The sequence below is a fragment of the Gossypium raimondii genome, chromosome 2 (assembly GCF_025698545.1).
Source record: "Gossypium raimondii isolate GPD5lz chromosome 2, ASM2569854v1, whole genome shotgun sequence".
In the NCBI taxonomy this organism is placed as follows: Eukaryota; Viridiplantae; Streptophyta; class Magnoliopsida; order Malvales; family Malvaceae; genus Gossypium; species Gossypium raimondii.
The window spans coordinates 7064466-7208644 of record NC_068566.1 but is presented as its reverse complement, the minus strand read 5'-3'; the positions used below and the strand labels follow the sequence as shown (position 1 = coordinate 7208644).

The 144179-nt window shown below is 32.8% G+C and overlaps 5 protein-coding genes, 1 non-coding gene and 1 pseudogene across 10 annotated transcripts; 4 read left to right on the top strand and 3 right to left on the bottom strand.

The window, feature by feature from the left end:
- Positions 1-15437: 15437 nt before the first annotated feature.
- On the top strand, positions 15438-23752 carry LOC105787907 (pentatricopeptide repeat-containing protein At3g18110, chloroplastic). Of its 2 annotated transcripts, XM_012614512.2 has the most exons (4): positions 15438-19120; positions 19226-19426; positions 20277-20367; positions 23025-23752. In XM_012614512.2, the coding sequence occupies exons 1-4, from the start codon at positions 15561-15563 to the stop codon at positions 23553-23555; spliced, it is 4383 nt and encodes a 1460-aa protein (XP_012469966.1). In that variant the 5' UTR covers positions 15438-15560; the 3' UTR covers positions 23556-23752. The 2 variants fall into 2 exon arrangements, with proteins under 2 accessions (XP_012469966.1, XP_052481401.1); XM_052625441.1 differs by lacking the exon at positions 23025-23752 and having other exon boundaries at positions 19226-19446.
- A 580-nt stretch (positions 23753-24332) lies between these two features.
- On the bottom strand, positions 24333-31248 carry LOC105787908 (hypothetical protein). 2 transcript variants are annotated; one of them, XM_012614513.2, is made up of 7 exons: positions 30930-31242; positions 30693-30768; positions 29263-29314; positions 26935-27049; positions 26781-26851; positions 25424-25511; positions 24333-24656 (listed from the first exon to the last, which is right to left on the bottom strand). In XM_012614513.2, the coding sequence occupies exons 1-7, from the start codon at positions 31151-31153 to the stop codon at positions 24536-24538; spliced, it is 747 nt and encodes a 248-aa protein (XP_012469967.2). In that variant the 5' UTR covers positions 31154-31242; the 3' UTR covers positions 24333-24535. The 2 variants fall into 2 exon arrangements, with proteins under 2 accessions (XP_012469967.2, XP_052481408.1); XM_052625448.1 differs by lacking the exon at positions 24333-24656 and adding an exon at positions 26513-26625 and having other exon boundaries at positions 25423-25511; positions 30930-31248.
- A 22390-nt stretch (positions 31249-53638) lies between these two features.
- Positions 53639-55866, bottom strand: LOC105789797 (germin-like protein subfamily 1 member 13). Of its 2 annotated transcripts, none has more exons than XM_012617148.2 (3): positions 55095-55866; positions 54375-54473; positions 53639-54293 (listed from the first exon to the last, which is right to left on the bottom strand). In XM_012617148.2, exons 1-3 carry the CDS (start codon positions 55186-55188, stop codon positions 53740-53742), a joined length of 747 nt encoding a protein of 248 aa, XP_012472602.2. In that variant the 5' UTR covers positions 55189-55866; the 3' UTR covers positions 53639-53739. The 2 variants fall into 2 exon arrangements, with proteins under 2 accessions (XP_012472602.2, XP_012472603.2); XM_012617149.2 differs by having other exon boundaries at positions 54378-54473.
- An 898-nt stretch (positions 55867-56764) lies between these two features.
- On the top strand, positions 56765-59327 carry LOC128035547 (uncharacterized). The gene is made up of 2 exons (XM_052625418.1): positions 56765-57533; positions 58183-59327. The coding sequence occupies exons 1-2, from the start codon at positions 56765-56767 to the stop codon at positions 58302-58304; spliced, it is 891 nt and encodes a 296-aa protein (XP_052481378.1). The 3' UTR covers positions 58305-59327.
- Positions 59328-69333: 10006 nt separating this feature from the next.
- On the bottom strand, positions 69334-71425 carry LOC105787906 (uncharacterized). Of its 2 annotated transcripts, XR_008190743.1 has the most exons (5): positions 71292-71425; positions 70804-70875; positions 69744-69847; positions 69585-69668; positions 69334-69464 (listed from the first exon to the last, which is right to left on the bottom strand). It is a non-coding gene; the product is annotated as an uncharacterized LOC105787906 (transcript). The 2 variants fall into 2 exon arrangements; XR_008190742.1 differs by having other exon boundaries at positions 69585-69847.
- A 12723-nt stretch (positions 71426-84148) lies between these two features.
- LOC105787905 (indole-3-acetic acid-amido synthetase GH3.17) lies at positions 84149-87477 on the top strand. Its single transcript, XM_012614508.2, has 4 exons — positions 84149-84528; positions 84620-84721; positions 85932-86737; positions 86812-87477. Exons 1-4 carry the CDS (start codon positions 84251-84253, stop codon positions 87366-87368), a joined length of 1743 nt encoding a protein of 580 aa, XP_012469962.1. The 5' UTR covers positions 84149-84250; the 3' UTR covers positions 87369-87477.
- An 18898-nt stretch (positions 87478-106375) lies between these two features.
- LOC128033764 (indole-3-acetic acid-amido synthetase GH3.17-like) lies at positions 106376-112703 on the top strand (annotated as a pseudogene).
- Positions 112704-144179: the final 31476 nt, after the last annotated feature.

Below are 144179 nucleotides of genomic sequence, written 5' to 3'. Positions count from 1 at the left end.
ATATTTATGGAGTGATTATATAGGTATTTTGAAAGTTGGTTTACAAATTTTAATGTTTAGATAGTTAATTTAATAAAAAAGATTAAATCGTAAAAGCTACAAAAATTTAATTGCTATTGATTTATTTGAGCTTTAAAGGATAATTAGACCTTATTTATATTATGGTGGACGGTTTGTGTAATGGATTAATTAAATATATGTTAATTTTTTTAATAAAATAAAATGTTAATTAATAAAGTAATAATAAGTAAAACAAAAAGAAAGTTAGTCATCATCTTTATAATTTTCTTTCTTCAATGGAAATAAAAACTCTATAGTCAACCTTGGAAGCTTTGGCCAAAGCTTGTAACAAGTGCATGGTGTATATTTTTCACCCATTTTCAATGATTTTTATGTTTTTCAGATCGTTGTAGCTTAATCTAGCTAGGCGGGGATCCATTTGTAAAACTGTTAAAAGTCTAAGGACTTTTCATGAATAAGTTTGAAGTGTTTTTTTATTTTAATTGATAGATTATTAAACTTGGCTGTTAAATAAACTTATTTTGTTCAGTGATTTTTGATGAATTTAGGGTTAAGGATTAGATTGTTAAAAGTGTAAAATGGTTTGTTGTTAATGTGAAATTTTTGGAAATGTGGGATGTTTAAGACCCTTGATAAAATTGGCTAGCATGTTTTATCTAGAAAAATGGTGAATTTGCAAGTTATGGGCTTAGAGACTAAATTATATAAATTTTAAAATATTAGGGGTAATTTCATAAATTTACATTAATATGGATTATAAGTTTGAATTGGATATTTGAAGTTATTTGAATTACTTAATTGAATGAAATTATTATTATTTAGATCAAGAAAAGAATCAATTAGACTTAACTCGAGGGAAAGAGAAAGTCTCGGATTAGTTTCGACTTAGTTGTAACAACCATGGTGATTGAGGTAAGTTCATATAAAGATTAACTTATTAATGTCTATTTGTGATGAATGATTAATGATGTTATATTTTATGTAAATGCAATTGAGTAAAAATTTACAATTGCAAATTTGGATTGAATTGAAATGTTTAAATAGTTGATAACAAATTGTGAAAAATGTGAACTTTATGGATTCATATGTCTGAAATGGTGTAATGGAAAGAAGTTAAAGAATTCAACATGGAATATGTCCCGTTTAAACCTTATGAATACTTAGGATACAAATGGCATGTCATTAGGGATTATACGGTTTTGGGTGTTGGTCTTGGATGTCCTATCGATTGCTGAGGGCTTGCATTTGTTGCGGATTCTCCATAGCTCGTGTGAGCAGCATCATGTAGCTAATATCTCGACCCACAGCTTGTGTGAGCGGGCCTATTTCACAGCTCGTGTGAGCACTATTGGAAAGGTTATGATTACATGAAAAGGAACACTTTGTGTGAGTTTTCCGGCATATCCCTTGTTATTCTAAATGGTTCAACAGGTAAGTAAAGGTTAATGGAAAAGCATGTATAAAAACTTATTGTTGCTAATGATCATATGAAATGGAAAGATGGGTATGTGAAAATGAAATGTAAAGGAAGAGAATCTATCATGTGCTGAAGGATAGATGTGTGGAATTCATTTCATAATATATGTTATGTTTCATAGATGTTATATTTTCAAGTTATCTACTAACTATGTGGATTGTGATGAATAGGAAATATAATGTCTAAATGACTTAATGAGCTTGATTGAAAAGTATGTATATGAAATGAGTTATGTCATTGAGCTTACGAAATGGGAATTGTAATATGTGTAAAGGGATTGAAAAGGCATGTATATGAAATGACTTATCATTGAGTTTATGAAATGGAAATTGTGATATATAACTAATTGATTATGTGTTGAATGGTTTACAAAATGAAATTCATTTCATGTTATGTTATGTTCCATTTTCATGTATAGATGTGTTCTTAATTATATATACTAACCTTGTGAGGTGTAGTGCATAGGAAGGAAAAGTATCCTTATGATCTTATGAACTATGAATGAATGAATTAATCGTTTTATGTTCGGTAAGTTTAAGTTTCCTTTATACGAGCTTACTAAGCACTAGTTGCTTACATAATTACTTTGTCTGTTTTGTAGATCATCGGAAGATCGATCAGTTGGAATCGCGTCAGATCACGATCACACTATCCAATCACTATATTAGTAGTTTTTGGCTAATTTTGGCAAGTGGTTATAAACTGCATGTATAGGGCTAAATGTGTTATCTTGGTCCTTTGGTTGTTTTAAGTTTGTGAATAGCTTAATTGTGGTTGAATGCATTGGTGTTGTTATTTTGCAAATAATTAGGTAAATAGATGATGTTGGATTTGTGTATGTCCTTTTCTTAAAGTAGCTAAATCATGGTTGAATGGTATGTTATAGATACGGTTGTTTGGCTTGTATAATATAGGTTTAAGGAATGATTTTGAAATGTTGAATAGAATTAAGGTTGATGTGTGAATTGAGGTGCCTTTTGATGGCATATTGGTTAGGCATAGGATGGATGATTATTTGGCATGTAATTGGTGTTTTGAATGTGCTTTTAACCATGTAAAATAGGCTAGTTTTGGTCTCTCCCATTGTGCAAGAAATGGTGTTAGAATTTGCTTGTTTTAGGAGTTAAAAATGTTGCACACGGCCTGAGACACGGCCGTGTCATTTTGATTTTAGGTGTAGGATGAACCACATGGTCTCAGAGAGTTGTACGGCCGTGTAACCCTATTTCAAATACTCACATGGCCTGGGTTATGACACACGACCTGGACACATAGCTATGAGACCCCTATATCTTAATTTGTCCTAAATTTTTTGAATTGTTTAAAATTAGCCTCTGGATGTTCCCAACCTATTTTTATGACCTCGTAAGCTCGAATTAAGGTCCGTAATTGTGTTTATGCCATGAATAAATATTAGTTTGAATGTTACTATTTAAAATTGACTAAATGTTTCTAAAGGTCATTATTTGTTATGAATTAATCGGTAATGCTCCGTAACCCTAATTCGGTAATAGAGACGGGTTAGGAGTGTTTCATTAATGGTAAATCAAAAGTGGGATCCATGATCCTACGCACTGGAAATATTTGATAATTCAAGAGCATGTTGAACATGCCAATAATTTGTGAAAGTATTGAATTATGACTATGTAACACCCCTAACCCGTCTCCGTCGCCAGATTAGGGTTACAAAGCATTACCGACCAATCAGAAATCATTTGACATCATATCATTAAATAAATTAAAATAATTATAAATCAATAAATTATATGCATTTTGTCTCTAAATCGAGCCATCGAGGCCCTAAAAATAACTTATAACCCATTCAGGACTAATTTGAAACAAAACAGGAATTTTGTAAAAAAAAAAAGTTGCAAAAATTGGTAAACAGGGTTCACATGGCCGTGTGACATAACCCAGGCCGTGTAACATTCAAACAAGGGACACACGGCCATGTCCCAGCCCATGTCCTCACCTGTGTAACTCACTAAGTTGCCACTCATGCCCGTGTGTTGGGCCATGTGCTAGGTCGTCTAACTCACTAAGTTGCCACACACGCCTGTGTGTCAAACCGTGTGCTAGGTCGTGTACCTCACTAAGTTGTCACACACGCCCATGTATCAAGCCGTGTGTTAGGCCATGTAACTGACTGACTTGAAACACTAAGAAATTTTAAAATGCACACGGCCGTGTGACAGCCCTTGTCCCAGGCCATGTGAACCCAAAAATTTACCTAAAATCAAACCATTTCAAGTTCAATTCATGTCAAACTATTCAAACCATTTAGGCACACATTCAAGGGGTTCAAACATCATTCAAACATACATAAACATGCCATTTTAAACATCTAAATCATCTAACCAATATGCCATTCAAAGGCACCACAATTGTATCAAAACATCCTTAACCAAAACATACCAATATTGTCATATTCCAAGCACAAAAACCTAGCTCAATTACCTACCAAGGGATATCACATATGACCATTTACAAGCCATTCAAAACATACCAACAAGGACCTTATATACAAGCACTTAAAAGTGACCAAAATAACATAACTTGGTGAGGTGTTAAGGTTCACCAAACCAAACATAAAATTCAAAGCATATACATACCAAAACACCATTAACACATTCACAAAATACCATTACAAAAGGTCCTATACATGCCATTATTAACATTGGCCAAAATACTCAAAAACTACAGAAATGGTTGCTAGATAGTGTGATAGGTCTCCGAGGAGCTTCTGATTATCTATAAAACAAAGGAAAGTAACTACGTAAGCAACGAGTGTTTAGTAAGCTCGTATAAACATAAACATAATTTACCATTTCATTTGCACAATTTATAGCATAAGTATAGTATCAACCAAAACCATAAGCTTGGCATAAGCCTATACAAGCATCATCTACTCACAAGTTAGTATACTTGTCCATGATACAAATGAATTTAACCATAAGATAAGTATATTTCCATATATATATATATACACATTTAACTAATCCATCTTTCCATAAATTCTTGATTCATTCTATTGGCATACTTACCATTTCATTTCCTTTTCATACCCATTGAACCATCTAGAAATGCATCGGATACTTGGGAATACTCACACGCATAGTGTGCCTTTCCATATAACTGTAACCTTTCCTTTACATCATTGCTCATACGAGCTATGAAATGGGTCTGCTCACATGAGCTGTGAGTCGAAATGTAAGCTACACAATGCTGCTCACACAAGCTGTGGAGAATCCACAACAAATGCAGGACCTCAACCATCAGTAGGACATTCAAGACCAACACCCGAAACATGAAATCCCTAATGACATGTCATTTTTATCCTAAGAATTCTTAAGGTTCAAACGGGACTCGTTATCTATCAATTCATCATATCATTGATACATTTATAATCCAATTCATTTATCTTACAACAACATAGTAAATAGTTAATTTAACTAACATTAAAACGATCATAGTTCATACGAACTTACCTCGATAGCTAGGGCATAGAAATAGAATCGAACACTAATCCGAAGCTTTAGCTTTTAGTTCATTTAAGTCAAATTGTGGTTTATCTTGATCTAAATAGATGGTTTCAATCAATTCAGTACTTCTAGTATTAAATTTAATCCATAGTTCATATTTATGCAAAATTATGGATTTGCCCCTAATTTTTTAAAATTTCACAATTTAGTCCTTAGGTTCATAACTTGAAATCTAACCATTTTAACCTAGATCCATGTTAACCAAAGCTTCAAGAGACCTTGAAAAAACCCATATTTACCAACATTTCACAATAAAACCCATAACTTTATATTTTTAATAATTTAACCCCTATTTCCAAAATTCATCAAAAATCACTTAACAAAACATATTTATTTTGCAACAAAGATAAATAATCTGTCAACTAACATCAAAACACATTCAAAAAAATCCATGGCAAGTCCCTCAAGCTTTAACAATTTCGCAAATTAACCCCCAGGCTAGCTAGACTAAGCTAAAACAAACTCAAAAACATAAAAATCATTAAAAACGAGGCTTAAAATCATACCATGCAATGAATTAACCCTAAATGAAACTTCAAGCTCCTCCTCCCATGGAATTTTGGTTGAAACCAATGTTAAAAGGAAGAAGATGATAGTATTTTTATATTAGTTTGTATTTATTTAACTAATTACTAATTTACTTTTACTAACTTAACTTTAAAAAACTAAATCATGTCCATATTTGTCCACCATAAATGTGAATGGCATAATTACCCATTAGATCCCTTAATTTACTTTTCCATAGCCATCTAACCCTTTTTAACTAATAGAATTCAACTTTTACACCTTTTACGATTTAGTCTTTTTACGTAATTAACAATTCAAGCATCAAAATTTCTTAACGAAATTTTAATATGACCTTAATAACATTCGTAAATATTTAATAAAATATTTACATCTCGATTTATAGAAATAATATCTCAAAACCTCATTTTCTAAAATAAGTTGACTTTAGGGACATACCACTTGAACTTAATTATTCTTTCATTTAACATAAATCATTAAATCAAAATTTACTATTACAATATATTTGACTAGTAAATATTGAATTATAATATTTATGGACTCACACGTCATATTTGTGGTCCTAAAATCACTGTTCTAACATCACAGAGAAATGGGTTGTTACAACTCTCCCCTTTACGAAAATTTCGTCCTCGAAATTTCTCACCTGATAATAGCTATTCAGATCAAGTTTTTCTTTCACATTTTCAAGGGTAGTTCATAAAAAAAATCCATCATGACCCGTTCCCAATCAAAACTCATATCAGAACGTAATATTACAGACAATACTTGATACTCTATCTTGACTTAAGACATAACATATATCTCCGAATTAACTCTAAAATTTCACGTTCTAATCCTGAGTACCAGTAACTTTGTCTCAAGCCATTTTACATTTTCGTTGTTGTCTGATGTAAATCAAATATACAATGCCATGAACCTTATATAATATGTCCTATGAAATCTCAGAATTTTTCAGTGCATCAATTCGAATATTTTTCTCTACATTTCAAAATTCTCTAAAGAATTAACAATTTAACCCTTTACTTCATAATACTCAAACAATCAATATTCAAGATCGTCTGAATGAAACGTTACTATAAACAATAAATTCTTATCTAGTTGAGAATAAAGTAGATACCTGACTTGACTGAACAAATTTGATGTTTTTCCCGTAATAGCTTTATTTTTAGCAGTACAACTATCAAGAAATTCCTAATAAATCATCTGTTGAAACATAACCGAAAAACCCAGATCATCAGGTTCCAGATACATTAGTTAACTCATAGTGTTTAGCTAAAATTCGTAATTTTCATAACAGATTCTAAATGATGTTTCTAGCACATCAGCATCTGTAACTTTCAACTGATAATAATTCTGGTTATTTTGACTCAACTAACTTGTTGTCTCTCCGTTTGGTTAGCATACTAGGGTTCTACATCCCATTCATGAAAAGCTTCAAACAATATCATTTAAATACAAGTATGATAGCTGCTATTATCAAAACGAATTTAACCCATAATAAAATTTTCCTAACTATCTCTGATCTAGTTGATATATCCCTATATCATGTCTTCTAGAATCTGAATTTCTCATTCTGACTGTCTGTCTACTTGCCCATGACTTCGTGAAATTTATTCCCGAATCTAGAGATAAACTCAAATACATACAACTCAACTATCTCTTCAAGTGAATAATTCGTTTTGACTAAAAAAATGAGTCAATTTATCAACCTGATAGTAACAATTCAAATAAAATTTTTCTTCTTGTAGTTAAGATAATCCAAACATAAAATCTATCATAATTCCCTCATAATACCAATCAAAATTCATAACAAACTGTATTAGTTCGTACGAAATATGACATATAGTTTTGACTTGTTGACATAATTCGATATCATCAGGGTAATGAGAACTAAAATGCGATGCTAAGCTTAATCTTCCACAGTCTACACTTTTACCACTATTTATCCCTTCTTAAAAGCTAAAAGTTGCTTACAAAACAAGACTATTCCAATTATTAACAGCAAAGCATTGAACCATACTTTGATTACTACCTTCGATGATACATGTGAATTCTTAAACATATGCTAAATGCCTTGTTGTTTAGACTCACACTAAGCTAGTTAGCTCACCTCATTACTTCAAATTACTCAGGTAATGAACAAAATTAGGACCAGACTTAGCATGTGGACGTACAACAGACTTCAGGATCAATTTAAAACTATTATTTTTATTTTCATTTTATTTAACATTCTCTAAGTTTATTTGGTTTTTGGACTGTGGTTTGGGACTATTTCTGTTTTGGAGATTTTTTATGCATGCATAGCTTCATACATGGGAATGATTTATTATTATATACTGAAATTGGATTATGCATGTAACCTGGCTTACTTAATAATTGGGTTTTTAATTTAATTTTTCACTACAATCAAGATAATCAAAGTTATTTTTCAAAAGCAACAATGTGTAAAGAGTATTTCTGAAAACCACGCCAGTGATACGAACCTAACTTAATAAAGATTTGATTTTAATAATGAACGTTTTTTCTCAAAATAACAAAGGTAACCATGATTTTATTAAAAAGATGGTGCATTTTTCAACCATTGATAGGATAAAATCCTAGTTTAGGTGTCCCATGTGACTTTCACGATTTGGCCATAACGTCTAGGCTGGGTTTGGAGGTTACACCATATATATGTATCCGCCCAAGATAATGTCAGTGAGAAGTTGTTTGAAATAAGAGTATAAGTTAAGGTATGGATTGCTGGAAGTAGTTTCTAAGGGTATGTTCTGCTAGGTAAGTTTTTTGGGACAAGAGATTTATGAAATGATTGGAAGGATTCCTCAGTTAATAAGATATGAAAGATTAAGTATGATAAGGGTATGATAACTGTCGTATATACGAATGATAACACTATGATGGTATCAACCGAAGTAAATGGTGTAGAATTTGGTTGACTCATAGAAATTAATAAAAGATTGCAAAGTATTCATAAAGGTATGGTTATAGTGGGATTCACTAAGTACTCTTGTACTTACAATGCCAGTAGTACGCCAAGATGGTGGTAGAGTGGGCTATTATGCATACAGTGGATTTATGGCGCAATCTTGAATACGCCTTTTGAGGCTGTCTTAAAATAAATTTCTAACTTGTAATGACTTGTATCAAATCTGATTTAATAAGTTATGTATCATATATTTTATTTAAATTAGCAAATGTTAAGCTTTTCTTTTGGAGCTACAAATAATAATGTTAAAATAAATGAGAAATTGTAAATTGTTTTTGTTAAATGATTTATATCGTTTAGTAACAGTCGAGATTCAGACCCAATAAATTGGGTCGGGTTTGGGGCGTTACACAATATTTATCCTAAAATCTAACTACAAATGAAAAATTAAAACTAATTTACAATATTTACAAATTGATTAAATTTTAATGGTTTAACAACTATGTCATGCTATCAGACATGTCCGGTAATTCCTTGAATTTCACCATCGAGTTCATTCGTCGTTTACAACCATCGTAGCTCACCTGACCAAGTCCAATCCTATCAGGATCTCACCATTTATCTCATTCTTTTGCAATCTACTTACCTACACAAACACAACTGGAAGAATACCCTTGATCAAGGTTGTTAAAGGTTAAATCGAATAGAACATAACGCTCCTCCCTAACAAATCCCTCACTTTCGGAATTGTGACCACACTTGAACACCTCTAACTCATCATCAAATTTCATAGTTAGCTCATTTTGTTCGAGATCGATGGTCGATTTAGAAGTGGCCAAAATTGGTCGACCCAATAGAATAGGGATGTCTTAATCTTCTTCAAAATCAAGGACTACAAAATTGACAGGGATTATAAATCCCCGTACCTTGACCAATACATCCTTAAGTACATCTTTTGAGCGTACCAAGGATCTATCGACTAGTTGTAGTGTTATCGAGGTGTTCTTTAGTTACCTGAGTTCGAGTTTTCGATAGATTAATAGGGGCATTAAATTTATATTGGCCCCTAAGTTACAAAGGGCCTTACTGAAATATCGATCCGCTATCTCTTTTGGAATCATAAAACTACTCAGATCTTTCAATTTTGGAGGTATCTTTTTTGCAATTAAAGCGCTACACGAGGCAACAATGTCATTCGGTCACCATTTTACATTTTCTTATGCCTTGCCATGATTTCCTTTAAATATTTGGCATATTTCAGGATTTTTTTGATTAATTCTAAAAGCATCAGAATGACATTGAAAGTTTTAAATAAATTAAGAAATTCATGAAATCTACCTCATCCCTCTTTTTCTTTTCCTCTAATCATGTTAGGAAGGGTACCTTTATTGTGCTCGGATTTGCGATAACTGGATCAGAAACTAGTTCGACTATCTCCTCAATCGGCTTATTTTGCTTGGCTTCCTCCTCCATGGGTTCGTCAACCTCTTCAGGAACCTTCTCCTCTTCATTGACGGGCTTGTTGGGCATTTTTAATTCTTTTCCTAATCGCAAAAGAATCGTCTTTACATGCCCCTTCCTATCTTTATAAGGATTGATCTTCATATTTCTAAGGATATTTTGGTCACTCTGCTTTTGAAACATCGTCATTAACTGGCTCATTTGGTCGCAAAGGCTATCCATTTGGGATTCAATTCGTCCACATGTAGCTTGGACTTATTGAATGTTTATATTCATTATTTGCATCTCCCCCTCTAGTCGATCGAATCTTTGACCACATGCCGCATGGTCATTCCCCATAGATATTTGTTCTAAGTGTAAAGATTGGTAATGAGGGTTTGGTCAGTTTTGCCCTTGATTTGCACCTCATTGGTTGCCTCCCTATTTGAGGTTTGGATGATCCTTCCAATCGAGGTTATAAGTGTTTGAATAAAAATCTCAACCCCTATTACCTATGTAGCTCGCTTCTTCTGGTTGGTTTTCAAAATAAGGTTCTCTCTCGTTGGTTTGACAGTTGTCTCCAAACGATTAAGCTTTTCTAGGATTCATTGGTATTGATCATCTTCGTTATCTTCGTTGATAGCTTTTACCATTTGAAGCTTTGGTTTGTATGTGAACCTTTCATTGGGCCACATATAAGAATTCATAGCCATATCATCTATGATTTTGTAGGCTCATTCATACGTGTGGAACATGATAAATCCTACGATCGCTCTTTCTAGGCTGAATTTAATATTACCGTCAACACCATTGTAAAATGTCTAGATTTGGAGGCATGCTTGTAGCCCATGGTGTGGGCACATCTGGAGCATCGACTTGAAACATTCTCACACCTCGTACAAGGATTCACCTTCATATTGCTTAAAATTGGTGATTTTTTGCCTCAACTGAATGGATCGGCTAATCGGGAAAAATTTATGGAGGAATTTTTCTACTAAATCATCCCACGTGGTAATGGAATCTGGTTCTAACGAAACCAATCAACCACGTTATCACATAGAGAAAACAGAAATAACCAAAGACATATAGCATCATCGGATACCCGTTGTATTTGAAGGTGTCACACAGTTGTAGGAACCACTTCAAGTGATGATTCGGGTTTTCCCCCATGTTTTCTTTAAATTGCAACATGTTCTGGATCATATGAATTGTGGTCGTCTTTACTTCAATATTATTGGTGTTGATCGCCAACCTTTCTATACTACCTCGCACCGCATCGAGTGTAGGTAAAGCGTATTCGTGCAACGTCCTTTGATCCATCGAGGCATCTATACGGATGTTTGCTTTTCATTCTTATGGATCCTCTAACAGCAGATTCTCTCAAGGTTGATTAATGACCACAGTTGGATCAGTGTTCATGAATTGATGATGGTTTCTAATAATCTGGTCAAGATCGAGATATGGTTTAATTGGGGTGCTTCCACTTCGGGTCATAAACAACCTCAAAAATTAAAAAGAAATTAAACCAATAAAAATGAATAAACAAAAATTAAAAATAACATAAATAAAATTATCATATCTATAGTCTTTAACGTTCCCATTTGTCTTATTAATTGTAAAGATCTTTTTTAGATTTAATGTTGAAACCTCCCCAAAAATGGCACCAACAACTTGACCGCCTATAAACATGTTATCATTTATAGTATAAATATCATACCAAAACATATATAAAAGTAAATCAGCGATTTTCTCAAGTATACAGGTCAAATTGTAATATAGTATTTGTGTTACAACGAAACATAGGGAAGTATTTCGATGATCGTACCCAATGGAGGATGGAATAAATCTATTGAAAATCTCTTTACAATAATAAGTCTAAATAATAATTAAATCCTATATTATGACAGATCATAAAAGAGATTAATAGTGAAAACTAAATACTAAAATAAATAACAAAAAGTTAAACACAAACGATTAAATTGATTAAATCAATCAGGAAGATTAACTCGTTTCAGGGGTTGTAATTAACTTCAAATTAGGGTTTTAGGGTGGATTAGCTATTAATTAATCAATTATTACCTCTCAGCCTCTAACTAATTTATTAATTGGTTGATACTCACTTATCTCCCGACCTCACTTTCTAAATCAAGATCAATTACGATTTACTCGGCAAAACTTATCTCCGACCTCATTTAACCTATAATTACTTCCTAGGGTTGTTAAGCCTAGGGTTTAGGAACGCGTGATTTAAACCAACTAATCCTATCAAAAAACCCTAAATCCTCCGTTAATCATGTCCTCATCCATTCGTTAATCTCCTCTAAGGGATTTAGCCACTCATGATATCAAATAAATTAAACATGTAGATAACATGAATAAATCAGAAGAGAGAAGAGATTAGAATAATCCTGATTTGATTTCGATTGAAGAACGGAGTAGCGGATCTCTCGACTGGAATAATCAAATCTTGTCGCTTGTGAAAGAGAAATAAATTGAATACTTCAATATTATAAAATAACTCTAGGACCGAAACTGATTCCAAGAGGAAAGAATAAAGAGTTTATGGAAAACAAAAGAAGACTTAATCCAATTCTACTCCTAAATTACTAAGGTTTTTAAATGTGTCTAAGACGACTTAGTTACATCAAATCCCTAAAGTTTTATTTATAAGAGTGTTGGCAGTCCAAATTAGGTCTTTGATGCATCCTAGGTCTTCGTATAAAATTGACTGTGTGGACGAAAATAGCCGCGTAATGCTTAGGTACCACGTCGGGTCTATGTTACACCCTGCAAGGCCTATGGTGTGACACGATAGTGATTTGTAGGCTTCTTTGGATATTCTCTTACTTTAGCGGCTCAAACAACGTGTGCATCACTTGTCCCATGTTCCTACGTCCATTGGGCCTATAATTCATCATCATACACACTCAATTACACCAATTAGAACTACCTAAGGCCCGTGTCGACCTAATAGGTCACAAACATCCACAAATGTGCTAAAACACTTATTTTACTAATATTTAATACTAACTACTAAATATCGAAAATGTAATAATGAATACTAAAAGTGCTAGAAAACAAGCTCTTTAAGTGCGGAAATAGACTGAAATTACTACTACATTTGATGTCAGGTCAGTTCTAAGTTTATAACTGAGTCTCATAAGTTAAATTGAGTTATTACGGGAGCAGAAATGAGATTGTAATGGATTTCGTAATGAAATTATGATCGGAATTCATGATGATAAGGTTGTTTAGAATATTAAAAGCTTACTTATTATAATGAAAATTTAGTAGCTTGTAAAAAGTAGGATAAAAGAGTTATAACTCGGATTGAGATGAATTTAGTAGCTAATGGACATAATAATGGTTTGTCTTTTAGAATTTAAAACAAGATTCATATGCTAACTAGTATTGACTGATAGTACGCATAGTAAAAAGAGGTTGAGATAGGGATATGATGGTTAAAAGTTGGATAAATAAACTATATATTAGCATAAATGATGTATGATGTTTTGAATTATTTATGTGTTATTGAAATGAGGATTGAGTCAAAAGTATTGTAATCTAATAATTAAGTCTGGAAATGAATATTATGATGAAATGTTATGGTAAGCAAAGTATAATGGAATTGAGTGACAGACTAATAAATGTGTATTTGATAGAAGAATAGTAAAAGGTGAAAGCTTATGAATAAAAATTGAAATAAATCAATAAAATAGTAACCCGTAGAAGTGAAAATGTGATTTATGTTTAAAATGGTACTAAGTTTAGACTCGATAAGTTGTTGTATAATGGAGTTGTATGTAATCTGTAACCGAGTCAAATAGAATGAGCATTTTGCTTATTATATGCTTATGCCTATTTTTGACTTGCTAATATTGTTTATCATGTGATGTCACCCTCGAATGGCTAATGAAATCATATATTTTTTTTTATTTTAGATTTTGTTGTTGTTGTTTATTACCATAACACGTTTCGTAATGACCATAAATGTATTAAAAAAAATCATAAATACCTTTGAGCATAAGGTGTAACACCGCTTATTTAAAATCACTGACAATCTAACTAACGGATTTTACATATAACCTCAAGTCATAGGGTATCAATACCATCCTCAAAGGTGCCAATACCCCAAGCCTAGTTTCGAAGATTAGCACGTTTATAAGTAGGCAAGCTGAGGTTTATAATTAGCATTTATAAATCTAATGTTTAATAGTAATTAGGATTGTTTTGATCGAATATAGGTATTGTATAGTCAATAGGATTATTAGAGATGCCTCTGAGCATCAATGATAGCATTGTTTGATTGATATCGTGGCCAATCCAAATTAGAGGTATTACAATCATATTTACATCCTTTTAGTTTATTGTGAATAACATTTAATGATTTAAATTAGTAGTACAAACCTGTAAATGGCTTTTTAACTTCATCATTTGTAAGCCCATCAACCTTCATCAGCTCCCTAAATTTCTTAGGCATTGCAACTGCAAAACAAATTCCAATTCCATCAAAAAAGAAATTGAAATAAATTGCAATGGAAAAACAATTCGATATGTGAACCACCGAGTTGCTCAAAAGCTTGCAAGAAGTACCTATGCAACTCTGATGATCAACACTACCTTTGCTTTTTCTAAGGCTGCCATTTCTCTCTCTTTTCTTTATTCGCATTTCTATTGTCGTCTGCTATGCCTTTGCTCTCAATTTTTTTTTCTTTATATGTAACCGGAATTAATTATGTACTAGATTATTCGTTTAAATTTGAAAGTCTATCTAAAATGTTGGAGGGTTTAAATAAAAATATAAATTCGAAAAATAAGTTTTGACAAAAAATAATATCCATTTTCTAAATGAACTGAGCCTCGGGTAGGATTTTTTGGCTTGGCCCAAACCAAATAAGTTATTTTGCTGTTGCTTTGCTACTATTTCGCTATTATATTGCTACTATTTTATTGTTATTGTTTAGATATTATATAATTTTTGTTTTATTGTTAATTTTACTATTAATTTAGAGACATTTACTTGCTAAGTTGCAACTATCTTAATATTATTTAAGTATAAAGATTTTTTACGTATTTTTAATTTGTTGTAAAATATTTATTTTAATGTTTTAAATGTATTATATTTTAAAGTCACATCCTACAATTAAAGGAAAAAACCTCGAGTTTATTAAATCTTTTCATTTTCTTTCTTGTTCTGAGATTCAAAATGAAAAGTCAGAAACTAAAATGAAAAAAAAAAATCTCTTTCGGGAGTGGATTCCACAACTAAATTGACCTAAGCTAATTAGGTTTCCTTTTATCATCAATAACATTTTCTTTTATTAGGACACATCAATAAACTTTTTAAGTGACCAAATAGGAGCATCTTCAAACTTGAGTGACCAAAGTAGTAATTTTATGAAATTCTGTAGGCCTGGAAGTCAGATGGGCCAATTAAACCCAAACCAAGTTGGACCCTACTTTTAGGGAAACAGAAACATCTATTCGACTAGCAACTCCCAACTCCAGAATAAACATCCGCTCCGCACCCCGCCAAAAGCAATGGGGGAGAAATATCTTTTATCTTGTTTTCTTCCGCAGCACTCGACTTGAACTTTGAGAAGGCAAGAGGACATTGGCCTTGGCCATGGCCATGTCTTGCAATGGAGGACTTGTTGTAACCTTTGCCTCTCCTACTTCAAAGGTATGCATGAACACCTCTATCTCTTGCTCTTCTTCCCACCTCTCAATTCCTTCACCAAATGAACACTCAAATGACAGCACTAGTAATAACAGCACATTTAGCTATAGCAGAGCCTCCCCATCTGAGAGATGGCCTCACCTTCAAATTCAACTAGCTGAAACTTACCCTTTAAGTCAAACCCATTTTTCACCTACCTCTCCTCAACTTACCCATGTTGTTAAGGAAGCTGAATTGTCTTTGGAGTCCTCAAAGTCTGAAACTTTGGAAGTGAGCGATGAGACCCAGGAGAAATTGGGGAGAGTAAGTAAGACTAGAGTTAAGAAAATGAGTAAACTGGCATTGAAAAGGGCCAAAGATTGGAGAGAAAGAGTGAAGTTTTTGACAGACAGGATTTTGGGGTTGGAACAAGACCAGTTTGTTGCTGATGTTTTGGATGATAGGAAAGTTCAGATGACACCAACCGATTTTTGCTTCCTAGTGAAATATGTTGGTCAGGAGAACTGGCAACGTGCCCTGGAAGTTTATGAGTGGTTAAATTTGAAGAACTGGTATTCCCCTAATGCCAGGATGCTTGCTACTATCTTGGCTGTGCTGGGGAAGGCCAATCAGGAGATTTTAGCTGTTGAAATCTTTACCAGGGCTGAGCCTGCTGTTGGAAATACCGTCCAGGTTTATAATGCCATGATGGGTGTTTATGCACGAAATGGAAGGTTTCAGAAAGTGCAGGAACTGCTTGATTTAATGCGTAAGAGAGGGTGTGAGCCTGACCTCGTGAGTTTCAATACTTTAATAAATGCCAGATTGAAAGCAGGAGCTATGGTGCCTGATTTAGCTATCAAGCTTTTGAATGAGGTCAGGAGGTCTGGTCTTAGGCCAGATATAATAACTTATAATACTCTTATTAGTGCTTGTTCTAGGGAATCAAACTTGGAGGAGACAATGAAGGTTTTTGACGATATGGACAGCCATAATTGTCAACCTGATTTATGGACTTACAATGCTATGATTTCTGTGTATGGGAGATGTGGGATGGCATATAAAGCTGAGCAGCTGTTTAGGGATTTAGAGTCTAAAGGGTTTTTCCCGGATGCAGTCACATATAATTCATTGTTATATGCTTTTGCAAGAGAAGGAAATGTGGACAAGGTAAAAGAGATTTGTGAAGAAATGATTGAAATGGGGTTCGGTAGAGATGAGATGACTTATAATACAATTATTCACATGTATGGGAAGCAGGGCCAGCATGAATTGGGATTGCAGCTTTACAAGGACATGAAATTGTCAGGGCGGAGTCCAGATGTGGTAACATATACAGTCTTGATCGATTCCCTAGGGAAAGCAAATAAGATAAAGGAGGCTTCTAATTTGATGTCAGAGATGTTGGATGCAGGTGTTAAGCCTACTGTGCGGACTTATAGTGCTTTGATTTGTGGGTATGCTAAGACTGGAATGGCTGTGGAGGCTGAGGATACATTTAATTGCATGCGGAAATCTGGGGTTAGACCTGATTTCCTGGCATACTCTGTCATGTTGGATATCCTTTTGAGATGTAATGAAATAACAAAAGCATGGGTGCTGTACCAGGAAATGGTTCGTGATGGTTTCACACCAGATAATATACTTTATGAGGTGATGCTTCAGGCACTAACAAAGGAAAACAAAGTGGAAGAAATTAAAATGGTGGTTGGAGACATGAAAGAACTTTGTGGTATGAATCTTCAAACTGTTTCTTCTTTCCTTGTCAAGGGTGAATGCTATGACCTGGCTGTACAGATGCTGAGATTAGGCATAAGTAATGGTGAAGCGCTAGATGATGAAAATTTGTTGTCTATTTTGAGTTCATACAGTTCATCTGGCAGGAACAAAGAAGCATGTGAATTACTTGAGTTCTTGAAAGAACACACTGAAGGGCCCAGTAAACTGATAACTGAAGCTCTAGTTGTCGTACTTTGTGAGGCTTGCCAGTTAGATGCTGCCTTGAAGGAGTACAGTAACGCTAGAGAATCTGGTTCATTTAGCAGGAGTTCTACCATGTATGAGTCCCTTATTAGATGCTGTGAAGAAAATAAACTTCTAACTGAGGCTTCTCAGATTTTTACTGAAATGAGATTCTGTGGTGTTGAACCTTCTGAATGTATCATGAAATGTATGATTAGGGTATATTGTAAAATGGGCTTCCCTGAGACGGCACATTGTTTGATTAATCAAGCTGAAGTGCAAGGTCTTCTGCTTGACAATTCTATTATTTATGTTGATGTTATTGAAGCATATGGAAAAGTGAAGCTGTGGCAGAAAGCTGAAAGTGTGGTGGGCAATGTTAGACAAAGATATATGAATGTGGATCGCAAAATCTGGAATGCCTTAATACAGGCTTATGCCGCAAGCGGTTGCTATGAACGAGCTAGAGCTGTTTTTAATACAATGATGAGAGATGGTCCTTCGCCAACAGTAGATTCCATTAATGGTCTATTGGAAGCACTAGTTGTGGATGGAAGATTGTCTGAGATTTATGTGGTAATCGAGGAGATGCAAGATATGGGTTTTAAAATAAGCAAGAGTTCTATTCTTCTGATGCTTGATGCATTTGCAGAAGCTGGAAACCTCTTTGAGGTGAAGAAGATATACAGTGGAATGAAAGCTGCAGGGTATTTTCCTACAATGCATCTTTACAGGATTATGATTAGACTGTTCTGCAAGGGTAAACGGGTGAGGGATGTTGAAGCAATGGTCTCTGAAATGGAAGAAGCAGGATTTAAGCCTGATCTTTCAATTTGGAATTCTATGCTAAAGTTATACTCAGGAATTGAGGATTACAAAAGGACAGCTCAGATATATCAACAGATTATAGAAGCTGGACTTGAACCAGATGAGGACACTTACAACACTTTGATAATAATGTACTGCAGAGATCGTAGACCTGAAGAGGGATTATCTCTGATGCATGAAATGAGGAAAGTGGGTTTAGAACCGAAATTAGACACCTTTAAAAGTCTGATTTCAGGATTTGGCAAGCAGGAACTGTTGGAACAAGCTGAGGAATTGTTCAACGATTTGCTTTTGAAAGGCTACAAATTGGACCGCTCTTTCTATCATACAATGATGAAAATATATAGAAATTCTGGAAACCATTCCAAAGCTGAAAACCTGTTAAGCATGATGAAAAAAGCTGGAGTGAAACCCACTATTGCTACAATGCACTTGCTTATGGTTTCTTATGGAAGCTCTGGACAGCCACAGCAAGCAGAAAAAGTCCTCGCTAATTTGAAAGAAATAGGATTAAATCTGACTACACTACCATATAGTTCACTCATTAATGCTTATCTTCAGAATGGAGATTATAATGTTGGAATTCAAAAGCTTATGGAGATGAAGATGGAGGGCTTGGAAGTAGACCACAGAATTTGGACATGCTTTATCAGGGCTGCAAGTTTGTCCCAGCACACAAGTGAAGCCATTGTCCTCTTAAACGCACTTCGTAATGCTGGATTTGATCTTCCTATCAGGTATATGATTTTCATTTTAGGAACAAGACAATGGTCTTGAAGATGGATTTTTCTTTCCCTTTGTTTCATTCCTTACACTTACTGATTGTTATTGTTGGAATCTAGGCTTATGACAGAAAAATCTGAGTTGCTATTTTCAGAGCTAGAAAGTTGTCTTGATAAGCTAGAACCTGTAGAGGACAGTGCAGCCTTTAACTTTGTCAATTCCTTGGTGGATCTATTATGGGCATTTGAGCATCGGGCCACTGCCTCCTGGGTTTTCCAATTGGCAGTCAAGAAGAACATTTATCGACATGATGTTTTCAGGTATATTCTGGCACTGATAGGTTAGTTTTCCATTGCCTTTTTACCAAACTCTTTTGATTCCGTACTCTGACATCAATAAAGTTCTTGAAACTAGTCCAAGAAAAGAGAGTTTTCATGGATTTATAATATTGACCATATTTTAAATGTTACCAATGTGATTTACTTTTATTATATTTATCTATTCTAAGTTTCGTGACTAAAGTGTACCTTGATGACTTCTGATTATGCCAGAAGGTTGATGGAGTATCAAGATTTTTATTAGGTCTTCAAAAGTAGTTTTAGTTTGTTTGCAGCTGTTGATTAGTCAAATGAAGTTTTTTTCTTGCTTAATTTGGAACTTAGTCCTTTAGGTATCAGGATATGCTTGCTGCTGCTACAAGAAAATTTTGTTCGTAATTAAGCTGTTGGTGCCCTTCTCCTTTATAAGTTGAGTTGCCTGGGAAACCCTGGATGTGATGTGAATCATGTAATTTGTAGGCTTCTCGACGACTATATAGCACGATTGCTTCTCTGATTTCAGCACCCAAAGACCACTATAGAGCCTAGACTTGGTTTCTGTCTTTACCGTTGTAGATCGTGAGCATATTTCCATGGAACTCAAAACCTCCAGTTTATCTTGATGTTAGCACTGGTCTGAAATAGCTTGCATCAATGCAGATCCAGTCATATTAAAGGACTGAAACTGCAAATGAACTTTGACGCAAATGTAGAGTTCTAGGATTTTGTAATACTTTAAAGAGGACTGTTTTATGCATATGCATAATCATGGATAGGAAGTTAATGCAAAATTAGACAATTATATTACATACCGAATTTGTTTCCCTTAATCATTATAGCATTTCTTATTCAGGGTAGCTGATAAAGACTGGGGTGCTGATTTCAGAAAGTTATCTGCTGGTTCTGCTCTTGTTGCTCTCACTTTGTGGCTTGATCATATGCAGGTAAGTTCTCTTAACCTTTATTTTAGTTTCTTTTTGAACTTTCAAAAATTACCAGGGGCAACCTTACCAACATATAAGCCACACCTATCTATAATAATAAGGGATAATGTCATATTTAGTCCTATGCTTCAAAAAGGAAAATGAAAATGAAAATTCAATGTTTGTGTACAAAAGAAAAGAGCAATATGATACCTCTGCTTTGATGATGTGTATGAATTCATCCAACACTTCAACACTGTTTGTAAAATTGCTAGCGTGACTCTCACCTGTAAGATAATGATATAAGGCGTAAAAAATGGCTAGTTACAAGACAAATACCTTTGAACATGTACAGTTGCAGCCATATGGTGCAGATGTGTCACATGAAGGTTTCTTTTTCTTTTTGAAAAATTAGAATACAAACTTCTCTAAAGTAAATTTTTTGGAAAAATTTAAATAGAAAATTATAATTGTTTTTAGATTTCAAAATTGAATAAAAAAGTTAAATGTTTTCCTTATATTTCTCAAATTTATTGTTTGAAATTAAAGACATCAAATTATTCTGAAAATTAGAATTAGAACTTTCAGATTTTTTTATTTTATGTATTTTTTTTCTTTTTCTTCCCCTTTCCTTTCTTGCTCCAACAACTAAATGGCCTACCCCAAATCCATCCTACCAGTTTCGACCTCATCGAAAATGGCATTAACCCCTGAATCCATTGTAGACACTGCCACCGGTTCTACCTGAAAATCCATCCTCCACCTCTATCGCGATCCCTTTTATGGGTCCCAGTTTTCCTCTCTCCCTCTCTCTTGTCTCCCCACCTTCCTCATCTCCTACTCATCCCCATCCATCAGCCATCACAATTTGACCATCTTGGATTTACCCACTTGTCCTCCCTATGCCTACTCAGAGATCTGCACTTCTTTCCTCTCCCCTTCTCCATCAACACTCTAGGAAGTTCGATGTTCTGGTTGCTAGACTTGGTGTTTTCTTGAGCGCCAAGAAATCCATTGACTTGGTGCTCAATCTAAAGGCAGCCATTAATGAGTTCGGTATGGTTCTGAGACAATTGCTTGAAATTCACGAGGACAAATCAGTTGATGTTCCTCAACCTGGTGCAGTGACACTTGGCTGGAGAAGACACAAAAAAGTAAACTTTAACACAAGAAAATCTCACCTATTGTCTCTCCTATAAATAAAGATTTAACTAGCTGTCCTCCAATTCAGTCTTTCAAATCCCTTCGATTTAGCTGACCAAATCCTAAGATTCTTGGAATATGAATCCCAGATTTCCACAAGGTGAAAAGCTGGCTAGATTACCTTGATCTTATGCACATACTGCTATTTTGCAGCTGTCGTTTCAACATTCTTATTTCTTACAGACTACTATCTATGATTTGTCTTTGATCCTGTGCTGATCCTTACAGTAGAACAGTTTCATAAAAGTCTGACCTTGACTAAACCATGTACTCAAGAGGACACTTGTAGGTCAAAAATCAGCTATAATACCTTACTCCTATGCACAGTACCACTGTTTAGTAGCTGCAGTCTTTCTTACTGACTATGACTGATCCTTGATACAGTGCTGATCTTTATGCTGGTAGCATCATAAAATGCGAGCCTTGATAGACTATGTTGCCAATAGAGCATTTGTAGGTCAAAAGTTGGCTAGAATACCTTGATCCTATTCATAGCACTACCGTTTAGTAGCTGCGGTTTTAACTTTCTTAGGGACTATATCTATGGCTTATTTTTTATCCAATGATGATCCCGTTATACGTGGGTGAATTGATACACAGAATCAAAGTGGATGTATTACATTGTATATTTTTATTTTCTTCATTTACTATATTGGATGTTTTCTTGAAGTTTAATGGCTAATATGACATTAACTTAAATAATGTGATATCCTTTAAATGATTGCTTCTACAATGGTGGCCTTGTTGATGCTAATGTAGCTGTTGTGAAGATAAATTTCTAGCTTAAGGTTGACATAAAAGATATTCATGGTGTCTGGCCTTGTTATGTGCTTATCTTTATGGTGTCTGGACTTGCAAAATTTGCTTAATGCTGAAATTCAAGGCTTTATGTACCTCATTGATTATTGAGTGGTGATTTTAAGTTTACTTTTTACTTTGTATTTACACCAGATTTTTCTTTTTTTGGTTAGTTTTCACTATTAAGCTCCGATACTAGTTAGAGATGTAATTTGGGTTTATACATACCGTATCAACTCTGGTAGGACTAGTAAAGGTAGACGTACATGTATGACATGAGGAAGACTGGGCTTCATTTTTATAGGAACTGGAAGTTACCGTACAGCGGCAAGCAAGGTATGGTATGAAGATAAATTTGGTTTTATTTGAGATCGAGAGTGATGAGAATTTTGAGAAAAATTAGACTTTTTAATTAAGTCCCACATTTTAAATCGGGGATAAGAAAATATAGAGTTTATTGATTACCAGCTTGCCTGTGATTCCGAATGGTACCCTGAACAGCAAACTAGTGAAGGTTAAAACTTAAGGGTTGCCTCCATTTTAGTTTACTGCAGAAAGATCAAGGACATTACAGAAGTTGATTTAGTTTAATACATTTTATTCTATTTCCTGTTCCCATCTTGGTTTTCATTTATCATCATTATATTTCTAACTTAGCAATGTTTTTCATATGGAAGGATGCTTCATTACAAGGGTATCCGGAGTCTCCGAAATCAGTTGTTCTAATAACTGGGACATCGGAGTACAACATGGTTTCCCTCAACAGCACACTGAAGGCGTGCCTTTGGGAGATGGGTTCTCCTTTTCTTCCTTGCAAAACACGCAGTGGTCTCCTTGTAGCAAAGGCTCACTCCCTTAGGATGTGGTTGAAGGACTCACCATTCTGCTTGGACCTTGAATTGAAGAATGCCCCATCTCTCCCGGAGCTGAACTCAATGCAACTGATTGAAGGATGTTTCATTAGACGCGGTCTTGTACCTGCATTCAAGGACATAACTGAGAGACTTGGATTGGTGAGGCCAAAGAAATTTGCAAGACTGGCTTTGCTATCTGATGAGAAAAGAGAGAAAGCCATTGAAGCTGATATAGAGGGAGGTAAGGAAAAGTTAGAAAAGCTGAAGTCAAAAGTTGGGAGCAAAAGAACAAGGGTGGTGAAGCAACTCAGAAAGAGAAAATTTATAAGGAGACCTTTGTCAAATCCTAATTAAAAAAATGGCATAACTTCACTAATTTTTTTTGGCAATTTTACCTCTATTTTGCTACTCTGGAGTTTTGATGCCAGCGTTGTAAATACTAATGCCCTCAAATATTTGTTCCTTGAGTTTTGACTGCATTGTAAATACTTATGCCCTTAAATCTTTGTTCCTTAATAAGAAATTATCTAATCACTGTTAGTAGAGTTAAACAGAGCTAATTCCCAAGTGACTAACCAGGCCACTAATCTGTTGACTTTTTTTTTCCTGATGAAACTAGATTACAAGCTATTTATGTTCGAGTTGATTTTTATAGGTAAAAGTAATGTTGAGATATTTGTAAGAGTTGGGATTGCATTTTATCTCTGCTAAAAAATGCACAAATTAATCTTTGTAATTTGAATCAAAGAATAAATTAATCTTTCTGTTAAAAATTATATCTATTTCTATTGCTAAATTTGATCGTTGTATGTCAAAATAAGATAGACATAACATTTCATGTGTAATTTACATCAGTTTTAATAGTGAAAATAGATGAAATTTTAAACAAAAAGCACGACTTTGCTTTTGATCTAATATCCATGCACTAATTTGCCTATTTTGAATAAAATGTATAATATACAATCTAATTCTTAGTACAGGAGCTTTTATGGTACTTTTATCAACTTTTATGTGAAATAAAAAAGAAAAAAGAAATCAGTGGAAAACAGGTCATTAAGGATGATTATTCCATGAAAATCGTGAAGGCTTTTTTTTTTTTTCCTATTTTCTGTACGATACAGAGTACAAAACTTTTGAAATCACAATATCGTACATTTATTCAAAGGATACTTGATAAAAAGAATGAAATATTTTGATATGTATGTATGCAAGAGATAAGGGTGATGGATAAATTTTAAGAAGGCAGAAGAGCAAAAATGGACAAAATGTAAATATAGTTTAAAGCAAGTTTGGAGGTCACAATGTCTGTTCATTCTGCAGCCTTAAGCTGATCCTCACTGTGCATCTATTGCAATGTCAACCCCCAACCGTAGAAGATCTTGACGTAGTAAATCTGAGTTCTTGAATTGAAGACCAGTAATGCCAACTCCTACAGCAGCCTCAACGTTTTTTATCCTGCCAACATGTCAGTAAGCAAAAAGGCTACTTAGGTGTTAATGTACAAGTCTCCGAATGATATATATGCATGTGATGTTGGTGAACTGAGTTCTATGAAATTTGTTGGCTTAAAAGCATTAGAGAAAGATAAAACTTTCCTTCAAAGAAAATCCTATGATTGGAGTGAAGATCATACAATGACTCCGGATAACACAGGTACTTCGGTCCAAAAGGATATTTAGAATTTAGGATTTCCAACTTCAGGGCTGGAAATCAAACCTCGAGAAGCTAGAGTGAGACTATGATGTGAAATGGTTCTCTGTCTTAGGTTTGTTAGAGGCACACTAGGCTTTCATACACATGAACCCCCAAAAACGTGGCACATAGAGATTAGGCCATAAACAGTTGTAAACGTCTTAAAAAATTAACATATACATATACACATATAACTTTTTTAAAATTCACATGCATTGGATAAAAATGCTAGACAAGAATGATCGTGCACAGACAGACCCATTAACAGAAAACTCCCACGCAACCCTATAGTCACATGAGGCCATGTGGTCTTGAAACAACAAATGCATGTGTCATGCATAGGCATGAGATAGAGAATCCGTAACTGTTTACATAATTTTAATTAGAGAACATCATCTTGTTTTAACACAAGGTGCAACATCTAATATGTTTTCAACCCCCCCTCCCCTGAATACATTTTGTACCATCTACTTCTGCTTTTATATCCTATTACAAAAGCCTCCACAGCAGTAAAGTGGCAAGGATGGTACCTGTCATCAACGAATATACAGCTTGCTGGATCAACTTTAAGATGTTCCACAACAGCCAAATAGAAATCAGGATCAGGCTTCCTCTTTCCTGGATGCACAGTAGACAAAATCATTCACTAAGCAGAAAGAGATACATGATAGTCAGAAGAAAGCAGTTGACATTCTCTAGATGTACATATTTGCTCTAAAGCACAATTACTGACAGTTGTACAGTGTTAAAACAACATTGAAATATTTAGGAAGACAGAAAAAATAAAAGGAAAATCTTGTGATGGAGACAAATAGATGTTTGCATCATTTCTCTTCGAATGAACAGAAGAAACATGACTGCTGACTTGCTTCTGCAAGCAGTAATAATGAACAAATAACGAGGAGCTAACCATTTAACAGTAAGTAAAAAAAAAGGTAGCACTTTGGATAGACAATTATAGCACAAAAGAATGTCATGGAACGGAATAAAATTAAAATGCGGCCGTTTCACTTGTAATAAAATAAATGGAAAGAGCAGCCCATATTAGCATAAGACAAACTAGAAGGTACTAAGGACCTTACCTTTTCGGTTGAAACAAAAACTAGCTGTAGACTCTTTTACTCAGACCATTCATGATGCATAACACATATAATGCTGATAAACTACCATCTGGGAGTAAATCAGCAAGGTTAATGATTATGAAGTTCATCATTGGCTTAGGTATTCTATCATGACTTCAGCGAAAAGGAGATTAAAGAGTGAGGAACCTGGGTTTAGCCCTAATGGTTCACCCACCTTAGGAGATGGATTCGGGCAAGGCTGGTTTAATTCTTAGCACTTGCAAAATTCCCCTTTCCCAGCTCCCCTAAGGCTAGGGGTGAGCAAAAGTTGGTGCAAACTGACTTAACCGACACCTTCAGTTTTGTTGGTTTTGGTTAAATAAATTAGTATGTCCAAGTCAGTTATGTGGTCGGTTAAAATATGTTAATTTGGTTGGTTATTGGTTAATGAATTTCACAAACAAACCAACCAAATTAACCAATTGTAATATATATTAATTAATTTTAAATATATTTATAACCTATAAAAAATATATAATATAAAGTCAGTTAACCGACCTGGCTGACTGAAGCGACCTAAAAAACCAATTGCTCTCCCCCACCTAAGGCTATGGTCTCTTTTCTAAGAAAAAAGAGTGCAAGAAAATCATCCTCCTGCATACCGCTTAGAGCTATAATGTGAAATATGAGGGAATGAATTTAGGAACTTGAAACTAATAAAAATAAATATAGAATAGAAATTCTTCATTTGGTTCTAAAAATTGCAGACATCCTTCTGTGCGGAAGAAATATTCTAATTGCAAAGAGACTAAGTCCTTGAACATACCATACATACACGAACAAAATGTCCAGGATAAATACTTTGAAATGTTTAACTTGTCTTCGATTATTCTGTACCTGAAGAAACATATACTCATTTACATATCTTCAATTTGTAAACTACCAAATCAGAAGGAATCGGGAGAGCTGTTCCATCCTACCAGATTGGGTAATTTGTAAAAGCATGCATTTCATAATTGTTTTGCTTCAAGTCCAGAAGCAACTGCTCAACTCCATCTATGTAGGAATATCCTCTTCTCATACAATTCTTGAGGCCTGAAAAATAAGTGAAATTAACACCTAAACACAATTAGGAAGGCCAACATGGAGATGTTAGACAAAATTCATGGGCAAACATATTACAAAGGAAATACAAAGAAGAAAGAATTTTTGAAATCTATTGGACTGCAATCATAGTTTCCTCTTGTATTAAACAGAAATGCAAAATCTTTCTCTAAACCTGACTGGAAATGCACTTGTAATAGCTTACCTGATTCCACCTTCCATGTACAGTTCTCAAGGGTAAAACAAATCAAAGCACAATCCTGAGTTTTACATTTGATTAGTTCATTAAATTTTAATTACAAGAACAGTTATTCATATTTACACTTCAAAAGATCATATTTCACTTACAAATCAATATTCGCTTCTTTCATTTTCTTAATATTACTTAAAAATAAGTAGGCAAACCATAGACCTATTAGATACATTTTCATTATTTCAAGAAATAGTGAATATTACATTCATTAAGATTAGAACAATATAACTCCAAGAATTACTAGTTATTTACCACATCTGATACATTTCACACTAGTTCCTGCATCAATCTTTCAAGTAATTAGAGACTAGAAACTCAATCACTGGGACCAGTGTGCATATTTCTCTTTCCCTCCACCTCTCTCAAACTCACTTAGGAATGCATATTTCTCTGCTCTGGTACGATCCCATTATCATTATGCAACATATATATATATATAAACCTCACTACCAACTAAAATTGAAAAGAGCACAGAACAACATATATATATCGACTCTCCTACACATTTTCTGCCAAAAAAAGGCATTTTTATGATATCAACAGTGTGCAAACCAAATTTATTTTAGTAACTTTACATGATATCATAGGTTTTACATGTGTCTGTGGCTGGTTAAACTATTTGTTTCAAAGAAAAGTTATTTCCTTTTGCTTAGAGTTGAAACGCAAAAAAGGGTAACTAATAAATGTATGTCCTAATTTCATTGGAGGAAATTTTGACAATGTTTCAGGACAGACATGCCTATGAAAAACATAGGCAAAAAATACAGCTGAATAAATGCAAATTATCAATTCTTTGTCTCAATCAATTGGGGCATGATCCAGAATTGAAAACCAATAAAGCACATATTTGAATCAACATGCAGTGGCATCTATGCCAACACTACATAACCACTCAACTATCTATTGAGATATGCATGCATTATATCAGCATAGGCATTCATATTCAACGAACTAAACCCTTCTTTGAAGAGTTCATGACGCAGCAGCTTTTATTTTTATTATAATATTTTATTATTTCAGTTTATTTCACAATATTTATTTTAAGTATTAGATGTATTATAGATGGCTAGGGTTATTAGTTATCTTTAGGGTTTGAAGCTAGTGTTAGGAATAAAACTTTATTTGCAAGTAAGCCTAGAAACTTGCAAGAGAGAAATCCTATATAAATAAGTTTTAGACTTTACAGCCATAATTATTATTCTGATTATTTCCTTTGAATTAATAGAAAAGTTAGAGGTTTTCTATAACCTAAGTTTTCTAGAGTTCCATCTTTCCTATTCGTTTGTTCAGCTCTAATTCTTTTAATTGCTATTGTTTTCTCCCCTAAACCACATCAGTACAGCATAGTCAGCACCAGAAACCCTGATGGTTTGGCTCTTTTATTCACAATTATAGTATAAGGCCCCAGAATAGCCTAAGAACTATGATTGCTGTGCTTAGTTTTTAGCAAACACAACCCATTTCTTTTCTACCTTCTTTAATATCAAAATTCCCATACTTCTCTTAGGTTGATGTCATCAATCCATTAACAGTGAAACCAGTTTCTTCAGGATTCCAAGAAGTGATTGAACATACTTCTTAAGTAGACTCTTATCTCCAAACCCCACATTGTCAATATGTGCGCATCCTTAAACCTTTTTCTTTACAGTTAGCAATAAACGTTTCTATACCACGCAACGTAGGTTTCCTATATAGACACCATCAAAACTAGCATTGTGGAACTAAAAGATCATGGAAAAGGAATCTATGTGTCATATGCAACAAAAAGATTAAGAAAATGGCTCAATGGAACAAATATCTGCCCCTAACAATGCAAAATATTTAATTTCATTTTTATTTGAGAATTTATACTAAAATCAAGCATATTTTGCTTATATCTAATGAAAATGCTAATCAGCCTCGAGACAATGGATTGAAAGAATAACATCATGAAAACAAATGCAAAACCAACCTTGCAAATCAAAAGGTCTTCTGTCTTTAAAGAATTTTCCTTCTAGCTCCTCCTGAAAGGAAATAAGATAACTTTCTCACACTCCAGACCAGAAGGTAAACAGCAAGGCAATAAAATTAAGAGAAAAGCAACGTCTTAAAGATGAGTCATATAGCAATGAAGAGGCCCATAAGTGAAAGGGAGCAAAAGAGAAAAAGGGGATATTAAACATAGAAGAAAGGCATGGAATTATTTTACATGCTTTCAGTCACAAATTATATTGCTAAAAAATGCAGTAGAAAGTACAGTAATAAAGTATAAATTCAAAAGTTCCATTTATAAATGTGAAACTGAAACCGCAATGATCAAGTAATCCTTTAATAGTATGTTTCTGGTGGACTGGAAATTTACAAGGTCTAGTAGGTTTCTGTCAAAGAATCAACTATACAGGTCAATATAATAAAGGATCATGGTTATGGATAGGTTAACGTTGGCATAAAACTAATAAGGATACTGGACAATAAAGAATATAAATAATAATCAATGAATGTACTGATAGTTAATCTAAAGGCAACAGATATGTGGTGTGTTATGCTTCGGTTGTGTACACAAGCTTCACTAGCTGAAGCCTAGAGAAATATTGTTAATAGACTAACGTTTTAGCTACTATATCCACTTATCAGAAAGCAAAGTACATCAAAGACGAAGGAAAAGGACTACAAAGGGCCATTTCATTTTGTGTTTAACAGCTAAATGATATTTTGCAGGAGATGTAAGAAGACAACAATGATGGGAAGTAAGAAAAATCAAAACTAATGCAGTGTCACCAACTCGGGTTGTAAGTGGGTCAACATGCTGTGCAAGCTACTCAGGAAATAGTCAAGTTCTACTCCTCCTCTGCCAAGTCAAGTTCAGGCTCAAACACCGGCAGGGATAACAAAGCATTTAAAAATGTATATTTTTAGTAAAATGCATATATTATCATCTATATGTACTATAATATATATATAATATTATTATTTTTAGGGCCTATGTGTGTCTGAATAAATGAATGGTATAGAACAAATAACATTACATATTCTTTAAGATATTTGATCCTAATTAAGTCAAGATCAAGTTTATAAAATGAAACTTATTCAAGCTCAGGGATGGTTTCAAGCCTCTCGTACACAAAACAGCTTGAGGTCAAAGCTGTTACTACGGAACTCTATTCAACTCGCCTTTATGTACAAAAATTCAAAGGAATAAACATCCAACTTAGCTTTTATTGCTTGAAATGGCAATCAATCCTAAAAAAATTGACAAGTGAAACATGTTTCAAGAAATATTATAATTTGTTAGGTACCTCAATCAAACAGTTTAAAAGATCTTCCAACACTTACTCATAAGACTACTTTAGTCAATAAAATCTAGAGAAATATAACTTTCCCACATTATTAATCTAGGTGTACCTCATCAATCACCCCATTTTCGAACTCAAGCCATGCAGTTGGATGCTTGCATTCAATTAGTTCCTTCAAAGACATTCTGACCATCGAATTTAACTTTGATCACTTCAAAAACTATCGCCAGCAGTGGCAGTTATATTGGTTTGAAATGAAAAAAAAAATGATAAAAACCCAACAAACACAATTCGAAACAAGAATTAAAAAAGAGAAAGAGGGGAGGGAGATGAAAAACCCAGTTACCCGAAGAAGGCAGGGACGTCATGGTAAAAAGGGTCACGAACAATGGTGTCCATGATGTCAAACAGCAAAATCGGAAGCTTCCTGGAGTTGAAGGAAGGTGATGTGTTGGTGGGATTGACTGCCATCCTGGTTCTGGGGAATGGAGAAAATAGTTTTGGATGAAAGCAGAGTGATGTGGCTGGTGGTGGTGATGCTCTAACCAATTGAGCCATCCAAACGTACATTTGCAACCCAAGAGAATTTTTGATATTTTGGTTTCCAGATTCCCCTTACCAGGAAAGAAGGGTCAATGTTCGCTGCGCAACTCTGGGTTTGCCTCTCTATGTTTGGGCTTACTATTTGTTTCATCCATGTTTGTGGGTACTTCTCAAAAAAATAAAATGCCTTGGCCCAATATTTATATGTATATATTTGTAATTTTATAAAAAAAATTTAGTGATGAATTTATATTCTTAATAAAATTAAATATTGAATGTAATTATTCCTTTGGATAAATTTAATTTTGTTTTTCAAAATTATTTATTTCTTAAATTCAATCTTATTAGTTATTACTATTACTGTTTTAATTTATTTTATATATTTTTTATAAAAAAATTAAACATAATAGTTTGGATATCTTACTTTTTAACCAAGAAGAAGAAGATGTAAGCTACTTAGCTACTTATCTTATTCAACATTTTTTTGTTGAAAAATTTTATATTAATTAAAAAGTTAATAAAATTACCAAACACATTTTAAAAAAAATTAAATTAGCGGATCCTAATGCTAAATGTGTGGAAAACCTGATATTGGACCAATTGTGTCAACCTCGAACCTTGATTGACATGCATAGGCTGTAAAACTTGATAACAAATTGAATCGGAACAACGAATTTTATTGTTCAATTTTTTTTATATTTTATAATTAAATTTAAATAAAAAATATTATTTATTTATTTTCCATCTAAACAAGTTTCCAAGCACCTATCAAGCTAATGATTCAAGGCTCTTGTGATCTAATGTGTTTGATTGAGTGAAAAAGTAGAAGGAAGAAATGAAAAGTAGAAAGAAAATAAATTTTAAGTATAGTTGGTAAGAAGAAAAGTTTTGTATTTTTAATTATATATGGGTTGATATTGAGGATTTAAAACGATCAACATCATGTTTGAAGCATTCAAAGTTGATTACGAATTAGTTTCGTTATAGTGTAGCGAGTATCGGATTATTGAAGCATGGTTCACTGTTTTGTTTGTATATCATGTGTTTGATTTATTACTTGTTATGATTGTTAATTGGATGTTATTGCTAAACTGAGTATTGGATGTTCATTCTTGAAGCAAATAAGGCTGTAAGAAACAAGTGAACATTCACCTAAAATCTCACATTTCTATGTTAATTATTGATTTTGTTTTGTTTATATAAATGTCTATACTTGTATAAAATGATTAATGTCCAGTAAAACTAGTTGGTATACATCAAATAGAGTTAGCATATTATAAGGTGTAATGATCCCTTTATTGCTTATTGTTTATTGTATGAATTTGTTATCGAAAATGGTGGTTTCAAAACCCCATTTACCGATGGTTGAGTCTATAAATTTTCATATTTCATGATTGCTAGTTTATTATATTGTTATAAGAAATTTGATTTGATAATTAGGTTGATTTGATAATTGATTTTAGTTTAAAGACTAAGTTGTAATGAAGGTAATAGTTAGTCATACTTGAACTTTAGGAGTTAAAAGGTTTTATATAGCAATTGTCCACTTTCAATGTTAGTGGACAATTGATGCATGGATTAGGATGAACACCTATTAGAATGTTAGTAAAATAACACTTTGATAAATGCGAGAATAAGTATTTAAGTGGAAGGAAAAAGAATTATTTTGATTCTCATCTTCTTCTTTGAAATCTCACCATAGTAGGAGAAAAGAAAAGCTTTAAGAATCTCTTTAGCTTTCAGCCTTGCATAGTAAGTAAATTGTAGTCTAATTCTTATAAATTTTATGTTTTTGTGAATGTGATAACTCAATTTAGTTAACTCGTGTCTCTATTTTCAAAATTGTTAAAGTTTTGAAGTGTTATCATTGTTATGTGCTTAAGGTGTTGGTGTTAATTGATTAAATTAGAAATTCAGATATGAAAAAGATCTACTTGATAAAGTGAAGAATTGTTATTCTTAATTATAAAGATTCAAGTATGAATGACCGAAACAGGTTTAAATGCATTGTAAGCTGATGAATAGTACTTAGAATTTAAAGTGATAGAATTGAACTGACTTATATCTATACAGTGAGATGATCAATGATATTTGGTTGATAAGAATTGAATTAAATTATGTTATAGATCAATATTTGAATCCGCAAAGAGAAGGCCACGGAAAAGGGAAGGTTGTTAAGTAGGCTTTATCGTGGTGTGTTTCCATTCTACCAGATAAGTTCATACAATATAAACACTGTTTAATTCTTCGTTAATTTTATTATTTAAATTATAAATTAAATTTGGTAAGTTAGATTCAGTTTGTTGAATATAGCAATGAGATATTAAATTATAAAATGAAAGCATCTTGATGAACTTAGTAAAAAACTCGTACACATTCATACATGTTATTTCATGATGATTCTGATATCCAATATTTGTTGCTGACTCGAAGATACATGTGACATAGATTTAGCTTGGATTGGTAACCTTACATGTATATACAACTTTGACCAGGTTTTCTTTGTATCGATAAAGGTTTAGCCTGGACAATTAACCTGACACCTCTGTATGTGACTAGCTCGGAAGAGCCTCTGATGTGAAGAGAACCTGTGTTTCAAGTTATTTTACGATGTTTCATCGGGTATGGTAGAATATGCAAATAGTGAAATTGGTAATTTATGGAATAGAGGTAATAGGAGAATTGTTGTTAAAATTTTGAATTTGTACCCTTAAAAGAAAGATGGACTATTTGAACAAGAAAGTTAAAATATCATGTTGCATACTTGCCATAGTGTATATGATTCAGGGTATACACTTACCTCTCTGATAATCTGTGTTGGTTGAAAGGTAAACTATGTTTGCAAATTAGATTAACATATATTGGTCATGTGAGGTTGGTTAATTATTGAATTTGTATGAGCTTACTAAGTATTCCTAATACTTACTTTTACATTACTTTTACCTTGTAGATATTGTTGCACCCATATTTGTTAAGTCGTATTTGCAAAGGAGAATTGCAGATTAAATTGAAAATTTTTCTATTCTGGTAAGTTCTTTTTGTAATTAAAGATAAGTTGCACCCATATTTGTTAAGTCGTATGTTGCAAAGGAGAATTGCGGATTAAATTGAAAAGTTTTCTATTCTGGTAAGTTCTTTTTGTAATTAAAGATAAGTGGCAGGTTGGTTGAGGAAGGTTGGATTCCAACCATAATCCAGATGATTTTGAAATAGATAGTCTCATAGTGGGAGACAATGATGATTAAGGCTATTACAGGTGGCTACCGATTTAGTGTTGATGAAGGATGTACGAGAGTACTATATATATATATGAGAAAGCCTTATTCTCTGAGATAATTCTTTTATTTTTTGTACTTCTTTTTTTCTCTGGTTTGCCAAGGAAGGGAGAAAGATTGAGGAACGTTCGTGCATGAAGGGAGAGACTAAGTTTTAAGTCTTAGAAATCAGAAATCTTGTCTGCTGGTAAGTTTTCTAATCTATCTGCATTAATGAATTTAAGAAAAAGAAAGAAGTTGAAGATTTTGTTGACTATTGATTTTGTTCTATTTTTGGTAAATAGACGAATGATCATTTAGCTAACCTCTGTATGCAAAGAAATTATGGATTTTATGCTAATGAATGGTCTCAATTGGATTCTGAAATGGTTGTTGTGTTATAATGGCTAAGGAGGCTTGTGTAGCGAAGGAAAAAAGTTTAGAAGATGGATTTGGCGAAAACTCCCAGGTGAGTTCTCGAACTCATATATTAAATGGATGTATTTTGTGTCATTCATATACTAAATATGATGAACTAGTGTTTTACTAATGGTGAATCAACTTGTGGCAAAGTGTTGATGTCTTGTGTGTGCATATAGTGTTGACATGCAAATACTGTTGGTTATGAGTCTGATCATTTTGAATAGAGGAAATGTTGGCATGGTATATGTTGTGTAATAAGATGCAATTGTATAGTTGTAAGTTATTTATGTTAAGTAAATGAAAGGCTTGGCGTGATGCATTATTGCGTATTAAATTGATATGAATGATTGGTAGTAGAAATGTTTATGTTGCATAATGATATGAATGGCATATTTTATGTCGTGTGATAGACAGTATCTATTGGCGAAATGTTGTATATGTTATGCATTATATTTATGTCGCTTTGAGAAGGTTCAGATGGTCATACATGGGATTGCATATGCATTATATTTATATGGCTTTGAGGGAGGTTTGGTTGGACTGAGCCAGGAAAGGAGATTAAATGATATAGAGACTCAGTGCACACCTGTATATGAGAGCCCCTTCTGCGGGACGTATAAGAGCCCTTTATGGGACATTTGAGAACCCCTCAGGGGACGTATGAGAGCCCTTTTATAGGATGAATGGAAGTCCTTGGCCATGGCATTACCGTAAATGTGGAAGCTTGTTAGGAAAATCTTTTGTGGAAGTCCACAAGGACTATCTGATATGTGGAAAGTCCACCAGGACTATCTTTTGGGGAATTCTGTGAGGACTTATCTCATACGGAAAAAATCCGCCAGGACTATTATTGTGAGGAAAATTCACCAGAACTATCTGGCCAATATAATTTCACAACACACACATTGCTTTAAGACTGCAAAAGGGTGTTCTATTATTATGATAAGGCCATTATGTTTGTGCTAGCAAATAAGTGAAGCGGATACAAGTTATGATGATCCATCGGTTCTGTTCTCATAGCTTGACATCTATAATAGTTATGGAATTCACTTTTGTGAGAGTTGGCAGGTTCATTCGAGGATTTGAATCTAATTTTATAGGACCGCCAAGAACGACTCCCCATCCTAATATCGCAACTTATGCCCAAACCAAATGTATAGACAATTGTATAGAATTCATATTATATATATTATAGTTCGCCAGGTTCTATTGGGAATGATGCAAAGGTATTCTCCTATACTTCCAAAATGAAGAAAATGTTTACCTAAGTAAGTTTTGTGTCTGAGATACTGTAGGAGCTGTTTGGCTATGCAAAACCACATATGAAAGATTTGGTAGTCCGCCACAACTGTCTCACATGTATGATTCCACAAATAGGGGGTTTGCTGTTAAGAATCTACATACAAGTTATCTGTTTCAAAAAGATAACTACCAATAGTAGACTATTTGATCATGAAACATGTGCGGGATGAAACGTACTGTCCAATCTGTCCATTTGATAGGGATGAGAAAACTTTCTATATTAAGCTGCAAGGATGGTTCCCTTATGGATTCAAGAGGATCGTAATACGGGTTTGAGTTCAGTAAGATAAATCACTATTAATAGTCTGCAACAAGAATTGTTCACAGAAAAAGGTATTACATGCATATCTATAGTCACTGGTACAAGGCGTGTTACATGAATTATCGATGGATTATCTCTTACAAGTAGTTTACAAGTAAGAACCCGCGAGGATTTCCCTCTCAATAAGGAAATAGATGCATAAGAAGCCGTGAAGGCAATTAAAGGGAATAAAGTTGGTAAGGGAAATCTGCTAAGAAATTATCTTCTGTGACGATAAGAATGACGTACTATCCCAAATCAGGCAAGACTATAGTGAAGTCCCAGCCACGAAGGGCAAAGAGTTAGCTTTTTTTAGTAAGGTATGGAAGCTCATTAAGTTATTTGGAACTTATTTGTGTTGTTATGTATTGCAGGTAACTAGGGGATTGCAAGAATTCAAGAAGGGACCAGGCTAGAGTTTGCCATGCAGTGACATCTTTGTTTCTTAGTTGTTACTTGCATACAGCGAGGCGACCCAAAGACGAAGTCTCAGGGTCTTTGTCGTAAACGAAACTAGATAGTCAAAATACTAAGTGGTTATTCTAAATAAGTAAGGGTTACTTGGTGAAATTGTTGTATATTCAACTAAATATTTATTAAAACATAGATTCATTTAAATCTTGAATCTACTTAGCAACAATATCAATTGTGTTCTTTTTCTTCACTTTTTTATTATTGGGGATACTAATATTGAAAGTATAAGTTAAATTGATTAATTTTGAATGTAGCATCCTATAATCTAGACCCGAAGATCAGGTCAGGTATGGGGACATTACAATTTTGTTAGTATCAGAGCTCTAGTTTAGTCAGTCCTTAAGAAATAGGATTTAAAAAGTTAGCCCTTGTATGCATGTTATGGAATTTCTTGCTTAGCCCCTTAAACTGGGAAAAATTATGATGTGTTATTAGACAATTGAATTTCTGTTGGCGTATTATAGCTATAAGTGTAAGATGTAGAGGAGAATACGCAAACTACTAGATCAAGTGCGAGACACAAAGGAATTGCAAAGACCAAACTAACGTCAAATGTTGTAGTTATTTTAGGTCATTTTTTACACTTAAGGAGCTTTTTTTCTTAGTATTCTATATTTAATTATTATGTTTTCAGTATTAGTATGTTAGGAGTAAAATATTAGTAAAATATGTATTTTTACGTATTTTTTACTATTTCGATGACCCGTAAGGTCGACTTGGGCTTCGTGAGTTACTAATGGGCTATTTAAGTGTGTAAGATGTCAATTTAGGTTCAAGAATACAATGATGATAATTGGACTACGAGACAAGGAAGCCCGATAAGACAACGAAGCTGCCAAGGCCAAAAAAGCACTTGACGTCATGACAAATAGCTTCCTCTCATCATGAAAATGTGATGAAGATATGAAGGCATTCACGATGGCGACGTCATGACGAGGAGCATTCCCATGTTATGACAACGCGACGATGGCAGGCCAAAATATGGCTAATTCTTTCCACGAAAATTTTAGGAATATTTATTTGGACCCTAGCATTTATCAGAATATTGTATTTATTGGTAACTAATTGTATCTATGGTTGAGTGGTCACCAAGTTGGCCATCACCTATATAAGCAACCTTAGGGTCACTAGTATTGGTGTGCAGACTTAGAGACAAAATTTTACTATTCAATTTTATTTTCTCTTCATGTTTATGTAGTCGGAAAGTTTCTATTCTGATGTAAAGAAAATTTCGAGTAGAGATTGCTCCGAGATCGCACTTTAATCTGTATTCATTAGCTTTCTCCTATCTTTTTGTTCTTTTATTTATATTTTCGTTAACATTATCAATTAGCATTTTTACCGCCTCTCGACACACCAACGCCAAGAGTATGAATACTGCTACCAAATATATAGAATTGAGGCGGTGTCCATAAGTATACGGGTCAAGTTGTAATATAGTTTGTTTACAATGAAACATTTGGTAAATATTCCTAGGAATGTACCCTAGAGATTGCAGTTTGGGAAAAACTGTTATTACGCTAATTACCAAAAATAACTACTAGTCTAGTTGAGTCACGAATTAGTAGTGTTAATCTAAAAACAAGATGAAAATAATAGTAACAATAAACTAAAATAATTAAACTAAACCTAAATATACTATTAAGTTCATGTATCGGCTTCTCCTATTCCTTGTTTTGACCATGCGAGTTCCTTCAACCTGGATTCAATTGTTTTACCTGATTAACTATTGATGTAGGGTTCTAAACAATTGGTTGCTAATTAGCCTAGCAAGGCTTCTTAGCCTTCTACTAACCTAACTAGTCGGTAAGAACTACTCACCTCTTGATAACACAGATCAGACCGGGGTAGGGTAAGGTTTTCATGGATAGGCAATACTTATTTTGGGTTAATTCCTACATAAATGACTTCATAGGGTTGTCAATCCTAGGGTTTAATTGCACTCAACTAGATCCAACCAATCCAAATTAAACTCTACTTGTCAATAAATTAACTAGATTATAAATTAACTAGATTAAAACAATTAAAACATGCGAAATATGTATAAAGCATTAATAGATTCTAATCTTTACACAAACATTCAGTTAACAATGTTAAAGAAAGAAGTATAAAGAATAGAATAAAGGAAAGAGATGCTCATGGATTTATCAATGAAAAAGTGGCTCCAAAATAATCTCTGCTCGCGAAAGTCTCACTTTGGAATAGGATCTTCCGGTTACAAGAACATAACGTAAACTAAATAAAAACTAAGGATGAAATAAAAACATAAGAATAATTTCTGTCTCCCTCAAATTGTGTGTTTAAACTTATTACAATGGCCTTTATATAGGTTAAACTCAAAATATTAAAGTTCCTAAACTATCCTTGAAGTACTTAGACTTTGACCAAGAAAAATACTCCTAATCACCCTAAAAAATGTAGTTGTCACGTGCAGGGACTTTTGGGCCTCACAGAAGCCATGTTGCAACATAGGTTTTCAATTATATGCTAAATATATACTAAGATGCTTTGATTTACTTTTAAACAAGCTACAATTATGTGTAAAAAGGGATGTAAATAATAGTGTAATTCGTGGTAGATTCAATTTTTATGAATAATTGAATAAATTATTGTGCTTATTTCATATCTCGTATGATTCGATTAATAAACTCATTTATTTGTTAAGTGATTATTTATCCAAAATTTCTTGCTTATTCAACAGTACTTAGTATATTAGGGAGTGACACCCTGATAGATATCGAGATAGGTGAGACCGAAAGGGTATCCTGTCGTGTATAACTTGTAATAGCCCACCCGACGAAGTCTCCGTATTTGGTTACTGTTTGGCATATAGATGGTAAATTAAGGATAGATTTGAGTAAGTCAAGTATTTAATCTGGCTCAGTATAGAATTCTATGTAATACATCATTTGGAAAAATCCTTGTTTAGCGAGCTTTAAGGTTTGACGGACTCTTTTGTCAAGAATCTGCCCAACCTAGATGCTTTGGGTGAACTTGTTAAGTTCGCAGTTGTTTAGATTTGTTTATTATTTTAGGATGGTGATTTGGTTAGTTAAGTTGAGGTCTAGTTAGAACAGAACTAGACTACTATAGATAATAAAACCTAAATTTTGTTAGGTGCACTTAATCACGCTAAAAAAGAGAGTTAGTGGAATGATCTGATTTTTCCACTAATCTTTGTCTCCGTTGCTTAAGTATATAAGGATAACGGTGGTCTTTCTGAAACACTTTTACATTTTCTTCTTCTTTCTTAATTTCCTATAAAAGTCTCTGAAAAACTTAAGTTTAAAAAAATTATTGAAGTGAAAGTTCACAGTATCTAGCTAACTTATATGTTATTACCAACTCATTGGTAATTACTGATGAACCCTTAGGTTACCATTGAAGTCATTTAAATGTTTTTCATACTGCATGCATAGATGTTAGAATGGTGTGTGAGGAAGGAAACTTCCTTATTCTAGATGAAGTGTTGTTGTTTCTTGCATGCATGATCAGATTTGATAGATTGATGATCTAATATGTATAAATATCTTTCTTTTAGCTTAAGAGGCTAATGTGAGTCCAAGTAATAAAGGCAAAGGACATGCTTTGTAGATTGTGCTAGAATTTTTGGTGTGTTCCTTTTTACTTCCATGTGTTGTAATTCTCTTTGTTATATGATTCGTGGAAGGTAAGTAATCTTCCTCTATAGTGGATGAAAAGTGTATGTATGGATAATGGTTATCCAATGTCATCAGTCTGAGTTCAATTTGTTTGTGTTATGAAGTAAGCACCATCCTTCATGCTTAAGCCACTACCATCTGTTTCTTATATGTATTATTTGATTTGATATATGGTGATGGAGATGAGAAGATATGTTTGTGTAACCTTTGATAGGGCAGCTATATTGCAAACCAAATTGGCAGATCACAATAAAACATCCTATTTTGAATGAAAATGATATGAGGAGTTAATTGGGGAATGTATGTGAATGAAACTGTATGATATGATTTTGATTTTGAAATTTGGGTACGTGGCTGGCATGAAGATGAGTTTTTTAAGTTGTGTTAAGTTGGCGTATAGTATACACTCAAGTGATAAGTAAGTTGACGTATTGAGTTTGTTTGTGTTCTGTATATGCCATTGGGCGTACTATGTTTATTATGTGTAAGTCTCTTTGAAATGCTCGATTATGTTGTAAGTAATTATATGTATGATTTTCTCTTTTGAACTCACTAAATTCATACGAACTTACTCTATTACCTTTTCCTTCTTAGGCTTGCTGATAGAAGGAAGACTTTGTTAGAAGGACTACGCCAAAGTGTTGTTGTTATTGTGAGCTGGTTGTTTCATTTTGTATCATGCATGACTCTTGGGGTGGCGTATAAATGTATTTGGAAACGATCTGTATAAAAAATTTCTATTTTGACAAGACTCTATTTTTACGAAATTTCTATTCAGTATAAATGCTTGGATTTGAATTATTGCAATATATTTAATGAAGTTATTATATTTGGACTTATAAGCCAAATGGCTTAAACACTATTTCAAACTATTAATGATTTCATTCAAACATCAATAAAGCCACAACTATCATATGTTTATATGTATAACTTTGTAATAATTTTATAAAGCTTTCACCAAATTGTTTTACTATAAACTAGTCCAATTTTGAGTAGTGAACATGAAACTCAGATCCTATCATAGGGTCGGGTTTAGCATGTTACAAGTTTGGTATCAGAGTTAAGGTTAAGTAGATTCTTGAAAAATCGAAACCTATGTCATGCCCCACCATGCATAATACGCCTCTGACTTAGTCCCTGTGCTTTAAACTAATCTGAATTTTCTTGTAGTGTTGATAACCATGTCTGAAAGATTTAGGGAAGTGACCGGTGAAGAAATTGAAAGTCGTGTGCCCCCTATTCCATAACAAGCATCTACAACTAGCTTGGGAGCAGTTGAAATGCTTTTAAAAGTGTCTTCTTTACGATGATGACACAAATATTTGATCAATTTATGGGGAATACTCAAGCACCCCAACCTCAACAGCCTTAGCAACCACTACTAAAAGTGGTTCGCCCAGTACCACCTGCACCACCAGTACCAACTGTAACTCCACCTATAGGAGATCTTGTAAAAGAAATTCGTAAAAAGGGTGCTAAGATTTAGTTTATTAGCAACATTAAGACCTAGAGAGACCTAATCCTAGCCAACAAACACATACAAGCGGGGTTCATTCAGACCAAACCACATATCCACATAACTATGAATTGCATACTTCGATAAACATAACAATGCTATTGGTCACAATATTAGAATAATTAAAAAATTACGAATCTGAAAATTCTAATTAACAAGGAAAACATTCCAATTAGTCTAATATGGATCTAATATTCAACAAACCTGAATATTTGTAATTAAAATAGAACATATGCAAATATCAAAGAATAAAAAAGGATTAAAATTCAATTAGATCTCATAAACGTGAAGAATCAAAAGGTCAAAATCCCTTTGACTAGAAAGAAGTTTAGCAACTCAAGGAGAAAATAAAAAGAATACTAATGGTAGCTATATGTGGCTGTATGTAGCTATATCTTATTCTAAACCTAAGACTATGTATTTATAGGGAGAAATTCGCATAACTAAGAAAATAGAAAGGTGTCCTTAATGAATTGAAGTAGTTTTTCTAGGTTTTTGGCAGATTTGTGTCACAAACTTCTAGGCCATTTTTTGGAACCTTCCTAATATTATGGGTCCAAGTTATGAAATAAATATAGTTAGCTCTTTTGATTCCCCTTGAAACGATATTTTTTGTGCTCAAATCAGAGTTATTTAGCTTAAGATATGGCCAAAATACTGAAAGTAATGTAGGTTGAAAGTCTAATTCCTAAAAACTTGCCAAAATTAATCTTTAAGGTCACACCTTTCCAATTCTTTCTCCTAATACATGAAAAAAAGGAAATATGAGAGAAAATAAAATAATTAAGAACTTAAACAGCACAAATCAAAGAGAAAATTATCACAAATAAATTAGAATTTATGCAATTATCAGCTACCTCCACAATATGTAATGGATTTATGTATGGCTATTGAGTAAATGCACTAGCTTCAATTACTCAATATTACCATAGTGGAAAACGACCAATTTCTTCAAATATAATCATTGTCTTCTCTTATGGTTCACCTTCAACATCTCTTCCTTCAAGGGAGATTAGAAAAGCTGGGGTGGATTCCTGAATTGAAGAACCTTGTCAAAGTTTGTCTATATTGGTTGAGATTAGTATGATCAATCCTTTCAAAGTCATCGAAGATGTACCTAATCTAATGCAACTTTCATTTTATAAAAGGTTTTATGAAGAGCAAATGCATTTTAAGAAAGCCTGTTCTTAGAAGTTGAAAAGACTAACATTGGATAGCTTCAATGAAATGAAGAGATTGATGATTGATAGAGAAATTTTTCTTGAATTGGAGCCCTTGTCAATTGGCCCTATCTTGAAACTTGAATATCACGTGCCTTGTGGCATCAATAATTTGAAAAGCCTTAAAATATTTCAATTCAATGAAATGTGATGCAACAACCCATTTTTCACCAATGTTGGAGAATTTAATTTTTTTAATCAGATTTCTTAAACCAAGCAATTTCAGTAAATTAAATTTGGAGGTTCTCGGGGCAAGAATGAAGTTAGAGAGGACAATTATTAAGTAATTCATTAGAAAGTTTAATAACTATTATAAAAGGACTAAATTGTTAATGTGACAAAAATTATAAGGATTAGATGAATGATAAATCCAAGGCCGTAACTGCAATTTAACCACTAGCTAATTAAGTTAGTGGAAAGCCTTAATCCACCACATGAATCTCCACTAAGGTATTTTTAGTATATTTTTCATCAATCATCATTAGACTATTATACCCATTTCTAAGTAATTTATTAGAGAAGTTAGTGATTAATGAATAATGAGTACATTCTTAAGTATCAAATGTTATAGAAATTAAATGAGAGAATAAATAAATTCCTTAGCATGTTATTTGACCAAACCTTTAAGTGTAATTAAACCATGACTTATTGGCTTAGTGGATAATGTTGATCCAAGCCAATAACTTCCACTAAGTATCCTAAGTTGCAATCATAGTAATTGATATATTATAATTAATAGATATTAAGTTTAATTATATAAAGATAAATAGAAAATATGATGGAAACAATTTTAGTCTTTCATTTTTTTTCAAACGATGCTTGAGAGAAAGGAAAGAACGAAAAAAATTCATGTTTTCTCCTCAATTTTCGTAAGTCATTTTCAAGGGTTAGTAAAATTTTTATTTTTTCTTTTATTTAGATGCTTGAAGTTACGTGAAATTAGAACGTTAACACCTAGTTGGTTGAGTATATGAAAAATGCATGTCATGTTTAATTTCAATGACTTCTTTTTATGAATGTGTGTATCTAACATTTCCTTAATGTTTGTTTGTTGTATCATAGTAAAATATGTTCCCAAATATTCAAAAGAAAAAAAGGAATAAAAAGGCGTCTAACGCTTAACAGTTTCAGTTTGTGCTAGCCTAATTCACATTCCTTACATAAGCTTTTTAAGTAACTAGCCTTAAGGAATTGTTAGTGAAGATTGGTGATATGAAATGTGTCACTTGTTTGATGATTTTGAAAATCATTGGTGATATGTTAAGTATATATGTGTTCTTGGTTATGATATAATGATCAAAGCTATGACGATTCGTGTTTTAATTATGTTAAATCGTAAATATACCCTATTAAACGATGCCAGACCTATTTTAGGTATGGTTGACATGCCAATTAGGGTTTATAGTGTGTTTGGAGTCATGTTAGACTTCTCTACCTTCAGGCTTTACCCTTATGTGCTTTTGGTGTGATAGAGGGATATGGTACGATGCTTTTAGGTTTTGTACTTATGTGTACTTTGGTGTGATAAAAGGGTATGATGCGATGCCTTCGGGCCCAATACTTATGTATACTTTGGTGCGTTAGATGGTTATGCTTTTATGAGCTTATTGATGTGATGGAGGAATCTCGTGTATCTGATCATTGAGTCTGCATTTCATTAATAGGGGTGAATATGATGATGGTGACTAAAATACCTTAAGGATGATCTGAAATACTGACAACTTATTGTATGTTCATTATTTGATAGTATGGAATTCGGTTCAATGATATGTTATAATTTTATGTTAGTATGCTCTATTACTTAATGCTTTTATGTTTTGAAATTGAACTATGTTAGCACCATTAAGCTTTCAATGTCTAGCGTGAAGATATGTTTATTTTCATGCTTAGATATTTGGTAGACTCTGGACTAGCTAGTGAGGTTCAACAGAATCTTTGGCATATTCACCCATGCAGTTTATTTTAATTTCTCCATACCCATACCATTTAAAAGGGCATTCAAAGCTTTTGAACTATAATTGACAAATTTTTCCTCTTCGGTGTTGTATGAATTTTGCCTTAGGATTTGTAATCTCATTAGTATCAATTGTGACTAGTCAAGTCCAGCCAATTGCAACATATCTCCAAACCCTTTTATCGATGAATTTTATGAAAGCCTTTATTTGAGTTCTTCAATAGGCATAATTTGATGATCTAATCAATAAAGGTGGTCAAGAAACAGACTTAGCTTCCTTTATCACCTCCATTAATGTAAACTATGCTAAAGATCTCACCAAATATGTTTAGTGTTAGGCTCTAATGTCAAGTGAAAACATATTGATTTGTAGTTATTCTTTTGAGTTATTGTAACCCTTGTTTCAACAATTCAACAATGTGATATAGAACAATAAAGAAAAAGTACAAAGAACAAGACCAAGATTGGTTACATACTTCAAATATAATCCTACGTTTGAGGGCCCTTTCCCAGCAAATGAATCCACTTGACAATCTCATGGTAAACAAGTAATTTAAGCCCAAACTACTTAATTCATACAAATGAGGTAATTGCAGCCTCGTTGTTATATGATTGTATGGACTCATTTCCCACTTTAGCACTTTTCCTCGAGAAAGAAATAATCACTCAACGAACTAAGTGGATCTACAAAACAAATGCACCAGAAAAGTGTTCCAACCGAATAAGGTATGCTTTCAATTTCATGCTTCATCAAGGAAGATGTTAAGCCTTATATATCAACTTGAATATTTCATAATCATATAGAGATTATCCTTCTATATTTGAAATTAAAATGTTAGACTTGATTTAAAAATCAAATCCCTTTAAACACCTTCTTTCCCAATTATTTCTTCATTTTTGTAAGCCTAATTAGGAAGTTAAGTGACTTTTCTTGTAAATTCTTGGTAAATAGTTAGTATATGTTAGTAAATAATGAAAACCCAAGCCATGGAATTAGAAATTGATTAGTTTATTCAAGTGAAACAATGATAGAAAGTTTGAGAAAGTTTGGGTCTAAAGGTTAAGTTCATTCAAGCTAGTAAGAATTAAGATAATGGTGAAATAGGTTGAAATTATAGTAAAATTGTTAAATTAAGCTTGAGTCAAGCTTAAATTTATATAGCTAATTTTATGATTTTAGAGACGAATTGAATAAATTTAAAAATATTAGAAAATTTTGTCAAGAATTAAAAAGTAAGGATTCCTAGTAAAGAAATGGGAAATTTATTTTCAATTCGATAAGGAAAACTAAAAGTTATGACTCTTTCATATATTAATGCTTATAGGGACTAAAGTGAATAAAATGCATTCATATATATATTGTACTGAATTATGTTTGAATTGGGTGATTAATGTGTTTTCGTACTCAAGTTAATTTTTATAGATAAAGACGACATAGGACCATGTCAGGACAAAGGAAAAGCTAAAGCCATTAATGAATAGTCACTTCTAGTTTGTGCTTCTATAATTGAATTTTAATTTGCTTTTGTAGATTAATTAGTCATTACAATCAAATATGAATACGCATACGCATCGAAGTAATGGTATCTTTTCCCTATAAACTTTGATTGATGGATTAGATATGGTAATATTTGAAATATGTGATGAATATTCATAATTTTGTTTAATATGTATATAAAAGATGAGACATTGATATTATGATGACAAGTGTTACAATGGTGATTATGATGTTAATGCCCCTTTAAACAATGTTAGACGTAGTCCAGGTATAGTTCGCATGCCATAGGGTCATCGATATAGTGATTTACTAGCCTCAATTCTCATAGGGTCATGGGTGAATACTAAAATCCATCATTTTCGGGCAACCCAGGATGGTAGAATACATAGTCCGAAAAAATACTAAAAGTAATCGTTCTCGAGAAACCTGGGATGGCAGAATAAAATAGTCCCAATTCCCACAGGGTCATGGACTTACTCGTTATATAGATTTAAGTATCCGTGCTATAGTCTATCGTCGGATAATAGGCGCCAAAATGAGTAAGTATTGAGATTGATATTGAAATGTGAAATGAATAAGAAAGTTGGAAATTAATGTGATGATTTAAAGTAGAATACATTAATATAATTGATATTTTTATATATAATTGTTTTTTTTATTCTTAATGCACTGAATTTGAATTATATTATCACCATTGAGTATTCAATACTCAGCATACGGTTATGTTCATTTTATGCGTAGATCTCAGACGAGGATTTTCATAGATTGAAAGTGTTCAAGCATCCATTCTCAAGAACTCAGCTCGAGAATAATTTTGCTACCTCTTTTGTATGTATATATGTGTTTGCATTGAAATGGCATGTACCTAGTTGTTTTGGGCATGATGTTAAGTTAACATTTTTGGTATATCTGAGACTTGCATATAAGTTTTATCAAGGTGAATTTTGTTTATTGGTTAGTAGATAATTATGCTAGATTATATGTGTTTCGATATGTGAAATAGTTGGTTAGATGATGATGCATTGATGGTTACAATTTGATGATGTTTGGTTGTGTTTGTATATGTTAAATTGATAATCTTACATTGAGGTAAGGATTAAGTATGTTTAAGGTATATTTTGGTAAGGTTTGAACATTGAAAATGTGCATTTAGGGATATTTTTCCATCTCTCGAGATTGCATGAACGTGTCTCGAGACCATAAGAACCAAATTTACCTTATTGCCTCTTGAGACAATTCCATTTAAGTCTCAAGACAAAGTGACCTATTTTTTCGAGACAAGGAAACTTTGAAGCCAATTAAGTTTTACCCTGTTCTAGGTCTCGAGATAAGAATCCCTTATCTCGAGACATTCAAACATTTACGCTAAATTGAGAAAACAAGGGAGGTTGGTCTCGAGACATAATGGACCAAGTCTCGAGACACAATTTCCAATGTCTCGAGGTAGATTAACTTCGAAGAAAAAATTCTTAAAATAAAATAAGGCTTGTCTCGAGGACACAATATTGAAATTTGATAATTGAGTTTAGATTCAAGTCCTAACTCTAAATTTGACCTTTCACAACTCCATACAATGATGAATTTGAAACTTAGACATTAAAAAATATATAATTGTGAAAATGATTTATGATTAAATCGGTTTGAATAATAATTATGAATTAAATTTATGAGTACATTAATGAGATAAGTTGAGTTTCTTCGGCAACCTAATGTGACATCACACATTCGAATACGATGATTGGGTCGGGTGTGGAGTGTTACAAGAACTTTTTTTTACTTAAGTGACTAACACTATTAAAGGGGGTCACCTCCAAGTCATTCTATATATTCACAAGTTCAAAAATTTAGAAGTTCTCTGAACGAAAGATTTTGGAGACTTGAAGCTCTCTCCAAAATCTCAAGAGTTTACTATACCAATTCTGAAGAAAGCCACATTTGAATCTTGTTTAACCAATAGAAAGGAGGCTCAATCTATTTTTCTCAAGATCAAGCCTAGAAGGCCCTTGAAGCGAAATCGTCCTTTCATCTAATATCAAATCTAGATGACCCTTGGATCAAACCTCTTCCCAATCTGGTTGCATCAACACAAAGGAGATAAAACTTGTTTTCAAGATCAAGTCTCGACAACCCTTGAAGCAGACGCAATCATCCAAGATCAAGTCTCGAAGACTTTTAGATCCAAACTCTCTCCAAACCCTTTTTCAAGATCAAGTCTCGATTTAATATAATTGATATTTTATATATAATTGTTTTTTATTCTTAATGCAATGAATTTGAATTATATTATCACCATTGAGTATTCAATACTCAAAGATACTGTTATGTTCATTTTATGCGTAGATCTCAGACGAGGATTTTCATAGATTGAAAGTGTTCAAGCATCCATTCTCAAGAACTCAGCTCGAGAATAATTTTGCTACCTCTTTTGTATGTATATATGTGTTTGCATTGAAATGGCATGTACCTAGTTGTTTTGGGCATGATGTTAAGTTAACATTTTTGGTATATCTGAGACTTGCATATAAGTTTTATCAAGGTGAATTTTGTTTATTGGTTAGTAGATAATTATGCTAGATTATATGTGTTTCGATATGTGAAATAGTTGGTTAGATGATGATGCATTGATGGTTACAATTTGATGATGTTTGGTTGTGTTTGTATATGTTAAATTGATAATCTTACATTGAGGTAAGGATTAAGTATGTTTAAGGTATATTTTGGTAAGGTTTGAACATTGAAAATGTGCATTTAGGGATATTTTTCCATCTCTCGAGATTGCATGAACGTGTCTCGAGACCATAAGAACCAAATTTACCTTATTGCCTCTTGAGACAATTCCATTTAAGTCTCAAGACAAAGTGACCTATTTTTTCGAGACAAGGAAACTTTGAAGCCAATTAAGTTTTACCTGTTCTAGGTCTCGAGATAAGAATCCTTATCTCGAGACATTCAAACATTTACGCTAAATTGAGAAAACAAGGGAGGTTGGTCTCGAGACATAATGGACCAAGTCTCGAGACACAATTTCCAATGTCTCGAGGTAGATTAACTTCGAAGAAAAAATTCTTAAAATAAAATAAGGCTTGTCTCGAGGACACAATATTGAAATTTGATAATTGAGTTTAGATTCAAGTCCTAACTCTAAATTTGACCTTTCACAACTCCATACAATGATGAATTTGAAACTTAGACATTAAAAAATATATAATTGTGAAAATGATTTATGATTAAATCGGTTTGAATAATAATTATGAATTAAATTTATGAGTACATTAATGAGATAAGTTGAGTTTCTTGACAACCTAATGTGACATCACACATTCGAATACGATGATTGGGTGGTGTGGAGTGTTACAAGAACTTTTTACTTAAGTGACTAACACTATTAAAGGGGGTCACCTCCAAGTCATTCTATATATTCACAAGTTCAAAAATTTAGAAGTTCTCTGAACGAAAGATTTTGGAGACTTGAAGCTCTCTCCAAAATCTCAAGAGTTTACTATACCAATTCTGAAGAAAGCCACATTTGAATCTTGTTTAACCAATAGAAAGGAGGCTCAATCTATTTTTCTCAAGATCAAGCCTAGAAGGCCCTTGAAGCGAAATCGTCCTTTCATCTAATATCAAATCTAGATGACCCTTGGATCAAACCTCTTCCCAATCTGGTTGCATCAACACAAAGGAGATAAAACTTGTTTTCAAGATCAAGTCTCGACAACCCTTGAAGCAGACGCAATCATCCAAGATCAAGTCTCGAAGACTTTTAGATCCAAACTCTCTCCAAACCCTTTTTCAAGATCAAGTCTCGATTACCCTTTGAATCTAATCCAATCTAATTCTCAAGCAAGCGTCTTGACAAACTTAGTTTCAAGACCAAGTCTCAATGACCCTTGAAACAAATCACATCCTTTTAAGATCAAGTCCAAACAACTCTTAAATCGAAACTCTACTGAAGAGAAGGAGAAGAATCAAATGAGTTTTCTTTGTAATAAAAAATCCAAATATTGCAACTTTTTTATAGAATTGATAAATAAAATGAATAAATCTTCAAGTTAAAATTTGACTTCTTTAAGTTAATATTTTACTCGAAATTTGTGCGTAAACTATAAAAATGTAAATGGTAATGATAAATCATTTAGCCTTAGTTTTAAATCATGTCTCGATGGAGACAAGGTTCATAAATTAGTTAACACTTGTCTACAACTGTTAAAGACCAAGGGCTTGCAATAATTGAATTGTAATTGAAGGACATGTTTTGGTTTATTGTTATAGAGAACTAATTATTATGTTTTTAACCTACACTTCGTGTTGGGTTAATTATTTGTTAACATTATTAGAATTCTTTTGTGTTGGTTTGGCATTTTGAAAAAATAAAATAAATTTGGTATTCATGTAACAACAAAATAACATTGTAATGACTGAATATATTAAAGAATTTTAATGGTGCTAACAGTTCATAAAAATTCACATCACCATTTTAATTAGAATAAAATATTTAGACTAACTAATGGTATTATAAATTTTGAGGTATAAAATTATTTCAAAATTAAAGTAATAAATTAAATCTAAAATTTTAGCGAAATATGAGGATCAAATTGATATGTAACCATTCTTATAACATAAAAATAGAGGATAGGGATTGACATTTACCCATAATATTCTCATGTCAAAAGAAAAATTAAAAAATGGACACGTGTGTCAAAAAGAATTTAAACGGTTTATAGAATTTAATAATTAAAATATATTAAATAATTATTCACTTCATAATAGTAATAAAAATATTTAAAAACATTATTTTTAATTTAAATATTATTTGTTACATATATATACGTGTGTAAACGTAATGCTATTGTATTTTTAAAAGTATATTATTGTTTTTAATAATTAAAATATATTAAATAATTATTAACTTCATAATAGTAGGAAAAAATGAATAAGCGTTATCTTTTATAATTTAATTTAATGTTTTTTGTATAGAATAAATATAATCAATGTTGTGTCCAAATATATCAATTATAGAACTCCACCAAAACTAATTGTTTCAAATTATGGCAAAACTTTGGTTTAATACATACGAGATTAGATAGGGACATAACTAGTGGAGGTGATGAGTGTGTGGTCCACTATATAAAGAGAGAAGGTGTTCAAGCAGCACATGGCTACATGTGTTAGCCAATCTACTCTTCTTACTCATCATAATTGGATCAAGGAATCAATCATTTTGTTCAAGATTATGTATTATGACTTGAGTGATTAATCATTTATTTCTTTGATTATTTTTTTATAACAAAAACTAATTAATAGAATAAAACAAGTATATTTATATATTCTGATATTAATTCTAAATAATTTAATAACTTTAACTCTTTACATTTACAAATTCTATCAATTTGATCCTCACACTTCTTAACCAAAACTTACAATTTTTAAAACAAAGTTACTCTATATCTAAAATTTGTAAACCCCCCAAATCTTCAATAAAACAAATGGTAAAAGGCTCTATATCATTTATACATGTATTTCAAGCAGCCAAACTTGAAATGCAAATTAGTTTTTAGTATTTACAGTGGCAAACAGAGTCCCAACAAAAATCGCTTTTCGATTTGATAGATCGCTTCACTTGCTTATTTGGATATTAATCTTTGTATCGATGCGTGATGTAAATTGGTTGAAGCATGAACTAATTAGGGGCTTGGGAGGATGATCTGAATTTGGTTTTAGTGAGTATTTAGTCCAATGCTATGCTAATTTAATTATATTGTCTTCCTTTCGTTTAGGGGTATGGACTTTGAAAGGTTAAGAGAATAGTTGAATCGAAATTCATATTCGCATCTAATATGAATTTGTTTTATTGGAGAACTTTTTTTTGGTACAAATTTATAGATATGGGATGCTTCTATTTTAAAAGTTGCAAATTTTTAGTAGGAGGTTTGAGTATCAAATTGATAGAATTTGTAAATGTGAAGGATTAAATTTATTGAGTTATTTAGAATTAAGATCAAATGAATAGAATATGTAAGTATTGAAGACTAAATATGTTATTATACTAGTTAGAAAAAGGATTTTTGTTATCAATTTAATGGCGTGTAACCAAAATAGAAATAAATTCAAACATTAGTACCTAAATTAAAATTTTTAAAATTAAATGACCAAAATAAAAATATGAACATAATTGTATGACCATTTGTATAATTTACCCCATATATATATTGAAAGAATACTTTTATTACTCATTATATTGTTAAGTTAGTCAAGTATTAATTCAATGTCACCATTGTTGTTGTAGCTTTCTTGAGGTTACAAGTCGTGCAATATTCTTTAAATTTAATCAATTAGGGGTTGGGAAGTTTATGAATAATTTAAAAGTTTTGAAAATATTTTTTTGACATAATGAGACGAATAACCCGTATATATTAGGTCTAGTTGTAATGCAATATATATATTGAGAATAATACTTAGACTTTTAAAATTTTTAATTTAATATTTGAAGTTTTATATCAATTGAGTTTTAGTTCAATTGGTATTAGTATTATTGTTAAAATAAGAATATATCTTTGAAACATATTATCCACTCATATTTAAGAGTTTGGGGAAGGGCCATGAGTAGTTCTAGACATTATTATGTCAAAAGATCGATATGATTAAAATTTATAATGAGACTTAATTATTAAAGTAAATAGATTTAAAATTAGTTTGCATACCCGCATTGTGTATAATAAAGTGTTAAGTTTGAATTTTAATGTTAATTTTTATATTATACGCTATTTGGTTGTATTTATTATGTTATGAATAAATATTAAAATATTTTCGTTTAATATAGTATATAGCACAGGTTGAGCATGAATGGCATCATATCTAATGAAAATAAAATAATAAAAGAATTAAACAAAATATATGATGAAGCGAAATTAAAAAGAGTAATTAAATTTGAATTAAAATGTAAAATAAAATTAGCAATAGCAGAGAATTGGGTACATAGTTAAGTTTGATGGGGCTGTAGAAGTTAACATTAATTCCTATTGTCGTTATCCGACCAAAACCGGGATTGAAGTTGGTTAACAATATTCTTGTCCAGTTGAAAGGCCTTGGCAAGAACATCAGGATTGATATCCGCGTCTGAGCCAAACACTGCATTTGCAATGGTGACGACCCCCGGGTTTTGGCTACTGAGAGCAGCAAAGGCAACCGCATTGGTATGCCCTATGTTGAACTGGAAGTGAATCAGACCTAGTGGGAAAACAAAGACATCTCCAGGGTATAGCACTTTGGTGAAGAGACGATTATATGGGTTTGACGTAACAAAACCGACGTAAAGTGTGCCTTGGACAACAACTAAGATTTCGGTGGCACGAGGGTGTGTATGAAGAGGATTTAGACCAACGTACGGTGCAAAATCAATTCGAACAAGAGATATACCAAAAGTGTTAAGTCCTGAAACAATGGCTGGAGTGACCATTGATCCTACTTGATTTGATGTGTTTCCTGGAATATTGAGCCCTGAAAAAAGGAAGTCTTCTGGAGTTGCAAGCTTTGGGTCCTTGCACAACTTGCCATTAATGAAAACTGCATAAATGGAAAGAGAATATTATGGCAAGATGAAGATCCAAAGAATATAAAAGAACATGTATATATATATATATATACCACCATTTTTGGCATCATTAACTGCTATACAGAAATCCTGAAGAGGGCTGGGATCAGAGGCTGAGGCAAGTTTGGAAGCCAAACCCAAAAGGACAAATGCTGCAAGGAAATAAACAGCTTTCATGGTTTTAAGTACTGAGTAACAGTCTTCAACTTGATAAGGGATGAAGGATGGAAGCATGTCTATTTATAGATAACACAGTTGCAGTTTGTACTGAACCGCTCCATTATCGTGTTCATTCTTTAATTAAAAAAAAAGAAAATAAAACAAATGAAAAATTTAGCAAGTCTATGTATATAATGATTATTGCTTTTTAGAGAAATCTTAATTCAATCATTCTTCAGCTACTTTGTGCCTTTATCCTCATGGAATTTTAATCTTCCCATATGAATATATGAAAAAAATTAAAAATGAAATACGTAGATACTCATACTCGGTATTGTTACAAGAAATTTTGTTCTCGGAGTCTGAATGCACCAACAATTCAAAACTTAGCTCAATTGATTCGTGCTTCCTATGTACCTAAAAATATATCCCTGATTTGATGAGAATCAGAGACAAAGCACCTAGATGTCATTACTTGGACAGTAAGAATCAGAAAGCTTGTATATAACTGCATATGTTTATACTTAGATGCATGAAAAATCTTTACATGATCAGATCAAATATATATGCCAGCATCATATTGTAATGAATGACTAAAAAATGCAGAATTTTACATTTGAATAAGAAGCAGCATGTGGAATCTGCCCAGCTGCTAAGTTTTACAATAACTATTAATTGTATCTTGTATGGCCTGGATTGCCTTAGCATCCTTGCATATCTGCTGAAGTCAAGGTACCAAAAGGATCAAGTCTAATTAATCAAGTACTACAGGGATGGCAGAAATGACTAGTTCCATAGCAGAGATGTGATATTCTCATTTCCTCTTAGCATTCTCTCTTGACTATGGTTTTCCCATTTGCCTATGCATCTAATCTTTTATCTGTTGCTCTTAAACTATTTGAAACAATCTATGAGATTTAAATGGCATAATATGGAAATAACATGTTTTTCATGCAGTGCTTGATAATGGGAAGTGCTGCAAGGACCCAAGGCTTGCCAAAGCAGAAGATTTCTTCTTCTCAGGGCTTAACAACTTTAGAAACGCATCAAATCCAAAGGGATCAACTGCGACTCCGGTCAATATTTCCCAAATGCCAAGACTTGGCACTCTTGACATCTCATTAGCTACGCACCAAATGGTGGCTTCAACCCCTCGTGCCATCGAAATCCTAGTCGTTGTGGAGGGCGCGTACTCTATGTTGGCTTGGTTACTTCGAACCCCCATAATCATCTCAATACCAAAGTCCAATACTTTGGAGATGTATCAGTATTGGTCTCATTCACTTTCAATTTAATGTTGGGAAAACCAAAGCTGTTAGAGTTTGTTAAAACAATTAAGCAGTTGTAGCTATTAGTAATCTGTTAGAAATTGTTAGTAGTCAGTTAGTAGCAATTATCTACTGAGAGTTGTATAAATACATATATTGAGCTTCTAATGAAAACAAGAATAGATTCACATGAAATCCAATATTAAGTTTGATTTCTTATGATTAGTTCTTTGTTAGTATTCTATCATGGTATCAGTTGCTTAGTTCCTGAGGTGATTATTCTTGGTCTCCAATGTCGACCGCTCTTATTATGTCCACCAATGAAGTCAACTCCGCACCATCTGCCACTAGTCTTCATCCACCCTCACAAGGTGTTGCTGATAATGTTTTTTGCCATGTGGTCCAATCCTTTCCTTGCCATGACATTGTGAAGCTGAAAGAAGAAACGTTCATTCAATGGCAACATCAAATGAAATTGATCATTGAAACGTATGACTTAACTATTTTTGTTCTTGGCATGGTCGCTGTTCCACCTTGATTTGTTCCTGATTTAGAAGGGAAGTCAATTCCTAGTCTTGATTTTATCTACTTTAACCAACAAGATAAGTTACTTGCTTCTTGGATTTTATCCACAATTAGTGGAGATCTGCTTTCGTCTTTTACAAGTACATCGACAGCACACGAGGTTTGGAGTAAGGCCTCTCAATTGTTTGTTGCTATCTCTAGTGCTAAGATCTCTAGAATCAAACATGAATTGCATGCTTTAAAGAAGGAACTCTTACTGTCACTGAATATCTGGCCAAGATTAAGCGCCTTTGTGATCTCCTTGCTGCTTCCAGCCACCCATTGACCGCTAGCGAGCAGGTTGATGTGGTTCTTTCCAGACTTTCTATTGAATCTGACGCGGTTGTCATAATGTGCCGGAGCCAATGCGCCTTGATTGGTTGGTGAAAGTTCTTCTGGATTGTGAAAATCGTTAAAAGTAACTTGCATTTGATAGCCCGATTCAGGTCAACATGGTGAGCTCTGCCGATGCGGCTCGTGCTTTTCCGATGTTGATGTCATCTCCGATGAGTGGTCGCATTGTCTATGGTGGCCGTGGTCGGAGTTACAGAGGGCATGTTCAGTGTCAGATCTATGGTCGCCATGGTAACTTAGCCCAACGGTGTTACTACCATTTTGATCTGCAATATGATGGTTTTTCGACGCCAGCATTGTTGAGGGGCACAGCAACTGGGCAAGAAATGGCTGGCTTTCAACTTGATGCTGCGACGAAAGGGTTTTTTAACCCTAATTCTGGTCCTCCTTTGGGTTATAGCGCTAGGCCATCGGTCAACCATATGACCCTTAATGGGCAAGTTCGTTTGCAGGTTGGGCCTGCGTGTGTTTTGCAGGCTTCACATGTAGATAGGCATGCTGCTAGAGGAGGGGCTTCGTGGACCTTGCAGCCCGACATGCGAAGACTGATTGGGCCTGCTCTTGTAGGTGTTGCTCCATTTGGGGAGTTCGGCCAAGGTACTCCCATAAGCCCTCAGTCATGTGTTGGGTTTTCTCGGATCCTTGATTTCTTAGGGTCCAAATTTTCTAGTGGAAATACATCGAATGCTACTGCATTCGGGTTTGCTTATGGGCCGAATTTTGAGAATCCAACTATAAATCATGTGGAGCCATATGTCCCTCTACCCATAATAAATAATGCTTCGACATCATGGTACCCTGACTCGGGAGCTACCAATCACATGTGTCAAGCGGCTTTGGCATTGAATACATCCACACGGTATTCAGGTAATATTCTGCTTTTAATAGGTGATGGGATGCATGCTACTATTACAAATGTGGGAAATGCTACGTTTTCTACGAAAAATAAGGTGTTGCATTTATCTAATGTTTTACATGTGGCAAGTATTCGTAAAAAATTATTGTCTATTACACAATTTGCTCGAGAGAACAATGTTTTTTTATTTTCACCCTTTTTACTGTGTGGTTAAGGATATTCAGACTTAGATAATATTGTTACGGGGCCACACTCATGATGGATTTTATCGGTTTTCCCTATTACCGCTAAAAATTATGGAGATGCTGATATGTCCGCACATAGTACTAAATTAGGATCAAGCCATACCAAGTTTGATATGTTCGAATTGTGGCATCATGGTCTTGGTCATCCTTTGACACGTGTTGTTCAGCCCGTGTTAAAAACTTGTAATGTTGTTGCAAATAAAGATTAACTTGCTTATGTCTGTACTGTTTGTCAAAAAGAAAAATCTCACAAGTTGCCTTTTACGGATTTTACTACTATATATACATCTCCTTTTGAATTGGTTGTATCGGACTTATAGGGACCTACCGCTGTTGCATGTGGTAGTAATTGGTATTATGTCTCTTTTATTGATATTTTTAGTCATTTTACGTGGTTGTATCTTATTCAACGCAGATATGAAGCTGTTGAGTGTTTCATTCAGTTGCACAGAATGGTTAATACTCAATTTGGGAAAGACATTAAACACTTTTAAAGCAATTAGGGTGGCGAGTTTTGATCATTCACATTTGTATTAACTCAGCATGGTATCATTCATCAAATTACCTGTCCCCATACGTCTGAACAAAATGGTGTGGTAGAAAGAAAACATCGTTATATTGTTGAGGTAGGACTCATGTTACTTGCTCAAACGAACTTACCAATGAAGTTTTAGGGTTATGTCATTTCATGTGTTGTTCATTTAATAAATCGTTTACCCACTGCGGTCTTACGTGATCAGCCTCCATACTTGGTTATTTATGGTAAGTCCCCTACTTATGGTCATCTTTGAATATTCGGGTGTTGTTGTTTCCCATATCTATGCCCATTCAATAATCACAAGTTGGAATTTCAGTCTCAGCCTTGTACCTTTTTGGGTTACAGTTTTCAGCATAAAGGATATCAATGTCTTACGTCTGATGGTAAAATTATTGTATATCGACAGGTTACTTTTTATGAAAATTGATTTTTGTTTGCTACAAACTCTTCACCTTCTACCTTAACAACCGACTGTGTTACCGCGTTTGTTCCTCTTGTACAGTCTCAATCACATTAGTATCCTAACAGAGATGCCGACATATGAAGTCCTACGGTTTCGTCTCATGGTGTCATAGACTCACCGTTTTTTGAAAATGATGTTGGTGCCTTGGGTCCCAGTAGCAACACTTCTCCTCCCACACTTGAGTTGTCACCTTTGAAAAATGACGTTGGTGCCTTGGATCACGGTAGCAGCACTTCTTCCCCCACATCGATGTTGTCTATCACCAACAGTAGATACTCCACTACCCCAAGGCTATACACATTGTATGATCACCTGGTCCAAAGCAGGTATCTTCAAACCTAAAGCTTTGATAGTTGCGTTACTTGATCATGAGCCATGTACGATTGATAAAGCGTTTGTACATAAAAAAGTGGCGAGTGGCGGCTCAAGATAAGTATGATGCTCTTATTCGAAATTGTAATGGCTTGAATTTTCAGTGGTGTCGGAATGGTAATTCGAGATCACTAAATCTGACAAATGAGTAGAAAATATTATTAATTTAGTGAGAATAAGTTAAATGTGAAGTTAGGAAAATTTTTGAAATAGTAAATAGTATACTAGGAATAAATATTAAAATAATTAAAATCAAAAACGAGGTATCGAGACCTCAAAGATTTTAAACCGAGCCATAAGTATTTTTAGAAATATTTATAGAGTGTCATTGAGTTGGTATTAAAGTTTCGTTAGAAAATTTTAACGTTTGAATAGTTAATTAACTAAAAAGGACTAAATTGAAAACAGTGTAAAATTTGTTAAATTGTGATTAAATAGCTTAAGTGACTAATGAGGAGGGATTTAAAAGGCAATTAGACCCAAATCATATGGGCTGGACAGTTGGGTAAGAAAAATCAGCAGAAGGTAAGGAGAAACAGGGGCAAAATTGGAAACTTAACAAATTAAATATATATAAAACAAAGACAAAAGTGAAAAATCTAGAGATTTCTTCACAATTTATCAGCAAAAACGCCATAGGAGGTCTGAAACAAGCTGGTTTTTCATATATTTGAATCATATCGAGAACCCGAAACAAGTCAAGAAAAAGAAAAAGTAGCTGATTAGTCGCTGAACTTTTACAAATTCAACAAATCGACCCAGGTAAGTTCATATGGCTGAAATTTAATGATTAAATGTTAATTTCATGAATTATATAATGTATGATGAAATATATATTTATTGATGAAATGAGAATAAAATAAAAAAATACGAAAACTGAATAAATGATCAAATTGAGCGGAACGCCGGATTTGAGTACTTCTGATCAGTGACAAGTGACAAAGTGATAAGTGGTAGCTTTAGCTACACTTATTTGATCAAGTGACAAAGTGATAAGTGGCAGCTTTAGCTACACTTATCTGATCAAGTGACAAAGTGATAAGTGGTAGCTTTAGCTACACTTATCTGATCAAGTGACAAAGTGATAAGTGGTAGCCTAGCTACACTTATCTGATCAGGGACAAGTGATAAGTGATCATACGTAAGACCATAGTTATACTATGGCAAAGTGAAAGTGAAGTACTCAATTTTCCGTAACAGTTCCTTAATTTTGATCAAGGATGGTAAGTGACAAATGGGCCCAAAGGAATTATGGTAAAAGAATAAGTAGTAGTGAGTTTATACCAAGGAACTCACCAAAGATTGTGGTTGACAGGTAAACTTAGTAATGGTGTATAATGTATAAGTGTATAAATGTTTGGTAAGATTTATGTTTTGTGCCTATGAACTTACTAAGCTTTCTATAAGCTTACTTGTGTGTGTTTATTGTTTCTTGTAGATTGACGTATTTATACATTCAGAGGATCGGATCTACATCAAGAATCACACTATCCAGATTTACTCCGGTAGATTTTGTTAAACAACTTTTTGGATTTATATGGCATGTATAAGGAATTGAAGTAAAAAGTAATAGAATGAATGACTAAGTATGCAAAGTAAATTTGAATGTGATGGTTGTGTTAGACATTGAAATATACATGTTTTTAGTTTGAAATGGTTGATTGGTTGAACTTCATTAGTATTCAAGTGAAGTAGTTGAAATACTGAAATTGGTTGTGATTTGAAATTTGCAGGGAATGTTAGATAATTATAAAGGGGTTATATTGAATTTTTTTTAAAAAATTTCAATGGAACAGTTTTTGGACAGCAGCATTGATGTAAATTTGAAAAATCACCAAAAACAGTATAAATATAATTAGAAGTTTAGTGAGATATGAAATTAAAGCTGAATGAGTCTAATTTCACATGAAAACAATAGAGTAAGCAAAAGAGTTATATACTTTTAGATATTTGAATTTTAGTGAGACAGGGTTAGAATGATTTTGAAGTCCCTATTCGACTATTGAAATTCATTAAAATTGTACAAAAGGAATTATGAGTTATAAATTATATGTTTAAATTAATTAATGAGTCTATTTTAAGTATAAATAAGTGGAAGCATTATATGAAGTCTGTACAATGAGATAATTGAATTTTAGTGACAAGAGGTCAGGATAGTCAATCAGTGAAATAGGGGAGAATTCAACTAATAAACTGTAATAATTGGCTAAACCAAAAATTCTGAAAAATTTGTGGTGAATAGATATATGAGTCTAGTTTCAGGAAAAATTTACGGATCTAAATTTCGAGTTTCGTAGCTTGAGTTATAATTAATTTAGTGACTGCTGTGGAGGTGGATAGCTTTATTGTGATTGGTGAAATTAATTTTGAAAGTAAATTTTTATGCCCTGAACTTTTAAGTTAAGTCAAGTAACGCCTCATGCTCGACTCCGGTAACGGTCTCAGGTAAAGGGTGTTACAAAAATCGTACTTGGGAGTTAGTTCCTTTGCCACTAGGATAGAAGGCAATTGGTTGCAAATGACAGTTTAAAGTAAAAAGAAATCCCAATGGTACCATGGCTTACCAGAAAGGTTGATTAATGGCTAAATGGTGTTCTAAGGTACTAGGGTGTGAATTTCGAGAATAGTCCAGTTGTTAAACCCGCTACCATTCGAACCGTTCTGTCTATTACTGTATCCAAATCATGGTCGATCCGTCAAGTTGATGTGAATAATGCATTTCTCAATAGTGATGTCATTGAAGAAGTTTACATGCACCAATCCTCTAGGTATGTTCAACATGACGTGAATGGGCAACCTCTTGTTTGTCGATTGACAAAGGCCTTGTATGGATTGCAACAAGCTCTGGGAGTATGGTTTGATAAGTTGAAAAATTTTCTGCAATCCTTGGGTTTTGTTCTTTTGAAATATGATGCATCTTTGTTCATTCGTGTCAATAATGATTCTTGTATGTATGTGTTAGTTTATGTGGATGATATCATCATTACAGGAGATTCGTCTAGAGGCATTGATATGTTTGTGCAACAACTACACACCGAGTTTTCCCTAAAATACCTGGGATCTCTTCATTATTTCTTGGGGGTTGAAGTCACTCGTTCAACCACTGGGAGTCTTCATTTATGTCAACGAAGTATATTATTGACTTACTTGATTGGTGTCACATAACTTGTGCTAAGGGTGTTCATACACCCATGGTTAGCACTCCTTTATTATCTAAGGATGAGGGCATTTTGGTTAAAGATCCTAGTGAGTATAGAAGTATTGTTGGAGCATTGCAATATGTTGTTCTCACTCGACCCGACATTGCATACGCGGTCAATCATCTATGTCAGTTTATGCATGCTCTAGCGAATGTTCATTTTGTGGCCCTTAAACTTATTTTGTGATACTTGAGTGGTACTATCGACTATGGTTTGATCATTCAGCCCTCTGAGAGGCTCTCATTGGTTGGTTACGTTGATGCTAATTAGGGCTTGGACTTTGATGATCGACAATCCACCTCAGGTTATTGTTTTTACTTTAGGGGAAATTCTGTCTCTTGGTGTTCCAAAAAGAAGCAGGTTGTGTCTCGCTCCATAGCCAAGGTTGAATATAGAGGGTTGGCAGCTACGGCTACTAATGTTACTTGATTGGTTTCGTTGTTGCGAGAGTTAAAGTTTTATTCTGCTGATGTCCCTACCATATGGTGTGATAACTCAAGTGTTGTGGTGGTAGTGGCTAATTTGGATCTACATTTAAGTTTCAAACATGTCGAGCTTGATTTGTTTTTTTGTTCGTGAAAAAGTTGCTGCTAGTTCTCTTATCGTAGGAGAGGTTCCTGCCTGTGATCAGGTTGCAGATATACTTACGAAACCCTTGTCAGCATCCTAGTTTTGTCGTCTTCAGCATCTTCTTTGGGTCTCGAAGGTTGAGAAGTTAGGTGAATGTTAGAGTTTGTTAAAACAATTAAGGAGTTGTAGCTATTAGTATATGTTAGAAATTATTAGTAGTCAGTTAGTAGCAGTTATCTACTGAGAGTTGTATAAATACATATATTGAGCTTCTAATGAAAACAAGAATAGATTCACACGAAATTCGGTATTAAGTTTGATTTCTTTTGATTAGTTCTTTGTTAGTATTCTATCAAAAGTTATGCTATTGGTTTTGTTGCTTTGAGCGGCCAAAATCTTGGTGTCATTACAATAGCCAATGCAGTCTTTGGATGAAATCCACCCATCAATCCTGATTTTCTTGTTGAGGCTTTCTAGTTGAACAAGAACATCTTGCTAGTTGTTGTAAAAAGATATTGAAAGTGAAGTTTGTCTAGAAATATTAGCAGGTGAAAGTCATCTAAAAAACTTGGATATCAGCTCAAACATTTTCATCTCCCTCTAACACAATCAAAGTTGTTTTTGAAGGCTATGATGGTTGGTTTTTTCCTAGTTTTCCTTTCTCTACACCTTCCAAGAGCAACAGCTGATCTTGGTGGATACAAAACACACACTACTACAATAGTCATAAATATTCTAATTTAAACAACTTGGTGGATACAAAAGTATGTTTTTCTCTTCTGTTTTCTCTTTTTTAACTAGATTTCTTTCGCGAATAGACGCTTTTATAAATTAAAAATAAAATAAAATAAAATAATATATATAACAAGTAATATTTAAAATAAATAATTTTTAAAATATATAAAATTTAAATCTATATTAGAAAATAAATTATAATAATAAATTAAAATAAAAACAAAACAACATGCATTAATTATAATAATTCATAATAATTACAAAAGATATTTACATTAAATTAATAAACACATCTATAATGATGACTAAAAAGTAACTATTAAAATTTTATATGATAAAGCCTTTTTACTTGTTTTTTTAAATCTCTCTCATCCATTTACAATTTCATGTATAATAACAACAACAAGAAAGAAGTAAAAAAAGTATAAAAGGTACTTGCTTCGCATATAATAAGCAACTTATATATTTTTTAAAACAACATAATATTATATAATGTTATCATCAATTAAAATGATCTTACATATCTCTCCGGTGCTTTCCGTTGTGTTTGTCGTTCGAATACTTATTTTGAAATATAAATGCTATTTATAGATTTTAAACTTAAATTGTAATTGGTATATAATTTTAACACTAATTGATAATCAAAAGATAAAATCAATCTCTATTTATATACTCAGATTTTTATTCAAGTTATAACTTTATTTTACTACGTTAATAAATATGAAAATAAAAATACTTATAAAAATTAAGATTTTTAAAAATAATATTTTAACCTTAATTATTAGTTATTTTGACTTAATAATAATGAGTATGCTTAGACTTTTATTGAAACTATAACTCTATTTTAGAGTCAATAAACTTGTCATTATTTTTAAATAGAGTCATAACTAATAATTCTAAATTAAATTATAAATATTTTTAAATGTGAATTTGGTAATATGATAAAAATAAAAAATGTTCAAAATTTTCTATACTTACTATGGATTGCAATGGGATGATTTGTAAATATTAGGGTCTATTCATATTGGTGGATGTAACATTTTTAGGCATGGATAATGTGTTCTCTATACGATATTATATTTATGGGTAAATTACACCTAAGGTCATTAAATTATTAGTAAATTTAAGTTTTGGTCATTTAACTTTAAAAAGTTACAAAATGATCGTTGAACTATTCAAAATTTTTCATTTAAGTCACTAAGTTGTTAAAATCATCATTGTATAACCTTCTCTGTACACACCATCTTCATCAATCGAAGCTCTCATTCCCCTTCTCTTCTACAATTCAATTTTTTTATGAAATAGTTTTTAATGTCACATATTTGCAAACCAAAATCCAAACAACTTTCTTATTCAATCTCTAACATTGACCATCTAATCAATTTGGATCTAAAGTTCTTCTACTCATCAATGGGTATTGATCTGCCATCCCGATCATCGAATCGTAGCTTGAAGCTCGCTAACCAAGCTTTTATACATATATAAAAGAGCTTAATAACTCAGTGACTTAAATAAAAACTTTCAAATAATTCAATAGCTTAAATGAAAGCTTCGTTTCAATTACCATTTTTTAATTTTTTGAAGTTGAGCAACTAAACGTAAACTTACTAATAGTTTAGTGACATTGGATATAATTATCTCTATATTTATTAATATTTTTTATCTATATGTTTATTTCTAATTTCTTAATAAAATATTTATTAATATACATGTGAATATTTATTGCAATTACATATTTTAAAATTATTAAATAAATAAATGATAAACTACACGAGTAAACCACTCAACTATGAGAATGTTTTGGTATTTATACTATTAATAAACTCCTTAATTAAGTTGGTGTCACAGGTTAATTGAGCACCACCTGTGGCACCAACTTGGTTAGGAAAATTATAAAAATAAAATTCTGTATTTAAAATAAGTTACATTATTTAAGGGTACTTTAGTTTTATTAATAAAAATTATGCCTATTGTGAGATTTGAATCCAAACCAATTGCATTGGTACAATTTTAAATTTGCCACTCAACCATTTTTTTATTTCTTTATATGTTTTAATTTTATTATGCACAATTTATTACCTCCATCAATTGTATATATATATTTTAAATACTTGGTTTCCACATGCATACACGCGTGATATAATTTCTTATTAATAATGTTGTTGTTTGAGTTATTGTCACAAATTAACTCAAGTATCAACTCAGGATTGATGACACAACAATGATAAACAATTGTACTCATTTAGTATTCTTAATTTGATGTGTTTTATGTTTAAATTTCATTTTACTCACAACTTAATCTATTTTTTAATTTTAATATCATACATATTTCATGTGTTACTATTAATTAATTCTAAACCATACTTTTTATTATTTATTGTATATTATTTTAAACACGTCTTTATATTCTAAATATGTGATTTTCTCACATATACATGTGTGATAAAAATTTTAATTTTCATTAATTAATTTGATATCATAGACTTTTACACCAAAACCAATAATCTTTTTTTAAGTTACAACTAAATAATTATACCAAGAGTTCCCATCCAAAGCAACCATTAAATCAAATAACTCAATATAATTTTCAATAGATAGGGTCATTGACAATAAAATATTTTAATAATAAGTTATATTATATCATAATATATTAAAAGCGGTACCCAAATTTGTTGAAAATATCATAAGGGTTTGGATAGTAATATTCGTATTTAATGTAAATATTGAATAAATTAAAATTTTAAAATAGTCTAAAACTGGAATATTGCAAAAGTAAGTAGATATCCAACCCCCGCATGCCTCATTATAGCAAGTGAAATTGAAATTCATGTCTTTCATCCTTTGCATTCTATTAGATGTCGAAACAGTGTTGCAGAAGCCATTATTTTGCTTTTACAACAAAACTATGTAGGCACTTTGGTGACATCAACCAAGCCGGTAAAAGAATGGAGCTTAAGACCAGAGATTGAAACTCCTAGTGGCCTCAAGGCAGCATCAGTATCAACGAGCATATACAACGGAAGTTTAGAACCATTTTGCCTAAACTTTACACAAGCCCCATTGAGACCATCTTTTGCCCAAACCCCAACCAAGGCTTATGTTGCGAAATGACCATACATGTAAATTGCAAGCTCACCAGAACTACGAGCTCATCAAAACTACGAGCTCACCAAAAAATGTGAGCTCGCCTACGAGCTCTTCACTCAGCAAGTTGCCAACTTGCAATGAAACAATAATAACTTTTTTATTAGACATTATGGCAGCTGATTAGACTGAAATTAGCCAATAGAAAAGAAAGTTATATGAATCTAGTCACTAGATTAAGCCAAGTTATAATTATTTTATTATTGTTTTTAGCTTATTTAAGCTTTCTTATTCTTGTAAACATTGCAATCAGTTTTTAATGAAATAATAGCTAACAAGCTGATTCTTCTTCAAAATTTTTTATTCCTTTTTCTTCTATTTCAATCTTTCCTTCATCAAATATTTGACAATTGGTATCAAGAGCCACTTATCTTTGAGGGCCTTTTTTCATAAAAATGTCTTCAGCAAACTTTACACCACCACCCCTTGTTTTTTACAGGAGAAAACTACCACATTTGGGTAGTAAAAATGAAAACTTATCTTCAAGCATTTGATCTTTGGGAGGTTCTAAATGCTAAAATAGAACCACCAGTGTTGAGGCCAAATCCCATACTTGCTCAAATGAAACAACACAGTGAGGAATGTGCCAAAAAACACAAGGCAATGTCTTGCCTATAAAACGGTGTTTCAGACGTGATCTTTACAAGAATCATGGCCTGTAAAACTCCCAAACAAGCTGGGATAAGCTCAAGGAGGAGTTCCAGGGATCACAGAGGACAAGGCAACAGCAGATGATCAATCTCAGATGAGATTTTGAAAACCTCAATATGAAGAAGCTGAGACTGTGAAGCAATATTCAGATCGGATCATGGGAGTGGTGAACTAGATAAGACTGCTAAGTGACCAGTTTGCATATAGTCGAGTAGTTAAGAAGGTGATTATCACACTTCCTGAGAGATACAAATCAAAGATATCCTCACTGGGAGATTCAATGGATCTATCAACCATCTCACTCTTATAGCTAATCAATACTCTGATGCTCTAGAACAAAGAGGGGCAAGCAGAGAAGAAGGACGTGTTGAACGAGCTTTTCAAGCCAGAAACAAAAATGTTGCGAGCTCTTCAAGTTAGAAAGAAAAAAAGAACTAGTCAGATAAGAAGAAGTCAAAGAAAGAAGATAGAAAGAAAAAATATCCACCGTGCTCACATTGCAAAAGGTTGGGGCATCTTAAGAAGTTCTGTTGGTTCAGGCCTAATGCTCAATGCAAAAATTGCAAATAGTTTAGCTATGTAAAGAAAGTACGTAAAAAATAAAGGGCATACTCAACAACAAAATGCTGAGGCATAGATAGCAGAAGCAGAAGAACTAATATTCACAGTTTCCTGCGAAGCCCAGCTCGTCACACCTTGCGAACTCTCACTACAGCAAAATAAACTTTTAGCGGCATTTTTTTAGGCCTTTAGCGGCGCTTTCATAAGCACTGCAAAAAGCGCCGCTATAGACAACGCCGCTAATGTGAACAAACGTCGCTAAAGATCATGACCTTTAGCGGCGCTTTTATCACAAACGCCGTTAAAGATCTTGACCTTTAGTGGCACTTTTGTCACAAACATTGCTAAAGATCATGACCTTTAGCGGCGCTTTTGTCACAAAGCTGCTAAAGAACATGACCTTTAGCGGCACTTTTGTCACAAACACCGCTAAAGATCTTGACCTTTAGGGCGCTTTAGTCACAAACGCCGCTAAAGATCTTGACCTGTAGCGGCGCTTTTGTCACAAATGCCGCTAAAGAACATGACCTTTAGCGGGGCTTTTGTCACAAACGGCGCTAAAGAACATGACCTTTAGCGGCGCTTTTATCACAAACGCCGCGAAAGAACAAACCTTTAGCGGCGCTTCTTGCAGAAACGCCGCTAAAAACGTAACCTTTAAAAAATATATATTTTAATCAAATAATATTTTTTTATGATAAATATTATATTATGTTTTATTTTTAAAATTTGAACTTTAAATATACTTGTTAAGGATAAATAAAAAATATTATTTAAATTAAATTTTCTATGAAAATTTTAACTTTAAAACTAAATATAAAAATTAATGAATTTAGTTTTAGAATTTAAAATAATAAATTAATAACACAATTAAAAATTAGAAAATTTAGATTCCTAGAGTCAAACCATAATGATTTTCTCATAGAAGTAAGAAACTAAAAGAAAAAGAAAACTATGAATGAAGTAGATATCATAAAAAGAAATCATGAGATGATTTTCTAGCAAAACATTTTACATGATTAGTTCATAAAATCCACATCTTCATTACACAAGAGAAAGGACATTACATATCTAAAAGAACATAAAAGGCTTTGCACAAATAGGATGAAAAAAGCTAGAAAGGAGGTACAAAATTGTACATCTTTATCAAGTAGGAAGAAGTTACGTGCATTTGTTTACGCATTTCTGTCATCCTTACAACAACTTGAACAGACCATGCTAAGAACACCAAGCCCCCTTGGAAGCCGAAAGAAAAGTTTTTATGAGAAATAAAGTTGTGAGGGAATGGATACAAGGAGCCGTAGAAAAATTATGGTGAAAGATTGAAAGACCAAGCTTTATAAGTCAGCCAAATACCTTCCAGCTCCCACCACAACAATCTTGTGGTTTGGAAAGTCATCCAAAGATCGACCTTGTGCTCTTACAGTTCCTAACAATCCAGCAAGTGCAACTCCAGCAGTTCCCTAAGAAAATTAAGTAAGCACAACTTTCTAATATTGGTGGCATTCATAGTGATGCTGTAGCAATCTAAGTTAATCTAATCCTATCCATAAAAGTAGCAACTTGCTGGGCCAAGTGCTCACCTGTACGTCATCATTAAACATGCAAAACCTTTCCCGATAGCGTTTCAGAGTTTCAAAGGCCCACTTCATTTGAAAATCCTCAAACTAAATGGGGTAACCATCAAATAAACATCATGGTATGAGCATAAAACAAAAGTCTCACTTCTGAAAGAGAGAAACCTGTACAATAGCCTTAGGCCAACGTGTTAAAACCGCTTCGATGTACTCATCAATAATTGATAAATATTCTTCCCCTTCTAACCTTGGTTGTCTTAGTCCTAAATCTGTCTAAACCCCCAAAAAGAAACATGTCAAAAGAAATCTCCATAATCGGTAAATAAAACAAAGTACCACCAAGCATTTCATATGTTCCATTCTATGAATAACAAAGTAAATAAGCACATATTTTACTCACAAAATGGGTCTTCAATTAGTTTTAGATTGTTAGTACCAACATCTAGCATAACTGGGAGTATATGTCAGAGACAGATATTGATTTAATAATAATTAAAGTTCTAACACAAGACAAGAGAGTTGCCATCACAAGAAAATGTTGAAAATGTAAAATACGATAATAACATGGAGCAAACTTTTTCAGCAAGATATAATCCACACACACACATTTAATTTTATAACAAAGTTATTTTAGTTCTCCATTTAATTTTTTTTCTTTTTTAGCCCTTAAACTTACCAAATGAAATGCCATATGTCTTCAATATAAGCTCTAAAATCATCTCTAAAGCAATTAGACACACATAATATGCATCCAAAAACCGACCAACATTTCAAAATTTACAAATCAAACATGAAAGACAATAAAAAAGAAGAAAATACTATGTTTCATAACATTATTAGGAAAGGCAGCTAAGGCTTATATTAAATTGGTAAATGACTAAATTTTGGACAAACCAAAGCAGGAATTGAGTTGAAAACATAACATGGAACACAAATCAAAAGATGTTATGTAATTGCAGATCCAAATAGCAAATAAAAGATAGGAAACTACATTAAAGAAAACATCTTTTTAAAGTGACCAAAACAGCAAACAAAATGCAAAATTCCAAAATCAAAGTCAAGATCTAAACATCCATACATCAAGAGGTAAATTTTTTAAGAAATATAATCAAGGCATAAAAGATTTTGCAACAAAATTTGTACATAAAAAAGCTTCACTACGCTAACATATCATTTACCATAAACTTTCCACAATCATCTGTAAATTAATATTGAAATACATTACCTAAAGTTGAAGAACAGGAAACCACCAATAACAACAAATGAGCAGCATGCTACAAGGAGAACCACAAGAAACCTACAAGCATTAGAAACAAGAGAATAACTCAATTCTTAACACACAAATTCTGAACTATAAAGTCCATACAGACTCAAGAAGGGAACGGAAGTTATATATATCGAAGAAAACAGAGGCAACATAAACAACTTTTAACCTGCGACATTTTTATTCATCAAAAGTAAGTTGATTGTGATCATACATAATTTACATCTTTTGGGATCTACCAAGAATTTAAACTAATTAGCAATATATTAAACAAGTGTCATATACAAGGTCTCCTGTGAAGCTCTACACGAGACTTAAAACCAAAAGTAAAACAGTATTAAAAAAGTTGGATCAAACCCAGATCTTTAAAATGAAGACTGTTTTCGGAGAAACCCACCAAAACTCAAAAACAAAAAATAGAAGGGGGAAGAGACGAGGGTTGAGCTTACAAAGCAGTCATCATCAATGGTATAGATTTATTTCTTCTTGGAAACCATGTACCCAAAGCACCTACAAGTAGAATCCTTGAAAGAGATAGAAGAATCCTTAGGACCCAAAATCCTGTTGATGTCGTTCCTATTGTATAGCTCATAATCGAAGCCTTCAGGGACCTTGATAGTCTTGGTTACAAATTAAAAAGACATAATGCGCATGGATACACTGGCATTGGATATAAACAAAAGGGTTTTTTTTTGTTATACGTTTGCGGCGGGGATAACCATTGGAGAGCAGAAGAAGAAGGGGAAGTAGAGAAAACGGTCAAGGAGTTCAAATCATCGTCATCTGGTAGCGAGATGGAAAGCTGGGTTCCTTTGATAGGGTTAGGTGAAGAGGAAAGAGAGAAAGGGAGAGGGGAAAGGGTAATAGAAGAAAGGACTTGGTGAATAGAAAGGGAACGGGTATGGCTATTGTTTATTTTTTATCTATTAAAAAATTATTTTATTTTAAACAAAACGACGTTATTTTTCTCTACTAAAAATCTTTTATTTTATCTGTTAAAAATTATTAGTTAAGTCATTTTATAAAATATTTCTTATTTTTTAAATTAATTTTTATTAAAAAAACTAAGTACTCTCAAAATAAATATCATAAATTTTAATAAGAAAAAAATATTAAATGGTCGCAATTAATTATTAAGTTAGAATTATCCAATGTAAGCAATTAATCTCTCACATATCAAATTTCTATTAAAGATTAAGACGTTAATCATGATTTTATATTATTAATTTTCGATCTAATCTCCATTTTATTAGAGATATTTCTTCCTAACTAAAATGTAACTATTTTGCTAGATGTTCGATGTGGAATGATTTTAGTTTTTGTATTTCATTTTTATTTGTTATAATTTGGTCCAATAAAAAATAGATAGTTACCTATCCATAACCCCTAATCCTTAACCTTTAACCCTTAACCCCTCTTTTACAATTATATAAGAACTTAATTAATATATAATTTTAAAAAGATCTCCAGCGAAGTAAGAAAGAATTGGCTAGTAGATAGTGGTTGTACGAGTTATATGACAGCAGATACGAGCATCTTCAAGAATGTTGACAAAAGGTTCCATTCCAAGGAGAAAGTTGGAAATGGCCAGTATATCGAAGAAGATGGAAAGGAAGATGTTTGGATCAAAACTCCATCAGGTACTAAACTTGTTACATATGTTCTTTTAGTCCCTGACATAGACCAAAATCTACTAAGTGTAGGAAAACTGCTTGAGAAAAACTATTATGTTGTATTCAAGGACAACAAATGTTTAATTATTGATCCAAGTGGATGTGAGCTTATATCAACAAAGATGGCAGACAGAAGTTTTGTTGTCAACTGGAACTTAGCAACTTCAACAGCATATACTAGAGGTGTTCATGGTCGGGTAGGGTTCGGCCGGGCCTGAAAAAATTTCGGCCGGGTCCTAGGCAGGAGCCAAACCACCGAAATATGGGCCTAGAATTTTGCCCAGCCCGGCCGAAAAATTCATAAGCAGAACCCAGCCCTACTGCTTTTTTAAATAAATACCAAAATTTTATTTTAAAATTAAAATAAAATTAAAAAAGTATTTTAAAAATATTTTAAAATTAAAAAATTAAAAAAGTATTTTAAAAAATTTTAAAATTAAAAAATTAAAAAAGTATTTTAAAAGTATTTTAAAGTTAAAAATAAAAATAAAAATAAAAATATTTATTATTCGGTAGGTAAGGCTGGCTCAGAACAAAAAGTGGTGCCCGAGGCCCGACCCATTTTTTAATCGGGCCTCGTTTTTTTGCCCAAGCCCATATTTCGGGCCTATATTTTTACCCAAGCCCTCCCATATTTCGGGTGGGCCATCGGGCCGGGCCGGGCCGCCTGGCCCATGAACACCTCTAGCATATACTAGCTCGCTAGATGAAACAAAATTGTGGCACAAAAGAATAGGACATATTGACTACAAATCCTTAAGTCATATGTCCAAAAATGACTTGGTTGAAAATTTATCAAATATGGCTAAACATGAAGATGTATGAGAGGTGTGCTAGCTTGAAAAATAGGAGAGGTCTCTATTTCCTGCAAACACAACATGGCAAGCCACTAAAAAATTACACTTAGTACATACTGGCATTTGCGGACCCATAAAAACAAGTTCGCTAAATGGCTACTACTTTGTGTTGTTCATATATGACAGTACAAGGTTCTATTGGATGTACTTCATGAAGAACAAGTCTGAAGTGGTTGAAATCTTCTTCAATTTTAAAGCCATGGTTGAGAACCAAAGTGACTGCAAGCTCAAAATGGTAAGATCAAACAATAGGGAAAAATACACCTCAGAAAAGTTTGAAAAATTCTGTGAAGAATTTAGTATTCATCATCAATTGAGCAATGCGTACACTTCACAGCAAAATGGAGTAAGTGAAAGAAAAAATAGAACTGTAATGAACATGGCTCGCTGCTTACTGTTTGAAAGTAAACTGCCAAATGATTTTCGGGCAGAAGTAGTAAACACTGTTGTTTACCTACTAAACAGTCTACCTACTAAAGCAGTTGAAGGGAAGACACCATTCGAGGCCTGGTGTGATTTTAAACCTTCTGTTTTATATTTAAAAGTATTTGGTTGCACCTGTTTTGTTCATGTTCCAGAAGAAAAAGGAAGCAAGCTGGATAGTAGATCGCAGCCAGGTATATTTTTTGGATATTCCAGTGTTAAGAAAGGATACATAATCTATAATTCTTTCACCAAGAAAGTGGTCATAAGTAGATATGTGAAGTTTGATGAAAGAAAAATCTAGAATTAAACTACAATAGATGAAGAGATTTGTGAACAATAGAGTCCAAAACCTGATTTGCGAGCCACTAGGAACCAAATTGAAAATGATGCAGTTGATGAACAACCAGTACGAGGAACCAAGTCCATCACTGAAATCTATCAATAGTGTAATCTGGCAAAGCTAGAACCAGTCACTTTTGAAGAAGCTGCTCAAGAAGCTGAATGGCTATCAGCAATAAATGATGAAATCACCATGATTAACAAAAATGAGACATGGGAGTTGGTAGATAGACCAGTTCACAAGAAAGTAATTGTGTTAAATGGGTGTTCAGAACCAAAATGAATCCAGATAGATCAGTCAACAAATATAAAGCGAGGTTGGTTATGAAAGGATTTAGCCAGTAATATGGAGTGGACTTCACTGAAACCTTTGCTCCTGTTGCAAGGTTAGACACCATAAGGCTTCTATTGACTCTTGCTACTCAAAAGGGTTGGAAGATACATCAAATGGATGTAAAGTCAGCCTTCCTAAATAGCTTTCTGAAGGAAGAAATTTATGTCGAACAACCTCAAGTGTTCACAATACCTGAATGCGCGGCCAAGGTGTACAAACTACACAAAGCGCTGTATGGTTTGAAACAAGCACCAAAACCATGGTATGAAAAAATTGACAGACACCTAACAAAAATGGGTTTTGAAAAAAACATCAGAGAGCCCACTTTATATGTGGAGAAAAAATGTAATGAAATACTTCTTATTATTTCATTATATGTTGATGATTTACTTGTGATTGGCAGCAACAACAAACTAGTGATTGTATTCAAGGATCAGATGCAAGACAAGTTTGAAATGTCAGACTTAGGTGAAATGACATACTTCCTAGGTTTGGTGGTGAACTAAGCCTACGATGCAATCTTCATAAACTAGAAGGGGCTCACAATAAAAACCCTGTGGAGATATAGCATAGAGAATTGTAAACCTACGAGCACTCCCACGGCTCAAGGTGAGAAGCTCATTAGCAATGAAGATGTTGAGAAGGTTGACGAAATAAGCTACAGAAGCTTGGTAGGATGTCTGCTTTACTTGACAACATCCAAATCTGACATAATGTTTACTGTAAGTCTGTTGTCAAGGTACATACATTGCTGCAATGTGAACCACTACAAAGCAGCAAAAAGAGGTCTATGATACATAAGAGGAACTCTAGATCATTGAGTAAAGTTTATGAGGACTGAAAAGGTCAAGCTACTTGGGTATTCAGATAGTGATTGAGCTGGATCCACTGAAGAAATGAAGAGTACTTCAGGTTATATCTTTACTTTGGGATCAAGTGTGTTTTGTTGGAGCTTAAAGAAAAAAGAAATAGTGGCGCAGTCAACTGTAGAAGCTGAGTATGTTGCAGCTACAATAGTCGTAAATCAAGCTATTTGGTTGAAGAAACTGCTGAATGATTTAAAGTTGAAGCAAGAAGAAGCAACAAAGATTAAATGTGATAATCAATTTGTTGTTGCACTTGTAAAAAATTCGGTGTTCTATGGAAGAACAAAACATTTCAAAATCAAGTATCATTTTGTGAGAGAAGTGGAACAAGCCAAGGAAGTAAACTTGGTACACTACAATTTGAAAGATCAATTGGCTGACATTTTAACAAAACCATTTGGAAAGATAAGGTTTGAAAAGTTGCGTTATGATATTGGAGTTTGAATCATGAAGGTCAAGGAGGAGTGTTGCGAAATGAGCATCCAGGCGAACTGTGAACTACGAGCTCACCAGAACTACGAGCTCACCAAAACTGCAAACTCACCAAAAAATGTGAGCTCACCAAACTTGAAAGCTCACCTATGAGCTCTTCACTCTGTAAGTTGCTAACTTTCCAACTTGCACTGAAACAATAATAACTTTATAATTAGACATCGTGGCAGATCATTAGACTGAAATCAGCCAATAAAAAAGAAAGTTATATGAATCTAGTCACTAGATTAAGCCAAGTTGTAATTAATTTATTACTATTTTGAGCTTATTTAAGCATTCTTATTCCTGTAAATATTGCAATCATTTTTTAATGAAACAATAGCTACCAATCTGATTCTTCTTCAAAAAATTTTATTCCTTTTGCTTTTGTTTCAATCTTCACTTCATCAAATATCAAACAACTTATATGGTCAATGACTTTTTGATTTAATCTAATGAAATAAGGTTGTCAAGGTTGGTTCACTCTTTGCATCTATGGTGCAAAGAGGTATCAAGTATCTAGAAAATCATTAGCAAGTGCTATACTATGACATAAAACCAAGTCAATTAAGCAATGGGATCACTGACTCAGGATGCAGAAATGCAGCATCATTATTCATGAAGCCTAATCCAGAGCAAGCTAACTTGATAGAGAACATATGTAATTGTAAATCATGGGATGGGATCATCAGAAAGCTATTGCCTAAAGCAAGGTACATTGTTGGCATATGTACAGGTGTTATGAAACATTATACTGCAGAACTCGAGTTCTATTGCAAAGGGCTTCTATTAGTTTCATCTTTATATGCTTGCTCGAAAGCTTTTTGTGGGATTAACATAGACCCTCTATGCAAACCTTCTGATATCTCCTACACATTTCTCCCTAACATGGCTTACTTCGAATTCCTTTCTATGAAGAATGAATGTGATGAATCTATTGAAATGAAGAGCAATGATGAATATTTTGAACTTGTTGATCTTGTAAATAATACGGATTGGAGTGGAGGAAACAGAAGAATGATCGAATTCAAGTTGTTTAACTCAAAAAGGAAAGATTTGGATATAATTTGAAAAGAAGAAATAAAGAAATCAAAAATAGTAAAAGAAGAAATTTGAGAATAAAAAAAAAAAAAGAAATAGAAATTAAAAAAGAATAAAGTTGAAGGTGGATAAGTAAACAGATGGATATGATGGATAGAAGGATAAATGTTCAATTGAACCCTTTGAGATATAAATCCCAACAAACTTAATTAATGGCTCTAATTAACCCTCCAAGAAATAATCCTTGGCAAATTGAAGGGTGAAGAATGAATTCTCACATCTCCTTAAATAAAATTGAGAATAAAACTACTTCTAAAAATCACAAAAAAAATCTTGCACAAGAAACAAACTCTCAAAGTTGAAAACTTTATTAATAAAAACAAATTCTCCCTTAATAAACAATGAAGAAGTCTTTATATAGGCTAACTAGATAAATCTAAATAAAACTCTTAAGTATACTAGAACTCTAATTAACCTAAACAAAGAAGTAGTTTTAAATTAAACTTTCTTATTGACATAAAACACCTAAATAACTTAATAATAATAAATTCAGAATAATAAAATAATAAAACAATAAAAGCTAATAAATAAAATATTGGGCTTATATATAATAAAAATTAATCCTAAAACCCGAACCCAATATGATTTAAACTCGAACTAAAAGTCCAAAACTCGTAATTCTCGTCACAATCCCGTCCAAAAATTCTGTTCGTGCAGTTTTCACTAAAATGATCATAACTTGAGCTCCTAAACTTAAAATTGAGTGATTCAAGTGCGTTTCAAAGCTAAGAGATAGATATTCGAATATCTTGAAGGCATCTTAACCAAGAAACATCTAGATCCCATCCAAAAATTCACCGCAAGTATAATAATTTCCCAAACTTAAAAATTGACAACTTCGGTGAATGGAATTTAATAAATTTCACCCCATTCGTGCATGTATCATTCCTCATTTCCTAAAAAATATACGTCCTCAAATATTATATTTGATTGAATCTTGGTTTGATTTGCTTGGCCTTTGACATTGCTGTTAGGCCTTGAGGTAGTGTGAGCTCATCACATCCATGGGTTTGAAATTGGGCCTTCAGACTCGCATCATTCCCCCCTTCCTCTGAAGATTTGTCTCCAAATCTTTAGTTGTACAAAAAGAAAAGGGATTAGAATAAAAAAATAAAATGAAAAAAATACTTACCTAAGCTTTCTTGTGCACCAAAACTATATCCAGGATCAATGACATTATTTCGATCCTTCAAATTGGCTTCGACCATGGACGTCTCCTTTAAAAACAAGGTATCAACACTAAACAAAGAAATGTCATGCATATGAGTGTTCAAGTAAACAATAAATTGTAATTTTATTTGAACATGCATGGTCATCCATAAAAATTTCTAAAAATTAGTTAATAATTTCACATAATAATCAAAATTCAAAAGTTTAATATTATTATGTGAAAATTTATATTTAAAGTTTAAGGTAGAAAATTTTGTTGTAAAATCAAATGCATAAAGTTCTTTAATAATCCTATCAAATGCAACAAAAGTAACCTTGAAATACCTAGATAAACCCATAAAATCAATTGAATTTTTAGACCAATGTTTAATAAAATTTTACTAATGAGAAAACATGTTGTAAGGAAATATTTTACAAACAAAATCAATAACATACTTATCAAAAACATTCAAGGTATGTTTTCTTAAATCAATTTCTAATATTTCCTTACATTTCTTACGTTGTAACACTTGTGGGGAATTATCAATATTCAACTTACCACTTACCCACAAGTAAAATTGTCTATCGATGGTAGAGCAATATAATTGGAAGTCCGTCAATGGATCCTTGAAGTCATGTAATGAAGAAACATTACTAAACAAATTTGAGTTAGGGCTAGTTAAAATATAATCATTCCTCAATTTTGTATGGGTATTTTCTTGCTTTTCATTTTCTTTTTCCACTTGAAAAACTCTCCAATTTTACCTCATATGGATTTTCACGCACCAAATTTAGACCATCAAGTAGAATTTTATGACTCAAGGTCTCTTTTCTCTCTGTCTTTTCACATGATTCTTCCTCACTTCCCATTTCCACCTCACAAGTATTATGAATATTGAATTTAGTGCAATACATCTTAGTGGAAGAACATGACGTTTCTATCTCATCTAACTCTATAGATTCGAGGAAAAAATTCTCACTATCATCTTTTTATCAACAAAAATCACGTGTTGGCACAATCACGACTACAATTCTCACGCCTTTTGCACTTAAAAGATTCAATTTCACGAGCTCTTTGTTGTTTTGGTGAAAAATAAATAAAAGTGGGTTGTTTAGAAGATGTAAAAGAATGTTTTGTAGGAGCCCCACTTTTTCACTAAAAAAGTTTAATCTCATGATGTTTTGGTAACAACTTATTAGTAACATAAGGAGGTTTCGAATTCTTAAAAGTAGAATTAGAACTCGTAGCTTTATAATATTGTGATGCACCAAACAGATGAGATTGACGTTGTTGAAATTGTTGCTCAATCTCAACTACCTTGTGTACCGCCTCATCAAGATCAATGTGGGTTTGAAAATTAAAAGCATTGGTTATCGAAACATTCAAGCCATCTACAAACCGCACCATGATAGTCTCTTCATCTTCTCGCACATTTGTTCTTTGCATAAGCATCTCCATCTCCTTAAAGTACTCATCAAAAAATCTATTACCTTGAATAAGGCGTTGAAATTTCATTTTGACCTCTTTATAGTAATGAGAAGGAACGTAACGTTTTCACATCACTTGCTTCAACTCGTCCAATGTTTTCATTACCCTTTCATAGTTTCTTTGATGATTAATTCCATGTTGAATACACCAACTTAACGCATAATCTGAAAATCCAAGGGTCGCTAATGAGACTTTTTCCTTTTTCGGACATTTATAGTAACGAAACATAAGTTCAATTTTTGATTCTCACTCACAATAAGCTTCGAGATCATATTTCCCTTAGAAAGGTGGAATATTGTACTTTGGTTTAGTTAAAAAATATTGGCCACGGTCATTATTAACCAAAGTCTCATCATTTACACAAGAGACACATCAAGCATTATTTACACAAAGACGAGGCTGATCAACCTTATCTCCCCTATTACGATTCCGATGCTCAATTTTGGTACTTAGACATTCTAATTTTTTGCTGATTGTGTCTAGAATAGTGTCATGTTTCTGATCTCAAGCATTTCAAACCTCTTTATCCCTTTGCAACTTTCCAATCATAGTATTGTAAATCATTATGAAAGCTTGAAAACAACACAACAATCAAGAAAAAAATTAAGCAAACCTCACTAATATACACTCACAATAAATAACTCTAAGAGACAAAAAATAAATTAAGGTTTTCTCACTTGTAACTTTTAAAGAGTAATCAAAATTAATAATATTCAAAAAAAAATATGGGATCACTCTCTAACAAAGTCGACCTAAGGCTCTAAGAAGCCAAAGAAAAACTTGACTCCAAAGGAAGTAAGTTGCGCGGAGAAAAGAGAGGTGCCTCTTTTCGTACCTATTAACACAAGAAATGAAAATGTGTTAGAATGCATAATAGAATAAGAAAAGCTAAAACAACAAAAACCCTGATGCTAGAATCAAAGAAAATAAACTACCCAACTGAAAACCCAAAACAATGGAAAACAACTTGAATTTTTTTCGTTTGAGGTGTTACTGATTTCCAAAAATTATGAAATTTAAATTGGAGTCTCCTCAAATTATGTAGATCCGATCTGGAAAATTTTGGCACAAAATTCAACCCACAAATTTTTTATTATTTTTCTTTTTTTTGTATTTTTTATTTTTGCACTTTTCAATCACTTTTTTTGTGGGAAATATTTTTTTTATATTCTAAGAGAGTACCAAGAATCAGTAAGTAAAATTTCAGATTTTTGGAAAGCGTTTACCCACTGAATTTTTTTTTTTGAAATCTTTTTGGGTAAAAAGAAAAAAAAACGTTTTGAAATTATTCGTTGGAAACAAGTTTATAAGTACACAAAGAACACCTAAAACGCCCGAATATGATACCAAATGATACGGATTGGAGTGGAGGAAGCGGAAGAATGACCGAATTTAAGTTGTTCGACTCAAGAAGGAAAGATTTTGATATGATCTGAAAAGAAGAAATAAGCAAATTTAGTAAAGAAATCAAAAAAAGTAAATGAAGAAATTTGAGAATAAAAATCATAAATAAATAAGAAATAGAAATTAAAAAAGAATAAAGTGGAAGATGGACGAGAAAACCAATTGATATGCTGGATAGAAGGATAAATGTTCAATTGAACCCTTTGAGATATAAATCCCAACAAATTCAATTAATGGCTCTAATAAACCCTCCAAGAAATAATCTTTGGAAAATTGAAGGGTGAAGAATGGATGCTCACATCTTCTTAAAGAAAATCGAGAAGAAAATTACTTCTAAAAATTACAAGAAAAAATATTGCACAAGAAACAAACTCTTAGAGTTGAAAACTTTAGTAATGAAAACAAATTCTCCCTTAATGAACAATAAAGAAGTCCTTATATAGGCTAAGTAAATAAATCTAAATAAAATTCTTAAGTATATTAGAACTCTAATTAACCTAAATAAGAAGTAGTTTTAAACTAAACTTTCTTATCGACATAAAACTCCTAAATAACTTAAAATACTTAATAATAAAAAATTGGAATAATAAAATAATAAGAGCTGATAAATAAAATATTGGGCTTATATATAATAATAATTAATCCTAAAACTTGAACCAAATATGATTTAAACTCGAATTAAAAGGCCAAAACTCGTAATTCTCATCATAATCCCGTCCAAAAATTCTGCTCACGCAGTCTTTACTAAAACGATCATAACTTGAGCTCCCTAAATTAAATTTGAGTGATTCAAAGTGCATTTCGAAGCTAAGAGATAGATCTTCGAACGCCATGCAGACATCTTAACCAAGAAATACCTGGATCCCATCCAAAAAGTCATTGCAAGTCTAGTGATTTCCCAAACTTGAAAATTGGCAGCTTCAGTTAATGGAATTTAATAAATTTCACCACATCCATGCATGTATCAGTAAATGTGAAGGTTGGTCAATGTTATGAACTAGTTTTCTAAACTTGTACAGGTAAAAGTTCCTCCTTTATATTTAATCAATTAATCAAATGCCATGTTCTAATTTTGCATTATGCTTCCTAGCTCCTACATCAACCTGTTAGATAATGATCTACTCTAGGTTGATGACATTCCTTTCTTTGTTTCTTTCAGGATTATATCGATATAAAGTTGGAAATGCTCTTATGGTGAGTGGTTTCTACAATAATGCACCTTAATTCTAATTTGTGGAGAGGAAAAATGTTATATTGAGTGTTGATCAGGAAAAAACAAGCGAAACAGACCTTTTCAAGGCTGTGGCAGAAGCAAAGGCTCTTCTCAATCCACTCGGGTTCATCTTGGCAGAGTACACTAGCTATGTTGATACTTCTTTAGCACTAGGTCACTATGTCTTATTTTGGGAGATCAAGGGAAAAGAAGGCAAGCATTGCAAAGGGCTTGACCCAAAGGTAATAGTAGAGTGTTGCTCTAGAATGGAAGAGTCATTGCACTATACATATAAAATCTATAGGAAAAGGAACATAATTGCAACTTTGGAGATGAGGGTGGTAAAGCAAGGAAGTTGTGAGGCACTAATGGATTACTGTGTGTCCAAAGGAACTTCGTTGAGCTAATACAAAAAACCTAGTTGCATTAAATCTGAGGAAGCCTTGAAGATATTAGATTCAAGAGTGGTAGGAAAGTATTTCAACCCCAAATCACTGTTATAATTAGTTTGCATCATTTCTTTTTTAAAAACTCGGGAGAATAATCTTTTTCACTTTATTGTGTTAGTGTCAGAAATGTTTAGTGAAATTATTGATATCTTGTTTCGAACTCAAAGTTATAACGTTTCTAACGTAATGTTAAGTAGGGGCATTCAATCATATAAGCATATCATGTCAGTTTTCCTTCATGATATCTTGCAAGCTAAGAAAGTCTTTTGAGATTCAAGTGCTTGATTTATCTAAAACACAGGCGCAGAGAAATGTTTCCAAGTACATCAAAATTCACTCATATGGGATGTTGGAAAAATCGTTGACTTTGGGTTATATTTTAGCAAAACCTTGTTCTCTTTGGATAATATTTTGGATAAACTGAGAGTACTTCTACTTTGGTTACTTAATTGGATTTAATTATTATCTTTTTTTTTAAATTTGATTTTTTTTTTGTGAATTACAAGAGGAGGGAAAGTCCTAATAGTAACGCGACTAGCGCGACTTGAACGCAGGCCACACCTGAGGTGATGAACACCCTGATAATCATACCAACATGGGGTTCAAAAATTTTTGTTTTTAATCACTCTAGCAGTTTATAGTTTTTTGTTCTTTGAAGTTTATATTTTATGAGCCTTTTTGACACATTCGCTTGTCTTGTTGTATGCCTTATGGGGTTTTACTAATCTCGTTTGGTTTATTTGGTATGTTGCCTACTTTTTGGGAGGTTTTCAATGAATACATATCATATATAAAATAATTAAAATATGCAATAAGTTCCTATAGTTTTCATGACTTTGGAATTAATCATTATACATTTTTTAGGAATTTAGTCTTTTACTTTTTAGATTTCAAAATTAAGTCCAACTGGTAATACTTCGAAATTACTTAATTAAATTCAAGTTCATTAGAATGTCAATTTTTAATTACATTGTTACCAAATGAATTGTTACCAAATGAGTATTTTTATTTCAAAATATCACACTAACAAATTTACAAAAAAAATTATAGTGCTAACAATTGTACTTGAATTTAAAAATTTGAAAAGTATGACTAAATTCCTGAAAATAAAAGTATAAAATTTAATTTTAAATTTATAAAAGTACAAAAACCTATTACACATTTTAACCACAAAATTTAAAACTTTTTTATTTTAGGAATTTGAAAAGAAGGTTATTTATTACACAATTATTACTCAAAATTTCTTGAAGTAATTAATGAAAATCGGTCGCATGAAATTTTTAGAAATCATATTTTAAAAACAAATTTCCTTCCACCTATTTCAAAAACAATAATATAATATAGTAATAAACTCTTGCATGAATTATCAGACTTATTTTATTATTAATTAATTAAATTCAAGATCCCGCCTGTCAAGAAGCAGCAATTTAAAATTAGCCACTGCATCAGCTGGTCTATTGACAGATCTCTAAAGTTTAATATGAATATATAACTCATAGAAATTGAAAATATGCAATCTCAATATATATTATTGTTATATTTGTCCAATTTGAATGAAAGAACTTATATACATTAGCAGCCTCTCCCCCTTGTCTGGATCTCATTCTTTAACAGTCTAGGACTCAGTAATAGAGTTGATGGCAACAAATGGGTATGAAGGTGGGTTGAAGATGATTGAGGAACTGACCACAAACGCTGAGCAAATTCAGGACGAGGTGTTGAGGGAAATACTAAGTAGAAATGCAGGAACAGAGTATCTAAGGGGATTCCTCCATGGTCAAACCGACAAGCAGCTCTTTAAGAAAAATGTTCCCATAGTTACTTATGAAGATCTCAAGCCTTACATAGATAGGATTGTTAATGGGGAGACATCAGATATCCTTTTAGCTGAACCCATTACAGGGTTCTTTCTAAGGCATGCATGAATTTGTTGCTTTGGTTCTGTGTGTTTTGGGGCATTGTTTGCTTCCTTCTAATAGTTCTATCATCTGTTTGATCAAATGCAGCTCTGGGACTTCAGCCGGGCAGCCAAAGCTGATGCCTGTCACCGCTCAAGTTGCTAAGAAGTGGGAATTATTTCGTGGCTTGTACGAGTCTCCTGTGATAAAGTAAGGAACCCATCCCTATTTTCTTCTATTTTTCTCTCAGCTACTTGTGAAATCACACTGTTTACTTATTCATCAATGACCTGAACACAACCATATATAATCGGATCTTTAATTAAACTAGGAAAAATCCACTTATGCCCAAAAAATGTTTTATACTCTTTTGTATATATTTGTACGATAAATATTTTAATGATTCAACTATTAAATTTATCGGTATAATTGTATTTATCATATATGTAAAATTTTTAAATGATCGATATCTCTATCATATCGATTTAATCATTTTCACCATTTCTTTAAACTTTTAATTCATCAAACTAGTTTATATTCATGTCAATGCCCGAATCAGTTGTGTGTAATAAATTTATAATATTTTTTATAATATTAGTTTTTGTTTAAAATTTTCAATTAATTTCTTCAAAAAATCATTAATAAATTGGAAAAGTAAATGTAATTAGAAAATATTTTAAAAATATTTAACTAACTTAGAATCAGTTATATTAATTAATGTTATTTAATTTTAAAAGTAAAATAATACAAAATTCTTCATAGTTTAAATATTAATATTAATTTTTTGGTAATTTTCTTAATTAATAATTTTTTAATATTAATATTTTAAATTCATATCACTTCACTTGTGACACTAAAATTAATAATTTTTTAATAATTATATAAATTAACATGTTAGATTATATCATAGTATATTATAGGGAAAGTTAGAAAATTTTTGGGGGACAAAATTAAATTGTATATTTTTGCGATAGTAAAATATAATTCTACTATTTTAATAGCTTATATCTTTATAATTTTAAAAGGTTAAACCAAATATTTATCATTTTGGGGGTCAAAGTGTAATTCAACCATTACTAATTTAAAATTTTATAAACTATAAAAGGCCTAATTAAAAAAATTATTTTAGGTGCCAGCCCTGGTATATAACATGGTATATTATATCAACAGTAATGATATTCGAACAAAAAAATCAATAGTTACTATATAGTTATATATTATAATATGAGTTACCATATTAAGGAAATAGATATAGTATCAATATATGTATAATATACCATGCAGATAGTAACACTCGAATTTAGTTAATACTACTTGTACATATATTGATATAATATACATAGTTGCTCTTCTTGCTTTTTGCATTTACAACAGCAATTCAGCCCTAAAACTATCTGTCTTTATCCGTCTAATTTTAAAGGCACCTTGTTGACATCAACCAAGCCGGTAAAAGAATGGAGCTTATGTTTGCCAGACCAGAGGTTGAAACTCCTAGTGGCCTCATGGCAACATCTGTTACAACCAGCATATTCAAGGGCAGTGGATTTAGAGCCAGTTTACCTAAGCTTTACACAAGCCCCAGTGAGACCATCTTTTGCCCAGACCCCAACCAGAGCTTATACTGTCAATTACTTTTTGGTTTAATCCAACGAGAAGAGGTTGTCATGATTGGTTCATTCTTTGCATCTACTGTGCTAAGAGCTATCAAATTTCTAGAAAATCATTGGCAAGAGCTAAGCTATGACATAAAAACGGGTCGGTTAAGCCATCAGATTACAGACTCTAGATGCAGAAATGCAGCATCATTGGTCATGAAGCCTAATCCAGAACAGGCTGACTTGATAGAGAACATATGTAATTGTAAATCATGGGATGGAATAATCAGAAAGCTATGGCCTAAAGCAAGGTACATTGCTGGCATCTGTACGGGTGTTATGAGACAGTATACTGCAGAGCTCGAGTTCTATTCTGGAGGGCTTCCTTTAGTTTCATCTTTATATGCTTCCTCAGAAGCTTTTTGTGGGATTAACATAGAACCTCTATGCAAACCTTCTGATGTCTCCTACACATTTCTCCCTAACATGGCTTACTTCGAATTCCTTCCTGTGAAGAATGAACGTGATGAATCTATTGAAATGAAGAGTAACGATGAAGATACTGAACTTGTTGATCTTGTAAATGTGAAGCCTGGTCGATGTTATGAACTAGTTGTCACAAATTCTACAGGTAAAAGTTCCTCCTTGGAATTTAGATAATCATCTAATCTAGTTTGATAATATCCCTTTCTTTGTTTCTTTCAGGATTATATCGATATAAAGTCGGAGATGTTCTTATGGTGAGTGGTTTCCACAATAATGCACCTCAATTCCAGTTTGTGGAGAGGAAAAGTGTTGTCCTAAGTGTTGATATGGAAAAAACTAGCGAAACTGACCTTTTCAAGGCTGTGACAGAAGCAAAGGCTCTTCTTAATCCACTGGGGTTCATCTTAACAGAGTACACTAGCTATGCTGATACTTCTTCCGTACCAGGTCACTATGTCTTATTTTGGGAGCTCAAGGAAAAAGAAGGCGAGCATTGCAAAGAGCTTGACCCAAAAATAATGGTAGAATGTTGCTTTAGAATAGAAGAGTCATTGCATTATACATATAAAATCTATAGGAAAAGGAACATAATTGCAGCTTTGGAGATTAGGGTGGTAAAGCAGGGAAGTTTTGAGGCACTAATGGATTACTGTGTGTCCAAAGGAACTTCATTGAGCCAATACAAAAAACCTAGTTGCATTAAATCTGAGGAAGCCTTGAATATATTAGATTCAAGAGTGACAGGAAAGTATTTCAGCCCGAAATCACCGTTATAATTAGTTTGCATCTCTTGTTTAAAAACTCGGGAGAATAATCTTTTTCACTTTATTGTGTTAATGTCAGAAATGTTTGGTGAAATTATTGATATCTTGTTTCGAACTCAAAGTGATAACCATTTCTAACGTAATGTTAAGTAGGGGCATACAATCAGATAAACATACCATATCAGCTTTGCTCCATGATATCTTGGAAGCCAAGAAAGTCATTTGAGATTCATGTGCTTGATTTATGTAAAACACAGGTGAAGTGAAATGTTTCCAAGTGCATCAATTATGGGATGTCGGAAAAATAGTTGACTTTGGGTTATATTTTAGCAAAACCTTGTTGTCTGTGGATAATATTTTGGATAAACTGCATTAATTACTAATTATGAGAGTATTTCTAATTTTTTAATTATGAACTTTTTAAAAATTTAATTTTTTTTAGTCACTCTGATACTCTACAAAACAAATTCCACGCACTAAGCATTGCAATAACTCCAAACTAAATTCCATGTTACACCATTTTAATTATGGCAGTCAATTTATCATATAAATTCATTTATCAATTACTAAGTTAGCATTTCACGTTAAGCTTCATTATCCAAATTTACCAATTGCAAAATACAAACATCTAACCATTGAAGAGTCTTTAAACATGTCTCCAATTCATTTATAACTACTAGCTTAACTTACATATACTAATACAATATTGTATTAAATCTCATTATCAATTTATCTTAACTTACCATTGAAGTTTAGTTGATATCTCAAATATCGTCTTAATCTTCAAGCTTGTTCAACATGTCTTTTGAACATATCTATGCCCTTTTCTAGTTGGCATTTTTTTATAAGTTCATCTACGAACATTATCCTTACTCATTTATCTGCGCAAAATAAACTTAGATTAATCCAAAAATTAAAATATACGAAACTATTAAATCATCGCAACATATAGCACATACAGTGCAAAATTACACCACACCAATTACATAAAGTACAATCATATCATATCATGTAATCCTTCCCCCAAGAGAATAGCACATATAGTGCATTACAAACATGGCATTAACCTCCACTACACCCAATAAACACAAAACAGCAATACCAATCTCCATACTATACACATTCCCTATCTAATTAATCTCGTACATGAAATAGACATCATACTGCTAACGGTTCCTATTGACATATTAATTATATTCAAGTCGTATTAGGGCATTCAACCATTTCTCATATATTTATCACAATCAAAATACATGTCATTTCAAGCACCACATTTTCAAGTTTTGGAACATATACTTTAAATAGGTTTTTTTATTAAAATAACTTTAAAATATTAATTAATTATGAAAATAATCTGAACGGAAAATTATTTAGGAAAATAATCCATCTGCTATCGTGAATGTCGGTGTCACCTGACTAACTGGTAGCACCACTCACTTTTCCGGCCTAATCATTACCCAATCATCATTTAAAAAAAGAATTTTTTTAGTGTCATCACTGTGTCAAGCGACACCTGTATGTATTTTTTAAAATACCCGTGAAAAATACGAATATTCATGGTGTAAAAAAGATTTTTTAATGGGTGTCGTCGGTCTATCAGGCAGCATCGGTCAAAATTTTTTTAAAAAATTAATGTTAGTGATAAAAAAAAATTGGTGCTACCATTGTGTTAGGCGTCATTGGCTGCTATCAGGGGAAAAAAATTTGATGGGTGTTGCGGGTCTGTCAGGCGGCACCTCTGATTTTTTTAAAATATTTTCTTAATTGGTGCCTCCACGCTGTTAGGCGACACCGATGTCACCACAGGTTCAAGTTTCATCCCTCCATAATCCCACTATTCTATTATCCAACATTCAGATCAAAGTCAAACCTGTGTATAGACAATCACCTATCAATAGACACTCTTGGAACCTCCATACATGGATCTTGAACTCAATATTATTATTGACTTAAAGAAGTGACATTTTGAACGGGCTCCACATCTATTAACTCAGCAAACAACTGAATTGATTCAGAGTTCAAGTTCTCACTTGAGCAATAAAGTGTGATCATTGTTTTCGAGTCTTCATCATCTACAAGTTTCATTTCGGTAAATTTGATAGAATTTGATGAAACTGAAAATTTGTAAAATAGTCTAAACATCCTCCTCCACAATGTCGAGCTATTTTTGCAGTAATCTTTTTTTTTTCATATCTTCGAGTTTTACATTTTTATTAAATTGTATCCTATTTGCCGACGAGATTCAAATATGCAACCAACTATTGTTTGTAAAATTATCCTCTCGAAATGAACATGTACGAAGAATTGATTATTCATATTCAGTACAATATCTATAAAATAAATTTAAAATAAAAAAGTTAGCTTTCATTTTAACAAATAGTAGATCCTACTAAAAAAAATATAATTACATACAAATAATAACAAACTAACCTTATAAACTCAAACTTGATTTTTTAAATTTAAAACACAAATATTTCTTGTTCTTTTTTCTTGCTTTCTCCTTCCTACTAAACACAAATCTTCCTCTCTTTTTTCTTTTCTCTTAAACAGTCATAAAAAAACTTAAACAAAAACCAAAATATTCAAAAGATACAATTTTTTAGTCGGGGTGAGGTTATATAGTTCAGGTGGTGCTGCCTAACAACATGGTGGGATTACTGGTGTTGCCTGACAGCATGACGACACCAATTAGAATATATTTAAAGAATCAGCGGTGCTACCTGACAGACCGGTGACATTATTAAAAAAAAATTCCCTGATAGCCATCAGTGCAGGTGGCACCAAATTTTTTTTATCATTGAAATAATTAAAAAAATATATAGAATTTGACTAATGTCGCCTAACAGACCGACGACACCCATTAAAAAAAAATTCTTTTTTTCCACTGCAAATTCCCGTGTTTTTCACATGTGTTTTAAAAAATACATATAGGTGTTGCTTGACATGGTAGTGGCACCAAAATATTTTTTAAATGATGATTAGGTAATGATTACACAAAAAAGTGGGTGGTGCCGCCGGTTGGTTAGGAGGCATCGACATTGATTATAGTAAACGTGTGACATCTCGAAATTGGGGCTAGAAGGATCAAGGTTTGTAGGATAAGTACATGGTTTCAAATAGACTTTTATGTTTTTATTTGCGTTTTAAAAATAGAATGAGTTTGTTGGTTCAGTGGTAAGATGTTTGCTTACCCTTTGGTATTGTGTTCAAATCTTTGTGTGAGCAAAGTAGAATTATGTTCCCCTCTCTCCTACACTTCCTTTGGCAATTTTGATTTTTCCTTTCTATGGCACTGTATTCTTTGATTTTTGTTTTTATTTCTTTTTCCTCGATTTCCTTTCTTTTCTATTACCATCAGTGCACCCTATAATTCTAGCAAATTTGAGTTGTTTCTTTTTTTGTGCCTTCACCATGGTCGCTTGATGTAACACCCCTAACCCTTATCCGTCGCCGAATTAGGGTTAAGAGGCATTACTAATCAAAACACAACTCAGAATAGACATTCATTAAAGTTCAATAATTATAACAGTTACATATGATAAGCTAGATCTAATATTAAACATGCAAAATTTTAAGCTTCTCTTTTGACCATTTAAAACAAAACAAAGACATTACAATCCAACTAATCCTTAAGAAAATAAGCCATTTTCGTATGACTATTAATCTCATATACAATATATATATCAAAGTACGACCTTCAAAACATTATCTAGCCTGTACATGCCATAAGTTAAAATTTAAACATTTTAATACTGAGATAGTAGATAGAGTGATGATCTTGCTGACGATCCCCGAGCTTGAAGCTTGATCTTAAGTCTATAAAACGGAAAGACATGAACAAACAAAGTAAGCTTTATAGCTTAGTAAGTCTATTGCATACCTAAATATATATATATATATATATATATAGAAATAATATAACTTTTTAGTTTAATTTACTGAGATTGCTATTAACACATATAATTAATATTTATACATTTACTGTACTCAAACCATTTTATTTATAGTCAAATATATGTACATGTCGAAATGCGTTCAATTGAATATATATATTTATACCAAACAACATTACAACCAAATGAATATAACCGGGCATATATGTATGTTATACACATATCATATCCAACTGTATGTATACTCATAATAAACTTATAACCAAATACAAATCTAATTCATGTGATGGAATGCATTCCTCTCCATCAAATAATTATAAGCAGAGGTATATACATTTCAAATGCATATGTAGATACTTATCAAATACATATACCGAAGATTTATACGTATACATTTATCAACTGCATAAATCGAAAGCATGTATGTATATTTTACAAATGCATAGACCGAATATGTACATATTCATTAAACACACTTAATTGAAGGTATATATGCTCATCAATTAAAGATAACCAAAATCATATAACTGTACACTTAATCACATACTTTAAACAGATTCACCGGCACTTAGCCTACTAGGCTTAAAGCCTGATTCAGTACATCGGCACTTAGCCTTCTAGACATATAGTCTGAAATGTTTCACCGGCAATAAGCCTGCTAGGCGCTAAGCCTGAAATCTCAATTTCACATACACAAAGTAATTCCTCGAAAAATTCTTAATAGCAAACACATGTTTGTTGTAGTCCATGTTCAATCATAAAAGAGTTTACAAATCATACTTTCAATTCAATTCAAGTATTTATAAATTTATAAACATATATATATATATAATCGAACCTCACATATAAAAATATAAGATTTTATATCTTTAATTCAATCCAAGAACCTATATACGAATATACATATAGATATATTCGAACTCCCACGCACGTATTTAACATTTATACCTTTAGATAAAATCATAAACTCATACATGTATATACATATACATTTATATTCGAATCTATATGTATATATATATACACATTCTTGTCTTTATCTAAGTTCATAATTTATTCATGTATATATATACATATATAATTACTTAACTAAATTCAATACAAGAAATTTACATGTATATATACATGCTTATTTGAAATTAACATATATATATATTTAATTTCATACCTAAGTTCAATATAAAACATATACATGTATATTCATACATATTCAAAACTCCACATGCATACTTAACATTCATACCTTAAAAATATTCAAGATTTATTCAAGTATTTTCATATACATTCCCAACCCACATATACATACTTATTCAAAATTACCTATACAACTACAATATACATACCTTTAATTAAACCAAGAATTTATACATGTATATACATATATGTATTCGAACCTTGTGTATACATATATAACCCTCACACAATCAACTAAATTCAAGAACATATACATATAGATACATATATAAATATTCAAACATTATATATATATATATCTATATACCATTCATACTTTAACTTAATTCAAAGACTTATATAAGCATATACCTATATATTCGAACATTGTATATACATATATACCATTTATACTTCAAATTTATTCAATCAAATTATTTTTAATTATAGCTCAACAAAATAAAATAGATATACATACATAAATAATGATTTAATAACATTAAATAGCTAATAGACTTACCTCGGATAGTGTAAAATCGAGACCGGACGATTAGTCGACGACTTTAGCTTTTCCTCGATCCAACTCCGGTTTCTTTGGTTCTTGATCTAAATATATTCAAAATGAGCTAGTTTAAATATTATTACATTCAATTCAAAAACACATAAATGGGAAAATTACCATTTTGCCCCTAACATTTACACTTTTTGTAATTTAATCCCTATTGCATAAAACAGAAAATACACAAAATTTGTCCACACTATACAAGGGCCGAATGTACCTAGTGCTCATACAAGTCCACACATTTCATTTTTTTTCACATTTTAATCCCTCAAAAATTTAATTTCACAATTTAGCCCTAATTACTCAATTTCACCAAAAATTCAAAGACAAAACATGTTAAATTTTCACATATCTTTCATATTTAATCATCAACTATCACAAAGCTCAAGCATTGATCAATGGCATATCTCAAAATCAACACCAAATTCAAAAATTAAAGCTTGGGTCTTGTAGTACACAAAGCAACGATCTCAAAAATGTAGAAATTATCAAAAACCGAACAAAAACGAAACTTAATTTAAGCTTCCTAATAGTCGAGCCCTAGCTTGGATGTTTCTTTGTTTTTCTTTTCTCACTTTCGGCTTTGAGGAAGATGATAACATAAGAATTTTTGTTTAATTTAATTATCATATGTTATAATATATGTTTATTTACTTTATTAACCTTACTTATCTAATATATAATACTAAAACACTAAGGTTAGTCTTGTCTTCAATCGTCCACTATCTATATAGCGGTTAAATTTCACTTTTAAACCTCCCATTTAAAAAGAAATCAACAAATAGATGCTTTTAAATTAAATATCTAAGTTTTCATTTTACGCGATTAAGCCCTTTTTTTCAAATTGAGCACTCAAACAATCAAATTTTTATACGAAATTTTCACACATAGTAATTCACATACTTTAAATACCATAAATAATTTTAAAATGTTTTTTTGACTCAGATTTGTGGTCCCAAAACTACTTTGTCCGATTAGGGTCAAAATTGAGCTGTTACAACTCTCCCCCTTAGGGATTTTCGTCCTCGAAAATCTTACCGGTGAATTGGTTTAGATAACGTTCTTTCATTGCATCCTCTGGTTCCCAAGTTACTTCTTCGACTCTGGGTTTAAGCCATAGTAGTTTAACTAATGAAATTCTCTTCTTTCGTAACTCTTTAACTTCCTCATATGACATATCAGATTTAATCTCAACCTCAGATGGAATAATCACATGTGAAGGATCAGATCGATATCTATGAAGCATCGAAACATGGAATACATTGTAAATCTTTTCTAGTTCAGATGACAACAACAATCTATAAGCAACCGGCCTGATACGTTCAATAATCTCATAATGTCCAATGAACCTCGAACTCAATTTGCCTTTACGACTGAATCGAGTATTTTCTTCCACAGCGATACTTTCAAAAATAATTTGTCCTCAATTTGAAATTCTATATCTTTTCTTTTCAAATCTGTATATGACTTTTGGCGATTCGATACTGCTTTCAAACTATCCCGAATCACTTTCACTTTTTGCTCAGTTTCTTTAATCAAATCAACCCCGTGTATCTTATTCTCGCTAAGCTCAGTCCAATACAATGGTGTACGGAATTTACGACCGTATAAAGCCTCGTAAGGTGCCATTTTGATGCTAGACTGAAATCTATTATTATATGCAAATTCAATCAAAGGCAAATATCGTTCCCATGTACCTTCAAACCGAGAATGCAACAACTTAACATATCCTCGAGTATCTGAATGATTCGTTCAGATTGACCATTTGTTTAGGGGTGAAAAACTATGCTAAAGTGTAGTTTCGTTCCCAAAGCATCTTGCAGTTTCTTCCAAAACTGCGATGTAAATCTCGGGTCTCTGTCCAAAACTATAGCAATAGGTACACCATGTAACCTCACAATCTGTGAAACATATATCTCAGCTAGTTTATCAAGTGAATAATCTGTGTGAACCAGAAGAAAATGTGCCGATTTAGTCAATCTATCCACTACAACCCAAATAACATCTTTCTTGCTCGGTGTCAACGGTAAACCAGATACAAAATCCATCGTGATTCTGTCCCATTTCCATTTAGGTATCATGATCGGCTGAAGCAATCCTGAAGGTACCTGATGTTCAGCTTTTACTTGCTGACCTATTAAACACTTCAAAACAAAGTCAGAAATGTCTCGTTTCATACCGCGCCACCAATAGTGCTATTTTAAATCATTATACATTTCCGTGCTACCCGGATGAATAGATAATCGACTACTGTGAGCTTCATTCAAGATCATCTAAATTAACTCTGAATTTTTTGAAACACATAATCGGTCTCTGAACCTCAAGCAATCCTCAACATCAACTAGAAACTCTGAATTAACATCCCAGTCACACTGGGCCCGTTTTGCAATTAAATCTTCATCGGCTTTCTGAGCTTCACAGATCTGTTGAACAAATAGCAGTTTTGCTTTCAACTCAGCTATTATTGTACCATCATCAGATATATCTACATGAGTATTCAATGCATGCAAAGCAAACAATGATTTTTGACTTAGAGCATCGGCGACAACATTAGCTTTTCTGGATGATAATCAATCACAAGGTCGTAAACCTTAAGTAATTCTAACCATCGACGCTGTCTCAGATTCAGATCTTTCTATATCATCAAGTATTTCAAACTCTTATGATCGGAGTAAACATGACATCTCTCATCGAACAAATAATGGCATCATATCTTCAATGCAAATACAATAGCTGCCAACTCCAGATCATGTGTCGGATAATTCTTTTCGTGCGGTTTTAGCTGTCTCGAAGCATAAGCTATGACTTGACCTTCCTGCATCAATACACGACCCAGACCATTCAAAGATGCATCACTATAAATAACAAATTCTTTTCCCGATTTAGGCTGAACGAATACTGAAGCTTCAGTCAACAAGGCTTTCAACTGGTCGAAGCTTTTCTGACACTTTTCTGACCACTCAAATTTAACATCTTTCTGTAACAACTTTGTCATCGGAGTCACAATCATAGAAAAACCTTTCACAAACCGTCTATAGTAACCAGCTAATCCCATAAAACTTCGAACTTCAGAGACATTTCTCGGAGGTTTCAAATCAAGTATAGTTGAAAATTTACTCGGATCAACCCTAATACCCGATACTGATACAACATGACCCAGGAAATTGACTTCACGTAACCAGAACTCACATTTACTAAAATTTGCATACAATTGTTTATCTCGTAAAGTTTGTAACACAAATCTATGAATACTACCACAAATCGATCCAGATACTGTCTGAAGATCAGATTAATCAAATCCATGAAAACTGCAGGTGCATTAGTAAGTCCAAAAGGCATGACCAGAAACTCATAATGTCCATATCTCGTTCTGAAAGCAGTCTTTGGCACATTTGAATCTTTAACCCCCAACTGATAATAGCCTGATCTCAGATCTATCTTTGAAAACACAGTGGCCCCTTTCAACTAATTGAACAAATCATCTATCCGCGGCAATGGATACTTATTCTTTACAGTCACTTTATTGAGTTGTTTGTAATCAATGCACATTATCATCGTTCCATCTTTCTTTTTCACAAATAGAACTGGCGCACCCTAGGGAGAGAAACTCGGTCGTACGAAACCTCTATCTGTCAACTCTTGCAACTGTGCTTTCAACTTTTTAATTCAGTCAGTGCCATACAGTATGGAGCTATTGAAATCAGAGTCATCCCCGGTACTAACTCAATACCAAACTCTACCTCTCGAATAGGTGGCGAACCCAGCAATTCTTCGGGAAATACATCCGAATACTCACACACAACTGGTACGAATTCAATCTTCTTTTCATTCACTTTACTATCAAGAACATATGCAAAGTAAGCTTCACAGCCTTTTCTTACATACTTATGAGCCAACATCGAGGATATCACTGCCAATAAACCATTTGGATCATTAGATTCAATATGAATAATCTCGTCATTCTAGCATCTTAAATCAATAGTCTTTCTTTTACAGTTAACCACAGCATCGTGTAAAGTCAACCAGTCCATACCCAAAATAATATCAAACTCGTCGAATGGAAACAGCATCAAATTAGCTAGAAAACATGAATCTCGAATCATTAATGGAAAATTCTTACACACTTTGTCAACCAAAACACACCGGCCCAGGGGGTTTGATACTCTAATCACAAACTCAGTAAACTCAACAGGCAAAGTCTTATTGGATACTAAATTCTCACAAAAATATGAATGAGTCGAACCAGGATCAATCTATGCAATAACATTAGTATCATAAAGAGTGAAAGTACCAGTAATGACATCTGGGGAAGAAGCTTCCTCGCAAGCGCGTATAGCATATGCTCTGGCAGGTGCATGAGCTTCAGATCGAACTGCCATGTGTTTTGTCCCTCCCTAACTACCACTTGCATTACTTGCATATCTGGGTGGTCTACCTCGCACTGACACATTACTCGATCTGGTACTCTGAACAGTGCTTTGCTCGGCTAACATCGAGCAGTCTCGAATAAAATGATCATTCGATCCACACTTAAAACAAGACCGATCATGCAATCTACAATCTCCAGGATGACATTTACCACAATATTTTCACTCTGATCTATTCTATTGAACATTGCCAACACTAGCAACTGAAGTGGCTCGTGAACTCATAGGAGGTCGATCTCGATCTCGTCTAGAAAAACTTGCAGTAGTCTTAGATCAGCTATGATCCTCTTTGAATTTCTTTGAGGTCGATTGGAATGATTTACTGAATGTTCTTTTATGGAAATCTCTAGCTTTAAAGTCAGCTTTTCTATTCTCTTTCCTGAGCTCTTCGGCTTTGCAAGCTCGTTCAACAAGTATGAAAAGCTCTTTTATCTCAAGTATGCTAACTAACAGTTTAATGTCTTCATTCAACCCATCTTCAAATCTCTTACACATAATAACTTCGGTTGATACACACTCTCGAGCATATCTACTGAGTTTCACAAATTTCCGCTCATACTCTGTCACGGTCATCCGACCCTATTTCAGTTCAAGAATCTCTTTACGCTTCTGATCAATAAATCTCTGGCCGATGTATTTCTTACAGAACTCAGTCTGAAAGAATTCCTACGTAACTCGCTCTTTCAGAACCATCGATATCAGTGTATTCCACCAGCGATATACAGTGTCCCGAAACAAGGATATGACACACTTTAAACACTCATCAGGGGTACAGGACAGTTCATCAAACACTCAAATAGTATTATCGAGCCACAATTCAGCTTGTTCAACATCGTCCTCATCAGTAGCTCTGAACTCTTCAACCTCGTATTTTATAATTTTATTAATAGGAGGCTTACTAATCCTCATCGGATCAATCATCGAAGGTATCACATGTATTGGATATGGATTATTCTGAGGTGGGGGTTGTTGCATAGCCGGATTGGTTCGAATATATTGAGTAAACCATTCGTTCATCATTTTGTAGAAGGCTTGTTTAGCCTCCCCCTCTTGGCTACTCGAGGTAGGTCGGGAATCAACTGGCACTGCCCCTTGCACGGGAGAAGGCGCTATATTTTCAACGTCGTCAGCTATAGCTTGATCGGGACCCATTACTATACGAAAACATATTTTCAGATGTCAGAAGTCATAACACTATTGAAATATAGAATATGGCATGTACAACTAGACTCACACGCGCTATGTTAGTCCTAGAATTGACTAAACTGTAGGTTTGATACCAATCAAATGTAACACCCCTAACCCATATCCATCATCGAATTAGGGTTAAGAGGCATTAGTAATCAAAACACAACTCAAAACAGACATTCATTAAAGTTCAATAATTATATCAGTTACATATGATAAGCTAGGTCTAATATTAAACATGCAAAATTTTAAGCTTCTCTTTTGACCATTTAAAACAAAACAAAGACATTACAGTCCAACTAAACCTTAAGAAAATAAGTCATTTGCGTATGACTATTAATCTCATATACAATATATATATCAAAGTACGACCTTCAAAACATTATCTAGCTTGTACATGCCATAAGATAAAATTTAAACATTTTAATACCGAAACAGTAAATAGAGTGATGATCTTGCTAACGATCCCTGAGCTTGAAGCTTGATCTTAAGTCTATAAAACGGAAAGACATAAACAAACAAAGTAAGATTTTATAGCTTAATAAGTCTATTGTAGACCTAAATATATATATAGAAATAATATAACTCTTTAGTTTAATTTACTGAGATTGCAATTAACACATATAATTAATATATATACATTTACTGTACTCAGATCATTTTATGTATAGTAAAATATATGTACCAATTAAATGCGTTCAATTGAATATATATATTTATACCAAACAACATTACAACCAAATGAATATAACCGAGCATATATGTATGTTATACACATATCATATCCATGTGTATGTATACTCATAATAAACTTATAACAAAATGCAAATCTAATTCATGTGATCGAATGCATTCATCTCCATCAAATAATTATAAATAGAGGTATATACATTTCAAATGCATATGTAGATACTTATCAAATACATATACCGAATATTTATACATATAAATTTATCAACTCCATAAATCGAAAGCATGTATGTATATTTTACAAATGCATAGACCGAATATGTACATATTCATTAAACTCACTTAGTCAAAGGTATATATGCTCATGAATTAAAAATAACCAAAATCATATAACTGTACACATAATCACATACTTTAAACAGATTCATCGACACTTAGATTCAGTACACCGGCACTTAGCCTTCTAGACATATAGTCTGAAATGTTTCACCGGCAATAAGCCTGCTAGACGTAAAATCTGATATTGTTTCACTGGTAATAAGCCTGCTAGGCGCTAAGCCTGAAATCTCAATTTCACATACACAAAGTAATTCCTCGAAAAATTCTTAATAGCAAACACATGTTCGTTGTTGTCAATGTTCAATCATAAAAGAGTTTACAAATTATACTTTCAATTCAATTCAAGTATTTATAAATTTATAAACATATATATATATATATAATCGAACCTCACATATAAAAATATAAGATTTTATATCTTTAATTCAATCCAAGAACCTATATACGAATATACATATAGATATATTCGAACTCCCATGTACGCTTTTAACGTTTATACCTTTAGATAAAATCAAAACTCATACATGTATATACATTTATATTCGAATCTATATGTATATATATACACATTCTTGTCTTTATCTAAGTTCGTAATTTATTCATGTATATATATACATATATAATTACTTAACTAAATTCAATACAAGAAATTTACATGTATATATACAAGCTTATTCAAATTATAGTGAACAAAATACAATAGATATACATACATAGATACTGATTTAATAACATTAAATAGCTAATAGACTTACCTCAGATAGTGTAAAATCGAGACCGGACGATTAGTCGACGACTTTAGCTTTTCCCCGATCCAACTCTGATTTCTTTTGTTCTTGATCTAAATATAATCAAAATGAGCTAGTTGAAATATTATTACATTCAATTTAGTTCAAAAACACATAAATAGAAAAATTACCATTTTGCCCCTGACATTTACACTTTTGTAATTTAATCCCTATGGCATAAAATAGAAAATACAGAAAATTTGTCCACACTATACAAGGGTTGAATGTACCTAGTGCTCATAAAAATCCACACATTTCATTTTTTCACATTTTAATCCCTCAAAAAATTAATTTCACAAATTAGCCCTAATTACTCAATTTCACCAAAAATTCAAAGACAAAACATGTTAATTTTTCACATATCTTTCATATTTCATCATTAACTATCACAAAGCTCAAGCATTCATCAATTTCATATCTAAAAATCAACACCAAATTCAAACATTAAAGCATGGGTCTTGTGGTACACAAAGCAATGATCTCAAAAACGTAGAAATTATCAAAAACCGAACAAAAACGAACCTTAATTTAAGCTTCCTAATAGCCGAACCCTAGCTTTTTATGTTTCTTTGTTTTTCTTTTCTCACTTTCGGCTTTGAGGAAGATGAGAACATAAGGACTTTTGTTTAATTTAATTTTCATATATTATAATATATGTTTATTTACTTTATTAACCTTACTTATCTAATATATAATATTACAACACTAAGGTTATTCTTGTCTTCAACCGTCCACTATCTATATAGTGGTTAAATTTCACTTTTAAACCTCCCATTTAAAAAGACATCAACAAATAGATGCTTTTAAATTGAATCTCTAAGTTTTCATTTTACGCGATTAAGCCCTTTTTATCAAATTGAGCACTCAAATGATCAAATTTTTATACGAAATTTTAACACATAGTAAGTCACATACTGTAAATACCATAAATAATTTTAAAATATTTTTCTGACTCGGATTTGTGGTCCCAAAACCACTTTGTCTGATTAGGGTCACAATCGAGCTATTACACTTGATGCTTCGTAAAAAATTCGTATGTTCTTTCGGGTCTTCGCTTAATTAGAATATGAAGTAAGAAAAGTGTAAGTACAGTTGTTAAGTTGTTATTCAATTGTTTCATTTCTTTTTATTTAGTTATGATTGATTGTTTCTCAAAAGTTGTGGTGTATTTGTGAAATCGAGTTTCAGATCGATTTTGTGGAGGTGCTTTGGTTGATTCATAGTAATTTGGAAGGGCGTTTCAGGCGTATTTCTTGAACACTTGTAATGAGTGGATGATTTTGATGATTGATTTCGAGTTTTGCAGCAAGTTTGGGTATGGTTTTTGGATCACACCGGCGTGTGCCGCTTAAAAAGTTAAGGTAATTTTCTGGTCACACGGGCTGGCACACAACCGTGTAACCTCTATTGGGGATTTAGTCGATCGCACACGACTCGAGGCACAGCTGTGTCTCCCCTACTTCTTAACTGTGAATTTTATCAAACGGGTACAGAGAGTTACACAGTCTTCCCACATGGTTGTGCATCTCAGTCACACAGTCGTGTGCTCCTGTCACACGATCTAAACCCTCCCACACAGCCGTGTGGTCCTATTTTTACAACTTTTTCCCTTTTTTACAAATTGATTCATTTTAGTCCCTAAGTGATCCCTTGCATGTCTAGCCTTTGTAGGAGTGATTGGGACATGATTATTGATTGTTGGTTGACTGTGAAGAGTGTATTTCTGTTGGATTTATATATATTCGTATATATGTGTTTTAATTTTTTTATTTGTGCAGGTTGCTAATATGACTTGTTATAATAATTTTGTGATATAAGTTTGTCTGGAAGTGCTAATCTGGAAATGCTAATTAGGATCTATGTATGTCAGCGATTTAGATAATTGGTGTCGGTTATGAGTATGTTTAGAGTTATTGGAAACTAAATATGAGCATGTCTAATTCTATATATCCATATGCATAACACTATTTGCCTTTGCATTTGTGATTGGGACATGGTTGTGAATAGAAGGAAGTTTGTTTGGCAAATAAATTGCATTGACTTAAATTGGCAGTAAACCCGCAATAATGTTGACAGTTTGACTGCATAACATTCAAGTGATCTATGACCACTTTATGGTGTGTATCGATTAGATGGGTCCACCATAACCCAAATTGGTGTGTAGTGGATGAAAGGGTCTAGTGTACCTTATTTGGTGTGCAGGTTGGACGGAGTTGGTGTGTTTGGATGGTTGGATGGTATTTATTTGCATTTGTCACGTATTTGAGTATGTCCTACATATATGGATGTTGTAACATTCGTGAATTGAAATGCTTTAATCGATGTGTTTAGTTATCATGAGTCATTCGATTTTTGTGCTTATGATTGACTGATCAACTCTGCTTATTTACATTTGTTTTTTACTCACACTGAGCTTTGTAGCTCACACCCTTAGTTTAACATTTTCAGGTAATCCGCGAGGTTAGGTTTTGGACTCAGTAAATTGGAGGTCTCGGAGTTACTCATCTTGGTTTGGTTTAATAAAGTATTTTCCTAAGATTTAATAAATCATTTTCAAACGGATTGTAAATATTTTATATGAATTGTGGTATGAGTTTCTAGTTTTGAGTTAGATTAATAATTTCAAGCATGGACATTAGTCAATTATTTGTTTTTCCTTCTTTAATAATTGGCCAAATTTTAAGTGTCATTTTTATGAACTTCAATTAATAGAAGAATGTCAGATTTTCCGCTTCACTATTGATTTTGAAACTTCAATTAACAATTTGTTAAATCTGAAATGTTTGCAAACCGAATAAGGAAATATCAAATTGGCTTCAATGTAACCTTAGCGATAATTAAACTAACGTTTGCAAAACTTAAGTAAAGCCTACTGCTGAATTTTGTTAAACACGAGCAAAAGTAGTTTCAGAAAATTTTATGAGGTTTGAACGGCTTTTTGTTCTAGGCCGGCCAATGTGACCTCTAAGATTCGGTCAAAATTTCTAGGCCGAGTATTAAGGTATTACAAAATGGGTCATTTTCTTAAATTAATTTTTGTTCAAATAATTTTCATAATTAATTAATATTTTAAGATTGTTTTAATAAAAAAATCCCTTTAAATAGCCAAAACATTTAACGACTTTTCCACCTCTTAAAATCAACGTACATAAGCACAGCTTACCAAATTCATATGAGTTAGTACACATTTTATAATCAAACTAAAAAACTCTATTTGATTAGAACAAATTAAAAAAAATTCGAGTTATTCAAGTTAATTCGAATAAGTAATTCAAGTTTCAAGTTCGAGCCTAGTTGAATTTTACAATTCGAATGACTCGAATAATTCAAATTACAGATTGGTGTAAATACCCCTTTGGTCCCTATCAATTTTGAAAATAAGCAAATTGGTCTCTCTCAACAAAAATTACAAAAAAAATTAAAATAATTTTTAAAATTCAAAATATTATAAAATTCTCAAAATTTTTAAAAAAAAATTACAATATATATAATATATAAAGAAAATTAAAATTTTAAAATTTTTCTAAAATAATAATTTGGGCCTAATTAAGTTAATTAATGATTCGAGTTCATTATACTAAAGTATCTTATTTTTGTATTATTTTTCTTTGAAATCGTTTTAAAAATATATATGGTTTCAAACTTATATGCTCTAACATGGAATTAATTATATTGTAACAAAATTTTAATTTAACTCAAACAATTTAACGTGAGCAGGGAATGAATTTTGGACCAAACGTGAGAATGCCTTTTATCAGAATCAAAGGAAATAGATTGTGAACCTAAAAGGCTGAAAATAGATAATGGCAATGATTTACAAATGCTCGCGGGTCCATCGACTAGATCACAAGCTAAGAAGCTCAGGGAAGCACTTATCGGGCTGATTCAAACCATTCATACCGAGTCTGAACAATCTACATTTCACTTTGAGCTCAGCGTGGAACAACAACCTTGCAACGTTCTAAACGTTGCACAATAAGTCATTTTCTTTCATTTACGTTCAAATAAAATAGTAGTCATTTTATTTCACAAGACTTTTGGAACTTTTGAATGAAATATATGTTTTGAGAGATTTCTCTTAAGTTCTTAAGAACATCCTTACCCAAATTTATCGTCTTGTGGCATTCATCCTTGTTTTTATACCTTCGGTTCTTGTTTCCTTATAAACAACGGGTCAGAGTCTTTTTCATTTAACTCTTGGTTCACGAGTTTATCCAATAGAAAACGGGTCATGTTCGGTCATAATGTTGGTTTTTTTCTTGTATAAACTTTTAGGCCGGAATCCTATATTGTTATCTATCCTTTTTAATTCATTATCGTTAATTTCTTCTTTTTTTTCTTCTCATTACCTATTAGAAACGATTAGGCACAAAAGTGATTTTTGTAATTCTCCTAACGGTTACGAGCTCACATCACAATTTTACTTGATTCGACTTGACTTAAATTTCATTTCACTCGACTTCATTCGAAAAAAATTCAAATCAAGTTAAGATGATAAAATATGACTTGTCAACTCAATTAACTCAAAATATTTCCACTCGATTCGATCGAACACCAACCCCTATTGCTAGCTTCTTGCCATAGCATAGTTTCATATTAATTTGCCCATAGCGCTAAGTAATTAACATATGCATTTCATTAGCACATTCAAGGCATATAGTTACTTACCATATAATTCACTCTTAACAGTTACCAATTTCATTATTTATTCCTTGTTAATCTTAGTTATGTTAAATATATATGGGTAAGCATTCGATCGAATCGAGTGAAAATTTTTTGAGTTAATTAAGTTCACGAGTCTTTTTTTATCATTTAACTCGATTTGAATTTTTTTTTCAAATCGAGTGAAGTGAAATGAAATTCGAGTTGAGTCGAATCAATTGAAATTGTTTGAGTTAAATTAAAAAGTATACATGTCAAATAAAAATATTGTTATAATATAACTAATTCCATGTTAGAGCACAAAATTTGAAATCATATATATTTGGAAATTTTTTCAAAGCTAAAAAAAATATATACTTGAGTATGATAAATTTGAATCATTAATTAGGTCCCCAAAATTATTGTTTTAGAAAAAATTTAAATCTTAACTTTTTATACATTTTTAGATTTTTTAAAAATCTTATAATTTTTAAAAATATAAATTTTAATTTTTTATAAATATTTTGAATTTTTGAAAATTATTTTGTAATTTTTGTTGAGAGAGACCAATTTGCTTATTTTCAAAGTTGACAGGGACCAAAAGGGTATTTACACTAATCTGTTATTCGAATTGTGAAATTCAACTCGACTTGAGTTATTCGAGTTGAATCGAATAATTCGAATAACTTGATTCGATTAACTTGAAATTCAAAATTTTTTTCAATTTTTCTAAATCAAATCAAGTTTTGCTCATCTCTAAATATACATACTCAAAAGGTTTATGTCAAAATTTTACCACGATATTAAGCATACAATTAAACCTTTTAATTAATACATAAGATAAAGGAGAATTTAGGGAGCACATAACCAAAATTTTCAAGCTTTACAAAAGGGGTCACAACTTCTTTTTGTTCAATCAAAGACTTTTTCCTTGCCCTTGCTTGATCCTCCTTTCTCCAAATATTTCTCTTCAAAAGACATGTATAAAACACCATTAAAACACATCCTCAAGCTAAACAATACAATCTAATACCTTAGTTAAACAATTAATGCAATTTGATCCTTAAGTTCTCACTTTTTTTTTCCAACAAACCAATCTTTAACAACTAAACCCTTCCTTCACTAATTCTCTCAATTCAACTCTCCTCAAAATTTTTACAATTGTAAAATACAATTTTAATATTTTAATAGCCTATATCTTTATAATTTTAAAAGATTAAATCAAATTTTATCATTTTGGGGTCAAAGTGCAATTTTACCATTACTAATTTTAAATTTTATAAACTATAAAAGGCCTAAATAGAAAATTTTCCATTTTATGGGCCGACCACGGTATATAACATGGTATATTATATCAATAGTAATGATATTCGAACAAAAAAATCAATAGTTACTAATAGTTATATATTATAATATAAGTTACCATATTAAGGAAATATATATAGTATCAACATATGTATAATATACCATGCAAATAGTAACACTCGAATTTAGTGAATACTACTTGTACATATATTGATATAATATACATAGTTGCTTTTCTTGCTTTTTGCATTTACAACAGCAATTCAGTCCTAAAACTAACTATCTGCCTTTATCTGTCTAATTTTAAAGGCACATTGTTGACATCAACCAAGCCGGTAAAAGAACTCCTAGTGGCCTCATGGCAACATCTATTACAACCTGCATATTCAAGGGCAGTGGATTTAGAGCCAGTTTACCTAAGCTTTACACAATCCCTTGTGAGACCATCTTTTGCCCAGACCCCAACTAGAGCTTATATTGTCAATTACTTTTTGGTTTAATCCAACGAGAAGAGGTTGTCATGATTGGTTCATTCTTTGCATCTAAGGTCCTAAGAGCTATCAAGTTTCTAGAAAATCATTTGCAAGAGCTATGATATGACATAAAAATGGGTCGATTAAGCCATCGGATTACAGACTCTAGATGTAAAAATGTAGCATCATTGGTCATAAAGCCTAATCCAGAACAGGTTGAGTTGATCAAGAACATATGTAATTGTAAATTGTTGGTGATTAGAGCTTGAACTTTGATGATTGATCGAGGATTTGAAGCAGAAAGAAGAGAAATGAAGTTTTAAGATAGAAAATAATTGCAGACTGGAATGATAATTGATTTGCACCTCAACGATTTAAATCCAAAAGTTCAAGACTAAAACTAGAAAAAGAGGTTCTAAAAATCTGCTAAGAATCTGGTAACAATATACAAAACAAATCGAAAAACTAAGCTCCTAAAGTAAAGGAGAATTATTCAAACTTAGCAACAGAAAAAAACTAAATGGCAGCAATCTTAAACACGTGATCTCAACACTCCTCCTTGTTTAGATGCTGCAAACTCCAAGTTTGTTCCTGAAGCTTTCAAACTTGCTAAGTGGCAATGGTTTGGTGAAGATATCTGCAATTTGATATTCAGATTTGCAGTAACAAAGAGACACATCACCACTCTTTTGAACTTCTCGAACAAAAAATAACTTGATGTTGGAATGCTTAGTCTTCCCATGGAAGATTGTATTGTTAGAGATTGCAATGGCAACTTGGTTATCAATTAGAATCTCTGTGCTTTGCTTCTGTTCCATGTTTAGATCAACAAGAATCTTCCTTAACCAGAGAGCTTGGTTAGCTGCTGTCATTGCGACCACAAATTTCGCCTCAAAGATGGATTGAGCTACAGTTTCTTGCTTCTTCGAGCTCTAAGAGAACATGTCTGATCCAAGGCAAAAACAATAACCAGAGGTACTCTTCATATCATTAGTTGAGCCACCCCAATCACTGTCACAGAAACCAATTAACTTCAATTCCCTGTGCTTTAAAAACTTCACTCCACAACTCTAGGTCCCCTTGATGTATCTGATAACTCTTTTTGCAGCTCTCATGTGAGTCTCATTGGGATAATGCATGAATCTGGAGAGAATACTTACAGCATTCAAGATGTCGGGTTTGGTTGCTGTTAAGTACATTAGACAACCTACCAAACTCCTAAACTCAGCTTCAATGACTTTGGCAGAACCATCATCTTTGATTAGCTTCTTTTTTTTATTCATAGGAGTACTCATTGCTTTGCAATCTTCCATATGAATTTTTTTAAGTATCTTATTTGTATACTTTCTTTGACAGATGAACACTTCATCTTGGCTTTGTTTGATCTAAATGCCAAGGAAATAAGATATCAGACCAGGGTTTGTCATTTTGAAGACCTTTTTCATTTCCAATTTGAACTGATTAGCTTGATCGAGATTGCTCCCTGTAATCAATAAGTCATCTACATAAAGAGAAATGACTAAAGTGTTTGTACCTTTATGCTTGACATGTAGTGTGAGCTCAGATTGACTTTTTTGAAAGCCAAAACCCACCAAATGATCATCAATTCTGCTATACCATACTCGTGGAGCCTGTTTTAGGCCATACAGAGCCTTCTTCAGCAAGTAAACTTTGTCTTCATTGCCTCTGCTTACAAAACCTTCAGGTTACTCGGCAAAGATTTCTCTTCCAAGAATCCATTTAGGAATGCAGATTTAACATCTAACTGAAAAACTTTTCAGTTCTTTTGTGCAGCAAGAGCAATCAATAACCTTACAGTGTCAAGCCTGGCAACAGGTGCAAATGTTTCTGAATAATTGACTCCAAAGACTTGTGCATATCCCTTCACAACAAGTCTTGCTTTGAATTTGTTAACTAAACCATCGAGATTTAGTTTCGTTATGAACACCCATCTTAATCCAATTATCTTTCTATCCAGAGGTCGATCAACCAGCTTCCAAGTTTTGTTTTTCTTGATCATCAAAAGCTCCTCCTTCATTGTAGCCATCCAATGTTGACTTTTTTTGCATCATGATACCTTGCAGGCTCACAAATAGCCACGTTACATCTTTGGTAAATGTCAGAGAGCAGCCTTGTACCTCTGACAGGTGTATCATCAGCTAAAACATCTTGCCCTTCATCTTCAAGCTCCTCTAACGTGCTGCCAATGGTAAAATGATTTGGTGCACTAGAAGTTTGGTTTGTCTTGGTCGAGTCTTCCCAATTCCATTGCTCATTTTCAACAAAATAAAAATCTCTGCTCACAATAACACGTCCAGTGTGTGGTTGAAAGACACTGAAATCTTTAGATACAGTGCTATACCCAACAAAAATGCCAGCTTCTGCCTTTTTGTCAAGCTTATCACGCTTGACCTATGGAATGTAAGTGAAACACAGGCAGCCAAACACTCTAAGGAACTTTAAAGAAGGTTTGTAACCATACCAAGCTTCAAATGGCATTTGATCCTTCACAGCTTTTGTTGAAATCTGATTTTGCAAGAACACAACAGTGTTTGTAGCTTCTCCCCAAAAGCTTTTTGGAAGATTCTTCTCATGAAGCATACATCGAGTCATCTCCATTATGAATCCATTCCTCCTTTCACTGACTCTATTTTGTTGTGGAGTGTATGGCGCCGTCAACTGATGCTCAATTCCAGCCTCTTCACAAAACCTATTAACGATTTTTGAAGTGTACTCCTTGCCATTATTAGATCTTAAAATCTGAATCATGCATCCACTTTCATTCTTAACTCTATCTTTGAATTTCCAGAACACACTAGCAACTTCTGATTTTTGTTTCAACAAGAAAATCCAACACATTCTTGTTAGATCATCGATAAAGGCTATGTAATAGAGGTTACCATTTAACGATGGCGTTCTCTAAGGACCACAAAGATCAGTATGGACAAGTTGTAACTTCTTCGAGGCTCTCTAGGCTTGTTTAGGAAAGGGTTGTCTATGTTGTTTCCCAAATTTGCAAGCTTGACAATGAGGTAGATCATCATCAATGTCTGTAAGTCCTTCCACCAGCTTCTTCAACTGCATTTGAAGCAATCCTCGATCGTGAAAGTGCCCAAGTCTATTGTGCCAAGTCTCAGTGGCACTAACTCTGGATTTAAAAGCCATTTGCTCATTTTCCATTGGATTAAGAGCAAAACTTTTTCCCTTCATTTTGACATTGAACAAGTCTCTGCCATTAGCATCTCTGATCAGGCACTGCTTATTCTCAAATAGCACTTTATAGCCTTTATCCAGTAACTGACCAACACTTAAGAGATTTTGATCAATTTTAGGTACAAACAAAACATCTGAAATGAATTTTGTACCTTCATAGCATGTAATAGCTACTGTGCCTTTTCCCTTGACTTCCAAGTACTTACCATTTCCAATCCTCACTCTTTTTGACTTAAATGTTTCTCAATTCCTCGAAGAGCTCCTTGTCATATGTTATGTGATTTGTGCACCCACTATCAAAATCAACCAGCTCTCACTTGATTCTCTGCTTGAGAAACAATAACCACGAACAATCGATCTTCTTCTTCTTGATCAGCTATCTGTGGATCTACTTCTTGCACCTGGCCTTTGACCTTGCAAATCACTGCTTCATGTCCAAGTTGATTGCATTTTTAGCATTTGGCGTCTGGTTTTTTCCAACATTTGAATGGTGAATGACCTTTCTTCTCACAATGGTGACAAGGTGGGTAGGATTTCTTGACACCTCCTCTTTTGCTCTTCTGATAATTGCCTGGTGAATTTTCTCCACTCATCGACTGGTTCTTAAAATTTTTCTTCTTTTTATACCTGTTGTTGTCTTGATGCTTGACAGGTAAGGCACTTTCTATCACTCCCTCTTGCCTCATGGATCTTCTTTACTCTTGTGCTTGTAAAGCATTCAAGAGCTCTGCAAGATAGATCTTTGATAGGTTTTTGGTGTTCTCCAGAGTAGTAATGGTGGCTTCAAACTTCTCTGGAATAGTGACTAACAACTTTTCTACGATTCTAGAGTCGTTCAACTTAGAACCAAGTAATATCACCTTGTTGGCAATGCTGAGAAGTCTGTCAGAATATTCTTTCACTGACTCAGACTCCTTCATCTTCTGCAACTCGAATTTCCTGATTAGATTTAAGACTTTCATTCCACGAATCCTCTCATCTCCTACATACTCAGCCTTGAGGTAATCCTAGATTTCCTTTGCTGATTTTAGAGATATTATTCATGTGAAAATCATTTGAGACACAGCTGCAAATAAGTAAGCTTTTGCCTTTGATTTCCTCATCTTCTTTTCCTTTTGTGCTTTAATCTATGCCACAGTAGGATTTGCTGGAAGTGGTGGGACCTCGTAATCCTCTTCTACAACTTTCCAAAGATCCAAAGCCTCTGGGTAAGTCTTCATGCGAACTGTCCACATCTGGTAATTATCTCCATCAAAGACTGGTGGTGCAGCAACTGAAAAACTGGACTCTCCTTCCATCTTAACATGGAAATAACCTCACAGATCCCTCAAGAAAACAGCTCAGGTACAAATTTGTTAGTGATTAGAACTCGAACTTTGATGATTGATCGAGAGATTTGAAGCAGAAAGAAGAGAAATAAAGTTTTAATATAGAAAATAATTGAAGACTGGAATGATAATTGATTTGCACCTCAACGATTTAAATACAAAAATTCAAAACTAAAAATAGAAAAAGAGGTTCTAAAAATCTTCTAAGAATTTGGTAACAATATTCCAAAAAAATCGAAAAACTAAGCTCCTAAAGTAAAGGAGAATTATTCAAACTTAGCAACAGAAAAAAAACTAAATGGCAGCAATCTTAAACACGTGATCTCAACATAAATCATGGGATGGAATAATCAGAAAGCTATAGCCTAAAACAAGGTTCATTGCTGGCATATGTACGAGTGTTATGAGACAGTATACTGCAGAACTCGAGTTCTATTGCGGAGGCCTTCCTTTAGTTTCATCTTTATATGCTTGCTCAGAAGCTTTTTGTGGGATTAACGTAGAACCTCTATGCAAACATTCTAATGTCTCCTACACATTTCTCCCTAACATGGCTTACTTTGAATTCCTTCCTATGAAGAATGACCGTGATGAATCTATTGAAACGAAGAGCAACGATGAAGATACTGAACTTGTTGATCTTGTAAATGTAAAGCTTGGTCAACGCTACGAACTAGTTGTCACAAATTCTACAGGTAAAAGTTCCTCATTGGAATTTATATAATCATCTAATCTAGTTTGATGATATCCCTTTCTTTGTTTCTTTCAGGATTATATCAATATAAAGTCAGAGATGTTCTTATGGTGAGTGGTTTCCACAATAATGCACCTCAATTCCAGTTTGTGGAGAGGAAAAGTGTTGTCCTAAGTGTTGATATGGAGAAAAACAAGCGAAACTGACCTATTCAAGGTTGTGGCAGAAGCAAAAGCTCTTCTTGGTCCATTCGAGCTCATTTTAACAGAGTACACTAGCTATGCTAATACTTCTCTGGTACTAGGTCATTATGTCTTATTTTGGGAGCTTAATGAAAAAGAAGGCAAGTATTGCAAAGAGCTTGACCTAAAAATAATGGTAGAATGTTGCTTTAGAATGGAAGAGTCATTGCATTATACATATAAAATCGATAGGAAAAGGAACATAATTGCAGCTTTGGAGATTAGGGTTGTAAAGCAATGAAGTTTTGAGGCATTAATGGATTCCTATGTGTCGAAAGGAACTTCATTGAGCCAATACAAAAACCTAGTTGCATTAAATCTAGAGGAAGCCTTAAAAATATTAGATTCAAGAGTGATAGGAAAGTATTTCAGCCTAAAATGACCTTTATAATTAGTTTGCATCATTCTTATGTTCAAAATCACCTTCCTATGTTCAAAAACACATAGGACAATTATTTAGATTATGCCCTGTCACTTTCATGTTTAATATCACCTTAATTTGTTTGTAATGTTATTTGTTTTAAATCCATTGCTTAAAGACAATTTGACTGCTTTTGTATCGGTATGTATGATCTATATTAGTTGATTTTATTAGTATTTAAACTTATCGATCCAGATTTAGATGGAAATGTTGACAAGGGCTTTTTAATTGGTCTAATAAGAAATTTAACCTTTGCTTGTTTACACATACTATCATATTTGATCCTAAATATAAAGAAATTAACAAGTTTAGTCGTCAATTTTTACAAATTTTGTCATTTTAGTTCAAATTCTAAAAAATTCAATAAATTTAGCCCTAAATACAAATTTTAATTTCTAAAAGTTTTGTAAATTTTGTAGACTCGAATTGTGCAACCTTGTTAGCGAGAGAGCAGCAGGAGAAAATCTCCCAGAGCCTAGACTCAATGGAGATGCAAGCATGTATCATTCCATTTCTTCTACAACTCTCAAGTCTTCTGCGTCCAAATCATATCTTGATCCTTAGCCTATATATAACACAACACCATAAACACAAAGCTTCAATAAAAAGATTGTGAGACACACCACCGTCATTTACTCACTCACTCTTTGCTTTATAACTTAAAAAATTCATGGGTACACTAATGTAGCAGCAACAACGATTCATAATGGATATCATCATCCTATGGCTTTTAACGTCTATGATATTATGAAATGGAAGGCCTGTTGCTTGTGAAATTTTTTTCCATCCAAATTTGTCATTGGAGAAGCTGCAAAACTTGCAGTTCAAGCTTGCATGTAACACTCTAAACCCGACATAGACGTCCAAACCAAATCCAGAGAGTTACATTATCGATATTAGGAAAACCACATTTATAACACAGTCAAAATAAAACCATTTTACATATTATAACCATCACAGCAATTAACTAACTATATAGTCTCCCCAATATTGTAATAGCATAGAAAGATGAAATTCCTAATAGTAGAATTTAAAGGAAAGATAAACAAATTGATCGAACTCCCGCAACGCCGACCCATTCAAGTCTAAAAGCCACCTAAAATCCAATCAACAACGAAATGAGTTGTGGACCCAGTGCATAAAAGACATCCATTCAATTAAAGCATATTTATAAGATAATTCTTGAATTCCAAGATTCAGTTAGATGACAGAAGCGATTCTAGTTCAGATACAGAACATATCAGTTACATATGCAGAAGAAATTCCAGTTTTAGATACAGAACAGATCAGATTCATATGCAGTTATTCCTACCCCCATATGCTATACACCATATTCGGCCATCTCAACACACCATTAAAGGAAATCAATGCCCAACCAACCCTACACACCATAGAATGTTTGTCTGACATGTTTACAGAGATGCAGACTAGCTGCTAGACTGAAATGCGACAAAGTGCCAAATTCATATATATACGCATCGTGGCTTAGCCACTGATTCAAAGCAGATTACTTCCTTCATCACAATATCTTAACCTATGCAAATGCAATTTACAAACATCCACAACATGTGTTTAGTCATTCCAATTCAATTTATAAGAAGATAATATATATCAGAATCAGTAATAGTCATCACAGTACACATATATTTATATCATCCATATATAAGTCTTAGAGCATCAGATAGTCCTCATACAATCAAATTCAGATCATAAATATATTGTGGAGTTCAGTGCTCGTGTTGGGCAACACTCATGGACTCAAAACTAAGATTCAGACCCTATTCAGATGCCACACGGCCTGGACACACGCCCATGTCCTTGCTCGTATGGTTCACATGGCCTGGGCACACGCCTATGTCCTTGCCCGTGTGATTCTAAATCATAAACAGTGAGTTACACGGCTTGGACACACACCCGTGTGGTTCACACAACCTGGGCACACGCCCATGTCCCTGGCCGTGTTATTCTAAATCATAAACAGTGAGTTACACGGCTTGGACACACGCCCATATCCTTTCTCGTTTGGCTTACACGAACTGGGCACACGTTCATATCCCTGACCGTGTGATTCCAAATCATAAATAGTGAGTTAAAGGCCTGGATAACTGCCCATGTCCTTTCCCGTGAGAACCCTACACTAACATGGCCTCATACGACCTGGACACACGCCCTTGTCCCTTACCCGTGTGGCTCAAATTCGATGAATAGTGAGTTACATGGCCAACCACATGGCCTGACACATGGCTGTGCTAGCACATGACCGTGTAGCTCACATGGCTTAGGCGCACACCCATGTCTTTGGCCGTGTGGCATCGACAACCACATTTTCCAGCGACCGAAATTCACAGAAATAGGGGTTTTCAGTACGCACCTGTAATAGTTTCAGAGTATAAACAACATAAAAGAATTTCATAACCTAAAACGACTATTCAACAATCAATTGTACAATTATTCTCAAATCATCGCTAAGATCGATATATCGCCAGAAATATGTCGAAAGTTTTTACACAACCCCAACTCAAATTCGCACACTTGCCTTCACGTAACAGTAAGAAACAAGACTAACACGACAGAGGAGAGCATCTCATAAGATTTTCACCTAAAAGTAACCAATCGAACACTTAAATAGATAATTCAAGTAAAACAAGTAAAATCTCGTTTCTGCAGAATAAACGATAACAAGACGAAAATTCACAGAGACAAAATGAAATAACTATGAAACTTACACAATGATCGCAACGAGCAACAAAATAACTCCCAATTAACGTAGTATCAAGTATCGACACAAACAAAAATATAAAAGAAGAAGAAGAAGAAGAAGAAGAAGAAGAAGAAGAAAGAAAAAAAGAGAATAAGAAAGGAAAAAGAAAAGAAAAAGGACGATAGAATTAGTTCAAAATAATTTAGCAAAAATATTCCCCCATCTCAAACTCGGGAATTTAAACATAGGACCAAACAAAATACAGATGCTTAACCAGTGAACCAACAGGCTCATTTTTGGCATAGAGTTACAATGTATTAAACTTATTTATGTTATTCAAAGATAGAGGTTATCTTTAAAATAAAATAATAAAACTTCTAAAGATACGACTCGAACTCCTAGCTTTGATCACATAAGCAGAGCACAGAACCACAGATATAGATACTCAATTACGATGAAAATTCAATAGTCAAATGTTAAAATTTGAGGCGTTACAATTCTCTCCCCCTAAAAGAAATTTCGGCCTCAAATTTTGCCTAATTCAAACAAATACGGGTACTACCATCAGATCGATTCTTCAGGTTCCCACGTGGCTTCTTCGGTGCCATGATTACGCCACAGAACCTTAACTAGAGAAACAGTTTTCTTCCTCAACACTTTAACATCACGATCTAAAATCTCTATAGGTTCCTCCTCAAACATTAAATTCGGTCACAAATCTATCTCATTGATTGGAACAATGTGCGATAGATTAGATCGATACCGTCTCAACATCGAGACGTGGAACACATTATGAATTCGTTCCAACTCCAACAGTAATTTCAGTTGATACGCAACAGGTCCGACACGTTTCAGAATGCAGTAAGGTGCAATAAACCTCTGGCTCAGCTTGCCTTTGCATCCAAATCGAAGAAAATTTTTCTACGGTGACACTTTCAGGAACACCTGGTCACCTATAGAAAACTCAATGTCCTTTCTCTTTAGATCGACATAAGATTCTACCGATCAGAGGCAGTTTTAAGACAGTCACAGATCAATTTGACAATGTTCTTAGTTTCAGAAACTAGCTCGGGGCCCAAAACTTGAATTTCACTTAACTCAGTCCAACACAGAGGAGTATGGCACTTACGACCATACAAAGCCTCGTAGGGTGCCGTCTGAATACTAGACGGGAAGCTGTTATTATACAGAAACTTAGCCAATGGTAGGTAATCCTCCTAATTACCCCAGAAATACATTACGCAACCCCGAAGCATATCCTTTAAAATCTGGATAACCCACTCAGACTATTCGTCAGTCTGAGGATGATATGCGGTACTGAAATTAAGTCATGTGCCTAAAGCTTCATGAAACTTATTCTAGAACTGAGATGTGAATCGTGGATCTCTATTAGAGATAATTGAGACTAGAATCCTATGCAGCGTCACGATTTCAACAATATACAGCTTGGCGAGTTTTTGCAGAGAATAATCTGTTCTGATAAGAATGAAATAAGTGGATTTTGTCAACCAATCAACGATGACCCAAACTAAATCTTTCTTAGTGGGGGTTACAAGTAACCCATTAACAAAATCTATTGTTATATGCTCTCACTTCCACTGAGGAATCTTAACTGGTTGAAACAAACCTGAGGGCAACTGATGTTCAGCTTTAACTTTTTGGCACGTCAAACAGTGAGACACAAAAATGACCAGTTTCCGTTTCAGTCTGGACCACCAATAAAGTTCTCAGAAGTCTTGATACATTTTATTTCCACCAGGATGCATAGTATAAGGGCTACTATACGCCTCTTGTAGGATCAATTGTCTCAACTCCTTATCATTAGGCACACAAATCAGACTCTAAAGCACAGAACTTTGTCACTGTCAAGCTAAAATCTAAAGTTTCACTCGAACCGACCTGTTGCAGTCACTACACCAAAGACTCATTGCTTAATTGTTTAACAGGAATCTGTTCAACCCAAGTCGGTTTAACTTGTAATTCAGCTAATAGTCCACCATTTTCCACTAAACTCAGACGAGCTAACATTGCTCTCAGATCAGTAATCGCTCTATGGCTAAAAGCATCAGCAACCATATTAGCCTTGCTCGGATGATATTCTATTGTGCAGTCATAATCCTTAAGCAATTCAACCCACCTACTTTGTCAAAGATTTAACTCTTTTTTAGCTAACATGTACTTGAGACTCTTGTGATTGGTGTAAATGATACACCTATCACCGTACAGATAGTGCCTCCAGGTCTTTAGAGCAAAGACAACTGCAACCAGCTCAAGATCGTGTGTAGGGTAGTTACCCTTGTATGTCTTAAGCTGTCACGACACATAAGCAATCACTTTACCATCTTGCATCAGAACACATCCTAGCCCAACGTGCGATGCATCACTGTATACCACAAACTCCCGACTTGACTCCGGTTGAACTAAAACATGAGCTTGTGTCAGAATGGACTTGAGCTTATCAAAGCTAGACTACTGTGTCTCAAACCGTACAAACAAAACATTCTTATGCAGTAGCTTCGTTAAAGGTGATGCAATCAGAGAAAATCCCTTGACGAACCTTCGATAGTAACCTGCTAATCTTAGGAAATTACGAAGCTCAAGTACATTTTTCGGTTGCTTCCACTCAACTATAACTTTTATTTTCTTGGGATCGACTTGGATTCCTTCCACGGTTACCACATTGCCAAGAAAAGAAACTTCTTGTAACCAAAACGTGCACTTACTAAACTTAGCATACAATTGTTTTTCTTGAAGTATCTAGAGTACATTACGAAGATGAGTATCATGCTCAGACTCAGTCTTGGAATAAATCAAGATGCCATCGATAAAAACCACTACAAAAATTGTCCAAGTACGGTTGGAACATCTGGTTCATTAAATCCATAAACGCCTCTGGGGCATTCATCAAGCCAAAAGGCATCACTAGGAACTCGTAGTGTCCATAACGAGTCTTGGAGGTAGTTTTGTACACATCAGTCTCTTTAACATTAAGCTGATGGTAACCAGAACGCAGATCAATTTTAGAGAAAATAGATGCCCCTCGAAATTGGTCGAATAAGTCGTCAATCCTTGGTAACGGGTACTTATTCTTGATTTTCAACTTGTTCAATTGCCTAGTCTATACACATTCTCATCGACCTGTCTTTCTTCTTAACAAATAACACTGGTGCCCCCCACGGAGCCACATTCGGTCGAATGAACCTCCTATCCTGAAGTTCTTGAAGCTGTACTTTAAGCTCAGCCAGCTCCTTCGTTGCCATGTGGTAGAGTGCAATAGACACCGGAGCAATACCTGGTAACAGATCAAAGCCGAACTTCACCTCTCTAGTCAGAAATACTCCGGGCAATTCCTTGGGAAAGATATCCGAGGATTCCTTCACAATGCAGATATCTCTCATAGAAAACTTTGCGGAAATAGAATAGGATACGAAGGCAAGGTATGCTTCGCACCCCTTTCAGACTAACTTGTCAGCCACAAGAGCAGAGATTACATTAGAGAAGTAATCTCAATGCTCACCAACCTAACCACCTCGTCATTCAAATTATTCTCAGAGTGACTCTTTTAGTTGCACAATCTAAACTGGCCCGATACTCTACGAGCCAAACCATTCCTAGAATCAAATTAAATTCATTAAAAGGTAACTCTATTAGATCAATCGAAAATACCATACCCTGAATCTCTAAGGGTACCCGTTTGTATACTCTATCAACCTGAACTGACTGACCTAAAGGACTAATTACAGAAAACTGTCTAGTAGTCTTTTCGGTAGTTATACCCAGATTTGTAGAAACATCACTAGCTATATACGAATAAGTAGATCCAATATTAATGAGAGCATAGTATGAAACATAATGAATAAAGAATGTACCTATAATAACATCAGCATCATTGTTATCCTCACGGCATCTCGCCGCATAAACCAGTGCTGGTTGCTGAGCCTCAGTCTGACCTTCACCTCTACCCAATGCTCTCTGTCATTTCCCCAAACCATTACCCCTTATACAAGTGCCACGACTCCTAGGTGGTTGCTGAACCCCTCTCAGAGGCTAAACAAAACCTGGGGCCGGAGCCTGTACCGCAACTGGCACCTGATCTGGTCGACGAAGACAATCCCTAACCTAATGCTCTATCAACTCGCAATGGAGGCACGGACCTAACTTCCTCCAACACTCGCCTGGATAGTGTTTCCCACAACCACTACAGAGCTGAATCTCGGTCACTATAGTTGGTGCCTCGGGCCTCGTAGGCTTATCAAATCTCACATGTTTCTTAGGGTGCTGTCTAAAACTAAAGGGACCCAAATCCCTCTTAATCTTACTTTAATCCCTCTCACGATCACGCCGCTCGTGCTTATTGCACATTACCTCTTCCACTATCTTTACATTATCAACCAGAACTGCAAAAAACCGCTCTCTCTAAGGAGCTATCAAAACCCGCAGACCATATCACAATCCTTCCTTAAATCTCATACACTTATCATAGTCAGACGCTACCAGCACTCGTGAATACCTACTCAATCGTAGGAACTTAGCTTCATATTCAGCCACAGATCGGTCGCCCTAAACTAGACTCATAAACTCACGTTGGCGAGCCTCCACATAAGTCGCCCTCACATACTTGCTCTGGAAGAAATTCTTGAAATAATCCCAGTTAATCTGTTTGGGCTAAGCACCTTGCTCAACCGTCAGTCTCCACTAATAAGTCTCGTCTAGAAGTAGGCACACAACACCCCTCAATTTTTGATTGGGAGTGCAATCAATGTCGGTCATGATACACTCGGTAGCCTTGAGCCAATACTTAGCAAAAATAGGGGCAACTCCAATGAAGCCCCTAAACAATTCAGCCTCATTCGACTGGAGTCATTTAGTAACCGACCCTCGGCCTTTCGATCCAGAATGGATCCCAATAATCCTCTCCAGTGCCCAAATCATGGCCTGACACAGTGCATCGTCCCCAGTTGTCAGAGTCTGGGACTTTATCTCAGTAGTTGGGGTACCAACTATATCGCTGGTCTCAAGTTGGGCATACTACCCATAGAGGATGACTCCGCTCAAGCTCCTCCTCGGCATCATCGACGCCCTTGAGTTCCACGTCCACGACTACCACGCGAACTCATATTAGCAATCTATCTACAATGTCAGAGAGCACATATCAGTTCAGGCTTCCAACAAAATAATCTCACTAGTTCACATCAATGCAATTAACCAGATAACAGTTTATGTAATATAGTGTTTTAGTTAACCATTATAACAGAACATAAATATTTATAGGTTCGGCGTAGAAGGCTCGATCATTTACTAATGTTTCAGTTTTTAGATTAATTCAGATACCATACTTTCACTTAACTACTCTTTATCACACATTATTAGCCTAAACACAGTTCGAGTGTTGAGAAACCTGACTCTAATACCACTAAATCTAACACCCTAAACCCAACCTAGACTTCTAGACCAAATCTAGAAAGTTACATTATCGATATTAGGAAAACCACATTTATAATGCAGTAAAAATGAAACCATTCAACATATTATAACCATCACAACAATTAACTAACTATATAATCTCCCCAACATCGTAATAGCATAAATACATTGTGGAGGTCAGTGCTCGTTTTGGGCAACACTCATAACCTCAAAAATAAGGTTCGAACCTTATTTAAATGCCACACGGCTTGGACATACGCCCATGTCGTTGCCCGTGTGATTCTAAATCATAAACAGTGAGTTACACGGCCTGGACACACGCCCATGTCCTTGTCTGTGTGGGTCACACGGCCTGGGCACACGCCTATGTCCCTGGCCGTGTGATTCTAAATCATAAACAGTGAGTTACACGACCTGGACTCATGCCCATGTCCTTGCCCGTGTGAACCTTGCACTAACATGGTCTCACACGGCCTGGACACACGCCCATGTCCCTTGCCCGTGTGGCTCAAATTCGATAAACAGTAAGTTACACAAACAACCACACGGCTTGGACACGGCCTAGCATACGGTCGTGTGGCTCACACGACCTGGGCACACGCCCATGTCCCTAAATGTGTGGTGTCGATGGCCACGTTTTTCGGTGACTAAAATTTGCAAAAATAGGTGTTTTTGGTACACACCTATGATAGTTTCTAAGTATAAAGGACGTAGAAGAATTCCAGAACCTAAAACAACCATTTAACAATCAATTATGCAATTATTCTCAAATCATCACTAAGATAGACAAATCACCAAAAATATGTCATTTAAAGATAGAGGTTATCTTTAAAATAAAATAATAAAACTTCTAAAGATATAACCTGAACTCCTGACTTCGATCACATAAACAGAGTATAGAACCACGAATATAGATACTTAATTATGACGAAAATTCAACGGTCAAATGTTAAAATTTTGGGGCATTACATGGCATATAAGATGTAATTCCAAACTCAATTGTTCTTGAAGGAACTAATTTGAAACTTCACATCAAGGACTCCAATTATAGTGGGGTTTTTTATAATAAATTAATCTTTTAAATAATTTTATTTAATTATTTAAAATAAAATATGCTAATTTGTTACTAATTATTAGAACAAAAGACAATTATTATTGTAAATCATTTGATAAAATGGATGTCCATAACCCCCAATTCCATTTTATTGTAACCCCTAAAAAAATATCCATAACCCCTAATTCATTATCTTGTAACCTCTAAATAATTTATAAGGTACCTTAATGTTTGTCCTTAATGCTTTGTAACGATGGGTTTTGAAGCCCTATAAATAGAGGGCATGTACAAGCTTATTGTATGCCAATGTGAAAGTCGAATCATCCTTTCATCTTCTATTCTTCTCTCTTGTTCATTCTATATTTCTTTTAATTTTATATCCACTCTATAATTCGCTTTGTTTATAATGCGTTATTAGCACGATCTTACTCAAAGTGATAATTTCTTTTATCGACGATGAAAATTATTTTGCTTCATACGAGATGGATGCATGATCCGATATTATCATCACCAATTTGGAATAAGCTATTGAAGCAATTAATCTTCAACCACTAGCAAACCTCAAACCCAATGTATGTTTTACGTATTCAAAACTAAAGTTTAGCTTTAAAAAGTATATATAGACATTTGCTAGTTATTATGCCAGTCAATTTGGCATTAATTTTGACAAATATGCACTTAACTATCCTTGAGTTACCTGGATAAGGATGAGAATCATATACATCTTAAACATAGATATAATTTATAATCATGAACTTGGTGTCACATTTCTAAAAGCGTCTTTATTAACTTCAGATTTTTGGTACTTGTTTTTATTTTAAAAATGGAGTTTATTTTAAAATAAAATTAACCATTTTGATACAATTTTCAAGTTATTTTGAATTTTCCTAATAGATATACAGCACCACGTATATTTTAGAAGTTTAATTACATTACCAAAATTTTTTATTTTTAAATTGTTAAAATAAACTATTCGATTTTAAAATTTTCATAGTGTTAAATTTTGAATTGTTTTTAATGAAATTTCGTTCTTGGTGAACATTAGTTTCAAAAGCTAAATTAATATTTAAGTTTTAATTTTAATATGCTTGTTTAAATAGATTGATGATCTAATAAGAACAAGAGTTTTAATTTATTTCAACTTATCGTATTGTTTACATTATCTTAAAGAACTGAAAATTTCACCAATTCCCTTTGCAAAGTGCTTACTAATGTTGGATTGCATTTAGGTGGACACGGTAAGAATTCCCGCCATCATGTATATATCTTAATACAATGATCCATTTACGAGCATCAATACCGGTTTCGTTTAATTGCCTATGCTAATTTTTCATTTTATCATGATTATTTTCCTCTAAATGTACTATCATATCTGTTTTTCTCCGAACTGCGTAATTTGAGAATTTTAGTACATGTACATACCTTGTATTGATATGTAGTTTTGGCTCTTGCATAGCACTTTGTTATTCATTGCGTTAAGGTTGTAGTTCATTTACAAGTTGCTGAAGATATTGACGGAAGTTGTATCAGCAATGAGAAGAGATATATCTTCCTAAGGATGGTATAATTTTAGAAAGTTTAGATTATTAGACCAGTAAAGCAATCACCGTTTAATTTAGTTGTATATGCATGATCATATATATTATCTAAATAATTAATCCACTAACCATGTAAGTTTTCTACCATTTAAATTTATCTTGCACTAATTTGTATCTCATGATTACTCTATCAATTAATGTTAGATTTAATGAAATTTTATCTATTATGCAGGACTCAAGTTTCATTTTTTACTTCATCTATTGTGTGGTTTGATTTTGTAAATGTCTTCTTATGGCTAAACAAAATAATGAAATTGTCGTTTTCATTAGTCTGCTTCATTCCTCGAAGTGAATGTAACAATTCATAATAATTATAAAAATGAAACCTATTGTCATTATTGAAAAATAGATAAAAAGAAGTGGATGATTCGAATGTTCCTAAATGTTCATTCTTAAAGCAGAATGATCAATGATTTATATTAAATTAATCATTCCTAAGAGCGAATGATATCTATATAATCTTATTGTTAAAAATATAATATATGCTTACATTATTGTTCGAATTTTTTGCACATTCCTTGAAGTGAATGTCGCAATAAACATAATAAATTTTATAATCACTTTTTATCGTTAAAGTCGGTTTGAAGATTTTGGCATATTCCTCAAGTGAATGTTGTATATAATTGTTGCAAATTATATTTATTGAGTTAATGACATTATGGACTTCACATTGATGTAGACATTTCTAGAAGTAAATGTCACAATATTGCTTATATGTGCATACAAATTAAAAGGAGTGGCAATAAAATTATCAATTGTCAAAATTTATATTGACATTATTGGTACAATTGAAAAACATGTTAAAGTAAACCAAAAGTTTACTGATACAAATACATTTACTGCTTGGCATGACCAGTTAGACCATCCTAGATCATATATGATGCAAAAATTAATTTATAATTCATATGGACATTCATTAAAGAACCCAATGTTTCTTTAATTTAAAGAATTCTCATGTGTTGCATGTTCTCAATGATAATTGATTATTACAAAATCAATAGCTAATGTTGAGATTTAATGTCTTGCATTTGTAAAATGAGTATGAGGCCATTCATCCACCACGTGGATGGTTTTTGATATTATATGATTTCGGTAGATGCATTTACAAAATAATCACATATGTGTTATCAACTCGCAACCTGTCATTTGCGAGATTGTTTGTTTAAATGATTAATTTCAGATTATGCAATTAAAACAATTCATCTTGCTAATTTTGGTGAGTTTATGTCCCAAGCTTTTAATAATTATTGTATGTTAATTGGGATAAAAGTTGAACATCCTGTAGCTCATGTTCACGCATAAAACAGTTTAGCTGAATCGTTTATCAAATGCCTCCAACTAATAGCTAAACCATTACATAACAAAGCTTCCTATTTCAACATGAGATTTTATTGATTTACATGTTGCACGCATCAAGCTAATAAATTATAAACACTCCCCATTACAATTGATTTTTGGTCAATAGCCAAACATTTTCAATCTTAGAATTTTTGGATGTGCGGTATATGTTCCAATTGCTCCACCACAATGCACAAAGGTGGGTCATCATAAAAGGTTGGAAATGTATATTGATATGAGTCTCCTTATATTAGTAAATATTTTTGAGCTATTAATTCAAGATTTAGTTATGACATAAGTTGTTCGTTTTCCCAACATTAGGGGGGAGAGAATAAAAAGTTGGATTAATAAAGTACTTGAAATGAATTATCAATGTCTAAGATCCTCATACAAAGCAATGTGAACCAGAAGTTCAACAAATAATTCATTTTACAAATCAACTGCAATCATGTTAGATACCTTATTAGTTTGGCAGTACGTGAAAAACTTGACATGCGTCTAATGGAGGTTGTTACAACCTATTTGTATGGTACACTTGATAGTGAAATTTATATGAAAATCCTTGAAAGATTTAAAATCCCAGAAGAATTTAAAATCCCTGAATGATATAAAGTTTCTCGGGAAAATAGCTCAATCAAATTAAAGAAAAATTCATATGGACTAAACCCAGACGTATGTGGTACAATCATCTTAGTGAATATTTGTTAAAAGAAGGTTATAAAAACGATTCAATCTATCCATGTGTTTTTATAAAAAGGTCTAGATCAAACTTTGTTATAATTGCTATTTATGTTGATGATCTAAATATTATTGGGACTCCTAAAGAGCTTCAAAATGCAATAAATCATTTAAAGAAAAAAAATTGAGATGAAAGATCTTGGAAAAAAAAAGTTTTGTCTTGGCCTGTAGATTGAGCATTTAAAAGATGGAATTCATGTTAATCAGTCAACTTGAATGGAAAAGATCTTAAAGAAATTTTACATGGATAAAGCACATCCATTGAGTACCCCGATGCTTATACGACCATTAGATGTGAATAAAGATCAATTTCATCCTTATGAAAATGATGAAGAGTTTCTTGGTCCTGAACTACCATATCTAAGTACCATAGGGGCATTGATGTATCTTGCAAACAACATAAGACCTAATATAGCTTTCACTGTAAACTTGTTAGCAAGATTTAGTTCTTCTCCACACGTAGACATTGGAATTGAGTTAAACATGTATTCAGATATCTCAGAATGACCATTGATATAAGATTATTTTATTCAAATAATTCAAAATCCCTATTAGTCGACTATGTTGATGTTGGATATTTATTAAATCCACATAAAGGTCAATCTCAAACAGAGTACTTATTTACATGTGGAGATACTGCCATATCATGGAATTCAACAAAGCAAACATTAGCTGCTGCCTTTTCAAATCATGCTGAAATAATTGCAAGGTATGAGGCAAGCCGAGAGTGTGTTTGGCTAAAGCTATTAACCCAACATATCCAAAAGATATGTAATTTGCCTTTATAAGAAAAGATGTCAAATATCTTAAACGAAGATAATACAATATGTATAGCTCAATTAAAGGGTGGTTACATTAAAGGTGATAGAACGAAACATATTTCACAAAAATTATTCTTCACTCATGATCTTGAGAAGAAAGGTGATATAGAAGTTCAACAAATTCGTTCTAGTGATAATTTAGCAGATATTTTTGCCAATGCATTGCCAACTTCAATGTTTGAAAGGTTACTACACAAGATTGGAATGCGTCAACAGAAAGATGTAATGTGATATTGTCATTAGAGGGAGTAAAAAACATGTTGTACTCTTTTCCTTTAACCAAGATTTTGTCCCACTGGGTTTTCCTGGTAAAGGTTTTTAATGAGGCAACTTGTAATAAGAGATTGTGTACTCTTTTTCCTTCATTAGGTTTTTATCCCATAGGGTTTTTCCTAATAAATTTTTAATGAGGCACATTTTCGTTAATGGACATCCAAGGGGGAGTGTTGTAAATCATTTGATAAAATGGATGTTCCTAACGCCCAATTCCATTCTATTGTAACCCCTAAAAAATGAATATTCATAACCCCTAATTCATTATCTTGTAACCCCTAAATAATTTATAAATTACCTTAATGTTGGTCCTTAATGCTTTGTAACTTCTGGTTTTTGAAGTCTTATAAATAGAGGGCATGTACAAGCTTATTGTATGCCAATGTGAAAGTTGAATCATCCTTTCATCTTCTATTCTTCTCTCTTGTTCATTCTATATTTCTTTTAATTTTATATCCACTCTATAATTCTTTTTGTTTATAGTAATTATGAATTTAATTATTCTAATCAACTTTTACTATATTTAATATCGAACAATGAATTCAACTTGAAACAATAATAATAAGAGATGATAAAAACCTAATCTTATAAAACGAAGAATGACTAAATACCAATTGAATAAGAAAAGTAAAAGAACACTTGAATCTCACCATCCTAGTAAAATAAAAACTTCTATCTACCCTTGACTAGAAAATATGGAAATCAATCACTCATAATTTTGTAATTGCGAAATAATATTAACCAAGAAAAATATCTTAAATTCTTCTCTTAGGAGATATTAAATTCTTCATATAGAATATTTATCTTTAAGAGTATGTATGGATGAAGAACTTTGAAATTTTAAAGTTTTCTTAAGTAAGAAATTTGTAGGAAGGATTTCTTTTGTATCAATACTTTCAAAATTCTAAAATTGAATTTACTTGTTTGGGAAAATATATGGAAGAATTTCAAATTTTCAAAAGGGAATTTTAATAGCTCAAATTCTTTTTACAAATTTCATGTAGTTTTTCAAAATTTCTCTTAATTTTATTTGATTTAATACACATGACCCGTTATAAGATAAAAACTTAAGCTTGAAAATTTATTTTATTTAATTATAAAATATATTCTTAAATTTTATTTTATTAAAACTATTTATAAAATTTTACAAATATAACAATATCTATATTGAATATTTATATTTATTTATTTTAATGTAATTATTTTTCTTTTATAATTATTCTTTAATTCATAAAATTCTACTAACCTATTTTTCTTATAAATCAATTATTTATCAAAATTAAACTTTATTTAATTTAATACATATGATCTCATTATAAGATAAAAATTTAAACTTGAAAAATGTTTATATTTAATTATGAAATATATTTTAAAATTTCATTTTATGAAAACTATTTATAAATTCTTACAAATATAAGGATTGTGATGAATAATTCATTATTAAGTAGATGTCCATCTAGATTAAGATATGTTTTGATATACTTAAAACTCTTATAGTAATTAGAAGTAGAGTTCTATTTCATTTATACTTTTATGTGTATAAATATAGACTTGAAGAAGCATTGTAGGGGATTCCTATTAATCAATAAAATACTCTCTCTCTTTTGCTCTCTCATTCTCTTTGTTTTTACTCTCTATCTTTTATTTTATAACACGTTATCAGCACGATTCTCTTTTAAATATTATTTTGCTTAAACTATTTCCAATAACCCAAACAAAGTTCTTTTAAAAAAATCCCTTCAAAACCAAAATCAAGGCTTGAACCAGTGCCTTATCCCCATAATTGCTTCCAAGTTCTTTAGCTTTTTGTGTTTGTGCGCGAAGAAACCTGTAAAGGAAATCAGGTCTGGATGTAATAAGAAAAAAAATCTAGATGATTCTATTAGGATTCAAACTTGTAAGATTCGTATTGCCCCCTCTAGTAACCACTGAAATCTTCAATCCGGTACTCCAAAATATTCAGACTTTTTATGTCTAGAAATTTATAAAATTATATTTCATATATTTTCTCTATTTTTTTGGTAAATCATTTTTTTTTAAATTTTTTAATTAAGTTATATCATGCATAATATTTAAATGTTTAAAGATTTGATTATTAAATTCTTGTTATTAAATATTCTTGAATTTGATTAAAATTATGGTGTGATAAATGTCAAAAAGTAATATGTTTTTAAAATGGTGAATTTTATGCTCCTAATCCTTTAAATTCATGTTTCTATACTTATGAGAGCATTTGGGAGCAAAAAACGAGCAAAATTTGGGAAATCGGAGCAAGTTGTAAGAGCCACACGGGCTGGGCCATTCCACAGGGTTAGACACACGGCTGTGTGAGGTACACGGCAATGTGCCAGACTGTGTGGATTTCACGAATCACACTTTGAACGCACAGAAAAACGTAATTTTTTAGGTTTTTCGGGTATTCTGAAACCTATACATGAAAAAATAAAAAGATAGGGGAGAGCCGTTAGGGAATATTAAAAAAAACGACTCAAAAAACACCATTGAAGCTTACTCTAAAGCAAATTTTCATCATGATTGAAGATCTCCTCTTGATTCCTTTGAAGTTTATTATGGGTTTCATTATTTCTTGTGGTTATACTATTTTTGCATGTTTGTATTTGCGATTATGAACTAATTTTCCAAATACCTAGGGAGATGAACCCTAAGATGGATTCTGTTATTTGATTTCTATTTTTATGCGATAAATACTTGGATCTTATTCTCAATTATGTGTGTTTAATTCTTGGTTTAATATTCTAGACTATTAATCCATGATTGATGTGCTTAAATCAAAGAAGGAAAAGTTCATGTTTAAGAGTAGATCTAGCATAATTGAGTAGAGTTGCATGCAATCCTAGAAATAGTATGACATAAATCTATCGGATTAGAGTCAAATCTAATAGGGGATCCATAGATTGATTTAATGCAATAATATGAGTTTTAATTAGAAATAAATTTCAATTAATCTACCTAGAGTTAGTTGCTCTTACTCTCAAAAGAGATATTCGCATAATTTAGGGATTTCTACGGATCAAGATACTAAGTGAAGAAATTGTTTAATTCATATTGATAATGACAGATGAAATCTAGTTGGATTCTTTCCTAAGTATTGTTTCGCTTCTTGGTTGTTAATCGTTTGTTTTCCTGATTCGTTCTTTGTCGTGTTCTTTAGTTAAATTAATTTATTTAATTTTGGTTTTAATCAATCACTCCAATTTATAGGTTAAATAATAGAAAGACAGTAATTATTAGTACTTTTAGTCCTCATGGGAACAATATCTCTGCTCACTGTAACTATACTATTAATTGATAGGTGCACTTGTCTTTGTCAGATGTTTAGTTGGTTTAGGACTTCATCATGGTGGAAAGTGTTATTAATCTACCATTATTGATTAAAGGGAAATTTGATAGGATCTATTGAGTCTTATTAACTTGCTAATGTTAAATGATTGTATTGTATCTTTTAAATCAATTTATAAATATTTGATTAGAGCATCATAAGATTTTATAACATATATGTGGTATTGAAATTTTTCATTGTTTATTAAATGATTTTTACTATTAGATGATAAATGTTATTACGAAAATAAAGTTGTTTTACTACTGGTAATAATGCTTGTGATAATAGCCAGGGTGATAACGATGATGTTAAAGATCTTCAGGTATATTTTACTATGATTTCTTTATTATATCATGATTATTATAATTGGATATTAATCCTGACAACATGAATAGATAGATTTTGATTTGAAATCCACGCACGTTTGCGATGGTGATTATGAAATAAAGAATCTATTGAGATGTTTATAAGTTCGTCCTTTTAAAATTGTTGCATTCCCCAAAGGGAACGTAAGCATAAAAGAAAATTTAAACCAACATTACTCCAATATTTGTTAGTACAAAATTAGTTAAAAGCTCTAGAAGAGCTAATATATCAATATCTAAAAGAACAAAATTTGTGATGGTTAATGCATTGGTTTTAAAAGATATTCATTGTAAGATCTCATATTGACATTGTGAATGAGGAAAATATTATATTTCATATTAAGAAAGGATTGTGTTATTGATTTATATTTATTACTCTTTTCATTAAATTGAAATTGATTATGACTATCTTTGTGATCTTCTTTTGTCATCATCCTCATTAAGGGGTTGAAAGAAAAATATTCGACTGTGAAAGATCTACTTAAATCGTGGAATAATTTAAAAGAAAAATATGAGCATAGAATATGGTAATTCTATCTAAAGCTCGTTATGGTTGGATGCACCTGAAGTTGCAAGTTTTTAAAATTGAGTATAACTTTACAGTATTCAGAATATGTTCTAAATTAAAATTACGTGGAAACATATTACTGATGAGAACTTATAAGAGAAACTTATTCAAGTTTTCATGTTTCAAATGTGCTTCTACAGTAGCAATATCATGAAAAAAATTTCAAGAGTTAATATCATGTTTACTTATGATTGAAGAAAAGTTTTAGTCATGAAACCTAACCATTCCCTGAAGAGAATGTAACAGTATGTATTAAATTCGAAAGACATAATCTTCGATGTGGATGTAGTAAGTTGGACTATAATAATAGTCATAGGGGTTGGTCGTAATAAATTTTCTCACCACCAAAAGTGGAAAAACAAAGAAAGCAATAAAAGAACAAGAATTCCCAAGAACTCTTTAAGAAGAGAGACAACTTATGTATGAAAAGTCATTGATTATGTACCTATTATACACTTGGAAAAGAAGATCCACTCTCAAAGTTTTCTATTAATAAATTTTGATTGGACTTAAAGCCTACTATTGAAGTTTAATTTGCTTACTTCTTATGTCAAGACTCCACTTATAAAAAAAAGGAACATCTTTACATGTTAAATTGACTTGATATATGGTTTAAATATTTGAGATGGTCTTCTTTTTAAGTTTTGATTACTTGAGTTACATATTGTTTTAAGCATCTCATTTGTTCATGAAAATAAATATTAACGATTTATTTAAGTCGATATAGTAGGTTTTATAATTACATAATATATTTTATTAAAACATATCTAGTATGCAAATTTGTGATTACTATTTTGATTTGATAGTTTTCTCGACATTAAGGGGAAAATAATAGCTAAATGAAATCATTGCTTATAATGAGTTATTATTATCTAGATCCCTATAGAAAGTAATTTGAACCAAAATTTCGAAAGGATAACTCACTTTATTACAAGTTAACTGTCGGATGTATTTACAAACTTAATGAGAATAACCAAGTGTTATATACCATCTAATATTTTAATTTGAATCAAATTCCCGATGAGGACAACCAGTTAGAATAAATGATAGATTGATTTTCCAAAGATGAAAATTCTTCTAGATAGTTATATAGTGTGATTGGGTGCTCTAGAAGAGACTCAAGACATAACTAAAACTCTAGAAGAGATTCAGGTACTTGAAACTAAAAATTAAAATAGTGAAAATAAATAAATATCGATACTTTATGTCAATTCGAGAAAATGTCGAATCAATAATAAAACTGGTCAACAATGGTTTTGCGTGCAATATTATTATTGAAATAATGAAATAAAAGGAGAATCTTAAATAAATCTATTGAGAAATATATATATATATATATATATATATGAAATAAATTGTTCAAAATAGAAAGACGCAACTCAAGTACAATTAAATTCATGGAGTTTTTGGACCAGTAGTCCAAATATTTAAAGGTATAAAGTTAGTGAGAGTGCAAATGAAGTAGTTTTGCAAAAACAGAATAAAAATATGAAGTTTTTCGCTAAATCCTAGCTTTGATTATGGAAAGATATAATATTGTTTTGTGGTAGATGTAATAACCTTTAGATATATTATTAAACTGACAGTTCATAAAAGATTTAACTTGCGTCTAATGGTTGTTGTTACAACCTTCTATGAGTCACTATATAGTCAAATTCATATTAAAATCCTTGAAGGATTTAGAATGCTAGAAGCATAGTGAAATTCTCGAAATTGTTCATTTATATGAATTGAAATAATTTGAACATATGTGATAAATTTGACTAAGTGAATAGTAGTTGAAGCGGGATTATAAAATGATCCAAAATACTTATTTTTATTTTTATAGAAGAAATCATGATTAAAGTTTACTATGATTATTATTGAAGCTCTTGAAGAGACCAAAATATTTTTCTCCAAAATTTTCCTCACTCATGACATTCAAAAGAATGTTGATATAAATGCTTAGAAAATACTTTCAAATGGTCATTTGAAAAGCTAGTGTTCAATATTGAATACGTAGAATATGAGATATTATGTGATGTTTTCATGAGGGGGAGTAAATACGCTGTACTCTTTTTTCCTTAACCAAAGTTTTGTCCCATTGAGTTTTCCTAGTAAGGTTTTTAATGAAGCATCATGTTATGCGTATTATAGATATGTGTACTCTTTTTCTTCACTAGGAATTTCTTTTTCCCACAGATTTTTTATCTTAGTAAGGTTTTAACGAGACACATTATCTACCAATGGACATCCAAGGGGGAGTGTTATGAATATTTTATTATTAAGTGGATGTCCATCAAGATCAAGATAAGTTTTGATGTACTTAAAACTCTAATAGTAATTAGAAGTAGACTTCTATTTCATTTATACTTCTTATGTTTATAAATATAGACTTTGGAGAAGCATTGTATGGTATTTTGATTGATCAATAAAATCGCTCTCTCTTTTGCTCTCCCATGGTCTTTGTTCTTTACTTTCGCCTTTTATTTTATAACTGGGATATCCATATTGAATTTTTATATATATTTATTTTAATGCAATTACTTTTCTTTTATAATTATTTTAATTCAAAAATTTCATTAACCTATTTTTAAATCAATTATTTATCTAAACAAAACAATTGTAAATCTTAACATTTTGAATTTACAAAATCTAAAATGCTATCATTTTAAAAATCTTAAAAAATTTTAAAGTTCTTTATCTAAATACATTTTCAGAGATTTTTCAAATGCTAGAATTTTAAATTTTATCAATTTTAAAAGTTTAGCAATTATAATTATTTTATTTGGATAAATAATTGTTTTAAAAAACATAAGTTATTGGATTTGTAAAATTTGTCAAATTTTATAATTAAACCTTATATTTTACTTTAATTTTAATAAATTTAGTCTTTGTACTTCACAGGTTTGTAAATCTCAATCAAGTTGTTAACATTCATTAAATTTTTCTATTAAAATTATGGGCAACAACAGAGGATGGTAGGTTCTCGATCCACCAAAACTGAAATTTTAATATTTAATCCTTTAAAATAAATTATTACATAGTAAAATTACATTTTACCTCTCAAATGATAAGATTTTTGTTTATTCCTTCAAAATATTATAAAAATATAAACTATAACACTTAACTATACACCTTAATTCCAGCTAGAAAAGATATTTAAGCTTCACCCCTAGTTAAAATCGATGAAATGATGATTTCTTTTTCATTCAATTTGAGAATGTTCCCTACATGTACTATTCTTTCTATATTTTCTAAATAATTTGATTTATTTTAGGGGTAAATTACACCAACAATCACTTAACTTTTGGGTAGCTGACAAAACAGTCACTCAGGTTTCAATTTAGTCATTCAACTTTTGAAAAATGACAAAACAATCACTAACGTTATCAAAAAGTGAAAAATTAGTCATTTATGAACTTTTTTCCGTTATTGTCTTAACGGGACCGCTAATGTGGCAAGTTAACTAGTTGACGTGGCTAGTTAACTTGCCATGTTGGTGAAGCAGTGGAAGGTCAAGGTTTGACATGGGTTTAGGGAAAAAATTTGAATAGGTGGGTTGCTTTAGGGTAAAAAAACAAAAATTGGTTGTGATTAAGGGGAGGAGGAAAAGAAAATAGATTGGCAAAAAAAAATCAACAGGGTTTGGGTTAGAAATTGATTTAAGAATCGATTAACAAGGTTGGTTTAGGGTTAAAAAATCGGTTCGGAAATTGATTAATAAGGTTTAAGGTTAGAAATCAATTGGTATTTTTTGTTTGGGGAGAAAAGAAGACAAAAAGGGAAACCTATCAGTATTTTTGGTTTTCAACGAAAATGGTTAATAGAAGAACAGCTACTAATGTTGTTACATCCACTGTAACGAGTAAGTTTCTATATTTGGTTTTTGATTTTGTGGATTTAAGGTTATTTTGGTTTAGGATTGTCTAAATTTAAATTTTAAAAAATGTTGCATTCACATAGGGTTTATGCCATATTTTGGTTTCAGTTGTTATTAACGTGCATGACAGATTTTGATTCATTTGTTATTTACATGGGGTTTAGGGTTTGGTTGTTAAAGTGAATGGCAGATACTGTGTATGGTCAACCATGTGCATGATACTATGTATGTCATGTTTATTGTTTGTATCAAATTGATTTTAACTATTCAAATATGATTTATGAGTACTTTAAATATGTTTATTCAAATACTGTGTATTCAAATATGTCTGCCATTTGCATACTAATTGCCTTATTAAAGAGACATATCTGTTCCTATTTTTATGACTAACAGTATAAAGTTTGGTTATTGTTTGGTTATAAAGAGACAAATCTTGTAACAGCCCGTTTTCCAGTGGTGACAAAATAGTTGTAACACCCCTAACCCGTATCCATCACAGGAACCGGGTTACAAAGCATTACTGGAGTTTACAGGTCAAACAGATAGAAATTTCAAACATTTCATGTCATATGATATTCAAGTCATAAACCAATCAAACTCATATATATTGTCTCTTATTCGAGCCCTCGAGGCCCAAAATATGTGTTAGAAATAAGTCGGGACTAATTCGACTTAGGTCACACGGCCAAGCCACACGCCTGTGTGCCAGGCCGTGTACCCTTTTGAAATGGCCTCACACACCCGTGTGCTAGCCATGTGTCTCACACGGCCGAGTCACATGCCCGTGTGTCTGGCCGTGTGGACCTAAAAGGTGCATTTAACAATAATTTACCATTCCTTGCAAGTTTGGACATTAAACAATTCAAAAACCACTCATTTAACCTGTTCAATACACGATCAAATACAATCAAAACATGACAAAACAATCATCCTAAGTGCCTAACCAATGTACCTTCATTGGTACCACATTTATATCCTCAATTCATATCATCAAAGCATCACTCAGATCCAAATTATAAACATACCAATTTCAATCCATTTTTCCTAGTTTATAAGCACTTAAACACTAACTTAAATTCACATGCACATATCTAGATTTAGTTCAATTTACCATGCCATAATATGGCTTAAAAAACAAACACAATATTATATGTATACCAAACCAATATTAAAGTTATAACCTCATTTACAATCCATCCACAAAATAACTATTATTTAGACACTATAGGTACATGCCGACACAAAAGATAGACATCACTACATTTGAGTTCGGGATCGTTGTTGGATACTGAATCGAAGATCAAAAGTTAAGTACCAAACTTGCGCACGGAAAACAAAACCGTACACTGAGTAAAACTTAGTGGTATTTCTATAATCCGAATATTTAAAGACATAATAATATAATATGCACATATTAATTATAAGCACAATTGAATATTTATAACCACATTTATTCATACAGTGACATTAGCCATTTAATACTCAATTCATAAATACCATACTCAATTCTCATCACTTGCTATATAATAGTTTTTCACATTCTATTTTCAATTCACTATATCACTTCAATTTCTCATACTATGTCATATCATTATCAATTATAGAACTTTATTATTTATTTACCCCTGTTAACACGACTCGGACTCAGACGGATACACAGATCTAACCAACACACGAGTTTGACACCTAGTGCCTCATCGGATAATCCGAAGTAATATGCGCCCAGCGCTATATAAATTTGACACCCAGTGTCTCATCGGTTAAACCGAAGTAAATCGGCACCCAATGCATCATCGACTCGAATTCGAAGAAATTCCTGAGCTCCTCCTATCCTATGGCATGACATTTATATTCGAGTCAACCTGATGCAATTAATAGGGTTTCAATTCACTTTCCAAATACAACCAATATCCAATTATCATAGTTGCACATTATCACATTTACACATATATATTCATAATATATATATATCAATTCAATAGTCAAGGTGTCAAATACTCACCTAAACCACTTACCATATACATTAAATCAAAATACAACAATTAACAACTAGGTTCAGATTATAGAAATACAAACCAGAAATTCCAAGCTATTCGACGTTAATTTTATCTTTCCCCTTTTTAGTCAGGATTCCGGTATGGCGTTAGCTACGGAATTAAAACAATTAAAATTTCATCAATACAACACAATTCAATTTTATATTTAATATTTCAATTTTTTTACTCAATATTTGTCTAATTTCTAATTTAGTCCCAAAATCGAGACTAATTTTTATTCTTCACAATTAATCTTATATTTTTACACAAATTTCACTTTAAACTAAGTTTAACTCCCTATTTTAACTTAAATCCATAAATTTTGAATTTTTCATAATTTAGTCCCTATTACTCAAAATTTACAATTTATTCTACAATTTAATTCTTTTCACTTCTAGCTTAAAATCTATCAATTTAATCCTTAATACTAAAATTATTCAACATTAAAAGCATTTAGAAACTCAATCAATGCTAAAATTTCGACATGGGTCGAGTAATATTTAACACCGGGATTTCAAAAAAATAAAGATTACAAGAAAAAGGGGCTAAATTGACTAACTAATTGAACTTTGAAATTTTGATACCCCTAAGGCCGGGCGTCTGCTTCTTTTCTTCTTTCTCTTTTTATTTCTTTCTTTTCTTTCTAATTTGGTTTTGCTTTTTTCTTTTATTACTTTTTCTTTTACTTATTTGTTTCATTATAATTATATAATATATATACTTAACAATTAAGATAACCTATTATAATATATATATTAACTTTAATAATATAATATATATAATAAATTTACACATATAAGTTACTAATACCGTCCAGCTAATGGAATAAGGTATAATTGCTTCTTTAGTTTTATTCTTTAATCTATAATTCAACTTTCACCCTATATGTAATTTAGTCCTTATAACTAATTTACTTTTAATTTAAGTAAATTCACTTAACCAAAACCTAATTAACTACACAACTAGCTTCATAAATATTTATTATAAATATTTATGAGTCTGATTTACGGGAACGGAGCCCCGGGAATGCACTTTTTTTTCAATTTGGTCCTTTTCTCTTAATTAACTACTATAACGTAAAAATTTCTTAACGCAACTTTAATACCACCTTAATGACACTCTGTAAATATTTATAAAAATATTTACGGCTTAGTTTATAAAAACAAGGTCCCGATACCTCATTTTCTAAAACCACTTGAACTTAATAAATCACTTATATAACATAAATTATCAAATAAAAACCCTTTTTAAAAAATTACACTTGTCTCGTAAATATTAAATAATAATATTTACAAACTTAATTTTCAGATTTGGTGGCCCCGAAACCACTGTTTCAGACACCACTGAAAAATAGACTGTTACAATAGTAGTTTCAGGACCACAAATTTCCATCGTGTCAACTCATAAATATTTTTTAGAATATTTATGGAGTTATTAGAGTCGTATTAAAATTTTGTTAAGAAACTTTAGCGTTTAGATAGCTAATTAAGGAAAAGGACTAAATTCTAAAAGGTTCAAAATTTAGTAATTGTGCATTTAAATTATTTAATAGCTTAATTAATAAAGGTGGATGGGCCAAAAAGGCAATTAGACCTTAGATAATATAAGTGAACGGTCAAGTGTGGTTTTGATGAAATTTTAATTAATTTTAAAGGTTAAAAAGGTAAATAAATATTTAATAAACAAAACTAAAACATGAAATTTGTCATCTTCTTCCTAAATCATTCATTTTCAATCAAATATACGTGGTCTTCTCATCTTGGAGAATCGACCAAACTCAATTCTTTGCATGTGAGTGATTCCCTTACCCGATTCTTGTAATTTTTATGTTTTTGATATTGTTACAACTAGTTCCACCTAGTCCGTACCTTCGTTCTTGAAGCTGTTAAAAATTCTAGAAGTTTTTCTTGAAGCTGTTAAAAATTCTAGAAGTTTTCATTGATTAATATTGAATGTTTTTTATGATAACTATGTATTTGAAGCTTTGGTTGTGTTATTTAGTTATTTTTGTTAGATTTTAATTTAAGGATTAAATTATGAAAATGTTAAAATTATAGGGTTTGATAGTGAATTTGATATTTAATAGGGACTGTTAAAGGGCCTAGTATATTCAGCTGAAATGTTGACTTGAGAAAAATGGTTAATTTGAGGAATTTTGGGTTAAAGGTCTAAATTGTAAAAGTTGTAAAAGTTAGGGGTAATTGTGTAATTTTAAAAAATAAGAGGGAATAAATATAAAGTGAATTGGAGGATGAAATGTAAGCTAATAATTGAGAAATTTTACATTTTAGATCAAGACCCTGTTGATATACGTGGAAAAGGAAAAATCATAGATTAGTCCCTAAACTTCTACAACTACTACAATTCAATCCAAGTAAGTTGTACGGTTTACAATTTAATATCTATATGAAATGTGTGATGATATAATATGATATAATATTGATAATTGTTTTATCGTTTATGTAAAGTTGTTTGAGAATTATTGATGAATTTCAATACTTGAAATGGATGAACGCGGGATAAAGTACAATCGAATTATGGCATGTTATGGGGGAATTGGAGTGGAGATTGTTGTGAAGTGATATATATATATTTTTCCCGAGTAGGCCGAGGTTCAGCATTTGTTGTGAACTCTCGTGTTATACTCCTTGCTTTGGTGCATTTTCGGTTTGATTAGCTCTTATAAGCATCTAACGTGCTATTGGGTGGACTAGCTCTTATGAGCATCTAGCTTGTTATCGGGTGGACTAGCTCTTATGAGCATCTAGCTTGTTATCGGGTGGACTAGATCTTATGAGCGTCTGGCGTGTTATCGGGTGGATTAGCTCTTACGAGTGATTGGCGTGTTTCGGATGGAATATCTATATACTCATATCTGTAACTCATTCATTAAATCGTAAATCTCTTAATCATAACTTGTTTAGTGCTTTTGATTGTATTTGAGCTTTAAATTGAACTATGCAATTCACCGGGTTGAGATTTTGGATGACAGGGAGCACATTTAGTTGAGTTATTATTGAATTATTTAGTATATTACTTCAATAGGAATTACCCTTTTTGTACGTCAACTTACTAAGCTTCAATGAGCTTATTTGTGTTATTTTATGTTCTTGTAGATTCTTTGAAGGTTGGATGGTCAGATTGGCACTCAAGTCACACTATCCTCCTGTTTTCGGTAGTTTTTGGAACATTCATTTTGGGTTATATGACATGTAATAGGCTTGTTTGTCATTTCCATGGTTTCAATATGTAAAACTTTAATGTATGATCTTAAATGCAAGTAGTTAACCTAATATAATATATGTGAACTAAGGAAAATGTTTTAGTGCAAGTTCATGGTAGGTGTTAATGAAATACTGTGATTGAGGTGCCTATCATATGCATATTGGTTGAATGTTAAATTGTATGAATTAACATGCTTAGGGTGATAGTTCATTTTTTGTGAAATTGAATGTACTTGTGGTACCAATGAGGGTACATTGGTTAGACACTTATGATGGTTATTTTAGCATGTTTTAAGCTTGTTAAATGTCATTTTAAGTAGGTCTTTTGGATGGTAGATGGATTACTTAGGGTCCAAGTAAGCTTGAAATGGTAAACTTGTCATTTAAGGTTCATTTGGGTCCATACAACCTGAGACACGGGCGTGTGACTCAGCTGTGTGAGACACACGGCCAAGCGACACGATTGTGTGTCATCTGATGATTTCTTTAGGGTGCAAGTTAGGGAATTAAATAGCCTAACACACAGCCTGGCACACGAGCGTGTGGGGCAACTCAAAGAGTTACACGACCTGGCACGCGGGCGTGTGACACGGCCGTGTGTCCCTAGCTCGATTGTTACACGGCCTGAGACACGGGCGTATGTCTCAGGCGTGTAAGGCACACGGCCATGTGACCCCTGTTTGGCAAATTTTGCATATTTTTACTAAACTTTCCAAACTGTTTCAAATTGGTCCCAAATTGTTTCTATGTTATATTTAGAACCTCAATGGCTCGATTTAGGGACGTTATGCATGTGTATGAATGGGTTATGATGTGAATATAATATTGAATGGTTTAATGTCCAAATTTTTTTAAATCTTTAGTAAAACTCTTTAACCCTAATCCGGTGACGGAGACGGATTAGGGATGTTACAAATCTGTTCCTAGTTTCAAGTATCAATTGGATTAAATTTGTTCTTTAGCTTCTACATTGTATTGGTTATTGTCTTCCATTGCCTAGGTTTAGGGTTAAACTGTTTGGTTATTGTTTGCCATGTGCATGACAGAAATAGATATTTTTTTGTATTAAATTCTTTTTGTATTGGTTATTGTCTTTCATGTTGTATTAAATTGTTTGGTTGTTGTCTGCATTTATTGATGTTAAATTTGTTTGGTAGGTTTGATTGATGATAATTTTAATGAGAATGAAGAAGAAATGTCTGATTTTGATGTGTATAATAGTGATCTATCTGTTAGTGATATATTTAAGAGGATTATGGTTAATCTAGATGGTTTAAACATAAATTATAACACCCTAAACCCGGCCTAGACATTATGGCCAAATCTGAAGTTTTTACTTTAAATGATTGAAAAATTGGTTTTCGTGTATCTTGAAACTCGTCGCAAAATCTTAAAATCCTAGATTAAAAACATATTTTTATCTAACTATTTGAAAGCGATGTTTGATTATATTTTAAAAAACATAAGGTTTTGCAACTGAAACCCTTGGAAAGATATATTTTTGAAAACACAGTTTGCTAATTGAAACTCGTTGTTTTTGCAAAAAATAGTTGTTGTCGATAAAACGTTTGAACAATATAATACGGAAACGAAAAATAAAGTCCAAAAACCCAAAATAGTCCCAAATTTCCAGAGACTCCAAAATTTACAAAACTCTCAAACCAAAACTTTCAATAAGTCAAATTTAAGAAAAATACAACATTAATTGAGCTCCCGATTGCATCGATCCATCTAAGTCCAAGGATTACCTAAAAATAACAGTCAAACAGAATATGAGTTTTCAAAAATCAGTGTATAACAAACAACTCAAACAGATAATTATTAACAGACAATTTAACAGTACAGAATCTTAACAGAGTAGTTTAGATACAGATATATATTTCCTACCCCCAACCGCTACACACCATCTCCGACCATCCTAACACAACATATGGGGTTTGAAACACCCATCCAACTCTAACACCACTTAGTTTCATTAAAATACTTACAGGATATTTGCAGTTGTACTGCCAGTATAGTGGGTGAGATGTCGCCTCTCACAAAAACACTTTCGCCACATAATATATATCCCATCCCAAAATCAGATATAATCAGAGCAGGAATCATACATAACATATCAGATACAAATCACATATATAACATTGTTCTCGATTTTATTTATCATATGACATCCTAAATACACTTGCAGCTCGTAGAAATTATACTAACAGATGACCAAATTTCATTTTTTATAGTACATTTAATCGGGATGACGTGTACGGCCTTAAAGAAAAAAAATCTAAAGTTTAGGCCCACACATCCGTGTGGCTCACACGGCCCCACACACGCCCGTGTGATCCATATGGCCCAAATGGCACAGACCGTATATCACACATGGTCCAGCACACAGCCTGTGACACACAGTCATGTGGCGTCGACAGTGTTATTTTTTGGCTTTCGTCGTTCGCTGACTTTCAGGTTTCTCATTACACACCTGATCAAGAGTCAAATGCATGCTCAAAAACATATATTCCAATACCTAAATTAACAAGAATATGAATCAATCAACAAATATTTCCCAATCTAAACAACTAATTCTAACATCTTATACAATGAACGATATTGAAACCGAAATGATCAAACCCCAACAACAACAAATCACTTACCACCTGTTGAAACAACAACTTGAACAACTTTAACTCGTTGAAGAATTCAATGTCACACGATCCCCTCCTAAACAACACACTCATAGAAATTGAATTCCCGACCCACACTATCGCCAAAATCCATCAAAAGAACAACCCCTAAAATACAATAAAGAAAAAACAGAACTTAAACCTTACCTTACACTATAAAACCACCATCAAAGGAAAATAACATAACAAGAAATAAAGTGTAAAGGCTATGAGGAGTCTTGGTGTCGCACAAGATAAAATCCTAAAATCAAAATCGAAAAAGAAATTTTGAGAGAAAAGAAGTCAACAGAACAACAGCAATAAAGAAGAAAAACGAACGTGAGAAAAAAATGGAATAAAGGTGAGGGGTTTTAAGATCAAAATAACATCCCACTTCTAACCACCTCCCACTAAACAGAATTCTAACTTGACCCCACTTCTACTAATGAACCACCCACGTTTAAAGGAAAAAAAAATAAACCCATAAGCTAGCATAAAGTCTCGAACCCATGACCTCACCCTCCTATTCAAGGCTCACAACCATTGAAGCATATACTTATTTATTGATTAAATCTAACAAATCAAATACCTGAATTTTTGGGGCATTACAACTCTCCCCCTAAAAAAATTTCGGCCTCGAATTTTACCTAATTCGAACAGATGCAGATATTGTTGTCGATCGAGTTCTCAGGTTCCCAAGTGGCTTCCTTAGTGCCATGATTCTGCCACAGAACCTTAACTAATGGAATAGATTTTCCCTTCAAGACATTAATGTCTCGATCTAGAATTTGAGTCGGCACCTCCTCAAATGTCAAATCTGGTCTAACCTCAATCTCCTCAACAAAAATAATATAAGATGGGTCAGACCAATACCGCCTCAACATGGTAATATGGAGCACATCATGAATGTGGTTCAGCTCTAGAGGTAGCTCTAAATGATAGGTGACCCGACCCACACGTTTCAAAATCTGATATGGCCCAATGAACCTAGGACTCAACTTGTCCTTACATCTAAATCGTAGAACCTTCTTCAATGAGGATACCTTAAGGAAAACATAATCACCCATAAAATACTTGATGTCCCTCTTTTTCAAATCCACATAAGACTTCTGTCTATCAGAGGCCGCCTTAAGAGATCCCGAATTAGTCTAGCTTTATCCTCAATCTTAGAAACCAACTCAGGACCCAAAACCTGTCACTCACCCAACTCAGTCCAACACAATGGAGTACGACACTTACGACAATACAGAGCCTCGTACGGTGCCATCTGAATACTGGACTGAAAATTATTATTGTATGCGAACTTGGATAACGCTAGAAACTCCTCCCAACTACCTCGAAAATCGACCACACAAATCCAAAACATATCCTCCAGTATCTGAATCACCCTTTCAGATTGACTATCGGTCTGAGGATAGAACACAATACTGAAGTCTAATCTCAAACCTAG

Bases quoted from the DNA above. Each gene is read 5' to 3' on its own strand.
- LOC105787908 (XM_012614513.2), bottom strand. From the start codon at position 31,153: ATGTACGTTTGGATGGCTCAATTGGTTAGAGCATCACCACCACCAGCC. The intron at 26,852-26,934 runs GTAGGATGGAAC...ATGTTTCTTCAG, and splicing joins TTTACAAATTACCCAATCTG to GTACAGAATAATCGAAGACA. The intron at 25,512-26,780 runs GTATGTTCAAGG...CTGTGCATCCAG, and splicing joins ATTTTGTTCGTGTATGTATG to GAAAGAGGAAGCCTGATCCT.
- LOC128035547 (XM_052625418.1), top strand. From the start codon at position 56,765: ATGGTGAGCTCTGCCGATGCGGCTCGTGCTTTTCCGATGTTGATGTCA. The intron at 57,534-58,182 runs GTAATATTCTGC...TATTCAACGCAG, and splicing joins TACATCCACACGGTATTCAG to ATATGAAGCTGTTGAGTGTT.
- LOC105789797 (XM_012617148.2), bottom strand. From the start codon at position 55,188: ATGCTAAGGCAATCCAGGCCATACAAGATACAATTAATAGTTATTGTA. The intron at 54,474-55,094 runs GTAAAATTCTGC...ATTTCCTTGCAG, and splicing joins ATGCTGCTTCTTATTCAAAT to CATTTGTCCTTTTGGGTTTG. The intron at 54,294-54,374 runs GTATATATATAT...CCATTTATGCAG, and splicing joins TAATGATGCCAAAAATGGTG to TTTTCATTAATGGCAAGTTG.
- LOC105787907 (XM_012614512.2), top strand. From the start codon at position 15,561: ATGGCCATGTCTTGCAATGGAGGACTTGTTGTAACCTTTGCCTCTCCT. The intron at 19,427-20,276 runs GTATATTCTGGC...TTTCTTATTCAG, and splicing joins TATCGACATGATGTTTTCAG to GGTAGCTGATAAAGACTGGG. The intron at 20,368-23,024 runs GTAAGTTCTCTT...TTCATATGGAAG, and splicing joins TGTGGCTTGATCATATGCAG to GATGCTTCATTACAAGGGTA.
- LOC105787905 (XM_012614508.2), top strand. From the start codon at position 84,251: ATGGCAACAAATGGGTATGAAGGTGGGTTGAAGATGATTGAGGAACTG. The intron at 84,529-84,619 runs GCATGCATGAAT...GATCAAATGCAG, and splicing joins ATTACAGGGTTCTTTCTAAG to CTCTGGGACTTCAGCCGGGC. The intron at 86,738-86,811 runs GTAAAAGTTCCT...TGTTTCTTTCAG, and splicing joins AGTTGTCACAAATTCTACAG to GATTATATCGATATAAAGTC.